At 37.7% G+C, this 127,460-nt stretch overlaps 1 protein-coding gene across 2 annotated transcripts; it reads left to right on the plus strand.

Moving 5' to 3' along the window:
- Positions 1–475: 475 nt before the first annotated feature.
- On the plus strand, positions 476–107,371 carry ITGAV (integrin subunit alpha V). Of its 2 annotated transcripts, none has more exons than XM_049887614.1 (30): positions 476–1,001; positions 16,632–16,759; positions 37,611–37,702; positions 51,592–51,706; positions 57,934–57,995; positions 59,915–59,960; positions 62,636–62,761; positions 63,632–63,676; positions 64,493–64,536; positions 64,626–64,682; positions 67,259–67,311; positions 67,740–67,942; positions 71,007–71,198; positions 73,135–73,180; positions 74,739–74,846; positions 76,990–77,048; positions 79,038–79,192; positions 81,153–81,290; positions 81,547–81,614; positions 82,771–82,918; positions 83,433–83,525; positions 85,237–85,316; positions 85,897–85,977; positions 94,197–94,302; positions 94,902–95,060; positions 96,573–96,686; positions 102,216–102,329; positions 102,426–102,533; positions 103,128–103,250; positions 103,483–107,371. In XM_049887614.1, exons 1-30 carry the CDS (start codon positions 817–819, stop codon positions 103,576–103,578), a joined length of 3,144 nt encoding a protein of 1,047 aa, XP_049743571.1. In that variant the 5' UTR covers positions 476–816; the 3' UTR covers positions 103,579–107,371. The 2 variants fall into 2 exon arrangements, with proteins under 2 accessions (XP_049743571.1, XP_049743570.1); XM_049887613.1 differs by having other exon boundaries at positions 16,629–16,759; positions 103,483–107,370.
- Positions 107,372–127,460: the final 20,089 nt, after the last annotated feature.

Consider the following 127,460-nt stretch of genomic DNA (forward strand, 5'->3'; position numbering starts at 1 on the left):
CTGTGCTAGCATTCTGAAGCTTATAATTAAGTTCAGTGTTTGTGTGTGGGATGCGGTGGGGAGGGAAACGACCATTAATTATAGAGTTTCGTTTGTGAGAGCCTGCCAGGCTCTTAAGTAGCAAAAACATTAGAAGCGGATAAAGCTTTCCTCATTTTTAAACAAAAGTCGCAAGGGAGTTCCCGGCGGAGCCTGGTGACATGCGGGGCCCTCAGCTCTCCCATGGATGCGGGCTGGGACGCCTGACTATCCCTGACCCCACCGCCTCCTGCCCCTAGGGATCGGTCTGAGGCCCTCGTCTGGGAGCGCTGCCACTGGCGGGATTTCTGCCAGTTCTGGGCCACCGCACAGGCGCCTTGGGCTCGGAACAGGCGGTGACAGCGCGCACGGAAGTGCGCTCGGCTCGCCCTAGTCGGAGGCCAACTCTCCTCCTCCACTTCCTCCTCTCGGCAGTTCAGCCTCCCGGCCGGCTCCTCCTCCTCCACTGCCTCCTCCCCCTGCCCATCGCAGCCCTCAGGCCGGGATGTGCGGCTCTCACCCCGGCAGTCCCGAGCCCGAGACGCGGCGGTGACCGGCTGAGACCGAGGGAGACAAGGGCCGCCCCCTCTGCCGCCACTGCCCCGCGCGCACAGCGCCTCACTTCCCGGGCAGCCTCTCCGAAGTTCAGCCCTCCTGCTTCCCTCGGCGTAGTCCCTACCTCGCTGGGAAGCGAGCGGCCGGCAAGTTTCGGCGCGCACAGGAGGCGGGCCGTGGGCACCGTGCGCCCGGGAGGGGTAGCCGCGGCTCCGGGCTCGGCGTCCCCCGCGCACTTCGGCGATGGCTTCTCAGTCGCGAAGGCGGTGGTTCCTCTGCCTTCGTCGTCTCCTGTTCCTTCTCTCCGGACTTTTACTGCCTCTTTGCGGCGCCTTCAACCTAGATGTGGACAGTCCTGCTGAGTACTCTGGCCCCGAGGGAAGTTACTTTGGTTTCGCGGTGGATTTTTTCGTGCCCAGCGCGTCTTCGTAAGTAGTCGCACTTGGAAGGGGCGTCTCCCCCCGCCCCCCACCGCGCGCACCCACCGTGTGTTTCCCCCCTCTGGAGAGATCCCCAGGTGGGATCCCGGTGTTTGTGCCCCGGCTGGATGAAATGTGGGAAGATGAACGACCTCAGTACTCGCTTCCCGGTTCCGCAGTCCTCCCCTTTTTAGATTGGTTAGGGGTAGAGGGAGAGCTTTGAAACAGACCTGAGCTTAAAATTCAAAATTCGGGACAAGTGGTAAATCAACAAAGGGTGGTCTTGCCCCACTCTCCGTCGCCTCTGCGCGTGTCAGGGACTTGGTCAATTTGATCTCCTGTCTTCTTTCTTTCCTGTACCAGTTAGCTTTCCTAGTGGTCTTTTTCTGCTTCACACACTCGGCAGCCGTCCCTTTTCCTCTCCCTAAACAAACCCTCCCCCACTCTTTTCCCCTCTCGGTCTCATTCTGTTTCTCCTCGCTTACCTCTTTTTCAGACATTCACATGACTAAAATGACCATATAGTCGTCTTAAAATACATTGTGTCTTATCTCTGGAAGTATCAGACCTTTGCACATTTGAGGTTGAATAGACAGTTTGAATGTGTCGTCTCTTCTCTTTATACTGATTCACTATTTAGGTCATTGTTCAGAAAGAACAGTGTTTGCTGAGTTTCCACTCACAGCAGGTCATTTGAATACCACTGCGTTTAAGAATTCAGTTATGTTTTCAAATTGTCAACGTTCCGCGTTGCAAGGACCGTCAGGATTTGTAACAGTTATTGTCATTATTGGATTAAAAGTTGTCGCTGACTTTACAAAACGCGGACATCACTCACACCGCGCCACCCCCTTATTAGCGTTAGAAATGCTGATTTAATGGACATTTGCTTCTTTAAATCTTGTTTTCAAGAGGGAGAGCTGTGCTTAGGGCTCTTTCTAAGCTTTTAGAAATTACAACAACATGCTTTTGTTTCTATTTTTTCTTTAAATTTTTAAGCATTGCTTTTTTGGGGGGAGGAGGGAGGCAATCTTCATGTTTAGTACTTGGATAGGCTCCTTTCTCCAATACATATATGCCTAATTTGAGGGTAGTGTAAATATTTTCCCCTGGCTAATAGAGCAACTCAGCAGGATTTAGTCTTCTCGGTTTTTTTTTTTTTTTTTTTTTGCATGTTGCTGAATATCATTCATTTTGGTGGCAGCCTTTGCAGCAATAGGTAGATTGGATACAGTTAGTGGAAATTAGACATTGTTTTCTGTAACAAACTCAATTTTGTTTGTTGTTTCCAGCTTCAATTCTTTCTGTGTGGCCAGAGCACAGATTTTCCAAAATGATAACATAATCATTAACTTTAGGCAATATTTACCACATTCTTATTTAATTTAATCATCTTAAGTCATCCTTGTCCTTTATGTTTAAAAAAAATTATTTCAAAGTATTTTTAAGTTTATGCCTTTATGGTGCAAAGGATTTTAGTTGTTTCCAATGGTGCTCTTCTAGATTTATTTTATACAGAAATTCTAATAATTTTTTAAAAATTTATCTGTCTTACATCAGAAGTTGAATTACTTACATTAGAATTAAAATACTTAAATACTTCAAAGTTGATAGAGTATTTGCAAATGTTACTGTTAATTCTCCACAGTATTCTGACAAGCTGATGAACTTTAAGTGTTACTACCATGGAATGATGGCAACAGGCGAAGACCATGGAAGATGCCTTAATATTGAACTGTTGGCATGAGATACTTATTATTGGTTACAGGCATGGTGGCTAATCTTTGACTGGTCATTATAGTCATTGAATATACTGTGACCTCACATGTTTATATGGCTTTGTACGTGGGTCCTTCAATAGTAAGGTAAAATTGAACTGGTTTTGACTTCATACAATGTTTTGAAATTCATCAGGCAACTTTATTACTGACGGACTATAAGTATAGCCTAACTTCAGAAAAGAAAAAAAAAGAGTAACACTGGGTTTTTTTAAACTCAGTATTTAAAAACAAGTTTCCCCTTACTGAGCTTTTCAAATTTAACAAAAGATTAATGTAAAATTATACTTAATTTTAAAAAGGCACTCATATTTAGCAAGCATTGGAATCCAAAGGTACGTGGGGATTTCATTTATAATACTGCCAGCTGGGTTTATTGTTATTTGATATGATCATAAGTTCCAAAAGGAAAAAAAAAAATCCATGTAATAAAAACGCATTTGCTAGTAAAAGGATTTCTTTCTTCTGAGGAAAGGATGTCTGGATTAGTGAGGAAGCAACAGTTATGAAGTGAACTTCTGCCACTACTTCTGGTTTCTCTAAGTGTCCAGATACCTTGGGAGGGTGATTAAATCATGTTATGTCTCATTTTTCTTGTTATAGACTAGTATTATTGAACTATGTCCACATTGTGAAAACTAATGTATCAATTTTAATGAACATGATGGAAAAATAAAGTACTAAGCAAAAATGTTAAGGTATCCCTCTAAAAAATTCCTCCAGAAGTGAGACTTAGGTTTGAAATGAAAATTCACAGAAATAGTGATTAAAACAATAATGAAAAAATAAAAAAATAGCATTCCATGGGGATTGTTTTTTCTTTCAAGCATTAATTTATGGTGACTGATTGCCAAACTTACTTAAAATACTTAACGATCGTATGCGGGCCAAGAATTAAAGTCTTGTTTTTCTTGTGGGGAATAATTGGCGAAATTAAAAATTACATCCTAGATTTAATTACAATATAGTAATAATATTTTACACTGCTAAACCTATTTTTTAATTTACAAAGCACCATCACTTATGTTATCTCATTTCATTCTACAGCAAAAACCACCAGGGGAAGTAGGGAAGCAGATAAAATTATTACTTTTACAGATGAGGAGACTGAGGCACAGAGGAGATTGCAGTGTTTAGTTGTTGTTTGGGCAGGTTGGTGGCTTGTGAGGGGCAAGAGCAGGCTCAAAAGACAGGTTGTAGAATTCGAAGTTAATTTACTTTTTATATTCAAATTTTGTATTTTTAAAGAAAATAATTGGACAATTTCATTATTTATTCTTAAAATATGGTTACATTATACAGTTTCATTCTACATATACACCCAGACATGTATGTATTGTATGTATTGTTATATGTATAATGAATAACACTAAGCCTTGTTTACTCTCTATAACTCTCTCTACCAGAGTTTTTTTAGGCTTTGTGTCCCCTTTTTACCAACGACAAGGTGTGGATGATTGTGCCCTGGTAGCAGAAGGTCCTGTGGAATATTCTGTGGTTCTCAGCCCTGAATTAATATTAGAATCACCTGTTGAGCTTTTTAAACTACAACTTCTGCCCCAGCTGTATCTTACATGTCAAAGTAGAGCTCTGACTTGGTATTCTAACAGCCTATGGGTCATTTCTCCTTGACTCCAAAACTAAACCAAACCCACTGCCATCGAGTGGATCCCGACTCATAGTGAACCTGTAGGATAGAGTAAAGCTGCCTCATAGGGTTCCCAAGGCTGTAAATCTTTTTTTTAATTTATTTGTTGTGCTTTAGGGGAAAGTTCACAAATCAAGTCAATCTCCCATACAAAAAGCCATATGCACCCTGCCATGCACTCCTAGCTGCTCTCCCCTTAATGAGAGAGCACATTCCCCCTCTCCACCCTGTATTCCCCAGGTCCATTCATCCTGCTCCTGTTGCCTTCTTCCTTCTCATCTCACCACCAGACAGAAGTCACCCACACAGTCTCAAGTGTCTACTTGAGCCACAAAGTTCAATCCTTAATAGCCATTCCCTGTCTGTAAAGTTGGTTTTGGGAATGATTCCAATCTTGGGCCATAAAAGGGTCCGGGGACCATGACTGTCAGGGTCCCTCTGGTCTCAGTCAGATCATTAAGCCTGGTCTTTATACGAGAATTTAAGATGTGCATCCCACTGCTCCATCAGGGATTCTCTGTTGTGTTCCCTGTCAGGGCAGTGATCGGTGATAGCCAAGGCTGTAAATCTTTAGGGAAGCAGACTGTTAAAACATCTTTCTCCCCCAGAGCAGCTGGTGGGTTCATACAGCTTTCCTTTTGATTAACAGGTGAGTGCTTTAACAACTGTGCCACCAGGGCTCCTAAATAAAAGCCAAAGGATAGTAAAAGATGCTATATGAAGAAATTAAGGAACATAAAAGCAACACATACTACCAAAAAAAACTTGTTGAAGAAAACACTGCAAAAATTACTTGAATAACTTACTTGAAACTTATCTAAGAATATCTACAGTAGCTTAATTAGAGTAAGGGACTATCTCCTCTTTATTCAGTTTGACCAAAAATGAACTCATTTTCACCAAGAGATATGAGTGGCACCTCCCTGCTTCTATTAATGGGGCCATCTTTTCTCTGTTGGAAATAATTTTGTATTCCTCCCTCTCATTTTCTATTTTTCTTTGTTTTTCCTCCCGCACTCCCCCAATATTAGTCACTGGTTACAGTAGTCATCAGGCAGAAAGTCCTAGAAATTCTTCCTTAATGTTTCTTTCATCCATCTCTGCTTTCTACTTCTGTTTGCCCTTTGTCATCGAGTTGACTCCAACTCATGGTGAACCCATGATAAGTCACAGTAGAACTGTGCTCAATATGATTTTCTTTCTATCTTTTTTTTTTAATTGTTTTATTGCGGTAAAAAATATATATGCTCGATAAGATTTTCAGTGGCTGATTTTTGGGAAGTAGAGTGCCAGGACTTTCTTCTGATGCACCTCTAGGTAGACTTAAACTTCCTAACTTTTGGCTAACAACCGAGTGCATTAACTGTTTGCACCACCCAGGGACTTCCTCTTCTGTTGTCTACTGCTGTTCATTTGGCCCCTGACTCGTGGCAACCATATGTACAGTGGTGGTGAACCCGTGCACAAAGGATCCAAACAGTGCCTGGTCTTGTGCCATCCCCATGATTGGCTGCAGATAGGACTGTTATGATCCATAGTGCTTTTTTAAATAATATTTTATTGTGTTTTCAGTGGAAGTTTACATGGTAAATTAGGTTCCCATTTGACAATTTCTATACAAATTGTGCAGTGACATTAGGTATATTTTTCACAATGTGTTGACATTCTCTTTAATAGTGTTCTGTTTGTTCCATTTCTGGTACTCTAGTTTCCCTGCCGTCTGATCTGTAGGGTTTTCATTACCTGATTTTTGAAAGTGGATTTCCAGGCCTTTCTTTATTGTCTCTCAGTCTAAAGCTCCACTGAAACCTCTTTAGCATCATAGCAACACATAAGCCTTGACTGACAGATGGGTGGTGGCTGTACATGAGGTATATTGGCTGAGAATTGAACTAGGGTCTCCTTCCTGGAAGGTGAGAGTTCTACCACTGAACCACCAATGTCCTCCTCCACTTCTGTTGTTGTTATTATTGTATGCCATTGAGTCTGTTCCGCCTAATAGTGACCCTATAGGACAGGGTAGAACTGGCCCATAGGTTTTCCTAGGTTGTTATCTCTAGAGAAGTTTGCCACGTCTTTTTTCCTGTAGAGTGGAGCAGCTGGTGGGTTTAAACCACAGACCTTTTGGTTAACAATGAAGTGCTTCACCGTTGTACCACCAGGCCTCCTCTACTTCCATTCCCCTCAGAGAAACAAACCCGGTATCAATGAGTCGATTCCAACTCACAGCAGGCCTATGGGACAGAGTAGAACTGCCCCATAGGGTTTCCAGGGCTGTTAATCTTTACCTGCAGAGCAGCTAGTAGCTTTGAACCACCAACCTTTTGGTTCGCAGCTGAGCGCTTTAACTACTTCACCACCAAGGCTCCTCCCACTTGTATTAGAAAAGCTTAAAAAAAAAAACCCAAATCCATTATGTGGAGTCGCTTCTGACTCATAGTGACCCTGTAGGACAGAGCAGAACTGCCCCATAGGGTTTCCAAGCTGTAAATCTTTATGGAAGCAGACTGCCACATCTTTCTCCCACACAGCAGCTGGTGGGTTCAAACCGCTGACCTTTTGGTTAGCAGATGAGCACTTTAACCGCTGTGTCACCAGGGCTTCTCTCCACTTCTCTTACTACTCTCTTATTTCAGCTCCAGTTATCACAAATGTGGTCTGTAGCACTCAGGTCCTCATCCCTACACCCGTCATTTGGCTCTTAGACCTGCAAAACATCTTGTGATATATTTTTTTTTACTAGTTTTATCTTTCTGAAAAAGCTCTTTGATCCTGGTATTCTGCTGCTAAAATTTCCATAACAGTGCTTTTATGGCCAGAAAGCCCAAATTGTTTAACCCAGATTAAAGCCCTTTACAGTCTGCCCCAATTTGTATGCCCCTTTTTTTTTAACTTTATATCCCATTTCTCCTTTCACCATTGTAACCATCTTCAAAATTCTTTACAAAATGACACCAGCCCATTTTTATGAATTTGTGTGTGACTTTTTTCTGGCTGTACTGGTTGATTTTTTTCTGATCATGACATTACATATATATATATATCTCCATAGATTACTCTTAGGTGCCATCGACTCGGTTCTGACTCATAGCGACCCTGTGTACAGCAGAATGAAACACTGCCCAGTCCTGCGCCATCATCGTGATCTTTGTTATGCTTGAGCACATTGTTGCAGCGACTGTGTGACTGTGTCAGTCCACCCCATTGAGGGCCTTCCTCTTTTTCGCTGACCCTCTACTTTACCAAGCATGATGTCCTTCTCCAGGGACTGGTCCCTCCTGATAACGTGTCTAAAGTATGTGAGATTAAGTCTCACCATCCTCCCTTCTGAGGAGCATTCTGGCTGTGCTTCTTTCAAGACAGATTTGTTCGTTCTTTTGGCAGTCCATGGTGTATTCAATATTCTTCCCCAACACATATTCAAAGGCATCAATTCTTTGGTCTTCCTTATTCATCATTCAACTTTTGCATGCTTATGAGGCTATTGAAAACACCATGGCTTGGGTCAGGTGCACCTTAGTCCTCAAAGTGACATCTTTGCTTTTTAACATTTGAAAGAAGTCTTTCGCAGATTTGGCCAATGCAGTGTGTTTTCTCATTTCTTGACTGCTGCGTCCATCGGTCTTGATTGTGGGCCTAAGTAAAATGAAGTCCTTAAGAACTTCGTTCTTTTCTCTGTTTATCATGATGTTGCTTATTGGTCCAGTTGTGAGGATTTTTGTTTTAAGTTGAGGTGTAATCCATAGATTATAATCTTATTATTTAGGAGGTAAATTTGTTGACATTTATGGATCTTATGTGGATTACTCCTGATTAAGGCTAGAGGTTTACTGGACATTTATTATAAAAAAAGAAAGAAAAACAGAATTTATAGTTGCTACTTCTGTTTTACAACGTATAATTTTTGACTCTGTAGCATCTTTTTAAATTGAAAAGTAAATCTGAAACTGGATTTATAGCTCTGAAATAATAACCAGTGCTATTCTGTTTTACAACGTATAATTTTTGACTCTGTAGCATCTTTTTAAATTGAAAAGTAAATCTGAAACTGGATTTATAGCTCTGAAATAATAACCAGTGCTATTTTATAAACACTTCTTCCTATATATGTATGTAATAATTTTCCAGGATTTCCTTTTGGTTAAGGTTTATTGGCCAACCCAGACTCAGCTAAGTATATTAAACATGCTTTATCTTGGAAATGTCAGTGCTGAAAGCAGCCAAATAACTTAGTTCATTTGGAGGGTTTGAAAAATGCACTTGTCATTGTTTGGCAAGTTGCCCCTTCTGGGCAGTCAAGGTCACGTTCCCTGAAGCAACTGCCCTTAAATTACACTTTGGATAGGAAGTACATCCAAAGGGTATCTTCCCAGTTGGTTTCTCTAATCCTCTTATCTTTCTCTCACTCTTCTCCTTTCCCTCCCACCACCTCTTTCTCCCTATTTATTTCCTTCCTTCTATCTCCCCCTTTTTCCTTCCTTCTCTCTCTCTTTCTCTTCTCTTCCCACCCTTCTGTCTTTTCTTCTTGATGTGACATTAATAGCCTTATCTTGGATGTCGGCCTTAATTCTGGAGTCCTTTTTAAAAAATGATGAGGATGGGGAACATGATAATAGTCTTGGGCAAACTTTTTGGAGGGAGATGGTCTGCCAGGAGAAAGGTACAGGCACATGCAACTAAGGTGTTCAGTTTCAGATTTTCACTGATAATCAATGAAATTTCTTGTCAACCTCACCTAATCCTGAGTATACTCCCCAGCTCCACTATTTTCAGAAAATGTTACAAGCCAGCTATTTCCTACTCATCCTTCTTCTTTTCCTTGTGATTTGCATTTGAATTTATGGGTTGTTGTTACTGTGTGCCATGAGTTGATCCCCTCCTGCGTGATAGAGTTGAACTGCCCCATAGAGTTTCCTAGGCTGAGCAGGTTGCCAGGTCTTTTCTCCTGTGTAGCTGCTGGTGGGTTCTAGCCAGTAACCACCCTTAATGACCCTTAGAGTAAACTGAGGAAAGAAAAGTCTTTTTTAATCATATTTAACTTTTTTTTGTCTACTTTATTATTTTATTAATTGTTGTGTTTAGTTCCAGTGCCATCATCTTGTATTTTTATGTTGCTTTCAGATTTCCTAAATTGCTTCTATCTACTGTCCATCTCCAGAAAAAAATTTTTTTGTAGTAATTGCCGTTGACATTATGTCCATTCAGTAGAAGAGGAATTGGAGGCTCAGTGATTAAAAGTGACTTTCTTAACTGATTAATGGTATTTGTAACTAAGTAGAAGCTTCTATTCCCAAACTGTTTCCATTAGACAGAGTTGCCTATATTGCCATTTTTTTTTTTTTCTGTTCTGTATCACTTCTCTTATCCTAATTAAGCTGTTGTAGACATTCATTAGACCCTCTTAGATGAGCTTCAAGTGACAATTATTTTTTTGCAGTGTTTTCTTCAACAGGCTTTTTTGGGATAATTTTTGTTTCTTTTATATTCCTTAAGTTTCTCATAGAGAATCTTTTACCATTCTTTGCCCTTTATTTAGGAGCCCTGATGGCACAGTGGTTAAAGTGCTCAGCTGTTAACCGAAAGGTCGGTGGATTCAAACTCACCAGCTGCTCTTCAGGAGAAAGATGTGGCGGTCTACTTCCCTAAAGATTTATAGCCTTGGAGACCCTATGGGGTAGTGCTACTCCATCACAGGCTTACTATGAGTCGAAATCAACTTGACAGCTGTGGGTTTTTGTTTGCCCTTTGTTTTACACAAATATTTAATTTTTCTCTAAACCCTAAGACTTTAACATTTGTTTAAGGCAATTTTCCTTTTTTCAGCTCTCCAGTTTTCTCTTTTCAAAACTTTTTATAATACTCTGAAAAGTAACTCAAGCATGACTTTGCCATTTTGGATGAAGAATTTTATTTCTCAGCCTATACCCCCCTTATCCTGGCATCTGGAAATTGGCATGCTCACACATTCCTACCATTTCTGTGGCATTTTAACAGTATGTTCATGAAGATACGAAACCCTGGTGGCATAGTGGTTAAGAGCTACAGCTGCTAACCAAAAGGTCAGCAGTTCAGATCCACCAGGCGCTCCTCGGAAACCATATGGGGCAGTTCTACTCTGTCTTATAGGGTCGCTGTGAGTCAGAATTGACTTGATGGCGATGGGTTTGGTTTTACATGAAGATATGCTCAGGAAAATTTTGCGAACATCTATATTAGTATATCTAATTACCCTCATTTCATGCCTATAATGTGTAGATGGTCTGATGAAAAGCAGCAGCGTTGTCCCTGGTCTTATGCAAGGAACTTGAGCTATGTGCTGCCGATAGAGTGCAGTTTTCAATAGAAGAATTCTCCTACTGTGCCCTTTCTTCTCTGTCTTTGCTGAAGGCTGTTTCCCCCTAATGACTTCCCAGCCCTCTGTCTTACGGTGCCAAGTAAAGAAAGGATCTGAAACCCAAAATTAAGTACTGAATTAGAGATACTATGTTGTTGAGATGTGTTACATAAAAAAATTATTTTAAGGATAATTTAAATACTTAATTGAATGTTTAATGGAGGATAATTTCTGCATTCTGTAGGGATGGGAGATAGTGGAAAAGACTTATTTATAGACGTGGTTCTTTTAAGATTATTTGAGACCTATAGCTATGGAATTTATGTGCTACTCAGCCTCCAATTTAACAAATTTTTCTTGAGTGCTTATTATGTGGCAGGCATAAAGATGATTTAGAGCCCCTACATTCAGGGAACCAGTTTATTGTAAAATGAGAAGGATAGCTTTGCAAAAAAGTGTTTTGAAGATTTTGTAAAGTGTTATGTGGTGACAGCCTAGAAATGAGTTTTGCTCATAGGGTTCTAGGCAAATTCTGAGAACCAACTCTCCTGTCCTGATCTGGAATCCTGGCCACTTCCCACCAAATGAACACACATAAACCTTTGCTTGTATTACCCTTATAGGTAATGTTCATTTTCTCCCATCAAACACTTACAAAGAATTTAATTCAGATGAAGACGGGCAGTTTTATGTTTTTTTGTGTGTGGGGGGGGGGGTCACATTTTTGACCTGTTGAAATTTTTCTTTTCGAAGAAAAAATTATTTTCTTTTACAAAGAAGTTTGTAAATTATTTTGCTGTGTGAACCAGATCTGCTCTGGAAAAAGAAATGGGACTAGGTGAAGGAAGGGAAAGGTATTTGATAAGAAAGAGCTACTCTCTTACTCATGGGAAGTGGGAGTTCTCTTACTTGTAATCCTTTTTTTTTTCCCCCCTTAATAAAAACGAAGTTAATTTTCAACCCAAAATCATGTTGCTGTGATGAGAGAACACCAACATTGGTGCTTTACTCATGCCAAATATGACTGCATAAAGCTTTATTAATCAGGGTGTGGCTTGGTTGGGATTTTTATCTTTATTTTGAATGTTTTGGTTTTAAATGTCAGAAAGCAAGACTCCTATAATCCAGTAATTCATGTAGCTAGCTTTTGACCAGTCTGAATGGGAATTGGCAAATACTATGGGAAACCCTGGTGACATAGTGGTTAAGTGCTACAGCTGCTAACCAAAAGGTCGGCAGTTTGAATCCACCAGGCGCTTCTTGGAAACTCTGTTGGGCAGTTCTGCTCTGTCCTGTAGGGCTGCTGTGAGTCAGAAATGACTTGATGGCAATGAGTTTGGTTTGGTTTTTTGACCCAGAACTAATGAAATGGAAACTGGTAAATAAAAGTTAAAATGAGTGCATTCTATATTTAAGATGTAGGCTTAAATGAGTGCGTTCTATAAGATGTAGGTTTGTCCATAATTTCACATAAAGGTGAAAAACACTTGTAAATGTTTCCTTTGCCAGAAAAATTGAAGCGACAGTGTTTAATGATAGTAATGGAATAATAATGGCAGGAACATTTATTGAGGATTTATGATGCTTTTGAATTATGCTGTTGGTGAAGAATATTGAATATACCGTGGAGTGCCAGAAGAATGAACAATTCTGTCTTGGAAGAAATATAGCCAGAATGCTCCGAGGATGGCAAGACTTTGTCTCATGTACTTTGGACATGTTATCAGGAGGGACCAGTTCCTGGAGAAGGACATCATGCTTGGTAAAGTACAGGGTCAGCGAAAGAAAGGAAGTCCTCAGCAAGGTGGATTGGCACAATGGCTGCAAAACGGGCACAAAGTATAGCAATGATTGTGAGGATCGCACAGGACCAGGCAGTGTTTCGTTCTGTTGTACATAGGGTTGCTATTAGTCGGAACCGACAGCACCTAACCACGATAACAACATGATGTCTGTGTCTGTTTTTCCTGCTGTATTTCAGGTTCTTCTCAGTCTCCTTTACTATATTCTCTTCTTTGTTGTTTTGCTGTTGAGTTGATTCCAACTCACAGTGACCCTATAGGCCAGAGTAGAATTGCCCCGTAGGGTTTCCTGGGCTGTAGTCTTTATGGGAGCAGATGGCCAGCTCTTTTCTCACTTGGAGCTGCTGGTGGATTGGAACTACCAATCTATCATTTAGCTTAACCTTTGCACAATCAGGCCTCCTTTTATCCTCTTCTACCCAGCTCCTAAAAGTTGTTGCTCCTTAGAGCTTACTCTTTGGGCCTCTTTTTTCTCTGTAGCCTCTTGCTGGGTCAGCTCATCCATTCCATGTTCTGATACTCTCAATACCTTATCTCTAAAGCAGACCTTAAACCAAAACCAAGTCCATAGCATTGGACTCAAGACTAAATCTTTACAGAAACAGACTGCCACATCTTTCTCCTGCAGAGCAGCTGGTAGGTTCAAACCACCAACCTTTCAGTTAGCAGCCAAGTACTCAACCACCACGCCACGAGGGCTCCAAGTTGGTGTCTCACAGACATCTCATACTAACACATTGAGAGCTGAATTCTTGCTTTTCCCCTCAAACCCTAATCTGCCTTCTGCTTTCCCACCTCTAGGGTTTTCTAGCTCGGTAAATGGTTCTGTCACCCATGTATTTGCTCAAGAATCCTAAGTGGTGCTGTTTAATCTTCTCTTTCTCCCACATTGGAGCCGCCAACGACTTCTATTCATTCTACTCCATTTCTCCTGTCTGCCTGCCCATCTTTTTCTACTCACCCTTCTTCTAGATCTCTGTCTCTTCCTCCCTGAGCGCTGTAACAGTATCCTGCTTTTCTTGGTCCATTTTTGCCTTCCTCTAATACTTTCCCCTTAGGTTAGCGAATTTAGTTTTATTAGGTTGCCATCCTTCTGCTTAAAAAAAAAAGATTTTACATTGCCCTTTGGGTACTTCCTTCTAATCTTGTTTTAATGTCTTGGTGAGTTCCTTTGAAATAACCTCCCCAGATTCTTTTATCTAAAGAAGGTCTCTCCTCCCCATTCCTTAAAGATTACTTTCTTAGAAAGACTTCCATTTATCTAAAGAAAGTCTCTCCTCTCCATTCCTTGGAGATAACTCCTTTATCTGAAGATCTCCCCTCCCCATTCTCAAAGTTGCTTTCTCAACCCTTGTTTTGTTTGCTTCACAGCACTGGTAACAGTGAGTAATTTTTTTTTTTTTTGCCTTCTCTCCTAACAGAATATAAACTCCCCTGAGAGCATGAGTCAGAATTGACTTGATGGCAATTGGTTTGGGTTTTTTTATGGAGAGCAGAGACCAAGGTTGTCTTATTCATGATGGTATCTGTAGTGCCCAGACTATGTTTTATGTAGAGGAGGCACTCAGTCCATATCTATATACAACCAAAGAAAAGACCTCTTTATACTTAAATTAGATCTCTAATTATTTTGTCCTTAGTTTATTTTATCCTGATGAGAAATTGAATAATGGTCCTATTCTTTGATCAGGATGATTAATCTTATTAAAATAAATTTATTAGTCACTATTTTAAAAATAGTAGTTCTAAAACAGTAGCCCTAGTGGTGCAGTTTTTAAAGCACTTATTAACTGAAGTGCTGCTAACTGAAAGGTCGGCAGTTTGAACCAATCAGCTGCTCCATAGGAGAAAGATGTGGCAGTTGGCTTCGGTAAAGATTACAGCCTTGGGAACCCAATGGGGCAACTCTACTCTGTCCTATAGAGTCTGTGTTAGTCAGAATTGATTCAATAGCAACAGGCTAATTCTAAAACAAGATTAGTTTTCTAAATGGAAAATAATACCATCTAAAACTACCTGACTTTAGAATACAGTAATTTTTTTTAATCCGTCAGTGTATAGGAAATGGGTGATGAATAATGTCATTGCCACCATTTTTTATTTCCTGTGGCTAATACAGAATTTCATACAGTGTTCCCATTGCCATTCGTAAGGTTTTCACTGGCTAATTTTTTTTTTTTTTTTAGAAATAGATCCCTGGGTCCTTCCTCCCAGTCTGTCTTAATATAGAAGTTCAGCTGAAACCTGTCCATCATGGGTGACACTTGCTATGCTGGTATTTGAAATATCGGTGGCTTAACTTTCAACATCAGAGCAACATGAAAGCCACCATAGTACAACAAACTGACAGACAAGTTGCGTGCATCAGGGTTGTATCTCCTTTCACCATACTTATTCAATCTGTATGCTGAGCAAATAATCTGAGATGTTGGACTATATGAAGAAGAATGCAGCATTAGGATTGGAGGAAGACTCGTTAACAATCTGCGATATGCAAATGACACAACCTTGCTTGCAGACAGTGAAGACGATTTGAAGCACCTACTGATGAAGATCAAAGACCATAACCTTCAGTATGGATTAAAACTCAACATAAAAAAAAAAAAAAATCCTCACAGCTGGACCAATAAGCAACATCATGGTAAACAGAGAAAAGATTGAAGTTGCCAAGGGTTTCATTTTACTTGGATGCACAATCAACATCCATGGAAGCAGAAGTCAAGAACTCAAATGGTATATTGCATTGGGCAAATCTGTGGCAAAAGACCTCTTTAAACTGTTAAGAAGCAAAGATACCACTTTGAGGACCAAGGCAAGCCTGACCCAAGCCATGGTATTTTCAGTCATCTATATGCCTATAAAACCTGGAAAATGTATAAGGAAGACTGAAGAAGAATTGATGTCTTTGAATTATGGTGTTGGTGAAGAATATTGAATATAGCATATACTGCTAGAAGATTAAACAAATCTGTCTTGGAAGAAGTGTGGCCAAAATGCTCCCTAGAAGTGAGGATGGAGAAACTTTGTCTCATGTACTTTGGATATGTTATCAGGAGGGATCAGTCCATGAAGAAAGACATCATGCTTGGTAAAGTAGAGGGTCTGCCAAAAAGAGGAAGACCCTCAACAAGATGGATTGACACAGTGGCTGCAACAATGGGCTCAAACATAGCAATGATTGTGATAATGGTGCACGACTGGGCAGTGTTTTCTTCTGTTGTACATAGGGTCACTATAAATCGGAATCGACTCGGTGTCACCTAACAACAACAACAACCATATGGAATATGCAAGCTGGTGGGGTGGGGGGAGTATTACCATGGATTAGTTATTCCTAACATATGTCAGCTCTTCACTTTCAGCCTACTTGCTTATTATTTAGTGTCTTTTTGCTTGTATCACCTCCCTCATTTCTTCCTCTCTTGCTATGCTTCCGTTATTAAAGTCCAGAAAGTCAGTCCCTGAATCCTACATTGTTTTACATTGTTTTCCCCTTCATTCACATCTATGTTGGACAGCTTTAGAAGAGATGCAGCAATGTATCATGATGAAGAGTTTTCCTCTTTTCAGAGACTCTAACTATATTCCAGTACCTTTAGCTCTCCCATACCATCTCCTGCAGTGGGCCTGGTTGTTTGGAGAAGAGAATCTTTGTCCTTGCCATTCTTCTACTTTGTACAGCAAACCACACACACACACAAAGACAAAAAAACCAAAAGCAGAATAAAACTTCCCTGACTCTAGCCAAAATACGTTTTTTAAACAGTTTTATTGAGGTATAATTGACATGGAACAAACTTCACATATTTAAAGTGTACAATTTGACCAGCATAAATTTTTAAATAACATGAAATACTGAAGTTGCCAAGTTCTATGTTATTAAGATGAATAAACTACTGAATAATGTATGTAAGAGAGTACCTTGTGAATAGTGAAGACTGTGCCCTCAGTGAATGGTTTTAAAAAGATAATATTTGTGGGTAATATCAAGAGCATAATTGTTTCTCATAAATCATAAGATCTTGCTTATAGTTTTTGCCATTTAAAATATTGCCTCCTTCTTTTGTATTTTAGTAGGATGTTTCTTCTGGTGGGAGCTCCCAAAGCAAACACTACTCAGCCTGGGATTGTAGAAGGAGGGCAAGTCCTCAAATGTGACTGGTCTTCTAACCGCCGGTGCCAGCCAATTGAATTTGACGCAACAGGTAAATAAACGTTCATGCAGTAGTCTTTTCCCTTAATTTAATACCATTTGATTTCTCTTAACTTTAGTTTAAACGTAGCAGTTTGATAAAGCCATGTATATAAGTACTTTAGATTCCCAGACAAAGTTACTTATGACAAATGAGTTATGTGATTTTTTTCTGTACTATTATGAAGCCCTGGTGGCACAGTGGTTAAAAGCTACAACTTCTAACAAAAGGTTGGCAGTTTGAATCCACTAGCAGTTCCTTGGAGACCATATGGGACAGTTCTACGCTGTCCTATAGGATCACTGTGAGTCAGAATTGACTCAACAGCAATATGTTTGGTTTGGTTTTCGATTGTGTGTCATATAAAAAGCATTAACAATATATTGTGTTTCCATTGCTTCAGGTATCTTCAGCATTAAACTGATAGTGTCAATCTGTACACATATGGGGAAGATCTATTAAGATGTTTTTGCGTCTCTTCTGAGAAAAGGGAGCTCAAAGGCACAGCAAGACTTTTGTCGTGTCACTGTCTGCTAAATTGAAGTATGACTCACTGGCTACTATAGATAATCAACTCCTAATCACGAATATATCCAAGCCTTGGGTAGTGCTACCAAAACCAGTTTAGGAAATCTTTTGTATTCAAATAGATTTGGGTGACTTAAAAAAAAAAAAAAAAACCTTGCCCAAAATTTATTGGGAAAATGATATGTTATGGTTCTGATACCATTAGATTCTTATCTAACGAGGACGAAATTTTATTGTCAGTCTGGATTGTGGTAGTAAGGAGAAAAATAGCGTAAAGAAGACGAGAAATAAGTTTTATACACTTATACGTGTTGTCGTTTGGTGCCATCGACTCAGTTCCAACTCATAGCGACCCTGTATACCACAGAATGAAATAACTGCCTTTTTTTTTTTTTAGCATGATGATGTTTATTGGTCCAGTTGTGAGGATTTTTGTTTTCTTTGTCGAGTTGTAATCCATACCAAAGGCTGTAACCTTTGATCTTCATCAGTAAGTGCTTCAAGTCCTCTTAACTGTCTGCAAGCAAGATTGTGTCATCTGTATAACGCAGGTTGTTAATGAGTCTTCCTCTGATCCTGATGCCCCGTTCTTCTTCATATAGTCCAGATTCTTGGATTATTTGCTCAGCATACAGATTGAATAAAAATGGTAAAAGGATACAACTCTGACACACACCCTTCCTGACTGTAAACCATGTAATATCCCCTTGTTCTGTTCCCATGACTGCCTCCTGATCTATGTACAGGCTCTTCGTAAGCACAGTTAAATGTTCTGGAATTCCAGTCCTTTGTGATGTTATCCATAATTTGTTATGATCCACATAGTCAAATGCCTTTGCACTGTCAATAAAACACAGGTAAACATCCTTCTGGTAGTCTCTGCTTTCAGCCAGGATCCATCTGACATCAGCAATAATGCCGTACGGGGTTTCCAAGGCATGTCTGGAACCGAACTGCCGACCTTTTACGTTAGCAGCTATAGCTTTTAACCACTACGCCACCAGGGTTTCCGCGTAGAATCCATCAGTATTGCCACTCACAGCTTGAGTTTTTTCTTCGGTTCTTTCAGCTTGAGAAATGACGAGCATGTTCTTCCCTTTTGATCTATCTCCAGGTCTTTGTACGTATCATTATAATACTTTACTTTGTCTTCTCAAGCCGCCCCTTGAAATCTTCTGTTCAGCTCTTTATTTCATCATTTTCTTCCTTTCATTTTAACTACTTGACATTCAAGATCAAGTTTCAGAGTCTCTTGTGACATCCATTTTGGTCTTTTTTTCTTCCCTGTCTTTTAAATGACCTCTTGCTTTCTTCATGTATGATGTCCTTCCACAACTCGTCTGATCTTCAGTCATTAATGTTCAATGTGTCGTATCTATTCTTGAGATGGCTTCTGAATTCAAGTGGGATATACTCAGGGACATACTTTGGCTCTCATGGACTTGTTCTAATTTTCTTCAGCTTCAACTTGGACTTGCACAGGAGTAAGTCAACCCCTGGCCTTGTTCTGGCTGATGATATTGAGCTCTTCCATCGTCACTTTCCACAGATGTAGTCAGTCTGATTCCTGTGTATACCACCTGGTAAGGTACACGTGTATAGTTGCCATTTATGTTGTTGAAAAAAGGTATTTGTAATGAAGAAGTCATTGGTCTTGCAAAATTCTGTCATGTGATCTCCGGCGTCGTTTCTATCACCAAGGCCACATTTTCCGACTACCAATTCTTTTTCTTTGTTTTCAACTCTTGCATTCCAATCACCAGTAATTATCAGTGCATCCTGATTGCATGTTTGATCAATTTCAGACTGCAGAAGTTGGTAAAAACCTTCAGTTTCTTCATCTTTGGCCTTAGTTGTTGGTATGTAAATTTGAGTAATAGTCGTATTAACTGGTCTTCCTGGTAGGCATGTGGATATTATCCTATCACCGACAGCATTGTACTTGAGAATAAATCTTGAAATGTTCTCTTTGATGATGAATGCAGCACCATTCCTCTTCACTTTGTCATTCCTGGCATAATACCAAACCCAAACCAAACCCAGTGCCGTCGAGTTGATTCCGACTCATAGCAACTCTATAGGACAGGGTAGAACTGCCCCATAGGGTTTCCAAGGAGCGCCTGGCGGATTTGAACTGCCGACCCTTTGGTTAGCAGCCGTAGCACTTAACCACTATGCCACCAGGGTTTCCATTCCTGGCATAATAGATCATATAATTGTCCCATTCAAAATGGCCAATACCAGTCCATTTAAGCTCACTAATGCCTAGAATATCCATGTTTCTGCGTTCCATTTCATTTTTGATGATTTCTAATTTTCCTAGATTCATAATTCATACAGTCCACATTCTGAATTATTGATGGATATTTGTGGCTATTTCCTCTCATTTTGAGTTGTGCCACATCAGCAAATGAAGGTCCCAAAGGCTTGACTCCATCCGTGACATTAAGATAGACTCTATTGTGAGAAGGCAGCTCTTCCCCAGTTGTCTTTTGAGTACCTTCCAACCTGAGGGGCTCATCTGCCAGCACTATATCAGACAATGATCCGCTGCTATTCATAAGGTTTTCAATGGCTAATTCTTTTCAGAAGTAGACTGCCAGGTCCTTCTTCGTAGCCTGTCTTAGTCTGGAAGCACAGCTGAAACCTGTCTGCCATGGGTGAACCTGCTGGTGTTTGAATACTGGTGGCATAACTTCCAACATCATAGCAACACTCAAGACCTGACATATGACAAACTAACAAATGCATATCCACTTATATATATCCACTTATACTTAATCATATATATTTGTAAAAGCATAGTGAAACTTCAAAGAAATAGCGTGACATTCTTCTGGTATAATTTTTTTTTTTTTTTTTAGTAATTTTTATTGTGCTTTACGTGAAAGTTTACAAATCAAGTCAGCCTCTCACATAAAAACTTATGTACACCTTATTACATCCTCCCAGTTACTCTCCCCACAATGAGACAGCCCGCTCCCTCCTTCCAGTCTCTCTTTTCGTGACCATTTTGTCAACTTCTAACCCCCTCTACCCTCTCATCTCCCCTCCAGACAGGAGATGCCAACATAGTCTCAAGTGACCACCTGATGCAAGTAGCTCACTCCTCATCAGCATCTCTCGCCAACCCATTGTCCAGTCCAGTCCATGTCTGATGGGTTGGCTTTGGGAATGGTCCCCATCCTGGGCCAACAGAAGGTTTGGGGACCATGACCGCTGGGGTCTTTCTAGTCTCAGTCAGACCATTATGTCTGGTCTTTTTATGAGAATTTGGGATCTGCGCCCCACTGTTTTCCTGCTCCCTCAGGGGTTCTCTGTTGTGTTCCCTGTCAGGGCAGTCATCGGTTGTGGCTGGGCACCATGTAGTTCTTCTGATCTCAGGCTGATGTAGTCTCTGGTTCATGTGGCCCTTTCTGTCTCTTGGACTCGTAATTACCTTGTGTCCTTCATTCTCCTTTGATCCAGGTGGGTTGAGACTGATTGATGCATCTTAGATGGCCGCTTGTTAGTGTTTAAGACCCCATACGCTACTCTTCAAAGTGGGATGTGGAATGTTTTCGTAATAGATTTTATTTTGCCAATTGAAACTGTGGTCCCCAAACCCCTGCCCCTGCTTTGCTTACCTTCAAAGCATTGAGTTTATTCAGGAAACTTCTTTGTTTTTGGTTTAGTCCAGTTGTGCTGACCTCCCCTGTATTGAGTGTTGTCCTTCCCTTCACCTAAAGTAGTTCTTATCTGCTATCTCATTAGTAAATACCCCCTCCCGCCCTCTTTACCGCCACCCTGTCGTAACCACAAAAGAATGTGTTCTTCTCCGTTTAAACTATTTCTCAAGATCTTATAATAGTGGTCTTATAAAATATTTGTCCTTTTGCAACTGACTAGTTTCACTCAGCATGATGCCTTCCAGGTTCCTCCATGTTATGAAATGTTTCACAGATTCATCACTGTTGCTTATTGATGGATAGTATTCCATTGTGTGAATATACCATAATTTATCCATTCATCTGTTGATGGGCACCTTGGTTGCTTCCATCTTTTTGCTATTGTAAACAGTGCTGCAGTGAACATGGTTGTGCATGTATATCTGTTCGTGTAAAGGCCCTTATTTCTCTAGGATATATTCCAAGGACTGGGATTGCTGGATCGTATGGTAGTTCTATTTCTAGCTTTTTAAGGAAGCACCAAATCGATTTCCAAAGTGGTTGTACCATTTGACATTCCCACAAGCAGTGTATAAGTGTTCCAGTCTCTCCACAACCACCCCAACATTTATTATTTTGTGTTTTTTGGATTAATGTCAGCCTTGCTGGAGTGAGATGGAATCTCATTGTAGTTTTAATTTGCATTTCTCTAATGGCTAATGATCGAGCGCATTTCCTCTGTATCTGTTAGCCACCTGAATGTCTTCTTTAGTGAAGTGCCTGTTCATTTCCTTTGTCCGTTTTTTAATTGGGTTGTTTGTCTTTTTTGGTTGACTTTTAGCAGAGTCATGTAGATTTTAGAGATCAGGTGCTGGTCTGAGATGTTGTAGCTGAAAATTTTTTCCCAGTCTGTAGGTGGTCTTTAAATGAGCATAGGTGCTTGATTTTTAGGAGCTCCTGGATATCTGGTTTCTCTTCGGCATGTTTAGTAATGTTTTATATTCTGTTTATGCCTTGTATTAAGGCTCCTAACATTGTCCCTATTTTTTCTTCCATGATCTTTATCGTTTTAGACTTTTTGTTTAGGTCTTTGATCCATTTGGAGTTAGTTTTTGTGCATGGTGTGAGGTATGGGTCCTGTTTCATTTTTTTGCAGATGGATATCCAGTTATGCCAGCACTATTTGTTAAAAAGACTATCTTTTCCCCAATTAACCGACACTGGGCCTTTGTCAAATATCAGCAGCTCATATGTGGATGGGTTTATATCTGGATTCTTAATTTTGTTCCATTGGTCTATGTGTCTGTTGTTGTACCAGTACCAGGCTGTTTTGACTACTGTGGCTGAATAATAGGCTCTAAAATCAGGTACAGTGAAGCCTCCCACTTTGTTCTTCTTTTTCAGTAATGGGCTTCTTTCCCTTGTATATGAAGTTCGTGATTTGTTTCTCCATCACATTAAAAAATGTCATTGGAATTTGGATTGGAAGTGCATTGTATGTATAGATGGCTTTTGGTAGAATGGACATTTTTACAATGTTAAGTCTTCCTATCCATGAGCAAGGCATGTTTTTCCACTTCTGTAGGTCCCTTTTGGTTTCTTGCAGTAGTACCTTGTAGTTTTCTTTGTATAGGTCTTTTACATCTTTGGTAAGATTTATTCCTAAGTATTTTATCTTCTTGGGGGCTACTGTGAATGGTATTAATTTGGTGATTTCCTCTTCGATGTTCTTTTTGTTGATGTAGAGGAATCCAAGTGATTTTCGTATGTTTATCTTGTAACCTGAGACTCTGCCGAACTCTTCTATTAGTTTCAGTAGTTTTCTGGAGGATTCCTTAAGGTTTCTGTGTATAAGATCATGTCATCTGCAAATAGAGATAATTTTACTTCTTCCTTGCCAATCCGGATGCCCTTTATTTCTTTATCTAGCCTAATTGCTCTGGCTAGGACCTCCAGCAAAATGTTGAATAAGAGCAGTGATAAAGGGCATCCTTGTCTGGTTCTCATTCTCAAGGGAAATGGTTTCAGGCTCTCTCCGTTTAGGATGATGTTGGCTGTTGACTTTGTATAAATGCCCTTTATTATGTTGAGAAATTTTCCTTCTATTCCTATTTTGCTGAGAATTTTTATCATGAATGAATGTTGAACTTTGTCAAATGCCTCTCCTGCATCAATTGATAGGATCATGTGGTTTTTGTCTTTTGTTTTATTTATGTGGTGAAAAAAAAATAAAGATTACATTAATTGTTTTTCTAGTATTGAACCAACCTTGCATACCTGGTATAAATCCCACTTGATCGTGGTGGCTTATTTTTTTGATATGTTGTTGAATTCTATTGGCTAGAATTTTGTTGAGGATTTTTGCATCTAAGTTCATGAGGGATATAGGTCTGTAATTTTCTTTTTTTTGTGGTGTCTTTACCTGGCTTTGGTATCAGGGATATGCTGACTTTTTTTTTTCGTTTTTAATGGTTCTGATTTGTAGCCTTTGACAAAGTGCTTTAAGATAAGCCTGAGCAAAATTAATCTATTTTTCCATACTGTTTTTTCCTAGTAGGTTGATTCAGGGAATTATAGTAATAACATGAAACAGGAATCATGAAGTGGACTGTTCCATTAGACATCATGATTACTGCCAAAAATGACTGTCATCCATTAAGCCAACTCTTAATGGGTCGCAGGTTGCTTGTTATTATTATTTTTCTGTTTGAAACATTGCCATTAAACTCTGTCATCCCTCCCTCCCCCCACATATGATTGACATTGGAAAACTCCAAAACTGTACAAATAGACTTTGTTTTACCACAAATGGAGAAACACCTGTGATTCAGAGCATATGGGTCAGAGCATTTGTATCTTCTGACAAAACATGTCAGGTCAGTTTTGATAGATTGAACTCATGTGATATGTGTGTGTATTCAGCACCATAGGTTGTAGTGCACTAAAAGATAATTTAGTGCTGGGCCTGTTTGAAATTGGGCTTAATATAATTTTTTGTTTTTGAAAAAGTAATATGTAAAACATGGTAAAAAAAAAAAAAATTCTAGCAATCCAAAAGGGTGTATGAAGAAAAATAGGACTCTCTTTCACATCAGACTTCTCAGAGGCAACCGTTCTTGACAGTTTCTTTTATCCTTCCAGAACTTTCTTGTTCCTGTACTTGTATATATCTTTTAATTTAAAAAACCTCACAAATAGGAATGTACTAAATATACCACTGGGCACCTGAACCCCCGCCCTCCCAACAATATAAATCTCTTGGAGATCTTTTCATATTAATATTTGTGTATTTACCTTATTTTTTGTAGGTTGCTCATAGTATTCTAATGTATATATGTACCCTAATTTATTTAACTCATATTTCCTGTTGATGGACATTTAGGATGTTTCCAGTCCTTTGCTATTATAAACGATGGTGTAATGTAAGGCGTATATGCAGGTATTTGTGCAAATTTTGGAGTATGTCTGTAGGATAAAGTCCTAGTGGTGGACTTGCTGGATTGAAGCGCATATATATTTAAAGTTTTGATAGAAACCAAAAAACCAAACCCAGTGCCATCAAGTCCATTCCAACTCATAGCGACCCTATAGGACAGAGTAGAACTGCCCCACAGAGTTTCCAAGGAGCACCTGGCAGGTTTGAACTGCTGACCCTTTGGTTAGCAGCCGTAGCACTTAACCACTACGCCACCAGGGTTACCAAAGTTTTGATAGTTGTTACAAATTACTCTTTACAGAGGTTTAAACCCCCAGTTATGTTTTCTGATATCCATACTAACACCTTGTATCACCATACCTTTTTTATCTTTGGCAATTTTATGGGAGAAAATAGTATCTGTTATTAAATGTTAAATTGCATTCCTTTACTAAGACTGAATATTTTTGTATTTGTTTGTAAACCATTAAGTATTCCTTTTCCTTTAAAAAAAATCCTTTTAATATATTTTTACATATTTTCTATTGATTTGTGAATTTCTAAAAAATGAATCTCGGTTGATAGCCCTCCATCCTTTCCATTGCTTAGGCCAAAACCTGGAGTCATGCTTGACGTCAAATCTGTCATCGGGTCAAAATCCAATTGTTTCTCGCCACTTCCGCTGCTAGCATCCTGGTCCAAGCTTTCATTGTTTCTCACCTGGATGATTGCCCTAGACTCTTGAACTAGGCAGGGAGCTGCCAAGAGAGAGATTGCATACTTACATTCAGATAGTTAGAGGGGTTTTTAATAAAGGAACTATTTACAAAGGTTTGGGCAGGATGTTGGGATAGTTAGCACCCTGGAACTAGTTATAATTTGGCCTCAGTCCTGAAGTGAGAGAGGGAAGGGAGCAGTTTCTAGAAACCAAAGACAAAAGGACTAGGTGGAGAGAGCCACGTGATAGGAGCTGTAGTTTTTGCAGTATCCAGCCCATAATGATGGGTAGGGAGGATCAGAGGGATAAAATTTGGATCTCATGCTTTTTCCTCCCTTTTATCTTCCAGGGCTCCTCCTTGGCTAAATCCAATGGACAGCCAGAGGGCACAGGCAATCTGTTTGGCAAAGAGCTGGTAGAGAATAGACATGGAGGGGCAATTGAAAGATAGTCCTTCCTGCTTCTGTCCTGGATACCGCCCACCCCCCCCCACCCCACAGTTCATTTTCCACAGGGAACCACTGTGATTCTTTAAAATAGCATTCAGATCATAACACTCCAGCTTAAAATCCGCCAATATCTTCCACCTCTCTCACAGTAGACAGAGTCCTAGAGGACTGCATATTCTAGCCTAGTGTTTATATTTTTAACCTCATCTTCTACTGGTTGTCCCTCATCCACTCTCTTCCAGCCTCACTGGGTCTCTTAGCTGTGCCTCACAAACACTAGACACGTACCCACCACATCCTTGTAAGGGCTGTTTCCTCTGTCTGGAACATTGTCTCCTCAGGTGTCCATTGGGTCCCCCAACTAAGAGCACTCAAGAATTGCATAGATGCCATCTCTTCAGCAATTCCTTGACCATCCTATTTAAAATTGTAATTCCTGCCTCCCTGCCTTGTTCTTCCATCCTCTTCTCTGCTTTATTTTTCCCTTTAGTGCTGGCATTTGTTGTTGTTATTAGGTGCCTTTGAGTCGGTTCTGACTCATAGCAACCCTCTGTACAACTGAACAAAACACTACCTGGTCCTACACCATCCTCACAATCATTGATACATTTGAGCCCATTATTGAGGGGCAGATCTTCTGCCACAATATGAAACAGTGTTCTGCTGCTATTCATAAGGTTTTCACTGGCCAGTTTTTTTAGAAGTAGACTACCAGGTCCTTCTTCCTAATCTGTCTTAGTCTTGGAGCTCTGCTGAAACCCGTCCACCATGGGTGACTCTGCTGGTGTTTGAAATACAAGTGGCATAGCTTCCAGCATCATAGCAACACCCAAGCCACCACAGTATGGCAGACTGACAGATGTGTGGGGTTGATATTACTATATGTTATTTATTTTTAATGTCTCTTTCGCTCATTTAGGAAACCCTGGTGGCGTAGTGGTTAGGAGCTACAGCTGCTAACCCAAGGGTCGGCAGTTTGAATCCGCCAGGCGCTCCTTGGAAACTCTATGGGGCAGTTCTACTCTGTCCTATAGGGTCGCTCTGAGTCGGAATCGACTTGACGGCACTGGATTTGGTTTTGATTTGGTCTCTCATTTAAGATGTATGTTCCCTGAGGACAGTTTTCATCTTTTAATATGTTTTGTTGACTGCTGTAACCTTAGGGCCTAGAACAATATCTGGTGCCTGATGTAAATTGATGCCCAATAAATTGAATAGATGAGCAAGTGAATGAATGAATGAGTCGTAAGAGATTTTTATATAGTGAGAAAATAACTAACATCTTTTAGTTATCATACATGTACAACTGTATATTTTTGTTCTTGTTTGTTATATTTCTGTAGTCTTTTTTTGTAGCTTCTGAGTTTTTTTGTTCCAGCCTTACCCTATGACAAAAATATGCAAACTAAGACTTCATTTTTTATGTTAGAAATTTTGATCCAAATGGTGTTTATTTGGATTAGCTTTCTATTGCTGCTATAACAAATTACTCCAAACTTGATGACTTAAAATAATACAAATTTATTATCTTTAGTTCTGGAGGGTAGCAGTCCAAAATGGGTCTCACTGGGCTAAATTCACGGTTCTAGCAAAGATTTATGTCTTCTGGAGGCTCTAGGGGAGAATCTATTTCTTTGCTGTTTCCAGCTTCTAGAGGTCTGTCAGTGAAGGCTTGCATGTTGTGACGCTGAGCAGGTTTCAGCGGAGCTTCCAGACTAAGGCAAACTAGGAAGACCTGTTGATCCACTTTTGAAAATCAGCCAATGAAAACCCTATGGATCAAAATGGTCCGGCCTGCAACTGATCACAGGGATGGTGCAGGAATGGGCAGTATTTTGTTTCATTGTGCATGGGATCATGAGTCAGGGGCTGATTCACCAGCAGCTAACAATAGAAGTTGCCTACATTCCTGGGCTTGTGGTCCCTTCCTTCATCTTAAAAGTCAGCAATGGCTAGTTAAGTCTTTCTCACACTGCATCACTCTGACACTGACTCTTCTGCCTCCCTCTTATAATGGCCCTTGTGATTTCATTGGGCCCACCAGGGTAATCTCAAGACTCATTTAATCACATCTTTAAAGTCCCCTTTGCCATGTAAGTTAACATAGCCACAGGTTCTGGGGATTAGGACTCAGACTTATTTGGGAGGCCATTATTCTGCCTACCACAACGCCCTTTTACATATTTGGTTATTTGATACTGGTTGTACTGCAAACTACTTCAGGGCAGGAACTATGCTTTTATAAGTAGTCGTTGTTCCCCATCTCTTACTCTTTTTACTTTGGCAGCTGTGGTTGTAAGAAATGTAAACTAGACTTAGAAGATACAAGGTTCAGATTCAGGCTCTGACACTTACTAGATGTAACCTTGGACAAGTGACTTCAGTTTACCAGCCTCTGTTTTCCCATTTATCAAGTAACAATAACCCTGTCCATCAAGGTAGTTATGTAGATCAAATAAGATAATGTGTGTGAAGGTACTTCATAAGCAATGAAGCACTATACAAGTGAAGAGAGGTTTGTTTATATCATGTCTATACTGGAGCAGTGGGGAAGTGAATAATTGTGGAAAAGGCAGTAAATAAAGATAAAGTATGGATGGATGTCACCTCTCATTAACAATATATATTATATATCTAGACCTATATATATAGTATTATACTGTACTGTACCATACTATACTGTATAGGGTTGCTATGAGTTGGAATCAACTTGATGGCAGTGGAATTTTTTTTTGGTGCGTATAAAGCCCAAATCAAACCCGTTTCTGACAAGTCAGTTCGGACTCATAGCGACCCTATAGGACAGAGTAGAATTGCCCCATAGGGTTTCCAAGGAGCAGCTAGTGGATTTGAACTGCTGACCTTTTTGGTCAACAGTCAAGTTCTTAAACTGCTCCAACAGGGCTCCATATGTACATATATTTATTATGTAATAAGAGTTATTAAAGAGAGCCTTAAATGGATTATATCTTGGTCATTGAGACCACACCGATTTGCATTTCAACCTCTGTAATGGTAACACTTGGGAAAATCATCTCCTTGCTGCAACATGTTTTCACTTTGTAAGGAAGCAGATGGTACTAACAAACTGACGATTGCCCAGCTTTCTCAATAATATGTCATTTCCAAAAAGATAGACTGCTGATCTGCATTGAGGAAGAACGTGTATCTCCTTGCCCTGCCAAAGCTTCTTTGTTTAAAACTATGGCTTACCTGCATGATTGTTAACTATGTCCCTTAAAAAAAGGAGAAGATCCTACCTTTATTTTTCAAATACAGTAATTGGTTATCACCTCCCACCAACAGTGTCCTAGACGAGGTCAGAGGTCAGATTATTCTATCTATATCTTTTTCTATATCTATATCTATCTGTAACAACTTACTGGAACAAGTTCCCAGAGCCTGCTCCCGGAAGGGCTTGGCTCTAGGCTGTGGGCAAACCCTGGCCTTGCCAGTTCTTTGTGTAATTTCTAGATGACTAGGCTTTGCATTTAATAGAGAATGTACAACTTTTAGCTATTCTCTGGCCTCTCTGCCATAAAATTTCCATCTCATTACAATTAAAACAATCAGACTCTAAAGCTCCCAGGTTTGACTTCCTCATCTTCGTGAATTTTCTGTCTAGATAGTTCTACACTTGTGACCATAAGAAGAAAAAAAGCCCATTGCCATTGAATCAATTCCAACTCATAGCGACCCTATACGACAGAGTAGAGCAGCCCCATAGAGTTTCCAAGGAGCACCTGGTGGATTTGAACTGCCGACCTTTTGATTAGCAGCTGTAGCACTTAACCACTACGTCCCCAGGGTTTCCACACTTGTGACAGTCCTATTAATTAATTAAATTAATTAGAAAGTTAAAAAACAAGAAAAATCGTTTGTTAATAAAAACTAAACTTATACTTCAGGGATTTTTCTTTTAATTGAAAATGTTTTCCCTGATATAATCTGTCATCCCTGGCACAGAATTATACAATTAGAGAACCTGTAGACACTATAGAAATCAATATCAATCCCGTATATGAGAAATCAGTTAGTCCAGTTCCCTTATTGCTTATTGACTAAGACTCATGCAGTTAGGTGGTATTTTAACACTTTTTAAATGTTTTACTGAAACTAAACTCATGATTTTTTAAAGCTCATCCCCTTTTTTTAAAGCTCATCCTCTTCCCTGCCCTTTTTAACGGGACTGATAACCATTCTTTTAAGACTTAAACACTGGCATGGCTTTTTTTTTTTTTAATCTTTAGTAAAGAGTTTTTGTTTTAAAATGTTACACGCTTTCAGGATCATTTCCCTCTCGTCCTTAGGGGAAAACAAACCCTCATTGATCAAGCAGTGAGTGTTTTCAAAAGGCCTGTATTCTTTGTACTGGGCTCCAGCAGAACCATCTGAATCACTGGTAGGAGGAGACAGAGATTTTGACTCTATGTTCACTGTGGTTGTAATCAGTCAATCAGTCAATGCCAGTGCCACTGAATAGAGCTTCATCCTGCTTTCTTTTGTTTACTTTGGTGACTCTTCTTTCTTGCTTTTGGAAAGCAGATGTATTTTATTTTATTTAAAAGATGTTTCTGGACAGTCCTGTGTAAATTAACAGGACTTTCTTATGTTCATGGTTCACGATTTCAGAACTGATTTTTGTATTACAAATGATTGATTTTTGAGTAGGCTGTGACTCCAAATACTTCGAGGTTTAGGGATGTTTATCTCTTGCTATTTTAAGCTAATATAATTATGTTTCTAGAGGCATTTGAAGACAGTTTGGAAATTGGTAAAGCACATAATCCTTTCATTGACACTAGTATCTCACTACTTATTATTTATCAGAGTTTCTTAAATAAGCACTCACCTGTGTTTTATTACTAAGTCAAATAAATCATTAACCTTCATTTTCATCTTCAGTAATATCTGGAATTTTAAAAAATGAGTTATTTTTTGTTATACTTTACTCCAAGAGGTAGACTGTATGACATAGAATAGAGGTTTCTATGAAGGGTAATGCTTATAAATGCTAGGAAGAGCTTGTTTAACAAAAACTCCTTTATGAGATGGAAATGGAAAAAAGTTAATTAAGAGAGCATGTGGGAACTTCTAACTAAGCTTTTGTATAAGAAGATTAATGGATAAACATCCCCAATACTTTTTTTTAACCCTTTAAAACATCAGTAAAGCATGTTCACTGATGAAAAAATGAGAAAATACTGAGAGGCAAAAAGAATATTAAAAACACCTAAATCTTGCCATACAGAGAAAACCAAATCATTGGCCATAGTTTATCTATGTATGTATGTGTATAAATTTATATTACTATAATTTACTCAGTCTACATCATACCATTTGGAGATTTTGTTGTTTTTATTTTGTATTATTATAACACTACTTTGAACATGCTTTTTAAGTGTTTGTTCCTATTTTTAATTTTTTTGAGATTCATTTCTCAAATGAAATTTAGAAGTCAAAGGAATGTGTGTTTTCAATACTTTTGATACATATTTGCCAGATAGGAAAACACTGATACAATCTATCTGTAAACCAAACTTGAATAATAGATAAAAAATGTATCTTGTTGTAATTTGCATTTCTGTGAGGATGAGTCTTTTCTCATATGGTTAATAGCTGTTTCTATATTTTATTCTGTATTATCTATTCTTTGGAAACCCTGGTGGTGTAGTGGTTAAGTGCTACGGCTGCTAACGAAACGATTGGCAGTTCTAATCCACCAGGCGCTCCTTGGAAACTCTCTGGGGCGATTCTACTCTGTCCTATAGGGTTGCTATGAGTCGGAATCGACTCGACAGCACTGGGTCTGGTTTGGTTTTTTATCTATTCTTTTGGTCTGCTACTCTACTGAAGCCTTTGTTTATTTTGAAAGGGAATATTTATTATATACATACATTTCTACTTAATGTTGCAGCTACCTTTTCTCTTGACAAGTTTGCCATCTTTTTTTTAAACAGCTTTATTGAGATAGAATTTACCCAAAAAACCAAACCCACTGCCGTCGAGTCGATTCCGACTCATAGTGACCCTATAGAACAGAGTAGAACTGCCCCATAGAGTTTCCAAGGAGCGCCTGGCGGATTTGAACTGCTGACCTTTTGGTTAGCAGCTGTAGCACTTAACCACTATGCCACCAAGGTTTCCATAGAATTTACAGACCATAAAATTCACCTGTTTATGACCATAATCTGACTTTATAGCGTTTCTATCACTCTAAAAAGAAACCTGGTGTCCATTTATAGTTACTCCCCATTCACACCCCAACCCAATCTGCTTTCCGCTTCTATTAATTTCTGTTCCCATATAAATGGAATTATATAGTGTGTCATCTTTTGGGTCTGGCTTCTTTCACTGAGTATACACACATATGGTAGCATGTATCAGCACTCGTCTTTTTGTTCCTGAGTGGTATTCCATTGAATGGACTACAAATAGTGTTTATGCATTCACCAGTAGATGCACATTTGAGTTTTTTTCACTTTTTTTCATGCAGTTATTGGCCACAGTGACATTAATTTAAAATACAACAGAACACCAGCAGCTGTCAATCATGCCATCATCATTTTCTCTCAGATTATTTCCTGTTTTATTTCATAGCATTTGTGACTCTTTGAAGTTATAAAATAGTTTGCCTATTATTTCCCCTTGAAAGTAGGGACCTTGTCTTCCTCATTTAATTATTATGTTCCTAACATTTAGATGTAGGAAGTGCCTGTGCTTTTTTATTTTTAATGAATGCTCAAAAAGATTTTGTCCTGTGACCTGTCAATTTTCACACAAAGAAGTAAGCAACGTTGGGAGATATTTCTTAGGAAGTGTGGCTGAGCGAATGTGTAATGTTTGAGGTGAAAAGCTGTTTAAGGAAGCCTGCAAATTATCTTTTTTTAATTGAAGGTTGACTGTGGGGCGGCGTTATTTTAATAGCCACTTTTTTGAGCAAAAAGCTAAGTTCTCTAGAGTCTTAAATAATTTCATTATTCACTGAAGTAATAGAATAATGAATGAGAACCAAATGACTGAACACATATTTTTCTTCTAAACAGTTCACTGTTTTCCTTTTCTAACGCTCTGGCATTCTTCTTGACTTTGGACTTTTCAAAAAAGCTGACATAACCTTGTTGTTCCAAACAATATATTTTAGACATGAAAAGAAGAACAAAAAAATTTAGCTGTAGGGTGATAAGGTAACTTTATCTCATAAAAATAAGCATACCTTGTAACTCTCCAACGGGTTGAATATTGAATAGTCAAATCAGAGGAAATGAAAAGAGTTGGCTATTATTAAGGGGGCAGAGTCTAACTAAAGGTGTGATAATCTGCCGTGTTCACTTTGCCCCTGTCCTGAAGCATTCAACCACAGGAGTCTGATAAAATGCTGGCAAAAATAGACATTACATTTTCAAGTCTCTAGTGATTTACTTGCTAATTAGCTTCAAGTTTCACTAGCAACATTTTCCTCTTTATGTATTTTTCAAAGTGATACTGTAGAGCCTTTTGTTAATATATATCATGCAGAGCAGTTTCTTCTAATTTTTCACTATTACGTAAAATACTGTTTTTTCCCCTTATTTTGGGAGATCAGCACTAATCATCCATCATGTTTTATGGATTTATTGATAGAAATCTTTGTTCACTTGGTGGCTGTCTGAGGAAGCATTTCCTCCTGCACTGGAATTTCTGCAGTTGTCTGCCCTATCTCCTTTTCAAGGGTGACATCATAGCCCAAACAGCCTATAAAGTTCTAGCATCTCTTGAAGTTTTGACCTTAGGGCTGTGACTCAAAATATTTAGACTTCAGGGCTATGACTCAAAATATTTACTTCATTCCTTTGCCCAGGAATGGTTTCAGCCAGGTCGTGAATGAACTTCTTGTCACTGTTTGGAGAGCTGCCTTTCTTTTTCATTCTCCCCACTCACCCTCTATTCACACTCTGAGTGAAACTTTTGCCAGACGTTGAATTAAGTATCTTAAGACGTGGGATCTGGAGAAAAGTTCTGATGGGCAAAGAAGAACTTCCTATTGAGTACATTTCTTGAGGAGATGGTACTTTGAGGTTATAACTGTTGCAGCTGAAGGCATTCAAGGGAGTGAATGATTTTTATTTTATTGAAGATCACTGACTAAGTTTTGGATGCCAGTGTATGCCAATGCAGTATATCCAGTTATATGTGGCTTCTCTTGTTTGGTAACGTGATTGAAAACACATGGTGCTGTAAGACATGGTTGTAGTAGTTCTTGAACAAGGGAGTGGTGTGAATAAAGTGTCTTAAGAGAGTTAGTCCAGTGGGAACAGATGAGATGTATGGAATGGAGATATATATGATTAGGAGAAAAGATACTAAGATGGTGGAATAGTAAGCTAGGAAGAGAAACCAAGAGTGTGGATTGGGTGTTGGCATAGAAATGATCTTTTATAGTCAAATAGAATTAAAAGACATTTAGTGGAATATAGAGGAAAAGGAAACTCTTACATATGAAATACACCTTGGGGCCTTGAAAAAAATGTATTTGTCAGAATAAAATTCTGTATTGATGTCGTTTTCCAGAGGATTTATCACCTTAACTTAGCAATGAACCTAGTATACCTCAGACCCCGAAGATAGCCTTATGCTGAGATTCTTGTGCATTTAGAAGAGGAAGTAGATGTGATTTTGAGAGAATATGAAGGTATCTTAAACCCGAATAGAAATATTCCTAAATATGAAACCGAAGGAGAGGTAGGGGATTGGTTAAATAAAATTTTCTGTGGCTGTGTAATGATGTACTATGCAAAATAGGAAACGACAGTGTAGATCTACATTTGTCATGTTGTTAAAGGGGCAAAAAAGTACATAAACTTATATATAGTAACAATTTTAATGTTATTTTAAATACTGGCTTAAAATATTCATTTTACAAATAAGATATATTCGTATGTATGAAACATGTCTAGACACCAAAATCGGTCATTTCTTTATGGTGGAGCTATGGTGATATTTAGATTCATCTTTACATATGTCTTACTTTATGTTTAAATTTGTTTTACAAGGAGTAAGACTTATAATTAGAATAAATACAATAAAGAGTTTAAGTAAAAAGAAATAGAAGATATCCTGTTGCTGGCCTTAAAGTACATGCAGTTGATTGCTATACTTTTAAAACTTATTTAGAAAATTTTCAAACCTATGGAAAATTTGATAAAGTAATACAGTGAACAATATGCCGTTCAGCTAGATTCACCCAATGTTGTAGATACTGTGACACTTTATCCCTAAATATTTCAGCGTGTATCTCCTAAGAACTAAGACATTCCCATACATGACTACAAAACCATTGTCACACTAGAAACATATCCTTACTGTGATACTATTATCTACTCTACAGTCCGTATTCAAATTTCCACAATTCTACTAATAAAGTCCTTTGTACCCTTTTTTTTTTTTTTTTGGACACAAATTCCAATCAAGGGTCACATCTTATAATAGGTTGCTGTGTCTCATTGGTCACTTTTAATCTAGAATGGTTCCCCAGTTTTTTGTCTTTCATGATATCACCGTTTTTGAGGAATCTTTACCAAGTGTCCTGTAGGCAGGAAGGCTTTTACTGGGAAGAACAGTGATGTCTGTCCCATTGCATCATTTTGTTTTTGAAATTGGAAGTTACAGAGAGTATGAGAAAACTGACGGAACTTTAAGCTATATCTCTCTGATACGGCACTTCTGTTCAGTCTAGGATTTCCTCTAACATAGAAAAGCTCCACTTTTGCTTGGACATCTTTAGGGTCTTGCTGAAAAGGTCATGTTTTAAATGAAAGCAGACACAGGAGGTAGCAGTTGTGAGAATGCTGTATTTTTTTGTTCAAATATATTAGCTTATAAACTTAGCTTCGTTTTTGGACTGGTTAAGATTACCTGAGTTTATCATGATGCTTATGGTCTCAAGGGACAGTGCGTAAAGGTGAATCTTTCCAAGTACCAGCTGTTTCTTTCACAGTTACACTGTATTTCTTCTGTTTCATTAATGCACAGGGGGAAAAATGCCTTCATTTGCTTTGTAGAAAGAAATAGATTAGAAAGCCAGCCACACACTAAGAGACCATAGGTAGCTGGCAGTGGAGTAAAAAAAAAATCCAGTAAATAACTTCTAACTGTAAATTTTTTGGTTATAAAATACTTGAAAAACTATTAAATGAACCCCATTCTTCAAGGGGTAAGCTTCTTTGTGGTTGTAGAAAAAGCATTATGTTTTTGGAATATATATATTATTCAGGATGTGATAGGCTATGTTTCGATAACAGCATGCTTCAATTACAAGCAAATCCCCAAATCTCAATGACTCCTTAAGAAAAAAAAAAGATTACTTCTTGTTCATGTCACCATTTAGTGTGAGTCATTTAGTTCTTGGTGGCTTAGAGACTTGGGCTGCTTCCCTCCAGTGATTCTGTCATCTGTTTGCCCAGCCTCGTGGGTGGGAGGTAGAACACATGAACTCATAATCTACTCTTAATTGACTTGAACTGGAAGTGACAGATGCTACTTTTGCTCTTATCTTATTGGCAAGAACTAGTTACATGCCTCAAACTAAGTATGGGAGAACAGGAAATGTAGGGAAGTGCATGGACCTTTGGTGAGCTGTAGTTCATTGTCATGTGGTATTTCCAGTAAGACCAACATAGTGAATGTGGACTTCAGAGGCAAGCTGACTATCATCGGACTTGGTTCTTATGGTGAAGAACATATACTAGCTAGTTCCATTTCTCCTTCTTCCTTCTCTCTTCTTATAAAGAAGATGCTTTTGTGGTCACTGACAAAGAACAGTGATGTTGAGACTGGATATAGAGGCCTTTGAAGGTTGACAAATTTTTTTATTAAAAAAATTTTTTAAAACAGTGGAAAAGTTGAGAGAATAATAGGAAACAACGTTTTGCTTTTCACTTTGCCTACTAGACACCTGGCATTATTAAAATCTTATTAAGTATTTTTTAGAACTATTCAATTGGTCTTAAGTCTTCAGAATAGAATTGACTAGCCATAGGTACTACCTTAAATGGGATGGGGTTTAGGGAACAGATTTAATCAAACCTTTTGGTGATATTTACATATTGGCTGGCATTCTTAAATTTGACAGTTATCTATTGCATTTGTTCAATATATTATGCAATACATGTTTGCTAAGAATGATTATTATAGACAGATTATAAGAGGAACTAACTGGACTTTGAAAATAATTAGCCCCTCCTTCCCAAAATAGGAGCCTTGATGGTGCAGTGATTAAGCACTTGGCTGCTAACTGATAGGTCATCAGTTTGAACCCACCCACTGCTACAAGGGAGAAAGTTGTGGCAGTCTGCTTCTGTAAGGATTTACAGCCTTGGAAACCCTATAGGACAGTTCTATTCTGTCCTGTGGTCACTATGAGTTGAAATCTCAATGGCAGTGGGTTTGGTTTTTGGTTTTCCCAAAATGTTTTCTGCATATGGTGTATAATTTTCTCCTTAGGGACTTTTCAAGGGAAAGGATTTTTATCTTTTTTTTTTTTTTTTTTTAATCTACAGTGCTTTACATGAGTGCCTGGTACACAGGGAGTAATTTTCTCAATAGTGTAGACTCTCTATAAATGTTTAAATGTAGTGTGCCAAATCTAATCATTTCTAGCTACCAGTCAAATCATATCTCCTGCATTCTAACTCTTGTGTTATAGTGTCACAGCAGAAGTCTTAGTCCTTTACTACCACTGTTATGCAATGAGGTTTTATAACCATTTATTATCATTGACAACTTTATACTGCAAAAAGAGCTTCTGAGGATACAGTGGGTAATCAATAAGTATTTGTTGCTTATCTAATAATTTAGCAACTGGAAAACTTTACAATTACTTTTTCACATCTGCATTATGACAATTGATGGAATTAATAACAACCCTGAGGCGCTTCTAAGTTGTTGTGTTTTATTTTTCAGATTTGTTGAAAATCCCTAATGCATATAAAGTATGTGAAATAAATGGCCAATGTAGTATTTGATTAATCAAAGTACACTATTTCTAAACCCAGCTGGATAAAGGAAATCCTGTTATACCAAGATAATATGTGTTTTTTTCTCACTATTCACAATATTCTTTTTTTAGGCAACAGAGATTATGCCAAGAATGATCCATTGGAGTTTAAGTCCCACCAGTGGTTTGGAGCATCTGTGAGGTCAAAGCAGGATAAAATTTTGGTAAGCTTTTTTAATATTTGCTCATTAAGTTTAGTTCATTTAGATGGAGATGTAGGAAGTTCTGTATTTTAAAGCTGATACTAAAATTCAGTGTACCCAGGGTGTAGGACATAAAGAAATAAGATACCTCTCATCTAAGACCATGCATCAATGAATACCAACTCTAATGTCCTTCAAAGACTTGGCTTCAGCTCCTTTCCACCTTCATTCCTACTTTGTTAATTTTTCCCCACCCCACTTGACAGCTCCTGTTATGGACTGAATTGTATCCCCCCAAAATGTGTGTTGTAAATCCTAACCTCTATGCCTGTGGTTAGAATCCCATTTGGGAATAGGTTGTCTTTGTTATGTTAATAGAAAAGATTAGTAGAGGGTGTGTCTTAAGTCAATTTCTTTTGAGATATAAAAGAGATTAAACAAGCAAGCAGAAGAAGCAAAGATGAGAGAAGAGAGATGTCAAGTCACATGAAGGTTGCCCAGTAGTTGAAGCTCAGAAGAGATAAGAACCTTCCTCCAGAGCTAATAGAGAGAAAAAGCCTTCCCCCCTACACCTGGTACCCTAAATTTGGACTTCCAGCCTACTAAACTGTGAGAAGGCAAGTCTGTGTTTGTTAAAACCACCCACTTGTGGTTTTTCTTTTATTGTAGCGCTAGATAACTAAGACAGTTCCCTTCAGTTTTTTCTTCCCAGTCAGGCTTAGGAATAGTGTGCTTTTGATTAGTCAATACTCTAGTACCTCTTCTCTTTAAAAATACAGAAACAACCTTTTCTTTACCCCATCTTCACCTCTCTTACTGCCCCTATTCCTCTACTCCTTATCTCTGAAACACTTTTTTATAGTATGTAGTCATCTCCACTTTTTCACATTCTCTCTTCAGCCACTGCAGTCAGGTTTAGGTAGGCAAAGTCAAGGTCATCATTGACTTTCAGGTCACTAATCCACCTGTATTTATTCTTACCTTTCTTGCCCTGTCAACACCATTAACAAGGGGGATCCATCCATCCCCCCCGCCCCCAATTATGGGATTTATTAGGGAAGTAACAGAATCAGGATCAACACTGAAGTAACAGGAACAACGCAGAGTACAGTTCTTCAATCAGGACAGCTTCTTCTTGGCCGTGCCTGCAGGCAAGCGTCTGCCACCAGGACCTGTTTGGGCCTGGTCTCTGCCCTGCTTTTGCAAATGTTACAGCTCTTTAGTACCCCCAAAAGTGCCCAGAGGCACCCAGTTCCTCCAGGAAGACTCCTGGCTGAAGACACTCATCTCTATTGCTTTAGTCTTCATCCACCATAGCCATCTGCCAGTCCCGTGCCACTGCCATCTCTCGCAGTGTCATGCTGCCTCCAGTGTTACAGCTTTCGCTGTGTCCTGGGTCTAGTCAGTTCTCAGCACAGGGACCCTGGGCCTAAAGGATGCCCTCCACTCCTGGCTCTTCTTCTTTTTTTTTTTTGTTTTTATTCTACTTTAGATGAAGGTTTACAGAACAAACTAGGTTCTCATTAAACATTTAATACAACTATTGTTTTATGACATTGGTTAACAGCCCCACGAGATGTCAGCACTCTCCTTTCTTGACCTTGGGCTCCCTATTACGAGCTTTCCTGTCCCCTTTTGCCTTCTAGTCATTGCCCCTGGGCTGGTGTGCCCCTTTAGTCTCATTTTGTTTTATGGGCCTGTCTATCTTTGGATGAAGGGCATCCATTCTTTTTGAAATACTCTCTTCTTTTGGCTTGTGGACATTACACCCTCCTGGTTTTTCTCCTTTGTCACTGACTGCTCCTTTGCAGTCTTCTTCAATGGCTCCTCTTCTGCTCAAGGAGCCCTGGTGGTACAGTTGTCAAGAGCTCGGATGCTAATCAAAAGGTTGACAGTTCAAGTCCACCAGCCACTCCCTGAAAACCCTGTGGGACAGTTCTACTCTGTCTTCCAGGTTTGCTATGAGTCGGAATCGACTCAATGGCAATGGATTTTTCTTCTCCTCAAATGGTGGGATTCCTATAGTTCTGTTCTGGACCCCTCTGTCTCCTCTACCTGTGTCTTTTATATAAGACTTCGGACGTATCCCGTGGCTTTAAATATAGCCTATAGGTTATTAGCGCCAAAATCTGTATGTCTAGCTCTTAATTCTCCCTGGAATTTTAAGTTACATTTCCAAACTGCTTATTGGACATTTCCATTTGGAGATCTAATAGATTACTCAAAAGAAACATGGCTGAAATAGGACTCTTGTTACCCTCCATCAAAATGCAAAAATGAATCTTCCTACCACTTATTAAGAGGCACAAATCTCCACTTCATCTACCAGCAAGTCCTGTCAGTTCTGCCTCCAGAATACATCCAAAACCATCAATAAACCTTCTTTTCCACTCTTTCTATCCTGCACCAAGCTACCATCATTACTCCCCTGGGCCAGTTTAATGATTCTCCTCATCTCTCCGCTTCCTGTCTTGCTCCAACTGCCCTCCATTCTCCATAGAAAGACCAGAGTACTTATTATTGTCCATTTTTTAAATATATATTTTATTATGTCTCTACCCCATCAAAATCTAAGCTTTACGAGAACAGGGACCTATTTAGCTTTTCCCACAGCTATCTTTGCCAGTGCTTGGAATAGTATCCATCACATAATAGGAACTCAGTAAATATTTTTTGTATAAATGAAAGTTGCCTCATGAGAAAACTTAAAGTTCTCTTATTTCCCTTAAAATGTATATTTGCTTCATTGTTGGATGTAATAACATTGCCCTGGACAGGAGTAGAATTGGAAAGATACTAGGTGAAACCATATGAAATTGTAGTTTCCATAGTTCCAGAACAGTCACGTGTTGGCAATTTCGTATGGTTCCTCTTAGTATAATTTAATATAAGGTGGAGGTACATTTGCAGTTTGACAATAACATATAATTAATATTTTCTGTGTATAGAACTACCATGTGATGAAGAAGAAAGGACTGTTTGACTGGGGAGGAATTCAGTGATAGTGACCATCTGGTTATTTGGTCTCCTATTGCTTTTTTCTCAGCCACAGGCCAATTCTGGGGATGGATGAGGAAGATTGATGTTCCCAGGGTCTCCGGGGGAGGGCTAGACCACTTGGTAGTCACAGTCTGGATTTTTTAAATTCTTTTATCCATTCAAAAATTTTTAGGCAGCATACTTTGTGCCAAGCTCTACATTCGGCATTTTGGAATCAAATGGAATCAAACAGACAGTGTTGTAGTGAAGAGCAGGAACCTCAGAGTCAGGCTGGGAGGATTCATCCCCCATCCCTGCGCTGACAAGCCATGTGATCACGCTCTGCTTCTGTTTCCTCACCTGCAAAGTGGGCTTAATAACTGTACCTACCTCTAGGGTGGTTGTGAGGATAGATGAGATAATCCACACCAAGTGGATGCCCAGTGCTTGGCACGTTAGTAAGCCTTGGCAAAGCTTAGCTGTTATTGTTGTATTATTATGGTGTGTCATGAAGATAGATGAACAACTGTAACGTACTGTGGATTGGCAGTGTGCTGGATGAACACTGAAGAGGACACCTAAACCAGTCTGAGGAGAGGGGGAATTTTGCTTCCTGGAGCTAGCCAGATGATGGGGAGGGGCTGGGGACAAAGAACAATCTAGGCAGAGGTAGGGACTGGCTTTAGAAAAGGTGTCCAGAAAAAAAACAGTTTGGTGTATCCACAGAGTAAATTCCACTGTTGCTGGAATGTTCTGTTGGAATCATGGGTGGTGAGTAGTAATGGGGGAGATCAGAGAATGACAATGCAGCTGGCCTGGTCTGGTCTGTGGTTGTTCTTCAGGCATAATTATTTACAGTTCTGCTTTCACTCAGCATTTTCCCAGTTTGGACCATAAATGATATGCTCATTCTATTTGTAGGCCATGCTAAGGGGCTTTGACTGTTTTCTATATAGATCTGAGAGTCTTTGAAGTTTCTTATTAATTCATTTTTTACGTTGAAATATTTTGAAATAAATGATAACGTGAAGCTTATAAAAAAGATCATTTTCCTGCATAATCAGAAAATCAGCTACAATGAGTAACTGTTTATCTCTAATACCAAACCCAAAACCAAACCCGCTGCCATGGAGTCGATTCCGACTCATAGCGACCCTATAGGACAGAGTAGAACTGCCCCATAGAGTTTCCAAGGAGCGCCTGGTGGATTCGAACCGCCAACCTCTTGGTTTGCAGCCCTAGCACTTAACCATTATGCCACCAGGATTTCCTTATCTGTAATAACCAGTCCATATTCAGATTCTCCCAATTGTCCCCAAAGTGCCATTTGAAGAGTTTATTTTAAATAGAGATTTGCATTTCAAACGGATCTTTTGGACACTAATCCCCTGGCCAGTTCCCAGACTGCTGATAGGTCCATGATTTCCATGAGTGCTCTTCCTCTTCCTCAGAATTCACAGGCAGATCCCTCTAGAATCTGGAGTCTAGATCTCAGACTACTCGTCCTTTCACCACATAGCAGTTGCCCGTTGGCCTCTATTGGTTTCAGGGCATAGTTGTAACCCTATGCAAAACTGTCCACTTTAGTATAAGGCCTAGAATACATAACTTGCTGTTCTTACTTATTATTTGTTTTGTCAGAGCTTGTAAGTGAGCCTGAAAACAATTACTACTTTTTTTTTAAAACTTCCTAACTATAGGACTAATATCGATTGCTTACACTGGGATTTGATTGAATACAGTAGACTCATTTTCTGTTATTTATATGCAAAGCTCTTTGATTCTTTTTTTTTTTATTATTGTGCTTTAAGTGAAAGTCAGTCTCTCACACAAAAACTTATATACACCTTGCAACATACTCCCAATTGCTCTGTACCTAATGAGACAGCTCGTTCCCTCCCTCCACTCTCTCTTTTCGTGTCCATTCTGCCAGCTTCTAACCCCCACTACCCTCTCATCTCCCCTCCAGGCAGGAGATACCAACATAGTCTCAAGTATCCACCTGATCCAAGAATCTCATTCCTCACCAGCATCCCTCTCCATCCCTTTGTCCGGTCCAATCCCTGTCTGAAGAGTTGGCTATGGGAATGGTCCCCATGCTGGGCCAACAGAAGGTCTGGGGGCCATGACCACTGGGGTCCTTCCAGTCTCAGTCAGACTATTAAGTGTGATCTTTTCACGAGAATTTAGGTCTGCATCCCACTGCTCTCCTGCTCCCTCAGGGGTTCCCTGTTGTGTTCCCTGTCAGGGCATTCATCGGTTGTAGCTGGGCACCATCTAGTTCTTCCAGTCTCAGGCTGATGTAGTCTCTGGTTCATGTGGCCCTTTCTGTCTCTTGGGCTTGTAATTACCTTGTGTCCTTGGGGTTCTTCATTTTCCTTTGGTCCTGGTGGGTTGAGACCAATTGATACGTCTTAGATGGCTGCTTGCTAGTGTTTAGACCCCAGACGCCACTCTCCAAAGTGGGATGCAGAATGTTTTCTTAATAGATTTTATTATGCCAGTTGACTTAGATGTCCCCTGAAACCATGGTCCCCATACCCCTGCCCCTATTACGCTAGCCTTTGAAGCATTCAGTTTATTCAGGAAACTTCTTTGCTTTCGGTTTAGTCCAATTGTGCTGACCTCCCCTGTATTGCGTGTTGTCTTTCCTTTCACCTAAAGTAGTTCTTATCTAGTATCTAATTAGTGAATACTCCTCTTCCACTCTCCCTGCCTTCCCCCCTCTTGTAACCATCAAAAAGTATTTTCTTCTCTGTTTAAACTCTTTCTCGAGTTCTTATAATAGTGGTCTTATACAATTTGTCCCTTTGCAACTGACTAATTTCACCCAGCATAATGCCTTCCAGGTTCCTCCATGTTATGAAATGTTTCACAGATTCATCACTGTTCTTTATCAATGTGTAGTATTCCATTGTGTGAATATACCATAATTTTTTTATCCATTCACCTGTTGATGGGCATCTTGGTTGCTACCATCTTTTTGCTATTGTAAACAGTGCTGCAGTGAACATGGGTGTGCATATATATCTGTTCGTGTAAAGGCCCTTATTTCTCTAGGATATATTCCAAGGAGTGGGATTGCTGGATCGTATGGTAGTTCTATTTCTAGCTTTTTAAGGAAGCACCAAATCGATTTCCAAAGTGGTTGTACCATTTGACATTCCCACCAGCAGTGTATAAGTGTTCCACAGCCTCTCCAACATTTATTATTTTGTGTTTTTTGGATTAATGTCAGCCTTTTTGTTGGAGTGAGATGGAATCTCATTGTAGTTTTGATTTGCATTTGAAAACCCTAGTAGCATAGTGGTTAAGAGCCATGGCTGCTAACCAAAAGGTTGGCGATTCAAATCCACCAGGCACTATTTGGAAACCATATGGGGCAGCTCTACTCTGTCCCGTAGGGTCTCTGTGAGTCAGAATTGACTCAATGGCAACGGGTTTGGTGTTTTAATGGCTAATAATTATGAGCATTTCCTCATGTATCTCTTAGCTACCTGAATGTCTTCTTTAGTGAAGTGTTTGTTCATATCTTTTGCCCATTTTTTAATTGGGTTGGGTTTTTGTAGTTGAATTTTTGCTGTATCACGTAGATTTTAGAGATCAGGCACTGATCAGAAATGTCATAGCTAAAAACTTTTTCCCAGTCTGTAGGTAATCTTTTTACTCTTTTGGTGAAGTCTTTGGATGAGCAAAGGTGTTTGATTTTTAGGAGCTCCCAGTTATCTAGTTTTTCTTCTGTATTGTTAGTAATGTTTTGTATACCGTTTATGCCATGTATTAGGGCTCCTAACATTGTCCCTATTTTTTCTTTCATGATCTTTATGATTTTAGATTTTATATTTAGGCCTTTGATCCATTTTGAGCTCGTTTTTGTGCATGGTTTGAGTTATGGGTCTTGTTTCATTTTTTTGCAGGTGAATACCAATTCTGCCAGTACCATTTGTTAAAATGACTGTCTTTTCCCCATTTAACTGACTTTGGGCCTTGGCCAAATATCAGTTGCTCATATGTGAATGGACTTAAGTCTGGATTCTCAATTCTATTCCATTGGTCCGTGTATCTGTTATTTTACCAGTACCAGGCTGTTTTGACTACTGTGGTGGTATAATGTTGTTGTTGCTAGGTGCCATCGAGTTGGTTCTGACTCATAGCGACCCTGTGCACAACAGAACGAAACACTGCCTGGTCCTGCGCCATCCTTACAATCATTGTTATGCTTGAGCTCATTGTTGCAGCCACTGTGTCGTTCCACCTCGTTGAGGGTCTTCCTCTTTTCCGCTGACCCTGTACTCTGCCAAGCATGATGTCCTTCTCCAGGGACTGATCCCTTCTGACAACATGTCCAAAGTATGTAAGACACAGTTTCACCATCCTTGCCTTAAAGGAGCATTCTGGTCGCACTTCTTCCAAGATAGATTTGTTTGTTCTTTTGGCAGTCCACGGTATATTCAATGTTCTTCGCCAACACCACAATTCAAAGACGTCAATTCTTCTTTGGTCTTCCTTATTCATTGTCCAGCTTTCACATGCATGTGATGTGATTGAAAATACCATGGCTTGGGTCAGGCACACCTTAGTCTTCAGGGTGACATCTTTGCTCTTCAACACTTTGAAGAGGTCCTTTGCAGCAGATTTACCCAATGCAAGGCGTCTTTTGATTTCTTGACTGCTGCTTCCATGACTGTTGATTGTGGATCCAAGTAAAATGAAATCCTTGACAACTTCCATCTTTTCTCCGTTTATCATGATGTTGCTCATTGGTCCAGTTGTGAGGATTTTTGTTTTCTTTTTTTTTATGTTGAGGTGTAGTCCATACTGAAGGCTGTGGTCTTTGATCTTCATTAGTAAGTGCTTCAGGTCCTCTTCACTTTCAGTAAGCAAGGTTGTGTCATCTGCATAACGCACGTTGTTAATGAGTCTTCCTCCAATCTTGATGCCCCGTTCTTCTTCATATAGTCCAGCTTCTCATATTATTTGTTCAGCATACAGATTGAATACATATGGTGAAAGAATACAACCCTGATTCACACCTTTCCTGACTTTAAACCAATCAGTATCCCCTTGTTCTGTCCAAACAACTGCCTCTTGATCTATGTAAAGGTTCCTCATGAGCACAATTAAGGGTTCGGGAATTCCCATTGTTCGCAATGTTATCCATAGTTTGTTATGATCCACACAGTTGAATGCCTTTGCATAGTCAATAAAACACAGGTAAACATCCTTCTGGTATTCTCTGCTTTCAGCCAGGATCCATCTGACATCAGCAATGATATCCTTGGTTCCACATCCTCTTCTGAAACTGGCCTGAATTTCTGGCAGTTCCCTGTCGATATACTGCTGCAGCCATTTTTGAATGATCTTTAGCAAAATTTTGCTTGTGTGTGATATTAATGATATTGTTCTATAATTTCCACATTCGGTTGGATCACCTTTCTTGGGAATAGGCATAAATATGGATCTCTTCCAGTCAGTTGGCCAGGAAGCTGTCTTCCATATTTCTTGGCATAGACAAGTGAGCACCTCCAGCGCTGCATCTGTTTGTTGAAACATCGCAATGGATATTCCCCCACATGTCTGTCAGTTTGTTGTACTGTGGGGGCTTGTGTGTTGCTGTGATGCTGGAAGCTGTGCCACCGGTATTCAGATACCAGCAGGGTCACGCATGGAGAACAGGTTTCAGCTGAGCTTCCAGACTAAGGCAGACTAGGAAGAAGACCCCAGCAGTCTTCTTCTGAAAAGCATTAGCCAGTGAAATCCTTATGAATAGCAGCGGAACATTGTCTGATGTAGTGTTGGAAGATGAGACCCCCAGGGTGGAAGGCATTCCAAATATGACTGGGAAAGAGCTGCCTCCTCAAAGTGGAGTCGACCTTAATGACGTGGATGGAGTAAAGCTTTCAGCACGTTCATTTGCCAATGTGGCATGACTCAAAATGAGAAGAAACAGCTGCAAACATCCGTTAAGATTCAGAACCTGGAATGTATGAAGTATGAATCTAGGAAAATTGGAAATCGTCAAAAATGAAATGGAATGCATAAACATCGATATCCTAGGCATTAGTGAGCTGAAATGGACTGGTATTGGCCATTTTGAATCAGAGAATCATACAGTCTACTATGCTGGGAATGACAACTCGAAGAGGAATGGTGTTGCATTCATCATCAAAAAGAACGTTTTAAGATCTATCCTGAAGTACAAAGCTTTCAGTCGTAGGATAATATCCATACACCTACAAGTTAATACGACTATTATTCAAATTTATGCACCAACCACTAGGGCCAAAGATGAAGAAATAGAAGATTTTTGTCAGCTGCTGCAGTCTGAAATTGATCGGACAGGCAATCAAGATGCATTGATAATTACTGGCAACTGGAATGCAAAAGTTAGAAACAAAGAAGAAGGATCAGTAGTTGGAAAATATGGCCTTGGTGATAGAAACAATGCCGGAGATCAAAAGATAGAATTGTGCAAGAGCAACGACTTCTTCATTGCACATACCTTCTTTCACCAACATAAACGGTGACTATCTCACATGGACCTCACCAGATGGAACACACAGAAATCAAATTGACTACGTCTGTGGAAAGAGATGATGGAAAAGCTCAATATCATCAGTCAGAACAAGGCCAGGGGCTGACTGTGGAACAGACCATCAATTGCTCATCTGCAAGTTCAAGCTGAAACTGAAGAAAATCAGAACAAGTCCAGGAGTGCCAAAATATGACCTTGAGTATATCCCACCTGAATTTAGAGACCATCTCAAGAATAATTACTAATGACTGAAGACCAGACGAGTTGTGGAATGCCATCAAGGATATCATCCATAAAGAAAGCAAGAGGTCACTGAAAAGACAGGAAAGAAAAGACCAAGATGGACATCAGAGGAGACTCTGAAACTTGCTCTTGAGCATCTAGCAGCTAAAGCAAAAGGAAGAATTGATGAAGTAAAAGAACTGAACAGAAGATTTCAAAGGGCGGCTCGAGAAGACAAAGTAAAGTATTATAATCACATGTGCAATGAGCTGGAGTTGGAAAACCAAAAGCAAAGAACACGCTTGGAGTTTCTCAAGCTGAAAGAACTGAAGAAAAAATTCAAACCTCGAGTTGCAATAGTGATGGATTCCATGGGGAAAATATTAATCAACGCAGGAAGCATCAAAAGAAGATGGAAGGAATACACAGAGTCATTATACCAAAAAGAATTAGTCGATATTGAACCATTTCAAGAGGTGGCATATGATCGGGAACCAATGGTACTGAAGGAAGAAGTTCAAGCTGCTCTGAAGGCATTGGTGAAAAACAAGGCTTCAGGAATTGATGGAATATCAATTGAGATGGCGGTATAAGAGGTTCTAAAATCAGGTAGAATGAGGTCTCCCACTTTGTTCTTCTTTTTCGGTAGCCCTTTGATTCTTAATGATGCTTATGTAATAAGAATAACGACGATAGGTAACACTTATTGAGGACTTATATTCCAGGTACTAAACATTTTACGTGAATTGTCTCATTTAATCCTCACTACAACTCTTGGAGATAGGTACAACAAACTGGTCCATTTATAGAAAAAGAAACTGAGATTTGGAGGTTAAGTAACTTGTCCAAAAGGCCACTTGTGTAGTAATCAGTGGAGCTGAAATTCATATGCAGGCAATCTGATGCCCATAGCCCGTACTGCTTGTCACTGCTTGTACTTTATCATTGAGAAGATGGTCTGGGACTTCATTACACATTTTTACTTTTTTGTCTTAATATTCTTAGAGTGTCTTAAAGTTTCTCAATAAAGCAACACCCCTCTTCCTCCATTGATGAATCAGAGTGAAAGCAAATAACCAGAGTCTGGAGTACAACCCTTAGCAGTTTCCTTCACGCTGACTTTTGCATTGTCTAAATATATCCATGTGTGTGTTTAACATAAAAATAATGCTTAGAAATACTTACCATCAGTTAAAATTAACAGCTCCAAGGTGACGAGCCATATTTATGCTATAGTTCCATATAGCTTACCTGGCAGAGTACTGATCGGCATTAGAAATAATAAATTTTTAGCACTTGGGGTGGTACCTGACACATGGTAGATACTCAGTGAGTGATAGCTCTTTCCTCTGCAGCAAACAACAAAAACAGCAATAAAATCCCTTATCTGTACGTGAACTGCCTTGTAGCCGTTCTTCATAACCTCCCTTTTCTTTGAATTATTATGTCCATAAGCCAGGGCACTAAGTCAGCTTGCCGTCCTGCTGACTCACTTCTGAACTGTGTATCTTCCTTAGACTTTCCCTTCTCGGTTCCCTTGCTCTGTACTGTCATTCATTCAACAAACCCTTATCCAGTGACCTTTCAGGCTCCACACTGTGCTATCATCTCATGGCCCCACTACCAGCCTCTTATCACTCCGTACTATTCCAAAGTATCTCACATGCGTGCGCGCACACACACACACACACACACACACACACACACACACACTGCACGTAAGTTCAGCTTGGCCTTCAGATAGTGTGTTGATGATTGCAGCATATCTGTGGTCCAGACTGGCTAACTAGAATGCTGATGGATTACAGACGTGTGCTTATTTGTCATGGGATTTTTCTGCACTGCATGGAATGACTGGAACCAGTTAGGCTTAGTCATGAAGAAGGGAGCTACTGAATACTGCTTAGAGTGAAGGGGAAATGATTGCGTAAGAAGTAAGGGTCCAGACATTTTGCTGTGGGTAGGATAAAATCAAATAGACAATTCTCCATGGTTATGAAAATGTTATAGTTTATTTGTAAAGCTGATTGAACCTAATTTTTTAGTCTTTCACTAAGAAATTTTATTTTACTTTTTTTTTTATTGTGTGGAGCCCTGGTGGCTCAGTGGTTAAAGAGTTTGGTACTAACCAAAAGGCTGGCAGTTTGAACTCAGCAGTGCTTCACGGGAGAAAGATGTGGCAGTCTGCTTCTGTAAAGATTTATAGTCTTGGAAGCCCTATGGGGCAGTTCTACTCTGACCTATAGGGTCTCTGTGAGTCAGAATCAACGGCAATGAGTGCTTTTTTTTTTTTTTGTCATGTAAAGTTTTACCTTCTTAGGCCCTGAAAGAAACTACAGTAGGAGTACAGGTTGGAGGAAGGGAGAAGAGACTAAAGAGCTGTAAGAAGCTTTCTAGGAATAGGGGACAGTGCCCTTGGCTACTAATTGTCATGGTCTCTAGGGACATATCACTATGACCTTACTACTGTACTTTAGTACTTGTTAGATGAGCTCATGGTCCATACCTACAGTACGCCCAAACCAAAAACCAAACCCATTGCCGTCGAGTCAATTCCAACTCATAGTGACCCTATAGGATAGAATACACCTGATCTGTAGGGTTTCCAAGACTGTAGTGTTGACTGGAATAAACTATCTCTTCTTTCCCATGTAGCCTGTAGTAAAATAAGCATAATTTAAAACCCCTGGTTTTAAGGGATGTTTATCACCATTAAAGGAAGATGTCATTGCACAACTAATTCAAGAAAAAGTCGACTTCCCTGTAATTTCAACCTCTTATCAGAAGCACCTAACTTCACTTCCTTTTTCTTTTTTTAATTGTGGTAAATATATATAACAAAGGAAACCCTGGTGACATAGTGGTTAAGTGCTAGATCTGCTGACCAAAAGGTTGGCAGTTCAGATCTACCAGGCGCTCCTCGGAAACTCTATGGGGCAGTTTTACACTGTCCTATGTGGTCACTATGAGTCAGAATCGACTCCGTAGCAACGGGTTATATATAACAAAACATTTGTCAATTTAAGTCTTCACATGTACAGTTCAGTGACATTTATTATATTCATCGTGTTGTTCAACCATTACCCTTATCCATTCTTTACTTTCTTCTTACATGTCATCCTTCTTTCCTTATGTTTAGTGAGGACTTACTTTGTGTAAGGAACTGGACTAGGGAAACAGAAAAATGAGTAAGATACTGGCCTGCCCTTGGAAAACGTATAAACTAAAAGATGGAGTGGAGGGTGGATGAGTTCACAAATACCTCTAATACAAATTAGAATGCACGTGCTGTAAAGGGTACAGAGTGCTATGAGGAGTCAGAGAGGGAGACAGTACATCTGATTGTGGGGCATTAGGGGAGAATTTGCCTAGGAGATGAAATTTCAGCAGGTCTTTAAAGAATTAGAGGTGGTGGATGGGGTTGAGAAATGGGAACATTCTAGAAAGAGAGAGATGCAAAGAAGCAGAAACAAGAAGATGGAGGAAATAATCCATTCTGGAGCATTGATTATGTGTAGAGAAGTAGGAACAATAGCCTGTTTTCAGTTTTTTTCAGAGTGAATATAAACCAGGTGTTGATGTTTGCGATGTTTGTGTTAGTGTTTTGCTTCAAAAAGTATTATAGGAAATCCACTGAAATGTTTTCAGTAAATTAAATTGCTGTACTCTTGGTTGATTACTATGTTACTAAAACGTGTGCTGTTCTCCTGCATATACATTGTGTTGGAATCTGTAACTCTGAAAACAAAGAAGTCTTTGGTTATTTCCTAAGTGAATAAAAGAAGTGCTCTTCTTACATAATAAATTAAATGCTTTATAATGTAAGGGGGTCCCCTTTGTACATGAGAGTGTTATTTAGTTCAAGAGTCAGTTCAGTCTGTTACTTTCAACTGAGCATGTAACATCAAAATGTGCTACCCAAAATAATTATTTTACAAACTGTTTTGGAAAAAAAAAATTGTATTTGGACTACAAATTACAGTATTCAGAAAAATATGAGAAAAGTACTTCTTTTTATATCTTTATCCAATACCATGATGAGCAATTTAAGGTATAGGTATTATTTTTATTAATGCTTAGAAAGTGATGTTATATCCTGAGGTAGTATAGATTGTATGAAGTGCTATTTTTTTTTCAGAATTTTTATGTCATGAACTGTGCCCTTTGATTTTAGGCCTGTGCCCCACTGTACCACTGGAGGACTGAAATGAAACAGGAGAGAGAGCCTGTTGGAACATGCTTCCTTCAGGATGGAACAAAGACTGTTGAGTATGCTCCATGCAGATCAAGTATGTATAAGAAGTTGTACTAACTTTTAGGGGGAATGGAAAGCCTCGTTGGTTAAAAATGTGTGTGTGTGTTCCCTGTAAGCTTGCTGTGGAATGAACGTTTGTGTGTGAGATTTGTAGACATATGTGATGTTTGATGAGGGCAAAATGAAAACAGTCCTATTAAGGTAAAGAAATTACATATGTGCAGTAAACAGGTTTACTTTGTCTCCTTAAGAACTAATTTTCATCTTCCTTGGTTAGCAATAATTAATGTGTATTTTAGAAACCGGTATTTTTGATCACTTTTAGTCAAAAGATGCTCAACTAAGTCTCTTTCAGTAGAGATATTGGAACCCCCACACCTAAAGAATCTGACTCATTAGGTCTAAGACTCGGGCATCTGCATGTTGAACGAGTTCTATAAGGTAACTCTGATGAATATCAAAGTTTGAGAATGCACTGCTTTATATCAGTAATGATAAAGAGCCAGACTTTGTATCAGAAGGTGAAAAAGCAAGCTCAAGAATTTGAGTCTCCTATTTCTTGCTCTTAATCAGAGTTTATTAGTTTATCACCATGCTCATCCCTCTTTTGATGATCCAGAAAACCCCATGCTCTTCTCAAGTATTTTTTAAAATGTTGTAACTAAAAATGATTTTGGGCACTTACGGTTTTGATTTTATCATTTCAAACTCTGTACACCCCTTTTCCCTTGGAGATTCAGATCCTTTCGCCGATCACTACTCCAGATTGTCTTTATTCTAGAAGCGTAAAAGTAGATTATTAAAATGCATTATGGTGTTTATACCTAGAACACTTTTTTTTTTTTCTGGAACACTTTTTTTAAAAAAAATATTGTGGTAAATATATATGTAACAAAACATTTGACATTTCAATAATCTTCATACCTGGAGCACTTTTTATGCTATTCTCCCCCCTCCCCCACTGGTCATCAAATAGTTTTTTAAAGCTTAGTAACAAAAGTCTAAAATTTAAGACAATTACTAAATGCTTGATAAAATAGAGGGTCAGTGAAAAAGACAACCTTCAACAAGAGGGATTGACACGGTGGCTGCAGGTATGGGCTCAAACATAGTAGTGATTATGTGGATGGAGCCAGACCAGGCAGCATTTCATTCTGTTTTACAAAGGTCGCAATGAGTTGGAACTGACTCGACGGCACCTAATAAAAATAACAACAAATGCTGGATTCTTTTTTCCCATGTTAGGCAACTTGTGACGCCAGGTCAAAGAAAATACCCGGTCTACAATATTTTAGGCAGCTGAACCTCTGAGAAATTGCAAATGATTTTATAAAACACTTATTTTCTTAGCCTAGCACCTTTTTTTTTTTTTGGCAGCTTGACCCCATTTTTATAAGTAGGAAATAAACATCGAAAGAATGGTGCCTACCAGGAACCGCAATGCTTACTGGGATATAGTAAAAACAACATCAGAAAGCATAGCCTACACTGGGTGGGGGAAGTTGGCAGCTTTATCTCCAGTTCATGATGCCATCTCCATCTCCACCTTTACATTGGCATTTTGTTTGTGGAACTGTAGTCTTTGAGAGTGTGTTGAAAATTTAAGGACTAAATTTGTGTTGTTGATGCCTGCATTGCAAAAATATTCTTATGGTGAGAAGATAATTTATAGCCATGAACAATGAACTAACCCTTGTGTACCAGGCTTGTAACTTATCATCACCCCCATTCTCACTTGATAGACATGGAAACTAAGATTCAGACAGTAGAAATCGTTTTTTTTTTTCCCACATCTAATGCTAGCAAGTAGGTTGAATGAGGATTTGAACTCAGGTCTGTCTTATTCCAAAGAAATCTTTTCCCTTCATTGCTAACAATAGAGCATGTTTGCTATTCTAATTATATAAGGGTACAAGGAAACCTAAACATATGCACTCCAACAATGATCCCTTGTCACATTAGGCAAGTAGTTTTCATCATTTTGCATCTTCAGTAACCACTAGTTCTTTTCTAAACATGTTTTTAAAGGAATAAGGCAGTGTTTGTATGATGTGTCTGTCATATAATGTTTTCACTTATTTGGTTTAGACACAGAAATTATAAAAATCATTTTAAACCTTATTTTCTTAGGTCAGACTCAGATCAGGACAGCAAACTATGGGCTGTGGATCTGTTTATGTAAATAAAGTTTTATTGGTACACAGCCACACCCATTTGTTTACATGTTGTCTGTAATGGGAGTGTCCAATAATGAAAGTCTAATAGTTAACGTAGACATTGTATGGTCACTGAAGCTTAATATATTTACTATCTGGCTCCTTTACAGAAAAAGTGTGCTGTTATCTGATCTCAGTATTGAAACCTCAAATCTTAGAAAAAGCTCAAAGAACAACCTCACTAAAAGCAAAGTGCCTTTCTTTCTAATAGCCATGCTTTCAGTATTCCATAAATCATTCTACACAGTTTTGGACTCAGCCTTGGAAATATTAAGCTACCTACCAGCCCATATTGTAGTCTTAGGGTGGTGCCATTGGATAATGTGCTTGATTGCTAACAAAAAGGGTGGAGATTCCGGTTCACTCAGAGGCACCTCAGAAGAAAGGCCTGATGATTTACTTCTGAAAAATCAGCCATTGAAAATCCTAGGGAGCACAGTTCTACTCTGACACACATGTAGCCGCCATGGGTCAGAATGGACTCCATAGTAACGGGGTCTTTTTTAACAGCCCCAAATTATATGGATAGCCTGCCCAGAGAAAAGGTGCTCAGAAGTGGGAATTTGAAAAGCTGGATTATATTCTCCCATCTGCTGATGACCTGCCTATAGCTGCGAATGATTCACTTAACCATTCAAGGCCTTTGTTTATTATTGGTAAAATGCTGATTTGGACTAAAGACTTTAGAGGTACCAATTGTAGTATTTTGCACCCTCTCCATATTTCAGTAAATTATAAAATCCAATGATTGATTTTACATGGTGATGCCAGTTTTGTACGGCTACACTGCCAACTTCTTGATGTATTTACTTGTCTTGATGTGGTGTTGGTGGTAGTAGTTTGTGTATGTTTTTGTTTGTTTTCTCTTTTTCTTATTTTATTGTTATTGTTAAGAATATGCACAGCAAAACATATACCAATTCAACCGTTTCTACACATACAGTTCAGCAACATTGCTTACGTTCTTCAAGTTGTGCAACCATTGTCACCCTCCTTTTCTGAGTTGTTCCTCCTCCGTTAACGTAAACTCACTGTCCCCTAAAGTTCCTATATAAACTTTCATGTTTGCTGTTGTCAGTCTGATCCCTAGATTAAAAAAAAAAAAAAAATAGATCTTAAAAAAGCATAATGTTCAAGCAGAGGCAGACATTTTTTACTAGTTAGGCTAATAGTTTATATTTTTGGTTTAATGTTTAAAGATTATTTCAGGGCAATAGTTTCAGGGGTTCCTCCAGCCTCCATGGCTCCAGAAAGTCTAGAATCCATGGGAACTTGAAATTCTATTTTGCATTTTCCTCCAGTTGGTTTGGTTTTTAACATTATGGGGATAACTCGGACAGGAAACTTTACTGTGTATCACCAACTTACCTTACTGCAGATTATATTTGCTTTCGGTTTTCCTAATTATATCTATGTCCATTCTTGGCCTTACACAATAGGCCAGGTGTATTTCTGTTCTGAGTGCCTGTGCCACAAATCTTATGACTTAAATATTCTTTCAACTCTGTGTTCAGACTAAGCTTTTGTTCTCTCTTACTTTCTGATAATATTATTTGTACATAGATTTTCCCAGTTAGGGTTTCTAGGTGGCTTTTTCTTCTGTTTATTACTTAAAAAAAAGTATTATAAAATGCATTGTTGTTTTGAGATTGTGTGGCAGAGTGCTGTGGACAGGCCTGTGTTTAGGTCACACTCTTGTAATTACTAGCTGCTTGATCATGGTCAAGTTACTTAATATCCCTGAGCCATAGCTTCCTCATCTGCAAATTATGAATAACAACAGTATCTCTCAGAATATTGCACTCAAGATTTAAAAAGATAATGCTACATAAAATGCTTAGCCTAGTACCTGGCTCACAGGTGCTTTTGCTGTCATAATCAATATTACTATTTATAATAGCATTGTCAGACATGAAAAATGTGAGAAGTCATTAGTTGTCTGTAGAAATAAACATCAGAGCCCTCATTGAAATAGGTTCTATTCGACATGAAGCTCTTTAAATTGGCATAAACACTCAGTTAATATGTTCCTATTAAAAACATTTTAAAGGACAGTCATGTTTTTTAGCTGAACATTCTGGGAAACCAAGTAAAGCAGATAATTGTACAGTATGATAATCAAAAAAGAATGTCTTTATAAACAGCCTGAAATAGTTCCCCAGATGCAACTTGAAGGAAATAAATGGTTGACTTGAGGTCAGAGCAAGAATTCCTTAGTATGATTCATTAGACTCTGGAAACCCCAGACCCACATTTTCCCACTCCCTCTTGGTTAGAAAAATTTACGTTGGGTTAGGATTACACTCTTGAGGCTATTTTCTAAAACATATTCTAAATTTGGATATTAAGCATGTAATCTTGGGCAGTTACCAAGTTTTTCAAATGGGTTCAGAGTTTTTGATGGGATTATTTGACAAAAATTCTTGGAAGTTTGTCCTCTTTATGACTGAAAATAGATATTTTTTGGTTCCTGTATTTCGGTGGCAAGTGCAGTAAAAATATAAAATAGCTTTTTATTTACATTCTGTGACAGTGGCTACAAGAATTCTTTGATGACTAAAGGATATTTTCCTTTGTTCTTGTTATCCTCAAAACAATAGCAGAGTTGTCTCCTTGCCTCTGTTTCTAGGTATACAGTATTGCTTATGATTAAAGTTAATATAAATTAATTGGCTAATATTCAGAATTAATCCTCTTTGGTGAAAACTACAGAAAAGCGGGGTAACTACAAAAAAGCCAACTATTGAGTCTACTATCAGTTGGAAAATATTTGAAAGTTTTGGTTTTAAAGGTGTCCTCTTTAATTAGGCCTCAGTGCTAAACATGTTGAAGGAGCCCTGGTGGCGCAGTGGGTAAGCTCTTGGCTGCAAACCAGAAGGTCAGAGTTGAGAACGCATCAGCTGCTCCGCAGGAAAAAAAGACCTGGCGATCTGCTCCTGTAAAGATAACATCCTAGGCAACACTATGGGCCAGTTTTATTCTATCATATAAATTCACTATATATCATGTGAGTCGGAATTGACATGACGGTACAAAACAACAACATCTGAACATGTTGAGAGAATAATTTCATATTTTGCTCTTCACTAAACATTCAGTTAGGGTTTCGCCGTTTCCTGAAATTCTGAGCTACTTTTTAGAAATAGTTTTTCTTTGTTAGGTATAATATTTTTAATGTATGTACAGGAAAATGTATATGTTAGGAATGGATATATCTCTTTTCTGATACTCATAATAATTTAGCAAAAACTGTAGGGTAATAGAGAGGAATTTCCAGTTGGAATTTTTAACTTGCAGATTGCAACTCATTAGTGTTTTGTGAAATCAATATAGTGGGTCCTCTAATAATTTTAAAAAATAGAATGAAACAAGGTATCAGAGTTTGTTGTCTGTATTGTATATAGTATTAGTGATACTGTTTTATGAAATTTTATTTCAGTGATATATATCATATATACATTGAAGTCCCTGGATAGCTAAAATGGTTAAGTGCCTGGCTACTAACCAAAAGATTGGCGGTTCAAATCCACCCAGGGGTGCCACAAAATAAAAGCCTAGAGATCTACTATTGTAAAATTACAGCCATTGAAAACCCTATGGAGTGCATTTCTACTCTGACACATATGGGGTTACTATGAGTTAGAATCAACTCGATGGCAACGACTTTTTTTTTTAATTATACACACACACATATATATGTTGTGCATGTGTGTGCGTGAGTTGTGATATAAAATCCAGTCTCGCTGTTGGTTGTGGTTAAAAAAAATGCTTAAAACTTAGTCTCTTAGGTGAACTTTCTGTTGTCCGGTATCTGGTCCAGGTACTTTAATCTCTCTCCGTGTCCATATCTTAGAAAATGATGCTGGTAAACATGCATACTAACTTTATTAGAATGTGATAATAATTCGTTAAGTGCCTGCGTGAATGAACATCCCCAGAAACTAATACACTATCTTATGACTGTAGTGATACCAGATTTTTCTCATGTTTTGTTTTGTGTTGTTTGTTTTTGGGTTTGTGTATATTTCCAATCTTTTTATTTTAGAAAATATTGATGCTGATGGACAGGGATTTTGTCAAGGAGGATTCAGCATTGATTTTACTAAAGTAAGTTCTCATTTAAGATTGAATGAGATTCAGATCTACCTTGTCCAAACCGTGGTTAAAAGTGTATCGCTCAGTTCTTCAGCTTCTGTATAACCATTACCTGTTTTATGAAAACTACTAATAAAGATGACCCATGTAATTTAATATTCTTCACTTTCTATCAGTCCCTCCCTCCATAGCAGACATTGTTTATTTGGAATAGGGAGAAATCAGAATGGGAATGAAGGAAAGTAGAGAATCTCCTCAGTAAATGATGGATAACTATTAATTTGTAGGATATTAATATTTTCTATTTTGGACTGAAATTGTTTCCCACAAAAGCAATCAATGGGAGCTCTATTGCTAAATTAGATTTAGTTACATAAAAGCCGAGAAATATGCATCCTAGGCATCTGTTACAGGCCTACAGGCACCAAGTGATGCTGAAGCAATTTAATAATTACAAGAAATCTCAAGTGCAGGGCTCAATGTATTTTTAGCTATAATAATGTACTTTTCAGAGTAGATACTTTTTATCTATTTTTCTAAAGTAAGAATTCCTTTTATATTTTCAAAAGCAAATTTTCTTAAGTATTTTTCTTTATGTAAATTTTTGTGTATGGGGGCACATGAACATTTTGAATAGTTTCTGTCAAATTGAGACTATTAATTCCTCCTAGAAAAGCCTCAAGAATATATTGATTGATTAAAAATAGAGCCCCTTAGGTATAGCTTTCTTAGGAAATATGGGCACAAAGGAGCATCTTAAATTTATAAAAACAACAGAAACTATGATCTTGTGATATGGAAAAATTAATAAAGCATTTTATTTTTTAAAAATTCATATTTCATTTTATTTAGCTTTTATCAATTTTTTTTACTAGACTAAAAATAATTATAGTAACTCTCAGTACCAAGTCACTGATTTTTAATTCACTGAATTTGATGTTGCATTATTCATAATTCTAAAACTTAAGGAAGTCAGAGATAAAGTATATTGATAATATTAGATTAAAAGTTACATGTTATATTTTAAAAGAGGAATTATATTTTAAAAAGAAGTGTCCTTGTTTTCTATACTAAGGACTGTAAACTATAATCTCAGAACTATTCTCATACCATGAAGTAATTGCTAAATTGACTGTTCACTTTCTTAAACCCATTCCCGAAAAAAAGATGTCATTAAAGTGTCATTAAGACAACTTAGAAGTAGCTTTTATATAGCTATGGGCAAGAGTTTGTTGAAAGCTTGAAAACAGATGTATGTTTGGAGGAAAAAAAAATTCTTACCTCCAACAATAAGAAACTGTTAAAATATTGTACTTAAACACTAAATGGAAAACCCTGGTGGCATAGTGGTTAAGAGCTATGGCTGCTAACCAAAAAGTCGGCAGTTCAAATCCACCAGGTGCTCCTTGGAAACTCTATGGGGTGGTTCTACTCTGTCCTATGGAGTCGCTATGAGTTGGAGTCAACTCCGCGGCAGGGGGTGTTAAACACTAAATACTTTGTATTATTAGTTTGTTACAGATGTAAGAAATGCTTGGCAAGTATAATTTGTATATACGATATACCCTGAAAAAGTTACCCTCTAACTTCACTCCTGTTTTGAACTGTCAGACACTAGAAATAATTTTCCTTTAACAGAAGAGAAAGTTCTTTAATGATTATTAAAGACAAGTTGCCTATACAGTCACAAGCCTAATGGAGGAAATTAAGAAGTGATCTTTTTTTCCCTGTTGTAACCCCATATACTTTGTAATAAACCCACAGATGCTTCTATATCTGTATCTCTCTATATATTAGCATGTTTTCCATATATTAAATGAACACATCATAACTTTCCTTTTTTATTTTTATTGTGTTTTAAAAAAGGTACAGTGAAAATGACTGCAACTCACTATTTTTAAACATGCATTTTTTTGTTTGATTCAACCTAGGCTGACAGAGTACTTCTTGGAGGTCCTGGTAGCTTTTATTGGCAAGGTAAGTTAATTTTTTTTTTTAATTACTCAGTGACTGTCATCTTTGACTCACCCGATTTACCATGTGCCTGTGAGATTTTCCAATTATTTTAAAGAAAAGGGGGGTGGGGAATAGAATTTAAGTATATAAATACTATCTATTACACAATATTTTTTTAAAGGGAATATAGTATCTCGTGTGTGTGTTCCTAGTAGAAAATAAACTGAATATTTTTAAAGTAAATTTGTACAGTAATTGAAAATAGTTTTATTTGCAGTGTGCACTTTGTAGTTCAGCCTATCATTTCCTCACAGGTAACTTCTCTTCCATCTCTGTACTCTGGAGGCCATGATGTAGGCATTAGAAGTATATGGAATTGACCTGTAATAGGCAATTGTGGCATTCTGAAAGCGCACGGTACTTTGAAGTTTCTCATTAGAATATTTAAGTGTTTATTTACTGACTAATCTCTGACAGGAAGGGTAATCTCTTTAAATGTTTGGGACCTTTTCTTTAATAGACGATCTTATTATGTTTGTTAAAAAATGTAATTAAGTTAGCATTGATGTAAAGATAAAATGCTGCTTTTTTCAGTCATTGTGGAAGGCCTAGTTATTACCATTAAAAAAGTGTATGACAGATTATTTGCTGACACCTTGAAAATAAGTAACTGCTGCTTTGTTTCACTTACCATTAAAGAGACACAATTATTTATTTAGTTAATATTTTGACATTGTTTTCTGCCAAAAAGTGCTACTTACAAGGTCAGAACTGTTTATTAGCATTCTGACATTCCAGCATTGTCAGTATTTGAAAGATTGGAAAACCTATGCCTATACTGATTTGCTAGAACTTTCTAGTTCTGGATTTTACTTCTGTATTCTACACTGTGCTTTCCTGACTTGCATCTTTGTAGGAGAACCTTTGCTTGTTTCTGCTTTATAGAAAGAGAAGCTATAAAAAGATTTGCTCAAGGAAAGTAGGCGGGAAGCTGAATGAGAAAGAATGAGAGATGGGAATAGGTGAAAGTTGAAAGAGAAGGGCAAAACAGGACATGATGAAAAGAGAAAAATCAGGCGAAGTCAGAGGCGTACTAACTAAAACTGAAAACTTTGAATTTCCCAAGAGGGAAATGAAATGATTTAGGTAAAATTACGCTTGAAGTTTATATTTTTAAAATGAAAACAAAACCCAGCATTTCTAAGGTGTATAAGAGATGAGAGGGTATATGAATACTTTCTAATGAGATACAGACTGTTTTTTTCTCCTTTACTGCTGGGTGTGTCATTGTGTGGAGGAAAGGGAAGTGTCTGACCTCTGTGCCTGGGAACCAAGACCACCAGGCAAGGATTTTCAATCAAGACTGCTGGTTAACTCCGCCTTTTTAAGAAACACAGCTGTGAACGTGTTTAAATGACTTGTTCTTTTATAGCTTGAGTGTTACATAAGGTCTGTAGGTACTCCTATTATAGATTAGTACAGATACAGATATTGTTGATGGTATGTTCATTGGAATTTTATTGTAAGTAGCCTGTAATATGTAACTAAAGGGCTTGGTGAATGGGCAGAGAATATTTTAGTTTAATACGATTAAAGTCAGAAAGTTTCAACCTGGATAAGTATGCTACAATGAATTTTTCCATAGATCTCAGAATTGTCCCTGGAAGAAAATTATACTGATACTGTTTTTCTGTTACAAAAAGATGATGAATTTTTCCGTGTTCTTTGATTCAAGGAATATTTCCTGACTGGCTATTATGTGTTAGGCAGTGTTTAGGCACAGAGGATAAAGCAGTAAACCAGATGGAAAGTGTTTCTACCCTATAATCTCAACCTATGGGACTGGACAGATTGGAACAGGACTGAAAACTTCAGCTATTATGAATTTCTTCCTAAAGCAGCAGAAATAAAGAGACTGTTTTTACGACGTTATAGACATGACATTTGATAAATCAACCAATCTTTTTCGGGGGCATGGGGAAGGCCAGTCTGATTTTTGTGTAATCATCTAGATTTCTTGTCCACATAATAACTTAGGTTGTGAAGAAAGGTGAATTTAGCCCAGGCAGACTGCTTCATAAAGGTGTCCAAGTAACTTGTTCAAGAAAATCAATTGAATCTCTTATTCTCATTATAAAGTTACCATTATTTAATTGTTTCAGCAGATGTTTCATGTTTTAGCAGATTAGGTTGGGAAATTGCCATTGATTTTATTATTCTACTTATATCACATCGATTTTTGGTAAATTAAGACAAATCCTGTCATTCTCAAATATCTGCTTATTGGCAGAGACTAATTTTAAGTACTGTCAGAATAGAAAGAATTGTAAATAATAATAATAGCAAATTGCAGAGTTTGTATCAAAAGGAGAGTTATATAAGGTTAATATTTAGAAATACTAATGTGTAATGCTATTGTTTCCTTTTATACAGGAGCCATTAATTATTTGCATAATAAAGTTCCCATTAGAAGGTTATTATTAATATATATCTATCTTCTATCTGGAGTCCTGGGGGTGCAGTGGCTAAGAGCTCAGCTGCTAACTAAAAGGTCAGCAGTTTGAATCCACCAGGTGCTCCTTGGAAACCCTATGGAGCAGCTCTACCCTGTCCTGTAGGATTGCTGTGAGTCTAAATCGACCTGATGGCAACAGGTTTGGTTTTTTAATATCTTCTATCTACTTTTTTTTTTTCAGGTCAGCTCATTTCAGATCAAGTGGCAGAAATTGTATCTAAATATGACCCCAAAGTTTATAGCATCAAGTATAATAACCAGTTAGCAACTCGGACTGCACAAGCTATTTTTGATGACAGTTATTTGGGTAAGCAATACCAAAATACAGACTCTTTTTACAAAGCCGTGGTGTGTGTGTCCTATATTTGGCATGCTAAAAACTACTTTATAAAAATCTTTAATGTGTAACATATTAGGATTTTAAAAAATATAGTGAACATACAATTGTAAATTGTTATTGAGTGCTTAGGTTATGTTACATTTTAGTAATTTAAATTTATGAGAGTGATTATTTTCATCATAATAATAGCAGCTAACATTTAAAATATGATTACTGTGTTGTCAACATTGTTCTAAGGGTTTTATCTGTGTTAATTCATTTAATCCTCACAGCAAGTCTAATCAAAGTGTACTCTTATTATTTCCATTGTATAGATGAGGAAACTGAAGCACAGAGTGGCGAATTAATTTGCCCAAGGTCACTCACTCATAACTTGCCGATTTTAGATGCAAACCCAGGAAGCCTGTCTCCTGAACTTTTATCCACTATGTTAAGCAGTTTTGGTCTTTAGAATTTATTAATCTGGTTTTCTTTTCTCTTTTTAAATTTTTCTTTTATTAAATCAAATCATACACTGCAGAAATAGTACTTTACTGATGGAATCTGTTAGTGTTTGTTGCTCTTTTATGATGAATTACATATTTACTTTGTTTTTAACTCACTCATTTGTAAAATTAATAAAAGTCTTGTTTTTCTAGTAGAGATATGCTACTTGAGTCAATTATTTTCTTTAAGACTTAGTTTGTCACGTACGTATGAATCTGTTATCCCTAAAGGACAAAATATTCCATAATTAAAGGAATTGCTTGAAAATATTTTCAAGGAAAGCTGACTCAGCAAGTACACTGAAGGTCACTATCCTGGCTTGATGATGTTTACTTTTGCTTGCCTGTTTAGGTTACTCAGTGGCTGTTGGAGATTTCAATGGTGATGGCATAGACGGTATGATTCTCTTGAATTATATTAAACCCTTTTTTCAATTTTAAATTAAACATTTGAAACATGTTACATTGAAATATTTCAGCAGTTATATAGTTTTGAAACCATTGTTATGGAATATAACATGGGAAATGAGGGAGACATTAGTGCATTACAGGACTCTGAGCTCAGTTGATGTTGATCACCCTCTAGTGGCCATTAAAATTGAGGCAGCTCTCTGCCTCAACCTCTTCCCCTTCTACTCCTTTCTAGCCCCCAGCACTAGCAGTTATTCCTCCAGCTCCTTCCTTCTTGCTTTCAACAAAATGGCTCTTCTTGGAGAGGCTTCATTTCTTCTTTCTTTAGGCATAATTTCTAGCCTTCTGCCTCCAGGGCTGTGTCTGTAATACCTATCAGTCTTCCTTCAGAGCTCAAAGTAGGAATGATGGACTACACCTAATTTTTATCACATTTCTGTGCTACAGCCCCCATCGCTCCTCTTTCAGTTTGCTCTGTATTATTTTTCAATAGTGTAAATACAACTTTTCTTCATTCTTAGGTCACTTTATCTTATTCTCTGTTAACGGGATTACAAGTGCCTTGAGGACGAGTATGCCTTTATTTGAAAGTCCTAGATAATCTTTCTATATTTTGTAAAGATTTGATCTTGTGGTTAAATCATGCTGGGACCATTTATTATGGGTTACCAGTTTTTAAAAATCGCATGTTTATTTTCTACTGAAATAATAAAAACAAAAGCTTTCTGACACATCTACTTCCTCCTGTAATTTCCAGTCTTGGTCTTCAAATAAATGATTAAGTTTTTTCTTTTCCTTTCAGATTTTGTTTCAGGAGTTCCACGAGCAGCAAGGACTTTGGGAATGGTAGGAAAGTTGAAGAGTGTTTTTTTAAAAAATTGTTATGGCTTCTTACATTTTACTGTATTTCATATATATTTGTTTTTCCTGTGCAGGTTTATATTTATGATGGGAAAAACATGTCTTCCTTACATAATTTTACTGGTGAGCAGGTATGCTTTCAAAATAATATTTTTTTCTTACTGATTGGAAGACCACTATATATTCATGGGAGAAAATTTGGAAAATAAAATTATAAAAGCCAACTATAATTCCATCAAACAGAGATAACCATTCTCATTTTGGTGTATTTCTTTCTCTTTTATGTGTATGAGTACATGCATAGAAAACAAAAATCAGTGTAGACTGTTATTTTTTATTTATTTTTTTTTTTACTTAACATTTTAAAATTGGCATTTCCTAATTTCTGAAAACTTTCTGCCAACATCGTAATGGTTGAATGATCTCATAATATTCAATATTATAAATACAAGGTAGGCTTTAAATATTTCACCTTTGTCTTAAAAAGGTTTTAGATTTCATATTATGGATGGGGTTTTGTTTGTTTATTTGGTTTGGGTTTTTTTTAAGGAAGTACAAAATCAGATTGTGTACATACATGTCACATACATAGAACCACAAAAACTTTTTCTTTGATGATGAAATTCTAATTTAATGCATGTCTTTTAATTTTAGTAGATGCATAACAAAGAATGACACAGATATGTATGCTACAGATACTAAAAGCAAACTTCACTTATTTGAACTATTTGAAATAACATATTCATCTGTTAAAAAGTAATAGTTTTAAGTACTAGGCATTCTGTATAAGTGCAGGCATTTTATAATATTCTGTATTGTATGTCTTAGAGAATTAAACCATAAGTTAGTAACGAGGAAGGAAAAATTAAATGGTAGATAGAAAAATGAATCATACGCTGCAGATTGTTGGCTTTGGGAGAAGACTGACAGGATGGAGAACTAGACTCATGGCCTCCAGAGGCCCCATCCCACTTTTTTCACAGTCAGTTGATGAGCAACGTGGAGTGGTCAGCAGCTGGCAGGCAGGTTATGGCTGCCGCAATGGTGGTTATCCCTTTGTGTCATTGTGTCTTCTTCATCTCGAACGACCCCTGTCAGTTGCCTATGTGCAAGCCTCTGGATCATTTATATGCTTTCTTTATTATTCCTTAGCCATTTTGTGGGAAAAAGACATGGGCTTTGGATTAGGACAGACCTGGGCTTTCTGTATTCAGTCTGTTATTGCAAGGGACAAGGCGTTTACACCGTAGATCTGGTTCCTCATTTATAAAAATAGGGATATTGTTTAACTTCCTCGTGGGAATGTTGTGAGAATCAAATGAAAACACTTCAGTCATAGAGCCCAGGACAAAACTTGTCCCAGTAAATACCATCTTTTCTTTACCCTTTCAGGGCAAATACCCTGTAAGACTAAGGCTTGAGAATATTATTCTGTTAAATTCCAGTCACCCGGTACTGTAGACACAGTATATGTTATTACACACGGTCCGATCTTGTGATTGAGTACAGAACATGCCTTTCATTTTCTCAATTACACTGTACCTACCAAAATAGATAATGTAGGAATCTCCCTTATTATTCCCTCCTAATATCTCTACTAATCAAATTTTGGAAGCGTTACTAACTTTCCTTTTGGGGTTTTTTGACTCATTCTTTGCCTTGGTTCAACTTTAATTTGTCATCTTTGCTGGTTTTATTTTGCTTGTTGGATTCTCTTTAGAACTTCCCTTTTCACATTTATTTCTAGCCAAACTGTTCTGTTTCTGATGGCCAGCAGTCTGCTGTGGTGGGGGAGAGGACATCTCTTCTTTCTATCCACAATAAACCTGTAATAAACCCAAACACATTTGTACACAAAGGATCAGGTAGTGTTTCATTGTGTCATACATAGGGTTACTATGAGTCGGGACCGACTTGACGGCACCTAACGACAACAAAAACTGTTGTATAACTCAAAAGCAAAATGACCTGGCCAGTGATCGATTGAGCTATAGGACAAGAACTACCTTCTTTCCATGCGTTTTCAAACAGTAGTTTCTTTAGGGTAGTAGTAGTTCCATATAGGAAAGCCAACTTTTCAGTTCATTAGTAATTGTTATCTATTATCCTCGTGATGTAGTGGTTAAGAGTTCCACTGCTAAGCAAAAGGTCGACAGTTTGAATCTACCGGGCGCTCCTTGGAAACCCTGTGGGGCAGTTGTACTCTGTCTGTCCTATACGGTTGCTATGAGTTGGAATCAACTCAACAGTAATGGGTTTGGTTTTTTTGGTATCCTCGCTGCATACATGTTGATACAATTCAATTAAAATATTTGTCTCCAACTGTATGTCTGTTTGATCTGGAGTGTGTCTGCTGGTGTCTCGAGTATTTGGAGTAATGGAGAAGAAGGAGATAATAGGTTCGGCCTGCGAAGGAAAGTTGATTTTATTTTGCCTTTAAATGGCATATGTTGAAGACATTGAGAAGACATCGGATTGATGTATGTGGAATATGCTTTGCCCATGAATCTAGTGAAATAAACAGGCCTCATTACCTGATTGTCATTGTGTTGGTAGACTAATCCAAAGAGAAGAAATTTAGATTGATAGACTAATGCAGAGGGGAAAAAAAGCCCCTAAAAATTTATTTGATAAGTATACTACAAATGTTAATTTTCCAAACTTGTTGGATGAAATGTAAACATTTCATTTTCATCTTGTTATCCAGATGGCTGCATATTTCGGATTTTCCGTTGCTGCCACTGACATTAATGGGGATGAGTAAGTTTGCAAAAATGCTCCCAGAAACTGTTTTCTCTCATGTTTATGAACATTTTACTAAAACCAAATAATTTTTCTTCTGTTTCTCTGTCCTCTTCTTGCTAATCTTTCTGTTTGAGAAACCAATTTGAAGCAGCCTTAATCGTGAATATTAGATAACTAATATGTTGGCCATAATTTCAGCTTTTATGCCATCAAAGAGTAAAGTAATTTTATGAATGACTCTTAGTTTCTAAAAAGAGTTGAAGGAAGTCTTGAATTTGAAATAATTGCTGTGTTATAACTAACCACTTTATACCTCAGTGTGGCTGTGAGAGATACGGAAAGATGGAAACTGAGTTTTAATACGAAAGAACATGATTACTAATAATCAGGTGGAATTTCATCTTGCTTTAGTGAAATTATATGAAATTATTTTGTTCTTTTAGCTATGCAGATGTGTTTATTGGAGCACCCCTCTTCATGGATCGTGGCTCTGATGGCAAACTCCAAGAGGTGGGTCAGGTCTCAGTGTCTCTGCAAAGAGCTTCAGGAGACTTCCAGACAACAAAGCTGAATGGGTTTGAGGTCTTTGCGAGGTTCGGCAGCGCTATAGCACCTTTGGGAGATCTGGACCAGGATGGCTACAATGGTAAGATTGAAGTTCAGCAACTGTGGGTCCCTAATTCTCTGTGCCTGCCTGGAAAATTCCTATAATCTTGTTTGTGGAATTTTACTAGAGGCAGCCTTCCTAGAAAGAAGGATTGAGTGACACACCTGTTAAAAGGCATCACTGCAAAGTTTTCTGAAATGGACCCTATGAATTATTATCCGTGCACTTCTAAATTAGAGTGTTGACATGGTTAATTTCTGAAAGGCATCTGTTTGCCCAATGGGCAAAGTGCTAGGTAGTGATTTTCTGAGTCTCTGTGTCCTCTGGAAACCATGGTGGCGTAGTGGTTAAGTGCTACGGCTGCTAACCAAAGGGTCAGCAGTTTGAATCCGCCAGGTGCTCCTTGGAAACTCTATGGGGCAGCTCTTCTCTGTCCTGTAGGGTCCCTATGAGTCAGAATCAACTCGACAACATTGGGTTTGGCTTTTTTTTTTTTTTTTTTTTGGCTGTGTCCCGCTTAGCAGCAGTGCCCTCTGCTGTCCCCAGTTGGCTACAGTGTGAAAAATGCTCCTAGCTCATTGTCTAGGCAGCAATGACTCTAATGCAAACCTCACTCATACCTCAAAGGCAGTGGGTTGATTTGTGATTAATATTTTTAAAGTTTTAACTTGGCTCTGGTTACCTAAAATATTCTGAGGGAGTTCATATCCCTTATGTCTCCCTTCATGCAGGACATGTTAAAGGTGTAAGCCCATTGTTCCCTTTCAATAACAGTAGACATCTTTAAAAACAAAGTCAGATTTTATTATAAAACATTTTTCTGAAACATGAAATATAGATTATTAATCATCGAGATTTTTTTAAAAGAATGCTATTATAAACTTTTCTAGAGATCACAGAATGAAGATCTTGGTTTATTCGTGTAATCAGTAATACATAAGGATATGCCCTTAAAATATAAAGAAAGTTATATATTAAGAAGAGAAGTTCAAAAATAGAGATGACTCTTACGTTTCTTAAATAGTAGTGAAAAAGAATATATTTTTCTGGCCTCAAGACTCCACTCTTGTCCAGTAGGTAGTTTTATGTCATGTACTAAAAATGTCTTTTACTAAAAATGTCTAAGGTAAAAGTTCTTCGGTTTTAGAGAAAAACTACTCAAAGGTACATTTTTCTTTCTAAAATAGAGTCTTAAAATTTTTTACAACCAAGAGAACTTAACATAAATTGAGTGGATCAGTGGTATAAAGGTAACAATAGAAATTCAAAAGAATACTATGGAACAGACCAAACCATTACTCATTAATAACTAAAGCAACCTAGAAAATAGAGGGTCGGATTTGAATAAAGTTAATGAGTTCTCTACAATAGCTTGGCCTCTGTCTTCCAGGTTTTTTCTGGGAGAGGTTTTCCGGCATGTTGGCTGTCATCTTATCTTTAGGGTGTTTTATCCACTTTAAAGAAATTTTCCTCACTATTGTGGCAATAGTGCTTTTTATTATTTTTTTTGTTAAAATGTGTTATTTGCCATCACAACGAATATAAATAACAACAACAGAAAACTTGAGGTTTTACAGAGATTTTACAAAGATGTACATTAGGGATAGATAACATAGAGGCCGATTATGTTCTTCCATTGTTTCTCCTTAGATCTTATTGTCCAAATAGTAGATTGTGAAAGATCATGTCTTTAGTGGAAAGTGTTCTGAGTTGTTTTTATGTAACTATGGATAAGGAACTCTTTGTTGTAATCTGTGCCTTTTCTTGTTCATACCTGAAGACTGTAACCCTTTGTTGCTCCTGTGTTTTGCCCTTTCTACCTCCTGCCATCACAAAAACACTAGGTGTCATTAAGTAGGATACCAAGCTATATGTAGCTTTTACATAACCTTGAGGTAATTATGCACATTTTTGGTCAGTACCCCTCAAGAAAGGTAGAGGAAAAAAAGAAGAAAGAAAAGACAACAACCAGAAAATGGCACCTAAGATGATCACAGGAAGAACTAGATTGCATGAAGAAGTAGAACTCTTCCTACTATAGATGACAGCGTCAAGAGAGAGAATTAGAATTCACAAAAGAATGGAGGGTTTAGAAAAGATACAGATAATTTTCGTTAAACAGTCTCTCAATGCTAGAGCCATCTTCTGCTGAGGAGTTGTATTTTAAGAAATACATTCTTATTGCACGTATCAATTTAGAAGTTATACTTATCTTTTGAAACTTAAGGGCAAAAGAAGGATACTTTTATATAACTTAAATACTACTTTTTCTTTAAGGGTAATAAACTTGCTCATTCAACAAATTTAGTTGGTGCCAACTGCAGACAGATCACTGTTCTAGGTGCTGAAAATGAGAGGCTAAATCAGAGCCCATTTGTGTCCTTAAGGAACCCAGCATTCAATAAGACAATGTATATGTAAGCAAATAAACACTAGAATTTGATCATCTGAGTGTTAACAATATTCCTGGGCATAATGGTCTCATAAAGGATGAGTGATCAAGATGTCTTTGATGTTTCAGGGGATGTGTCATCGAGGAGGCATAAAACAGTTTGGATACAGTAAGGAAATTGAGGCATTTTGATATGGCTGGTACATAAACTTATTTGTTTGTTATTTCCATACACATTAAGCAAGATCAAAATGAAATTATAACTTGCAAATTTCTGAGCCAGGTGGACTTCTGCTCCAAAGAAACTAAAAACCATACTTAATTAGAATTTTGGTAAATCTTTTAAAACCCTCCCCCAACTGCAGTTTTAAAGATGAGGTAGTTGAGGTCCAGAAAAGTCAGACCCAGAATATGTGGCTCCAAATTAATGTCATTTCTATGTGGTTTCTCTTGAATATCCTTGGATTAGATTTTTGCTTTTGAATGAAGAGTACCTTACTGAACTTTGAATTACCATTTGTTATGAGAAGTGAATTCTCTAAATATTAGGATCTTCTTCATTTTAATAATTATCAGGTCTACGGCTTTCTTACCCTCTTCTCCTTTTTCTCCCCTTCTTTTTTCTATTCCTTCCCCATCTCTTTTTTCCCCTTCTTTACCCCTTCTTCTTCCCTTCTCCTCCCTCTCCCCCTCCTCTTTTTTCCGCCACAGATATTGCAATTGCTGCTCCATATGGAGGTGAAGATAAAAAAGGAGTTGTTTATATCTTCAATGGAAGATCTACAGGCTTGCATGTGGTACCATCTCAGATCCTTGAAGGGCAGTGGGCTGCTCGGAGCATGCCACCAAGCTTTGGCTATTCAATGAAAGGAGCCACAGATATAGACAGAAATGGATATCCAGGTACTTTCCTATAAATAGTATATTTATAGTTATTGGATTTTTTCAGTCCTAATAGCAAATAATATTAGTTGCTCCTCTCTTGATTGATATTTTAAATCATCTCAATTCAATATTTCAAGTATTGGTCAAGCCCCTAATATATTTAAGGTCCTGTTCTCATCACTAAAGGGGATACAAAAGAAAGACAGCTCTATTTCCTGGATGTTTACAATAGGGAGCACATACTCTACTGAGTTTCTTCTTCTTTTGTCTTGAAGTCTATTATGAAATGAAAAACAGAAGTCTTGAAGTCTATTATGAAAAATGTAGAAACTATAAATAAAAACTTAAATGCTCATCCCAAGTTTTTAAATTGTTAGCCATCATTTTTGAAAGACCTAGCATGTGTGTGGCCCTGACTGATCATTGTGGCTTTTTAAAATATAAATGCAATATACTTATTGAACTTTTAAAAAACACAGCAAAGCTTATCTTTTCAGTTTTTTTTTCCTGTGCATTCATAACACACTTTTTTACAAAATAAAATTGTGCTTTATGCACTATTCATAGCGTATTTTAATCAAAGTATCAAACATTTCTGCGTTACTAGTTTTCTAAAACATGGATTTTATGTTTCCCATTCTGTTACCTGGGATATCATATCCTGTTTAGCCTTGTTGGATGTTTATATCCTTGTATAAAATTCTAGTGCATACCTCTGATAATTTCATTAGGACAAAATTCTAGAATTGCTATGTCAAAAGTCTATACATTTTTTAAAAGCTGTTGATACACACTGTCAAATTACAACCCCACTCCCTCCAAAAGAAGGTTTTATCAGCTTTTTTTTAGCACTAATTGACAGTAAGTGAGAATGATCATCTTCCCATGCTTGTGCCTACACTGGGTGTCATCTTCTCTTTCTTTTAGAATAATTTTTGCCTGTTTGATAGGTGAAAAATGTTATTTTGTTTTAACTTATTTATTTTTTAATTATTAGTGAGATTAAGCATTTTTGTTTATTTGCATGCATTTTTATTTTCGTGAATTTCATTTTTGTCTTTTTTCTCCTCCTTTTCTATCAGAATGTTTTTCTTTTATTGATTAATTGATTTTTTTTTTTTTTCGTTTTCTTTAAAGCACTGTGGCAGTGCTTTATTTTGAGGATATTATTAACTCTTTAACTCTCATATATGCTTCTCAGTTTGTCACATTTACATTTTGGGCATAAGAAGCTTTTAATTTTTACATAATCCAGTCTGCCTATCTTTAGAGTTCCTTGGGTGCTTTTCTGCTTAGGGAGGGCTTTTTCAAGTTTAGCTTGAGCTAGTGCTCAGAGTTGATTTTTTCAATTGTGAACTGGTTGTTCTGATGTGTTCTGTTCTTGCTGATTTGAATGATATCTCCTGTCATTCTAAGTATATGTATTGTGCTTTTTTGGTTTTGTTTTATGTTTTAAAATTGTGAAATTCATAGGCATCTATAACGCTTTTTTCTACTGGGGTTATATATGTTTGGGGGAGTGTGTATTTCCTTATTGTTGCTGATTTTTATTAAATAGCCATAAAAAAAAACTTGTCTATTGGATGAAAGTCTAGTTTTATGCTGAGCATCCGTCGTTGATGATAACTTGTTTATAGTTTTCATTTATTTTAGCCTTTTAGATGTTCTCTTGCAACCACTTGGAAACCCTGGTGGCGTAATGGTTAAGTGCTACAGCTGCTAAACAAGAGGTCAGCAGTTCGAATCTGCCAGGCGTTCCTTGGAAACTCTAGGGGCAGTTCTACTCTGTCCTATAGGGTCGCTATGAGTTTTTTGTTTTGTTTTGCAACCACTTAATGAAGAATAGTTTTAAGACTGTGTCTAAATCTTTTTTATGCATTGGAGGTTTTGTAGAATGGTATATGAATTTAGGAACCATTATTATTATTAATGTATTTTTGTATTATCTCTTAAGATTTGATTGTAGGAGCTTTTGGTGTGGACCGAGCTGTCTTATACAGGTGAGCATATTTCTGTATCCTGTAATATAGGGGTATTCTGAATTATTTGAAAACTTTATAGTTAAGAACCAGTATTTCAGTTTTAGTCTCTTCCTCTTGAAGTATTAATTAAACTTTTTTGGTCTTTCGAGTCAAGATTTGTTGGTTAGTGGTTGTCATCGAGTCAATTTTCAACTCATAGCAGCCCCGTGTGACAGAGTAGAACTGCACCATAGGGTTTTCTAGGCTGTTATCTTTATGGCAGATCACTTTATGGCAAGTCTTTCTCCTGCAGAACCTTTGGATGGATTCAAATCACCAGTCTTTTGGTTAGCAGCCATGCACTTAACCATTGCTCCACCAGGGCTCCTTTTTCAAGATTTACTATAGTATTTATACGAAGAGGACCCAAGGAAGAGAAAGCTGTAGATTTTTTTATTTAGAAAAGCATTCAAGATTTTTCCTCTTCTTTAAATTATGTACAAGGATATTCTATGTTTTTAATTGCTTTTTAAAAATTCTCTGAGTTTACATTTTCTTACAAGAGACAAGAGATTAACTTGGTGCCTCTGACACAGTATTCTGTGACCACAGGGGCAGTATGTAGTGAATCTGAAAATGAATATTCTTATTAGAGAAACATGATGAAGCTCACATATTCCTGTTCTAATTTTATATATATTCCAGCTATTCACTGTATTTCATCAGTTTATTATGCCTTAGAATATCATCTGACCTCCCAAGTAGATTAAGATGTTTTCACTTTATGGGCCGTGTTTACACATGGTAGGAAAACTAACAGAGTTAGTGACAGATCAACTTAATTGTTGTTATAGAGGCAACATATGTACTTACAAATCCCTGAGATTTATGGCTTTTAAAAAAAGCACACTGACTTGAGCCCAGTGTAATTTTGTACAGGTTTTGAACCTGTGCACTTAACATTTGCAAACTGGATTTTAATTTGCTGTTTTAGTTTTTTAAATGAATGTTAACGAAATAATACATGCAGATGGTAAAAATTCAGACAATACAAAAGTGGCATAACAATTTTAAAAAATACATTTTCTTCTGTATCAGTCACTAGTTTATTTGTGTATTCTACCAGAAATATTCTACGAATAAAAAAAATCATGTAAACGTGCATATATCCTTTATACTTAGTTTTTTTTTTTTTTTTCTCTCCTACTAAAATCGTATCTTGGATATATCTTAGAGACCATTGCCTGTCAGCATAGTTGGATTTACAGCACTCATTTTTCTCATGGTATTGTTTGGAGTTAGGTATCCCACAACTTATTTAGCTAATCTACTTTAGTATTTAGCTAGGGTAACCAGTTGTCCCAGTTCGCCTAGCGGTTTCCCTGGACACAAGGACTTTCAGTGCTAAAATCAGAAAAATCAAGACAGTCCCGACCAAACCAGAATGGCTGTGCATCCTACATTCAGGCTTTTTTTTTTTTTTTCTTTTTCTTTATTAGACATTGTACTGTTTATGCTGTGAATCTAAACCTAAAATGCTTGGAACAGTATAATATTTATTTTAAATAACTTTCTTCTACCTTTTCTTTCTTATCAGGGCCAGACCAGTTATCACTGTAAACGCTGGCCTTGAAGTATACCCTAGCATTTTAAATCAAGATAATAAAACCTGCCCACTGCCTGGCACATCGCTCAAAGTTTCCTGGTAAGGGTATTTGTTGAATGGAAGTTATTTTGTGATCATTGGTTCAATAATCATTAAAAGAAAAAAAAAATCATTGGAAATTATTGAAAATGAAAAGGGTACTAAAATATTGCTAAAGCAGTTTCTATAGGTACACTCTCTTTTTATGTCATAGATTGCATTATGGAAGTATTGCTCCAAAGAAATCATCCAGAAGCCTCCAGAAATATTTTATAAACTAGAATAAAATTATATGTAAAAAAAATGCATGCTCCATGAATATATTCAGAAAGAAGAAATAGCTAACAAGATCTTGGAACTCATTTAATTCTAAATAGGTCCATGGACATTTTAATTTTTAAAAGAGAAGTCATTTTTCAGATTTAGTATCTGTGAATCACTAGGTGTGAAGAAATTTTGTTTTACTCTAATTTATTGTTCTTCTACTTGTTCCTGTACTCATTTCTAAAGAAAAAATATATTATTCTTTTGAAAGTCCAGTGTCTGAATTCTCTGTTATCAAGTCTATATCATTTGTATGCTATTTTCATAACTTTTGCTACATTTTCATTCTACCCGTAGAATTATTACTATTTTCTTTAAAAATTTGAAAAGTGATTCACTATCTCCTTTAAAATATTTAAAAATAAAATGAAGAAACCAGAATTTTTCTGATAAATATCAAAATAAATGTAAAACTAACGTAATAAAAAATTTGACCCATGTGCCGTTAAAATCACCTTCGATAACCTACTTTTAGAAATATTGCTCCAGTTGTTTGCTCACACAGAGAAATTAGAGAGAATTTTTAGATGAAAGTTAGAATGATTGAAAGCTGGGAAAAATTTTAAAAAGCTAATAAAATATTTCTGATTTTTGCTTTAGATTTATTGTAGTTATTAAAATCACTTTTCAAAATTTTATTTTTTCATTGAATTATATTGGAAATTCAGTAATATTTGCTCTTCATTTTTATTGCTTGGCAGTGGACTTGTTTTTAGGACTTTGGCTTTAAGTTCCACTGCCTTTCTTCCCTTCATTCACCCTTCATTTTCCTCTGAAGTTGCTAATAATATGCTAATAATTCAAAGGCTTCAAATTCAGTAGGGTAGGAGCTTTCAAATGTTTTTGACCAAGGCACATAGAAGAAATACATTTTGCATCATAACCCAGTAGACACACATAACTGAATCAAAAGTTTAATGAAATAATACCCTTAATATTTATATCAGTTTTATTTTTTAAAATGCTGGCTACAACCCATTAAATTTTGATTTCATGAGCCATTAATAAATTGTGAAAAACACTCCCCTAGAAGAACTTGTTAATTGTTAGGTCCTTTAATTAAATGATACATTATTTTAAATCTGAACTGTCATTTTTCTCATTCAGAGTTAACAACAGGTTTTATAAACTTGAAAGAAGATTAGAAGATTCTTTTTCTTCTTTCTTCTCATCAAGCTACTGTGAAAGGAAATGTGCTTATATTACTGAAGGATGAGTTAGGATTATTCTGTATAGTTTCATGTTTCAGGAATGATGTTAGGATTTCACTTTTGACTTGAGACCAGAACTGGGTAATGCCTGGCTAGCATTACTGAACTTTCTGATCAAGGGTTCTGTAGCAGAATCCTGATCAAAAGGGGTGAAATGCAGAACAGAATTTCAAATTCTTACAGATGACAGACTTTCTGGAGCTATGGAGGCTAGATAAACCCCTAAAACTATTGCCCTGAGATAATCTTTAAACCTTAAACCAAAAACATCCCCTGAAGTCATTGTAAAACCAAATGGTAGTTTAGCTTAACTGGTAAAGCCTTGTCTGCCTTTAGCATTATGCTCTGTTAAGGACTGTCTATATAGGATCAAATTGACAACAGCATCTTGAAAGCTTAGGTAGGAATCTCAGGGGGCAGTGAGTTTATGTTAATGAGGGAGGAACAACTCAGGACGGTGAGAATGTTTGCTCAACTTGAAGAATGTAATCAACGCCACTGCATTGTACACATAGAAATGGTTGAATTGCTGTATGTTTTGTCATACGTATTCTCAACATTACAGAATGAATAAAATTAAATAAAAAATGCTAAGGCATTAAGGCTTCACGATGTCAACTATAAACTAGATTATAGAATTTATATATGTATTTTTTGTTTTTGCACAGTTTTAATGTCAGATTCTGCTTAAAGGCTGATGGCAAAGGAGCACTTCCCAGGATGCTTAGTAAGTTGAACTATAAGAAAATGATACTATTCTAATGATGCTGCATGCACAGTGCTTAATGTTTTGGGGTGTATAAATAGTCACTCTAATTATTGTTGGTGTATTTTATTCGAATGTTTGTGTGTAAAGATACTCAAAATCTCACTGTAATTACTTCATTTGTTTGGAAACCCTTAAGCCAGTTCAGAAATAATTGGCATGTCTTGGCATTCTGGGAACAAAATGGCCCACTCAGTGATTAGCCTTCAGAAAGCTAAGCATTTACCACTGTGAGATAAATGAACTCTGTGGGAAATAAATATCGTTTGCTTATAAGTGAAGGGCCTACTGAGAAGTTTATATTTTGTGCCTTAGAGAAATTACCTCCTAATTCCCCCTGGGTTAATTTAATCCACGCAGCAAATTCTTAACTCCACTTTTTTTTTTCCTAAAAATGGTTTTATGTGACCCTGAGAGCAAGGTAGAGGGTTCAATAATTGTTGCCAATATTTGTCAGTATGTTAGTCACAAGTGCTAAGGAGCATTAATAAATGGGAAGAGAACTGAAACTGTTGGGTGTGTGTCTATGCGTGAAAGTTTACATAGGGTAGCTAGGTAAGCTCTCACTGGAAGATAACGCTTCATAAAGACCTGAATGGGATGAGAGAGCTAACAGATGTCTGGAAGAATATTTCATGCAGACGAAATGATGATTTCAAGAGGCCTGAGGTGTGTTTCAAGAGGCCTGAGGTGTGTTTAAGGAGCCCTGGTGGCATGGAGGTTAAGCACTTGGCTGCTAACTAAAAGCTTGGCAGTTTGAACCCACGAGCTGCTCTGCAGGAGAAAGATGTGACGGTTTGCTTCTGCAAAGATTTACAGCCTTGGAAATCCTATGGGGCAGTTCTACTCTGTCTTACAGGGTCGCTATGAGTCAGAATCAATTAGACAGCAGTGGGTTTTGGAGGTGTGTTTGGTATGTTTGAGGAATAGTAAGGAGGGCAATGTGGCTGGGTAGAACAGAATTGGAACCAAATCAGAACCAAAATGACCCACAGTTTTCACCAAAATTTGAAACAAAGTTCAACATTTAGAGAAATTTGGAAGAAGCTGTGGTTTTAAGGTCTGTACTCATCTCCTTTGAAGAAACTACTTAAAGAAATCATTTTTTGAAGGTAGTCATCCTAACAGTTACATGCTTCAAACTTTTGGCCACATGTTCATTAATGAGTGTCTGGGTGGTGAAAAGGTTAACATGCTCGGCTTGCTAACTGAAAGGTTGGAGGTTTGAGAATTCTCAAAGGTGCCTTGGAAGAAAGTCCTGGTGATTTACTTTCAAAAACTCAGCCACTGAAAACCCTGTGACACACAATTCTACTCTGACATACCTGGGGTCACCGTGAGTTGGGATTGGCTTGACGGCAACTGTTTGTTAACTACCGTTCTCATTAAACTGTATTTGGTCACTTGCTTCGTGAGAGACATACTTGCCTGACATTTTGATGTGTTGGAATCAACTTGGTGGCAATTTAAAACCAAAAAGCTTCATTGGAAGCAGGAGTTACAAATGTTACAAGCTATTCATCACATAGAGTTTAATATAACAATATGGGTACATATTAGTAAATATTTCTTAATCACCAGCAACAGTAGTCCTGCTATTAACAGTATTGGTGGAGTCATAATTACATATATTTCATATTCTGAACTTTTTTATTTTAGCTTAAAAGAAAAAAAAATCCTATATCTAATATTTGTTTTAGTATTCAATATTATCTATTGTGTAGAATTAATATATGGCATTACTTTGGATTAAAATTAATGATCAAATACTGGGAATGACTGTATTGGTGGTTTTGCTACAATATATAGACTTTTTTTTTTTTTTAACCAATTCGAAGCAAACTACTTCTTAAGTAATAAATGTTTTTGTTTACATGAAAACTCTAGATATCTAGGTCAGATAGGTGTCTGTAAAAAACACGTTGGTTATGTGTTCTTTGGTTTGTATAGATTTCCAGGTGGAGCTTCTTTTGGATAAACTCAAGCAAAAGGGGGCAATTCGGCGAGCACTGTTTCTCCATAACAGGTCCCCAGGTCACTCCAAGAACATGACCATTTCCAGGGGGGGACAGATGCAGTGTGAGGAACTGATAGCATATTTGCGGGTAAGATACTATCTGGCTCCGCTATCTTTTCTTTTTAGTCAGTAATTCTTTTCTTTTTCATCTAATTATTTTCACTTTCTCCAAATTCTTTTTTTGGTGTTAAACCAAAAGGAAAAACAGAAAAATGTACTTGTTGAAATTTGGCTTTTTTAAGGGTCAGACCTGAGCAATGGATCTATTCCTGGCAGCCTAGATATTCCAAATGATCTTTCCACAACAATACTACTGAATAAATTATGATAAACATACTTCTGAAGTATTGCTGGACTCTCCAGAAAGTAAAAAAAAAAATCTTCTTCAGACATGGATTAGACTGAACAATGGGTTGGAGAGGGATGCTGGTGAGGAGTGAGCTCCCTGGACACTTGAGACTATGTTGGCATCTCCTGCCTGGAGGGGGGATGAGAGGGTGGAGGGCATTAGAAGCTGGTGAAAGGGACACGAAAAGAGAGAGTGGAGGGAGAGAGTGGGCTGTCTCATTAGGGGGAGGAGAGTAATTGGGAGTGTGTAGCAAGGTGTATATGGGTTTTTGTGTGAGAGACTGACTTGATTTGTAAACTTTCACTTAAAGCACAATAAAAATTATTAAAAAAAAAATCTTTGGAGTCCAAAAAACAATCCATCAACTAAAAAACTCCAGTGGCTAAATCTAAACTGTGAGTTGTGAGGAAATGTGTGAGCCAGGCTGCTGTGAGGGGCGAGGCTAGGAGGGTGAGTTTAATTGCAGACACCAGAAGCAGGATTCAGACTCACTTGGGGCCTTCTGTAACCCAGGGGTGCCTGAATCTGAGATTCCTGCATCTAGCCCAGGGACTGGAATAAGAGTAATGGGTTCCCACAACAGAGGAGCACCCTGTCCCCAGCAGGAGCAAGTGCAAAGCCTCTGTGGAGGAGAACAATCCAAAATAGACCCCATGATTTCCATGAGTTAAGTTCAGTCAAATATGAATTCGTTAAAAAAAAAAAAGCACCAAACACACAAGCAAACAAGCCACTAGAAGAAACAACAGGCTTTAGGCCTGCAGAGACTAGAGATGCTGCAATTATCCGCTACAGAATATAAATTTGTATTAAATGTTTAAAGCAATAAAAGGTGGAATTTTTTTTTAATGTGGTAAAGAAATGTATAGAATGTTTGCCATTTCAACATTTTTTACATATACAGTTCGTTGACATAAATAATGTTCATCATGTTGTACAGCCAAAGAATGGAATTTTTTAAAAAGAAGATAAAAACATCAATAAATATTTTGGAGACACAGAATTAGCAAGCTTGATTTAACAGATGTATATAGAACCTTGCACTTACCCAACAATTAGAGAGTATAAAAACTGACTGTATGTAAGTCATAAAGGAAGTCTATACAAATTTCAAAAAATTAGTGTCATGGAGAACATGCTCTCTGATCACAATCCAGTTTTAGAAATCAATAACAAAAAGATAAACTGAGAATTAAATATTCTTTTAAATAACTTATGTGTCAAAAAATAATTATTATGGAATTTACTTGGAACTGAATCAAAGAAATAGTGTATATCAAAATGTGCAAGATGTCAAAGAAATAGCATGTGAAGGTGAACGTATAGCCTAAAATGATTTTTTTTTTTTTTAAAGAACAAAGACTGCAAATTAGTGAGCTAAATGAGCTAACTTAAGAGGTTAGAAAAGAATCAATAGAATAAGCCCAAAGGAAAAATGGGATAAGAGCTAAAATTAATGAATTTTTTTAAAAAAGATAGAACAAAGAGGATTAACTTTTTGAGTGATTGACCAAGAAAAAATGAAGTAAAGAAGAAAAAACTCACAAAAGTAGGAATTGAAGAGGAACATACTACAGAGAGTTTTGGTAGATTTAAAGGACCAAAGATAATTATTACTGGCTTTGTGTTGTGCAGCTATGCATTTCTCTAGATAGTTTAAGTTCACATCATCATTAATTTGAAGCTGTTTCATTTCTAGGATGAATCTGAATTCAGGGACAAGCTCACTCCAATTACTATTTTTATGGAGTATCGGTTAGATTATCGAATGGCTGCTGATACAACAGGCTTGCAACCTATTCTTAACCAGTTCACTCCTGCCAATATTAGTCGACAGGTACTGTACTTTCTCAACTTATTGTGATTTTCACGCTTTGGCCTTTTTTAAAGGTCTTAAAATTTATATTTTTAAATGTATGGCATTGTGTTTACATTGTGTATATTTTTAGAGAAGAGCAGTGCTAGCCATAAAACATATTGTTGGTTTTTAATTTATGTATGTCTGGCACAAACGTGGATCATTTAGTACAGATGTGCATTCGCACTCTATATTGGTGTTATTCACGTATAAAACAATGAAATGTTTTTTCTAGGCTCATATTCTACTTGACTGTGGTGAAGACAATGTTTGTAAACCCAAGCTAGAAGTTTCTGTAGATAGGTAAGTTTTGTTCCAAATAATAAACACTATAATAATGATCTTCAGTAAGAAATTTAAATGGAAGAACATATTTTTCTGTTTGAAATACCAATATATTTTAGTGAGAATTAATTATTTTGGAGGACAATGCAAGATTATCTAGGAGTAAAACTAATCAGCGCTAAGCTTCAAAAAAAAAAATCCACTGTGTTTTCAGTAGTAACCTACTTGATAGATCTATTTCTACTCATCATTGTGCACTGTCATGAAGTAACGTTATATCCTCTAAAGAAAATATACTTCATTGTAGATAATACTCTTATACTCCAAGGGATATTATCGTTTTATATAATATGTAAATTAAAAAGAACTGTGAGAATCATTGCAAATGATTAATTTGGCTTTTATATTTAGAAGAAACATCAAGGAATTAATAAGTATATACAAAGAGGTATGATATTACCTCAGTAATAGATATGTGCGGAGCCCTGGTGGCTCAGGTGATTCAAGCACTCGGCTGCTAACTAAAAGTTCATTGATTTGAACCCACCAGCTGCTCTGCGGGAGAAAGATGTGGCAGTCTGCTTCCACAGATATTTACAGCCTTGCATACCCTATGGGGCAGTTCTACTCTGTCCTATATAAAAAAAAAGTCCTATATGGTCGCTATGAATTGGAATTCACTCAACGACAATGGGTTTAAGTTCTAGGTTTTTAATAGATATATGAATAATGGTGATATACTAGTGGCATCAATGTGTTCTTTCACTGAGAGAGGCACTAGGTTTGCACTCAGTGTGCTATTTCCAGTTTTCTATTAAGCTGTGAACCAAACTCACTGCCGCTGAGCTGATGAGGACTCATCGTGACCCTCTAGGATAGAATAGAACTGCCCCATAAGGATTCCAAGGCTGTAAATTTTTATGGAAGCAGACCGCCACATCTTTCTCCTGCAGAGCGACTGGTGGTTTCGAACTGCCAACCTGTCGATTAGCAGCTGAGTGCTTAACCACTCTACCACCAGGGCTACTTACTGAGCTGTGAAGTAGTCTTAAAATATCTTGAGACACTGTTGAACACGTTGGTGCCGTCTTTGTATTTGTCTCTCATCTCTTTGAACAGTTATGCTCTCCCCATGCAGTTTTTTTTCACTGTCTAGATTTGTATTAACTTGTAGTGATCAAAAGAAGATCTATATTGGGGACGACAACCCTCTGACATTGATTGTTAAGGCTCAGAATCAAGGAGAAGGCGCCTATGAAGCTGAGCTCATTGTCTCCATTCCACCGCAAGCTGATTTCATTGGGGTTGTCCGCAACAGTGAAGTAAGAAAGCTGCTGCTTTAAAAATCAAAATGCACTCATAGGCATTACTAATATTAATGTGATGCCTCCCCTATTTAGTGAAGCATTAGCTTAGCCATTCTACCTAAAGTGAAATTGCTAGAAAATAAAGTGCCTATCTTACATAATCCCTTTCAAGCCTAATACTTTCATAATGCATTGGTATGACATTTTTAGAATTGCTAGCTAAGTGCCTGAAAACGAGGTCAGGTAGATGAAGTGTCTAAGCCTGTCCATCAAATTATTTGCATATGTATCTAAATCCTCTAGGGATCTTTCAGAAACACTTATATGTGTATGTGGCAGTTGGATATAATCTTGGCTTCTCCCTCATCTGCATTTGCTCAAATAGATCTATTTGCTTTTTAAAACAAAAAATTTGAATATTCAACTACTTGGTAAACCAGTGTTGCCCAGAAACATTATAGTCTTGTGTTTTTTTTCTTCCTTTCCCCATCACTCATTTATATTTCTTTAACATCTTTGTCTGTCAAAGGCCTTAGCAAGACTTTCCTGTGCATTTAAAACAGAAAACCAAACCCGCCAGGTGGTTTGTGACCTTGGAAATCCGATGAAGGCTGGAACTCAAGTAAGGCATTTTAATTAATGGATTTTCTTTTTTCTCTAAAGAGAATAATATAGTTTTCTCTGGGTATATCCATAGTAATTTTTTATAAACACTTCCGATTGATATCATTAAGTTGGTTTTGATTTAGAGGTTAGTGATAAGCAGAGTTTTATTTAATTTTGACCAAGATACTAAAATAGTAGATTGTGCTGTAACACTATGTTTAACAAATTGCTCTTTACACTGTGTTCGGTTTGATAAATGGATGAGAACATGGTTTAAACTAAGGACCGAAGTGACCATTTTTCTGTTTCAAATGTATGCTTTCTCTCATGGATCCTCAAAAAAGCAACTCTGGAAAATACTAAGCCTGTCATTCTTGGATGATTTATCCCATTTATCCCATTAAGTTGAAACACTGTATGGTCCCAGAGGATCAAAGAAGAGCTTAGTTTGATCAGGCTCCCCTTCAGGTGATAGAGAACGGAACCCAGGAGCTTGAGAAGAAGCCCCAGCGGATCTCTTCTCAAATCCTCTAAAAAGTAAACAGAATACAAACCAGTAAACCAGTTGCTGTCAAGTCGATTCCAACTCATGGCAACCCCATGTGTCTCAGAGCAGGACTATGCTCCCTAGGGTTTTCAGTGGCTAATTTTTCAATAGATATCCAGTCCATTTTTTCAAGGCACCTCTGGATGGACTCAAACCTACATCTTTTGAGGTAGCAACTGAGCGCATTAACCATTGGCACCACCCAGGGATTCTATTTTGTGTTGCTTTTTCAGTAGCATTTAACAGTAAATATTGGTAATTTGAAAATTTGTGATAATTTGGGGCTCAATATTTCATTTTATTCAAGTATATTTTCAAATAAAAGTCACTATTTCTAGATATCTTAGGGAAGAAGGCTTGTACAAATACCTTGAATTCTATTTTTTCACATGTATTTAACCCAATGTTTCATTAACAAGTAATCATGCTTTTTATTTTCTCACATTCTCATCTTCATTTGCTCTGTCACTCATTGCCCATCCATCCTAGACAGTTCATGGTTATGCCAAATGGCCAACTCCAGGGTTTGTAAAGTGGGAGACAGTATGGTGAAATATCTAAGAACTGCCATTTGTATATATCATTAATATAATCCCCAAGAAACTTGCTTTGTCTCACCTTTCTGCTTAATTGTCATCTTTATAATTTATCAATTTTCCACCTGCAGGAGTTAGGATGTTTGGTTGTAGTGGGGTTGCAAGAGATGTAGAGAAATTCTGGTTCTGGCCCCACCCATGCATTTTTTTTTTTAGCTAAATTCTCTTTTTCTTCTAAATTACCAATTTCCTCTTCTCAGTTTCCTTCCTGACCCGTTAGTACTGGTTCAGTTGTTGGCTTTCTGTTAACCAAATCATTGTGCATAATGGCTGTACTTTCATTGAATCAACAAATACTTATTACTGCATTTTACTAGTTAGTGGTTTAATAACTAATCTCGTAAGGAGGTGTGATTAATACTTGTTGTTAAGTAGGCTCCATTATGGATTGGCCCAAGTATCTTAAATAAGAGACTTGATCAAAAATTAGATTTAATCATCTTTGTTAGAGTACATTCTGTTTTATTTGTAAGTTTAGAAAAAATCAATTTTAGAAGATTCTTTTTTATTTGAACATTTGATGTGAAATTTCATTAATTAGATATTGTTTTGATTAACATTACCATCTTTTTTTCCCATTTTAGCTTTTAGCTGGTCTTCGGTTCAGTGTGCACCAACAGTCAGAGATGGATACTTCTGTGAAATTTGATCTGCAGATCCAAAGGCATGCAAACAAATTTTATTGGCTTTTGATAACTATTGAGGAAATACTATTATAAACTTATGACGTAATATAATTTAAATATCATGGAATAGAAGAGACTAAAATTTTAGTATGTGGTTATAACATCGTTAAAGTCAATATTTACGTTATAAGAATAATTATAATGGTGGTTTTGAGTTTGTAAAACAAAATTTCTATGTGCCATTAAACATGAAGATTAGACCAAATAGATAGATGGCTTTAAAAAGAAGCAAAACCTTAAAATTCAGTGCTAATGAAAATAATTATTTTAATTTATAAGTTTTTCATTTCTTTGTCATCTGGTGTCATAGTGGTTAATAGCTCTGCTGCTAACTGAAATATCAGCCGTTCCTTGGAAGCTCTACGGGGCAGTTCTGTTCTGTCGTAGGGTCTACTGGTAGGGTTGCTATGAGTTGGAATTGACTCAATGGCAATGGGTTTGGTTCCCCCCCGCCCCCGCTTTGGTTGTTGCTTTTAATTTGTTCATTTTTAGTTTCACTGAATTTGATGATGATAGTGTTCGATTCAGTTCTAATTTTTTTTTTTTTTTCTTTTTCAGCTCCAATCTTTTTGACAAAGTAAGCCCAATGGTATCTTACAAAGCTGATCTTGCTGTTTTAGCTGCTGTTGAGATAAGAGGGTCAGTATGGTTACTAAGTTGAATATTTCGTCCCTGTGTTGTTTTTTTTTTTTTTAATTGAACTTCAGATGAAGGTTTACGGAATAAACTGGTTTCTTATTAAACGGTACACATATTGTTTTATGACATGGTTTAACAACCTCAGAGCATGTCAACACTCTCCCTTCTCAACCTTGGATTCCCTATTCCCAGCTTTCCTATTCCCCTCCAGCCTTCTAGTCCTTACCCCTGGGCTGGTGTGCCTTTAGCCTCATTTTGTTTTATGGGCCTCTCTAATATTTGGCTGAAGGGCGAGCCTCGGGAGTGACTTCATTACTGAGCTAAAAGGGTGTCTGGGGGCCATATTCTCAGGGTTTCTCCAGTCTCTGTCAGGCCAGTAAGTCTGGGTTTTTTTTTTTTTTTTGGTCAGTTAGAACTTTGTTCTACATCTTTCTCCAGCTGCCTGGGACCCTCTATTGTGATCCCTGTCACAGCAGTCAGTGCTAGTAGCCAGGTACCATCTAGTTGTACTAGACTGAGTCTGGTAGAGGCTGTGATAGATGCGGTCCATTAGTCCTTTGGACTAATCTGTCTCCTGTATCTTTAGTTTTCTTCATTCTCCCTTGCTCCTGAAGGGGTGAGACCAGGGAAATATCTTAGATGGCCACTCATAGGCTTTTAGGATCCCAGACTCTACTCACCAAAGTAGAGTGTAGAACATTTTCTTTATAAACTATATTACGCCAGTTGAGCTAGGTATTCCCTGAGACCATGGTTCCCACATCCCTCAGCCCAGTAATTCGGCCCCTTAGTGAGTTTGGATATGTCTGTGGAGCTTACATGACCTTGCCTCATACAAGTTGTGCTGGCTTCCCCAGTATTGTGTACTGTCTTATCCTTCACCAAAGTTACCACTTATTTGTTGTCTATTTAGTGTTTTCCGATCCCCACCCCTCCCTTCCCTCATAACCATCAAAGATTGTTTCTTTTTGTGTGTAAACCTTTTCATGAGTTTTTACAGTAGTGGTCTCGTACAATACTTGTCCTTTTGTGATTGACTTATTTCAGTCAGCATAATGCCCTCCAGATTCATCCGTGTTATGAGTTGCTTCACAGATTTATCATTGTTCTTTATCACTGCATAATATGTCATTGTGAGTATGTACCATAATTTGTTTATCCATTATTTGTTAATGGGCATCTAGGTTGTTTACATATTTTTGCTGTTGTGAGCAGTGCTGCAGTGAACATGGGTGTGCATATGTCTATTCATGTGATGACTCTTTTTTCTCTAAGATATATTCCTAGGAGTGGGATTGCTGCATCGTATGGTATTTCTATTTCTAGCTTTCTAAGGAAGCGCCAGATCGTTTTCCAAAATGGTTGTATCATTTTGCATTCCCACCAGCAGTACATAAGAGTACCAACCTCCCCAAAGCCTCTCCAACATTTGTTATTTCCTGTTTTTTTGATTCGTGCCAGTAATGCTGGGACAAAATGGTATTTCAGTGTGGTTTTGATTTGCATTTCTCTGTTGGCTAGTGATTGGGAGCATTTCCTCATGTGTCTGTTGGCCGCTTGAATGTCTTTTTTGGTGAAGTGTCTGATTATTTTTTTTGCCCATTTTTTAATTGGATAATTTGTCTTTTCATTGTAGAGGGGTTGGATTTTCTTGTCGATTTTAGAGATTAGACCTTTGTCTGATTTCTGATGGATAAAATTTCTTACCAGTCTGTAGGTTCTCTTTTTGCTCTTTTGGTGAAGTCTTTTGATGAGTATAAGTTTTTAATTTTTAGACGATCCCAGTTATCTAGCTTATCTTCTGGAGTTTGTGTGTTGTTGGTTATTGTTTGTATTCTGTTAATGCCATGTATTAGGGCCTCTAGCATTGATGCTGTTTTTTCTTCTATGAACTTCATAGTTTTGGGCTTTATATATTTAGGTCTTTGATCCATTTTGAATTAGTTTTTGTTTATGGCATGAGGTATGGGTCCTGTTTCATTTTTTTGCAGATGGACATCTAGTGTTGCCAGCACCATTTGTTAAAAAGACTTGTCTTTTCCACATTTGAGGACCTTTGGGCCCTTGTGGAAGATTAGGTGAGTGTAGGTGGATGGATTTACATCTAGGTTCTCAATTCTGTTCCATTGGTCAGCGTACCTGTCATTGAACCAGTACCAGGATGTTTTGACTACTGTAGCTGTACAGTAGGTTCTGAGGTCAGGTAATGTGAGTCCTACTTTCTTTTTCTTCATCAATAGTGCTTTACTTATCTGGGGCTTCTTCCCTTTCCATATAAAGTTAATGATTAGTTTTTCCATCTCTTTAAAGAATGGTGTTGGTATTTGGGTTGGGATTGCGTTGTATTCGTAAATTCCTTTGTGTAGAATTATCTTCAAAATGTTGAGTCTACATATCTATGAGAATGGTATGTTTTTTCCATTTATGTAGATCTCTTTTGGTTTCTTGCAGTAGTGTTTTGTAGTTTTCTTTGTATATTTCTTTTACATCCCTAGTTAGATTTATTCCTAAATATTTCATTTTTTTAGGGGCTATTATAAATGGTATTGTTTTCCTGATTTCCTTTTCATCGTTCTCTTTTTTGGTGTACAGGAATCCAAGTGAGTTTTGTATGTTTATCTTGTATCCTGCCACTCTCCTGAATATATTAGTTCGGTAGTTTTCTCGTGGAGTCTTCTGGGTTTTCCATGTATAGTCTATCATCCGCAAATAGGGACAGTTTAAATTCTTTGTTATCAATTAAAAAAAAAAAAAAGATGCCCTTTATTCCTTACCTTACTGCTTTAGCTAGAACTTCCAGCACAATCTTAAATGGGAGTGGTGATAAAGGATATCCTTGTCTTGTTTCTGTTCTCAAGGGGAATGTTTTCAGCCTCTCTCTGTTAAGAATGATGTTGGCCATTGGTTTTGCATAGATGCCCTTTATTATGTTGAGAAATTTCCCTTTTATACCTATTTTACTGAGAGTTTTTATCAGGAATGAGTGTTGAACTTTGTCATTGCCTTTTCTGTGTCGATTGAGATGATCATGTGATTCTTTTCTTTCCTTCTATTTATGTGGTGGATTATGTTGATTGATTTTCTAATGTTGCACCATTCTTGCATACCTGGTATGAAGCTTACTTGGTCGTGGTGTATTATTTTTTTGATATGATGCTGAATTCTGTTGGCTAGAATTTTGATGAGAATTTTTACATCTATATTCATGAGAGGTATTGGCCTGTAATTCTCTTTTCTTGTGGTGTCTTTGCCTGATTTTGGTATCAGGGTCATGCCAGCTTCATAGAATGAATTCAGAAGTGTCACTTCCTTTTCTATGTTCTGAAATAGTTTGAGTAGTACTGGTGTAAGCTCTTCTCTGAACGTTTGGTAGAATTCTCCAATGAAAGCATCTAGGCCAGGGATTCTTTTGTTGGGAGTTTTTTTTTTTTTTTTTGGCTTTTCAATCTCTTCTCTTGTTATGGGTCTGTTCAGATTTTCAACATCGTTATGTGTTAGTTTGGGTAGGTAGTGTGTTTCTAGAAATTTGTCCATTTCCACTAGGTTTTCAAATTTGTTGGAGTATAGATTTTCATAACACTCTGTTGTGATCCTTTTTATTTCCGTTGGGTCTGTTGTTATCTCCCATTTCATTTCTTATATGGGTTATTTGCATCCTCTCCTGTTTTTCTTTTGTCAGTGCGTCAAGTGCTTTGTCAATTTTGTTGATCCTTTCAAAGAACCAACTTTTGGTTTTGTTGATTTTTTCTATTGTTTTTCTATTCTCTATTTCATTTATTTCTGCTCTGATCTTTGCTATTTCCTTTCTTCTGGTAGCTGGGGGCTTCTTTCACTCTTTTCTTTCTCTTTGTTCGAGTTATGTAGCTAATGTTTTGATTTTGTCCCTTTCTTCTTTTTTCAAGTGTGCATCTATTGCTATAAATTGAGCTCTGAGGACTGCCTTTGCTATGTCCCAAAGGTTTTGGTATGTGTTTTCATTCTCATTTGATTCTAGGAATTTTTTTTTTATCCCATCTCTGATTTCTTCTATTACCAGGTGGTTTTTAAGCAGGGTGTATTCAGTTTTCATGTAATTGAATTTTTTTCCTTGCCCTTCCTGTTGTTAATTTCTTCATTGATGGTGGTGTCATCAGAGAAGATACTTTATATTACCTCAATGTTTTGGATTTTGTTGAGGGTTGCTCTGTGACCTAAGATGTGGTCTGTTTTGGAGAACATTCCATATGTATTGGAAAAGAACATGTACTTTGCAGCTGTTGGGTAGAGTGTTCTGTATATGTCTATGAGGTCAAGTTGGCCGATTGTGCCCTTTAGCTCTTCTGTATCTTTCTAGATGTTGCATCCTTTACCAGGAGTAGTGTGTTGAAGTCTCCTACTATTATTGTGGAACTGTCAGTCTTTCTTTTCAATGCTGTTAGAGGTTGTTTAATATATTTTGGAGCCCTGTCATTGAGTGTGTAATGTTTACTATATTTATGTCTTCATGATGGATCGTCCCTGTAATCATTATATAGTGCCTTTATTTGTCTTTTATGGTGGATTTTGTTTTAAAGTCTGTCTTACCTGAGATTAGCATTGCCACTCTTGCTCTTTGTTGGTAGCTGTTTGCTTGATGTATTTTTTTCCATCCTTTGATTTATAATAAATTTATGTCTTTGTTTCTAAGGTGTGTCTCTTGTAGACAGCATATTGATGGATCCTGTTTTTTTAATCCATTCTGTCACTTTGTGTCTCTTATGGGTGCATTTAGGCCATTTACATTCAGTGTAATTATTGATAAAAAAAAAAAAAACTTTTTTTTTTTTTTTGATGTGAGTTTATTGCTGTCATTTTGTAGTGCTTTTTTTGTGGTGCTGAAGTTTTCTTTGTTCCTCTTACTCTGAATATACTGAATTCCTATTGTTTATGATTTTTTTTTCATTTCTTTTGTTTTTCTAGATTTTGTTTTTACTGAGACTTTATGTTTTTCTTCTTTATTTTGATGAGTGAGCTTGTTAACTTTCCGTGTGGTTACCTTGAAATTTACCCTTATTTTCCTAGGTTTGAACCAGTCTATTATTACTTGGTATCACCTTGTCTTTGTCTCCATTAGAAAGTCTTATACCTACACTGTTTATTCCCTCTTGTATGGTTCTGACGTTGTCATTTAAATATTAACCTCTCTGGTTCCCTGTTGTAATTCATTTCCTAGGTTGGTATCTGGCAGGCACAACCTTGCATCCTAGGTTCAGGGTGTGGTCTGATGTTGTTTGCTCTCAGCCCAAAGGGGCTCCCTTTGATAATTCTTGTAAGTTTGGTTTGGTTTTTACATATTCCCTTAATTTCTGTTTATCTGGAAGTGTCCTGATTTCACCATCATATTTGAATGAGAGTTCTGCAGGATATATTTTTCTTGGTTGGCAATTTTTTTCTTTCAAGGTTTTATATATGTCATCCCATTGCCTTTTTGCCTGCATGGTTTCTCCGAATAATCAGAGCTTGGTCTTATTGTTTCTCCTCTGTATGTGACTTTTCATTTTTCTAGAGCTGCTCTCAGGATTCTTTCTTATTCTGGTTTTAGTGAGTATGATTATGATATGCTTTGGTGATTTCCTTTTGGGGTCTGTCCTGTATGAGGTTCCTTGAGCTGTTTGGATGGTCAGCTTTTCATCTTTCATAATCACAGGGAAATTTTCTATCAGCTGTTCTTCAATGATCCTCTCTGTTTTTTCCATTTTCTCCCCCTGTTCTGGAACTCTGATCACTCACAGATTTTTGCTTTTGATTGTATCCCACATAATTCTCAGGATTTCTTCATTTTTCTTTGTTCTTTTTTCTGTTTTTTCCTCAAACAGGGTTGTATCTAAGTGTCTTCAATTTTGCTGATCCTGCTTTCCATTGTTTCAAACCTGCCCCTCAGCCCTTTTATTACACTGTCAATTTCTGAAATCTTGTTTATCTTTTGGATTTCTAATTGTTGTTTTTGTATGATTTCTAGTTGTGAATTTATTTTGGCATTTTTTTCCTGTATTACTTTCCTGAATTATTCCATTTTTTGTCTGTATTTTCTGGGAATTTGTCTGTTTTTTCCTCATTTTTGTCTGCTTTTTGCTTCAACTCTTGGATACCTCTGAATATTGGAGATTTTTATTCCCTATCCAGTAGTTCTGGTACCTTTTCTTCTACTGGAAGTTCATCTGGTGTTTTATTTGGACCTGTACTGGATCCATCCTCTCCTGTTTTTTAATATCTTTTGATACTGTCTGCTGTCTTCAAGACTTTCAACAGTTATTCTCTTTGTTTATTGATTGTAGCGTCTTTGTTTCATCCTGCGTTTTTGTTTTATTTGCTTATGTCTGAGCTAGCAGGCCATATATGTTCTTTGTCCTTTGCTTGTCAATACTTTTCACCTCCTTGTCCAGTGGGCAGGGCCAGTTGCTCAGCTATAGTACAGCAGGGCAGGTACAGCAGAAGGGAAGGGGCTGGGACGCATTGTTTCTGGCACGTATTAGGGCCAACAGGTCAGGCCGAGAATCAGTGCAGGGCAGGTTTCTGTGGGCTGTTCCTGTGCTGCTTGGGGGTGTGATGTACAGCTCATGGTGCAGTAGGCGGTGGGGGGGGGCAGGTTGTGATATGTGGAGCTGAGGTGGGTAGGGGAAAGAAGAGAGAGAAACAGCAGCCAAAAACAAACAAACCAAAAAATGTGCTAAGGGAGCATTGGAGTGGAAAGATGAGAAACCGAGAAATTGATAAAAACAGAGAGAAAAAAAAAGGGAAAAAGAAAACAAACAAATAAATAAAAATTAGAAAGAAAAAATAGTAAAGCCCCCAGGGATCCCACCAATGTAGCTGTGAAGACCGGGGAAGTGGCTCCCTGGCTGCGCAGTACACCCTGGCTAGAAGGGGTAGAGATGTCACACAGTGCTAGGTATCTCAGGAGGCAGGAAAAGGAGGTTAGTATAGAGAGATGAGAAACTGAGAAATGAAGAAAGACAAAAAAGAAAAAAAAAACAAAGGAAAAAGAAATGCCCCCAGGGATCCCATCAGTGCAGCTGCACAGACTGGGGAAGTGGCTCCCAGGCCACATAGTACAGCCTGGCTAGAAAGGGCTCCCAAGCAGTGAAAAGAAAAAACAAAAAAAAGTACCGGGGATCCCACCAGCATGGTGGCTTGGGCCAAGGAAGGAGTTCCCCAGTTGAGCAGTGCTTTGCAGCCTTTCAAGAAGAAGCAAAGATTACGCGTGGAGCCAGGTGTTCGAGAGAAAGGAAGGGGAGGCAGTGAGAGGTTGGAAGAAACCCAAAGAAGCGGAAAAAAGCAACACTAGCAACAAAAAAATGGCACTCAGTGAGCCAGCTACTGTGGGTGGGGCAAATCCAAGTGGCACAGACCCTGCACTTCCTGGCCAGCCAAGCTACCACAGCCAGCTAGGAAGCAGCAGAAATAGAGCAGGGGGGAGAAGGATGGGGAGTAAGAAAGCATGTATCGCTGGTTACTGGGTGTCCTGTCTCCTACTGGGAGCTCTGTGAAGCTGCTTTCCCGAGTTCCCTGTCCACCCATCTCTGACAGCAGTCCAAGATGAAAAATCCATACTGTGTTAGCTGATAGGGGACCCCTCTGGATGTGTCTCTCCTCGTTCTCTGTTCTCTGTCAGTTTCTTATTCCATTTGGTGCTTGGCTGAGTTCTTTATTTCTTCATTTGATGCTAGGGTCCCAGGACTGACTTTTGTCTCTGTTTTACTTAATTTTTCAGGTCTTTGCTGTGGAGGGACGGCATGGTGCTTCTGTCTGTAGCACCATGTTGGCTCCGCTCTCCTCTTATGGTTGCTTTTTAAAAGTAACTGCTAGGCCTGAGCTTCTTTCCAATAGTTGGTATTCCATGTTTGGTTGTGGTTTTGCTAGGGCTGTAGCTTCTGTAGAGAGTAGAAGGTCTCACATGCATTCCAAAGCCCCAAATATTTATCTGGTGAACATCTTGAAGGAATTTTACATGGCAACAGCAGGTATAAAATAAGTTTACTGAACTTTTACACAAACTGACTTATCAATACAGCTGTTAATATGTGCATTTAATAAGGAATAGCTTTTGTGTGTGTGCACATTTGCATATGTAGATATTTTTTCTTTTTGATGTGTTTTTAAATTAGTTATAATTTTACTCATTTGAATACAGGGTACTTTTGAAAATGAACTGACTATATCATTTTGATATTCATGGTAGGTTTTCTTTGGTCATTGTTTAGAGTCTCAAGTCCTGATCATATCTTTCTTCCAATTCCAAATTGGGAGCTCAAGGAGAACCCTGAGACTGAAGAAGATGTTGGGCCAGTTGTTCAGCACATCTATGAGGTTTGCAGCTGTTGGATACAAAGGAAACCTAGTTAGACAGAGCCACTAAAGAGAGGAACAAGCTAGGCTACTTTTTAAAAAAATAAAAAATTCTATGTAATTTTTATGTAAACTCTGCATATTGCAAATACTTGCCAGGTATTTCTTTGAATTTTGGCCCTATTTATAAGTTCATTTTTATAAGTAGCTTCAATTGGTTAAAGAAACCAATATATAAACTGCTTAAAACCAATTAGTTCTCCTTAAATAAAAGTAATATATCATTGAGTATTTTCACATGAATATTTTGCAATTATGACTAAAGTTTGAAAATAATCAAAATTTTATTTTTACTGGAAGAAAATTTTCTTTGCCCATCTTTCATCAATATTTTAAAAATATTTTCCTCTTTTATTTAGCCTTTAATTCTGACACCTTTTTTTAGAGACAGATGTTGCATTTGATCTTTTTTCATAATAATGCTCATGTTGAAACATTAGAGTAACTGGAAAGTCTGCTATTTAATCCCTCTTGCTAATAAGATTACTAAAGTTAATTAGGAGAATGATTATAAAATATATTTTTGTCCAAGGTATTTTATGTTTTCTTTTCCTCATTAGCTGAGAAACAATGGCCCAAGTTCATTCAGCAAGGCAATGCTAAGTCTTCAGTGGCCTTATAAATACAATAATAACACTTTGTTGTACATCCTTCAATATGATATTGATGGGCCAATGAACTGCACTTCAGATATGGAGATTAACCCTTTGAGAATTAAGGTAATGTGCTTAGTAGCAGCTCCTCATTGTGATATTTTATTTATTTATTTTTTTCTGAACCTATAAAACAAATGCATGAAATAAAAATAGCTCTTTTAATATACAAATCCACTTGGCAAAAATACTTTAGTTCTGAATTAGTACACTAGATTGTTTTTTATAATCGTTTCTTTGTATAATGAGTAAGAATTAATTCTGCGAATGTATTTCTGTATTGTCTAGTAAGCTTTGGGAAATAGTCTTAAGTGACTAAATTTGACTGTGCCTCCATTACATCAAGGTTTATCCAATGTATAATATTCTGTTAAGGGAGGGCATGATGATTCAGTGGTAGAGCTCTTGACTTCCATGAGTGAGATCTGGGTTCAGTTCCTGGCCAGTGCTCCTCAAGTGCAGCCATCACTCATCTTTCATTCAAGGCTTGCATGTTGCTGTGATGCTGAAAAGGTTTCAGCAGAGCTTGCAGACCAAGACAGACTAGGAAGAAAGGACTGGGAATCTGCTTCCAAAAATCAGCTAGTGAAAACTGTGAATCACAATAGTCCTAGCCCATTGTGCATGGGGTCCCCTTGAGCCAAGGACCCACTTAACAGCAGCTAACAACAACAAGGACGTTGTAGAGTTTCTGTCTCTAGGAGAAGATAAAACCTTTACTTCTGACTTTCTTAATTTACAGTACCTAGAAAAATGTCATTATATGTAATTATGTATAACTGGATATACCAAGGAAACCCTGGTGGCATAGTGGTTAAAAGGTCGGGAGTTTGAATCCACCGGGTGCTCCTTGGAAACTCTATGGGGCAGTTCTACTCTGTCTATAGGATCGCTATGAGTTGGGATCGACTCAATGGCAATGGGTTTGGTTTTTTTTTGTTTGGGTATACCATATTTTTGCGCAAATAATGTACACCTTCTAGGTTTGCCAACCACACCCTCCCCCTGTGAGGTATTTTCATAAGTGTGCTATGCTAATTTTTTTTTTTTTACAGCAACGTGTAAAAAAGAAATTGGCATAGCGGCGCTTACAAAAATACCTCACAGGGGGAGGATGCAGTTGGCAAACAAACGAAGGTGCTGTTATTTGTGTAAAAATACGATAGTCATCATCCTAGCACACACGTTTGGATAGGAAGCTATTGTACAGTATCGAACAAGAAAAGTTAAGAAAATAAAAAGTAAACTCATGGTTAACGCTCATCACCGATGTAATGTGAAATTTCAGACCGTTTCTGTATGTTTTATCAGTTTCCTCTCCAGCTATGTAAGGGGAGAAAAACTCGATGGCAACCGGTTTTTAACCGGGCAGAGGTAACTTCATCTATATATTAAGGTCTCTAAACTTTGTTTTCTGTCCTTAACTTTTTGCCATATAGTAAGTAGTGAATTTTCTGTCATACCTGAACTTATTTTTATTCACTACTTTTTAACAGATAAATTTATGTCAAACTGTCAATGTAAAAACATTTTCTATTATTGTTATTATTAACCACCATTTTATTAATATAATCCTAGGTCTCAACTTCACAAACAACTGAGAAGAATGACACAATTGCTGGGCAAGGTGACCGGAACCATCTTATCACTAAGCGGGATCTCACCCTCAGTGAAGGGGATGTTCACACTTTGGTAAGTGCCATTTTAACTACACACTTGAATCATTTTAAAAATGTGATTGTAAGACTTATGCCAAATAGCATATTTCGGAAATAACAACAGCTGTGCTCGGAAGAACTACATATATCTTTATACCATTCAGTCCTACTTTCCTTGTTCTTAGTAGATTGCTAATAAAAATACTTTATTTTCCAACTGCCCTGTTTTTACTGGCCTCTTGGCCTTACCCTCATAAGCCTGGTGCCCACAGTGGGGAGTAGATTTTGGGAAGAGTGTATGGCAAGGAGGCTTCTGCCTTCCTTCAAACTAGGGGGCAGTACTAGTTTTTAACAGGTAGGAATAGGCAGAGGGTTCAAGGTGATCTGGAGTTCCAAGAGTTTTGAGAGCAGCAACCCAGATTTCCCCATTTTAAGTGTCAGGGTCCTATTCTTTCACACTTACAGTTACGGTTTTGGTTTTGATCTTAGCAAAGCAGACCTACTAGAATTTGCAATTCAAGCTCTGGTACTTTACAATGAAAATTCCAGATCCCATCCTCAGCTTTTTAAGGCCTTGCCCTGTAAGAGGGTTTTTTCACCTGCCCTAAATTGGTGATTGATCACCCTCAGCCTTTCGTGACCTTTCTTTTTACTTTATTGTGGTGAAAATATATATAACAAAACATATGCTATCTCAACAACCTCACAGGTACAATTCAGTGGTATTGATTACGTTCTTCAAGTTGTGCAACCTTTCTCACTATTCTTTTTTAAATCATTCTTTCACCATTAACATAAACTCAATGTCCCCTAAGGAAAAACCCCCTCTTTCCTTTTTACCTCACTCTGGTAACCACTAATAATCTTTGATTTCTATATATTTGCTTATTTCATATAAATGAAGCTATATAATATTTGTTCTTTTCTGACTGTCTTATTTCACTCAGCATGATATTTTCAAGGTTGATCCATGTAGTGGCATGCATCAGGACTTCCTTTCTCTTTAAGGCTGAGTAGTATTTCATTGTGTATCTGTATATACCACATTTTCCTTATCTATTCATCTGTTAATGGACATTTGTTACTACCTTTTGGCTGTCGTGAAAAGTGCTTCATTGAACATTGGTGTACAGGTTTTTGTGTTCCTTCGCTTCTTCTGGGTATATACCTAGGATTGGTATTGCTGAGTCATATGGTAGCTTTATGTTCAACTTTTTGAGGAACTACCAAATGGTTTTCCATGTGGCTATACCATTTTACATTCCTACCAGCAGTGGATGAGAGTTCCAGTTTCTCCACAACTTTGCAATCACCTGTTGTTTTCCTTTTTTTTGGATTATTGTCATTCTAATAGGGGCGAGGTGGTGTCTGTTCCTAGTTTTGGTTTGCATCTCTGTGATGGCTAATAATGTTCAGCACCTTTGCATGTGCTTGTTGGCCATCTGAATATCCTCTTTGGTGGAATGTCTATTCAAGTGCTTTGCTCATTTTTCAATTGGGTTGTTTGTTTTTTTGTTAAGTTGTTTTCTTTTAAATATATTTTGGATATTACACCCTTGTTGGATATATGGTTCCTGAAAACTTTCTCCCAATCTGTAGGTTATCTTTTCAGTTTTTTTTATAAAGTCTTTGAATAAACAAAAATTATTTAATTTTTATGAGGTCCCATTTATCCATTTTTTCTTTTGCTTCTTGTGCCTTTGTTGTTATATCTAATAATCCATCAGTAACAACTAGGTCCTACAGCCATGCCTCTGTGTTTTCTTCTAAGAATTTTATGGTTTTAGTATTCATATTTAGGCCTTTGATCCATTTTGGATTGGTTTTTGTGTAAGTTGTGAGGCATGGATCCTTATTCATTCTTCTCTATGTGGAAATCCAATTTTCCCAGCACTATTTATTGAAGAGACTCTTCCTTCTTCATTGAGAGGACTTAGCACCCTTGTTGAAAATCAGCTGATCATGAAATCAGGAAGTGTGAGCCCTCCTACTTTATTCCTCAAGATTGTTTTAGCTATTCAAGGTCCCTTGCCCTTCCATATAAATTTGAGGGTTGGCTTTTCTGTTTCTTAAAAAAGGCTGTTGGAATTTTGTTGGGGATTGCATTGAATTTATAGATTGCTTTGGGGCCTTTCTTGATTATATAGATAGCACTCTGCAAGAGCCATGGGGTTCCATTTTCATTAAAATTATTACATCTCCCCTCCCACCAGTCTACACCCAACAGTGCATTTCGTACTGTCTCTAAGGTTCCCCTGTCCCAGCTTTTGAACTGTGTTAACAGTTGCACCATTACAGCCTGCCTGGGACTCAGTACTTCACCTACCTGGCAGGTAATGCAGCTCTAAAAGGTCTGCTTTCTAGGACCACTCCTAGTAACAGCAGTTTCCTGGGAACAGACTCTGAACCAGGGATTTGCATGCAGGAGATTTACTGTGAAGTATTATTTTTTTTTATGGGTAAGGGAAAGGAGCCCCAATGGTGTAATGGTTAAGCATTTGGCTACTAACCTAAAGGTCAATGGTTTTAACCCACCAACCTCTCCACAGGAGAAAAGACCTGGCAATATGCTCCGATAAAGATTACAGCCTAGAAAACCGTGTTAGGATCACTGTGAGTCAAAATTGACTCAATGGCACACAACAACATCCTGAGTGAGGGAAAAACCAGGAATGGGCAGAGAGAAGTTGAATGTGATGTAGTTCCAACAAAGGTCTCAGCTGACTCCATGGGGAAGTCTGGAGCTAGGATGGCCCTTCAGAGTTGTCCCAAACTGGGGTATGGGACCCAGGCTTTGGTACCCCCACATCAACCATTCATTAGATGCAGCTGTCTCCAGAGAAGGAGTAACTTTCGGGGAGGCAGCTCACTTTGAGTGAGGACGGTTCCCCACAGGCATTCATCTGTGAGCCCTCAGCAGCCAGTAATTCTGGTAGCCGGGGAATAATTGCTTCCTGCTGAAGGGGAAGTCCAGGAGCAAGGGCTGGCCTGCATTCTCAATATCCAGTCCAGTAAACAAAGCACAAACCTGGCTTATATTATTATACATGTATTTGAATTTTTTCACTATCCTCATCCCTCGATTATTCCATATATATATATGCTACCATATAAGCTATATGAGGGCAGGGATTTTGAATTTTTTTTTCAAATTTTACTGTGGTAAAATTTATATATGAAAACATTTGCCATTTTAACCATTTTTAAGTGTACAATTCAGTAACGTTAATTACATTCACCATATTGTGTAACCATCACCCCTATCAATTTCCAAATGATTTTTATCTCCCTAATTTTTTTTTTTTTTTAAACAGAAGTTCCAAAAAACCAAACCTGTTGCCATCGAGTCAATTCTGACTCATAGCAACCCTATAGCACAAAGTAAAACTACCCTATAGGGTTTCCTATAGATTTGAACTGCAGACCTTTTAGTTAACAGCCGAGCTCTTAAAACAGAAACTTAGTACCCCTTAAGTAATGACTCTCCATTCCCGCCCCCCCCCACCCGCCCCGCCGCCAGCAGCACCCAGTATCACTAATAAGCATTTTTTCTAGAGGCAGGGACTTCTTTTAGTTAACAACTCTCTCTCCAGCATCTGGAACAATGCCTGGGACTCAATAAACATCTGTGTAATGAATTGATTAAGCACTTATTTTTGGGAAGAATGAACATAAAAGATAGAGTAGACTTCAGAAGCAAGTTATTTAGTCCAACTTACCTAAAAAATAGGTCTGATGAACTGTTAACTGTTGTGTGCGTAGAGTGGATTCCGACTCATAGTAACCCTGTAGGACAAAGTAGAACTTCCCCTTAGGATTTCCAAGGCTGTAATCTCTATGGAAGCAGACTGCCACATCTTTCTCCCTTAGAGCAGCTGGTGGGTTTGAACTGTCGACCCTTCGGTTAGCACCCAAGTGCTTAACCACTGTGCCACGAAGGCTCCTTAACTGTCAACTAGTATCCACTTAAATACTTCCCAGTGAGAGAGACTTTATACTATATAACCAAGCAACCTGTTCTATTATTACATTGCTCTGAGGTTTAAAATTCCTTATATTTTATATTAGTAGATTTATTGTTAGAGTCCATTGTTTCAGCTTTTTGAGAAGTTGTAATACCTTGATTTTTAAAACAAATTTATTGATTACCACTCTTAGGTTTGTGCTATTTGCAAATTTGATAAAACTCTTATGGTTTTATAGAAATAACACATGCTTTGTCAGACATCTCTGAACTTCACTCTTTCCCCAGTTTTGTTCTCGATAACACTGATTAATTTGCTAATCTCTCTGAACTTTAATTTTTTCATCAAATGATGGTACCACTTAAAGAATAGCATTGTTGTGAGGTGTTTACATGTGACATGTCTAGTACAGTTTGACTGGCACATAGAAGGTGGTGCACGTTTGTTTCATTTGGTTGCCTGCCTTCAAGTTACTGCAAAAATGTTGAATGTGGCAGAGGCCATCAGCATGCCACTTGATTATTACTATAAGGGCTAACGCGGACCGGTCATTTATGAGTAGTTAAAAATTCACTCTATTTCTTTTGATTTTCCACAGAGATAATTGTGTTCTGCTTTTCATGTCTTATTAAAATTACCATGCTCTGGGTTTGCCTAAAGAATGCTGAGTTCTAGCCATAAAAAGGAATCTTTTAATATTATAAAGATATTATAGATCTACAACAAACCACATTAAAACCAACCCCTTCAGTCTTAAAAGCCTGTGAACGACCATCCAAGGTACTCCACTGGTCTCACCCCTTTGGGAGCAAGGGAAAATGAAGAAAACTAAAGATACAAGGGAAAGATTAGTCCAAAGGACTAAAGGACCACAACTACCATGGCCTCCACCAGAGTGAGTCTAGTACGACTAAATGGTACCTGGGTACTACCACTGAGTGTTCTAACAGGAATCACAATAGTGGGTCTTGGACAGAGCTGGATAAAAATGTAGAACAAAATTCTAACTCACACACACAAAAAAAGACTAGGCTTACTGGCCTGACAGAGACTGGAGAAACCTCGAGAGCATGGCCCCTGGACACCTTTTAGCTCAGCATTAACGTCACTCCGGAGATTCACCCTTCAGCCAAAGACTAGACAGGCCCATAAAAGAGAATGAAACTAAAGGGGCACATCAGCCCAGGGGCAAGGACTAGAAGGCAGGAGGGGACAGGAAAGCTGGTACTAGGAAACCAAGGTCGAGAAGGGAGTGTTGACATGTCATGGGGTTGTTAACCAGTGTCGTGAAACAATATGTGTACTAACTGTTTAATGAGAAACTAGTTTATTCTGTAAACCTTCATCTAAAGTATAATAAAAAAGAATTAAAAAAAAAAAAAAAACCCAACCCCTTCATAACAAAAAGCATTCATAGTCTCAACTCTTAGCCTGTTTCTTTTAGGCATTATTCTCATAAGACAGGAGAACGTGGAGCATCTCTTTAAATTCCTTTGGCCTTTACATAAAAAGAATTACACGCTTAATTTTGAAACGTTTAAGTCTGAAGAGATGATAGGATGATCTTGTCATGAAAGTAAAAGAATTTATTTTGGAAGGGCTGTGGAATCGCTGAATGCTTGAAGATTGTCTGCCAGGTTGGGCGACTAGATAGAGGAAAGAGTGCTATCCTGTACGTGAAGTCTCTCCTGTGGACCGAGACCTTTATGAATGTAAGTGGACAGAGGCAGCAGGAAAAGCTGATCCACTTTTTCAAAGAAATAAAGTCCTGGCATTTAGGAAATCATCTCATTGTTATTTCCATACAGAAGGAAAACCAGAATCACTCATATTCCCTGAAGTCATCTGCATCGTTTAATGTCATAGAGTTTCCTTATAAGAACCTTCCAATTGAGGATATCTTCAATTCCACATTAGTAAGTCCTTCATTTGGGAAAATGAAAGAAATGCACTCAGTTCAAAGACCTTAGATATTTCATTTTTGTTTTTTAAATGGCAGTTTAGCTATTTTGGTAATTTTTAAAAATTGAGCTATTTAATAGGATTATAACCTAATTTAATGTTATTACTATACTTCCACCATGGAATTATTAAAACTTGAGCTTTTGTTTTACCATTGCATCCTGTGTATAGAATTTCTTAGTATATGCTAAAATTTTGTGGGAGAAATTCTTTTTAAAAATTTCCCCGACAAAGTTAGAAAGTTGGAAATGTACTGCAAGTGAAGACATTTTGAAGATCTTGAATTTGAGAATTAAAAATAAGGTCAAGACATCATAAACTGGTTTGGATTATTTAAAAATCATTTCAAAGGCAATCAGAAGTTAAGCTACTGTGAGGAGTTTTATGTGTGCGTGCTTTTGTTACCATATATATGATCACTAAATTATCATATGTGAGAAAAGAAAATTATGTGAAAACCATTAAAATGCAGGATAGTAGGCACTCAGATAATTTTTGAATAAATGAATGAATAATTTTGAAAACTCAGAAGTGTTTTTCTCCAACAGGTTACCACTAATGTCACCTGGGGGATTCAGCCAGCACCTATGCCTGTGCCTGTGTGGGTGATCATTTTAGCAGTTCTAGCAGGATTGTTATTACTGGCTGTTCTGGTGTTTGTAATGTACAGGGTAAGTAATGGAACCAGGAAGGATGGAAGAAAGGGAAGGAGAAAAGGAGAGGAAGGGAGAAGGATAAGGAAGCAAGGGTCCTATAATGTCGATGTATCATGGGCATTATTACTTGAAGAAAGAGAAATTGTACTGTCAGTGAAGTTTTCTTGGCTATAACGTAGTCACTCAAAAGTACTTTTAATATTCTTTACTGATAAGGCAGTAACGTTTGTTTTTCTTCAACTGACAGATGGGCTTTTTTAAACGTGTTCGGCCACCTCAAGAAGAACAAGAAAGGGAACAGCTTCAACCGCAAGAAAATGGCGAAGGAAACTCTGAAACTTAACTGATTTTTTAACTTATCCTACATCCTGGCCCATTAGAATTACCAACTTCATTACAGATTTAAATTTCCTTCACGAGGAATAAAATTCCAAGGCTGTACTGCTATTGATGATCATTGGCGTTAACCACAAAATCAGAGCAATATTTGTCAACCTTTTCTTTACAAATAAGTTCAGACATACATGTAATGCGCATCAGCTGACTAGTGTTTTTAGTTATTTAAATGATAAAATTTCAAGTGATAGTTCTTATTCACTGTATATATGATAGGTAGTGCCTGAGTTACTACTTTGCATAAGATAGGAGCTCTTACAATGACTGTTTCTTATTTAGTATGTTGGATTTTGTTGTTTGTTATTGTCATCGTCATTTTAAAGCAATCCAGATTTGGACCTTAGCATCCATATCTTTTGTGCAGGTACTTAACGTTAGTACACTTTACACTACAATTGACTCTTCAAGCTTCTAAAGACTTTATAGCTGCATGAACGTGGGTTTTAATATCACCTACATGATAGAACTTTTTTTTTTTATGCATGATTACATCAAAATTCCTTTCTTAAATAGCAAAGGTACACTTTTAATACGGAAATTTGGTACATGCTGTTAAATTTTTATTTATATTTAATCCACAACCTATTTTATTACATATTAACTTATAAAGTTAAACTTCTAGGTGCTTAAAACTTAGTTCTGCTATCAAAAACACCTCCTTTGTGTAGTAGTATAATTTCAGCTAAACATCAAAACACTTCAAGCCATATGGGGTTGGAAATCACTTCCTAAATAACATCTATTCCATTGTTTTGTTTTGGCTATTAAAAATAGAAAAAAGAAATCATTTTAATTAAAAGACTGTTTGTAGTTCTTTGATGTAGTTGCTTGTTAGTAGTACATTCTTAGATTAGGACAGAGTTTTTAGTTGGGATTAATTTATTTTCCTCCTTTATATGTATTTTTCCTTGTATTTCCAAAACCGTAATTGAGAACGGATCAAGATCAATGAGGAATCTTTACAATTTACAGGAACCCTCCCCTGCAACACTTCATCCTCCCACCCCACGAGAAATGCTTGGAACCAAAACTCTTAAAAGTAGCTCGTTGGTTTACTTCTAGCAATAGCGTAATGCTAATCACATAGTTTATTACCTCAGTTTAAGCAAGGTAATGTATAAAACCAATCTCAGCTATCAAAGTGACTTTTAGAAGGTATTTTTATAACCTACTTGTTACTGAAAACTTTTTAAAGCTTTCTTGGGTTTGTTAACACAAACTACTTTTCTCGGATCTTTATTAAAAACAGCCCAATTGGCAAGTTATAATTTTATACACCTGTAGGGTGGTGAATCTTCTAGAGGAACATGTGGTTTATTCGGTTTCTCAAGGTCTGGGGATGATGATCAGTTATACCTATTTTTGTGTAGTTACATCATGATGTGCGTTGGAAATTGAGAGTTTAAAAGCTTTTTGATTACTGTCCTCATTAGGCAATGATAAATATTTCCCTTAAATAATCGGCTATTTTTCTGTATTTTAAAAATAATTGAAATTTATCTTGCCATGTCTTATAGTTCCCTGCACAAGTGCATAAACCAATCTTGAGAATTTAATCATAAAACAAAAACACATTTAGGTGAGCTATCCAAGTTAGAACATTAATCAGATTTAGTAGATTTCAAAATTTATGAATTTTGGAGTACAGATTTTATTAGTAGCTTAAAATATCATATGCAATAAGTATTTTTATTACAAATAACTTTATAATTTTTTAAGAAAAAAGTTTTTATCCTAGGGACAAGTGTATACAACCACTAAGTTGGTCTATCACAACTTTCTTCTTACCTATTTTCCTACCTAGTAGCAGTCATTCCTGAAAATGTATGTTTGGTAGGTATTCACTCTCTGACAAAAATGTATGTCTTTGTTTTTCCAGTCTGTTCCTTTTAGGACCTGTAGCTCAAGGTATAATCTTGTATTGGGGTCTGAAGGATGTCATAATTGGAAATTAACATGATGTTTTAATTTGCCTTTAGAAAATGTAATTTTAAGCGATGATTTGGATTTTTCTTTCTAAAAAATGAAAAATTATATCTCTATAAAAAGGTGGTAGAAGTATAATTTGAAAGCCAGCTCTTTGAAGAATATGTTTGGAAAAATGTTGACATAGTTTTTACCTTAAAGTAGCATGTGAATGTATTTCATTTAAAAAAAAAAAAGTCCTATGAAAATATGTATTTACTTTCTCAATATTTAAAATATCAGTTTGTGATTTATTAAGAATTAAAATCCATTTTAAAGTGTAAAATTCTTGTAATCTGAGTTGAACTAGAAAATATAAAAAGTATTTGATATTGATAAGAAATATACTGATTTTTTTTTTTTTTACTTATATAGGTACTTGAGAATTCATATTTTGAGAAAAATTTGTGTGAGGGTTATTTCCTTCTCTTCCCTTTACCTCTCTTTTATGGTTATTATTGTAATTCTGATTAAATTCTCACTGATTCCAAAGTGTAAAACAATTAATCAAAATATTATTGCCACAATTCTCCCTGTTATAAAACTTCTTATTCACAGTAAATTCTCACTAACATTATTTATATTAACGTAAGGAGAAAATTCAAGTATTAGTAAAAAAAAAAAGTACACTGGCTTCTGTAAGTTTCTGATAGTGAATCATAAGGAAATTTATGTGGCAAACTATAGAATATAATAGATCATCTGGTTTGTGTGAGTCAAACAGAATTTATAAGTTGATAGACATTCTTATATTGCAGAATGTTGTGCTGAGACGGGGAAGAATGAATCATTCTTGGAATATCTGTGTGTGACCATTGCCTATCTCAGAGTCACCTTGTTTGTACTGTTGGATATCTTGTATATGTAGTAGTTTCATAAATATGAAAAAAATACAAAATTTGCAAGTCAAATGTAGAATTAAAAAAGAAAAGAAATGACCCACATACTCAGTGTTTTGGAGAGCACCCTTTTTAACTTATTGGTAGGCTAGCTTCAAAGGTGAACCTGTGGACATGCAGCATACAATATGTATTTCATGGTAATTTCTGATATGTAATGAACTTCTTGGGGTAGGTACGGATCTTTTATTTTTGTTGTCATTGTTCTCAAGTGCAATATAACAACGAAAGGAAACTTAGATAATTTCAAAGTCATTTTATAGTAAACCATAGAGATTATTAGCTTTTTGTTTGTTTTTAGCAGGAGGGAGTGAATCTGCTGTGGATATACAAGTGACATCGTTTATCCCTAAAAAGCCAATTCTGCATTTTATTTGAGACTCTATATGAATTCTCCCCTACCAATTTTGAAACACTTTCAGATATCTTAAGGTAACTTGGAAGCTGTGTGTATCAAATTAATATACCCAAGTGACATAGGAAGTAGTTTTCTTTGTTATAGCTTCTCTTGTGATCACCCACATTGGGTGAAACATAAATTGAGTGTATTCTAAAATTTGTCATTTGCTAACTTAATTTGGGTTAGTGAAAACTGGTACAGTGTTCTTCTGACTTTTCAATGTGTAACTTGTGACTATACAATAAAATGGAGCATATGATGCCACTTTTGTGTATAGTTTTTATACTTTCCCTCTGTGATGTTTTGTTTTGCTTTGTAATCACATTAGCCAATAACAATGCTCTAAAAGCATGACCAGAACAAGATGACACACCTAATAGTATGAATTCAAGGAAGAAAGCAAATGCTAAAAGATCAAAAAGCCTAACATTTAAATATATCCTTAGAAAGGTCAATATGTACTTGCTTGAAACATAACAATCCTTGATTCTAAATAAACTGGATTATTCTAAATTTTATTACTCTAACCTTTATTATTTTTACCTTATTCGATTGCTTCAAAAATGAACACTTGTCTTTTATAGCTTTCGTTTTACACCTCTGCAGTTCTAGTACATAATCATATACCTTTAATAATACAAAATGACAGAAAAATAATGTATATACCTCTTATAGTTTATAACCTATGAATTTATTTTAATAAACTATAACAAATAAAGCATGATGCTTTTCAGGAAAGCATTTCATAACTTCCTACCAAAAGATTGGTGAATTATAGTGTCTTTATGAATAAGATATAAATAGGCTGTCTTTTTCTATGTCTGTTTTATCCAAAGAAAGCTTATACTGTCAATGGTGAGATTTGTTTGTTCAAAAGCAGTCTGATTTTAGTTCCAAATAGAATTTAAAATTAATGATATATGGATAAATATTACTGGGGATATCTATTTTTATTAATGAAAATTTTGAAATAAAATGCTTCTTCATACAAAGTCTAATAGTTGGCTTTCCGTTGAGTAGAAAGTGGTCGTTTTTGTATTGTTGACAGAAGAACTATTCGTTACCAGCAATCTCCTATAAAAGTTACTCTGGAAGGATATGGATTAGCACAAACATGACGTGTTATTAGTATTAGCTTTCTCATTCAATTTCTCATTCAATTAATATTAATATTAAATTGCAGTTGTTTTTGTTCATTGTCTTTTGAGAGTTTTGAATTTATACTCTTCTTTCCCACCCCTCAATTATGAAAGCATGCTATCCCTTGTTACTTAAAAAAAATAAATGCAAGCATAATCTCCATTTTTATACAAGTTCAGGATTTTAGGCTTCAGTTGAAGGCGTTTTGCCATCACAGAGGGGCCCTCTTTGAGAGAAAAAGACAGTTTAATTTTATCAGCAACAGCATCTTTGTACAGCAGTATTTATACTAACTGAAAATATTTGCCTTTGTCATTTTATTAAAACGAATGGGAAATGGAAAAAAGACAGTGCTGATTGTACTTATAAACAAAGATTGACGGCATTAGGTGTGACAGAAATGGCAAAATTTGATCTTGATCAGGTATTATTGGATGTAAGATGAGTGGATATTTTTCATTGGGGGTGGGGAGAGGGGAAGAAAGGTGTGAAATTTAAAAACCTGTAAAAAAAAAAATACTGTCAATGCAGTGTTCAAAAGTTTTCTAAAAGACATTGAATAATGGAGGATTTTATAATTTTAATTTCAATAGTAAAGGACAATCTGCCAAAACATTCAGACTTTTAGACATTGAACCTTCATGTATTTTTTAAAAATAATTTTTATTGTGCTGTAAGTGAAAGTTTACAAATAAGTCAGTCTGTCACACATAAGCCTATATACACCTTACTACATACTCCCATTTACTCTCCCGCTGATGAGTCAGCCCGCTCCCTCCCTCCAGTCTCTCCTTCCCTGACTGTTTTGCCAGTTTCCAACCCTCTCTACCCTCCCATCTCCCCTCCAGACAGGAGATGCCAATACAGTCTCAAGTGTCCACCTGATACAAGTAGCTCACTCTTCATCAGCATCTCTCTCCAACCCATTGTCCAGTCCCTTCCATGTCTGATGAGTTGTCTTCGGGAATGGTTCCTGTCCTGGGCCAACAGAAGGTTTGGGGACCATAACTGCCGGGATTCTTCTAGTCTCAGTCAGACCATTAAGTATGGGCTTTTTATGAGAATTTGGGGTCTGCTTCCCACTGATCTCCTGCTCCCTCAGGGGTTCTCTGTTGTGCTCCCTGTCAGGGCAGTCATTGGTTGTGGCTGGGCACCATCTAGTTCTTCTGGTCTCAGGATGATGTAAGTCTCTAGTTTATGTGGCCCTTTCTGTCTCTTGAGCTCATAATTATCTTGTGACCTTGGTGTTCTTCATTCTCCTTTGATCCAGGTGGGTTGAGACAAATTGATGCATCTTAGATGGCCACTTGTTAGCATTTAAGACCCCAGATGCCATACTTCAAAGTGGAATGCAGAATGTTTTCTTAATAGAATTTATTTTGCCAATTGACTTAGAAGTCCCCTTAAGCCATAGTCCCCAAACCCTCGCCCTTCCTCCGCTGACCTTCGAAGCATTCAGTTTATCCCGGAAACTTCTTTGCTTTGGTCCAATCCAGTTGAGCTGACTTTCCCTGTATGAAGTATTGTCCTTCCCTTCACCTAAAGTAGTTCTTATCTACTAACTAATCAGTAAATAACCCTCTCCCACTCTCCCTCGTAACCACAAAAGTATGTGTTCTCAGTTTATACTATTTCTCAAGAACTTACGACAGTGGTCTACTCAATATTTGCCCTTTTCCATCTGACTAATATCACTCAGCATAATGCCTTCCAGGTTCCTCCATGTTAGGAAATGTTTCACAGATTTGTCACTGTTCTTTATCGATACGTAGTATTCCATTGTGTAAATACACCATAATTTATTTAACCATCCATTGATGGACAATTTGGTTGCTTCCAGCTTTTTGCTGTTGTAAACAGTGCTGCAATAAACATGGGTGTGCATATATCTGTTCATGTAAAGGCTCTTATTTCTCTAGGGTATATTCCGAGGAGTGGGATTTCTGGGTTGTGCGGTAGTTCTATTTCTAACTTTTTAAGAAAACGCCAGATAGATTTCCAAAGTGGTTGTACCATTTTACATTCCCACCAGCAGTGTATAAGAGTTCCAATCTCTCCACAGCCTCTCCAACATTTATTATTTTGTGTTTTTTGGACTAATGCCAGCCTTGTTGGTGTGAGATGGAATCTCATTATAGTTTTAATTGGCATTTCTCTAATGCCTAATGATCGAGAGCATTTTCTCATGTATCTGTTAGCTGCCTGAGTATCTTCTTTAGTGAAGTGCGTGTTCATATCCTTTGCCCACTTCTTGATTGGGTTGTTTGTCTTTTTGTGGTTGAGTTTTAACAGAATCATATAGATTTTAGAAATCAGGCGCTGGTCGGAGATGTCATGGCTAAAAATTTTTCCCAATCTGTAGGTGGTCTTTTTACTCTTTTGGTGAACTCTTTAGATGAGCATAGGTGTTTGATTTTTAGGAGCTCCCAGTTATCGGGTTTCTCTTCGTCATTTTTGGTAATGTTTTGTATTCTGTTTATGCCTTGTATTAAGACTCCTAACGTTGTCCCTATTTTTTCTTCCATGATCTTTATCGTTTTAGTCTTTATGTTTAGGTCTTTGATCCACTTGGAGTTAGTTTTGTGCATGGTGTGAGGTATGGGTCCTGTTTCATTTTTTTGCAAATGGATATCCAGTTATGCCAGCACCATTTGTTAAAAAGACTATCTTTTCCCCAATTAACTGACACTGGGCCTTTGTCAGATATCAGCTGCTCATATGTGGATGGATTTATATCTGGGTTCTCAATTCTGTTCCATTGGTCTATGTGCCTATTGTACCAATACCAGGCTGTTTTGACTACTGTGGCTGTATAATATGTTCTAAAATCAGGTAGAGTGAGGCCTCCCACTTTCTTCTTCTTTTTCAGTAATGCTTTACTTATCCGGGGCTTCTTTCCCTTCCATATGGAGTTGGTGATTTGTTTCTCCATTACATTAAAAAATGTCATTGGACAGCGGAGCAAGGGCAGGGGTCTGGGGACCATGGTTTGAGGGGACTTCTAAATCAATTGGCAAAATAATTCTATTAAGAAAACATTCTGCATCCCACTTTGAAATGTGGCGTCTGGGGTCTTAAAAGCTAACAAGCGGCCATCTAAGATGCATCAATTGGTCTCAACCCACCTGGAGCAAAGGAAAATGAAGAACACCAAGGTCACAGGACAACTAAGAGCCCAAGAAACAGAAAGGGCCACATGAACCAGAGACCTACATCATCCTGAGACCAGAAGAACTAGTTGGTGCCCGGCCACAGTCGATGACTGCCCTGACAGGGAGCACAACAGAGAACTCCTGAGGGAGCAGGAGATCAGTGGGATGCAGACCCCAAATTCTCGTAAAAAGCCCATACTTAATGGTCTGACTGAGACTAGAGGAATCCCGGCGGCCATGCTCCCCAGACCTTCTGTTGGCACAGGACAGGAACCATCCCCGAAGACAACTCATCAGACATGAAAGGGACTGGTCAGTGGGTGGGAGAGAGATGCTGATGAAGAGTGAGCTAATTATATCAGGTGGACACTTGAGAGTGTGTTGGCATCTCTTGTTTGGAGGGGGGATGGGAGGATAGAGAGAGAAGGAAGCTGGCAAAATTGTCACAAAACGAGAGACTGAAAGGGTTGACTCAATAGGGGGAGAGCAAGTGGGAGTATGGAGTAAGATGTATGTAAACTTATATGTGACAGACTGATTGGATTTGTAAACGTTCACTTGAAGCTTAATAAAAGTTAATAAAAAAAAGTCATTGGAATTTGGATCGGAAGTGCATTGTATGTATAGATGGCTTTTGGTAGAATAGACATTTTTACAATGTTAAATCTTCCTATCCATGAGCAAGGTATGTTTTTCCACTTATGTAGGTCCCTTTTAGTTTCTTGCACTAGTACCTTGTAGTTTTCTTTCTATAGGTCTTTTACATCTTTGGTAAAATTTATTCCTAAGTATTTTATCTTCTTGGGGGCTACTGTGAATGGTATTGATTTGGTGATTTCCTCTTCGATGTTCTTTTTGTTGATGTAGAGGAATCCAAGTGATTTTCGTATGTTTATCTTGTAACCTGAGACTCTGCCGAACTCTTCTATTCGTTTCAGTAGTTTTCTGGAGGATTCCTTAGGGTTTTCTGTGTATAAGATCATGTCATCTGCAAATAGAGATAATTTTACTTCTTCCTTGCCAGTCTGGATGCCCTTTATTTCTTTGTCTAGCCTAATTGCTCTGGCTAGGACCTCTAGCACAATGTTGAATAAGAGCGGTGATAAAGGGCATCCCTGTCTGGTTCCCATTGTCAAGGGAAATGCTTTCAGGCGCTCTCCATTTAGAATGATGTTGGCTGTTGGCTTGTATAGATGCCCTTTATTATGTTGAGGAATTTTCCTTCAATTCCTAGTTTGCTGAGAGTTTTTATCATGAATGGATGTGGGACTTTGTCAAATGCCTTTTCTGCATCAATTGATAAGATCATGTGGTTTTTGTCTTTTGTTTTATTTATATGTTGGATTACATTAATGGTTTTTCTAATATTAAACCAGCCTTGCATACCTGGTATAAATCCCACTTGGTCATGGTGGATTATTTTTTTGATATGTTGTTGAATTCTATTGGCTAGAATTTTTGCATCTATGTTCATGAGGGATATAGGTCTGTAATTTTCTTTTTTTGTGGTGTCTTTACCTGGTTTTGGTATCAGGGATATGGTGGCTTCATAGAATAAGTTAGGTAGTATTCCATCATTTTCTATGCTTTGAAATATCTTTAGTAGTAGTGGTGTTAACTCTTCTCTGAAAGTTTGGTAGAACTCTGCAGTGAAGCCGTCCGGGCCGGGGCTTTTTTTGTTGGGAGTTTTTTGATTACCTTTTCAATCTCTTTTTTTGTTATGGGTCTATTTAGTTGTTCTACTTCTGATTGTGTTAGTTTAGGTAGGTAGTGTTTTTCTAGGAATTCATCCATTTCTTCTAGGTTTGCAAATTTGTTAGAATACAATTTTTCATAATAATCTGATATGATTCTTTTAATTTCAGTTGGGTCTATTGTGATATGGCCCATCTCGTTTCTTATTCGGGTTATTTGTTGCCTTTCCTATATTTCTTATGTCAGTCTGGCCAATGGTTTATCAATTTTGTTAATTTTTTGAAAGAACCAGCTTTTGACTTTGTTAATTCTTTCAATTGTTTTTCTGTTCTCTAATTCATTTAGTTCAGCTCTAATTTTTATTATTTGTTTTCTTCTGGTGCCTGATGGATTCTTTTGTTGCTCGCTTTCTATTTGTTCAAGTTGTAGGAACAGTTCTCTGATTTTGGCTCTTTCTTCTTTTTGTATGTGTGCATTTATTGATATAAATTGACCTCTGAGCACTGCTTTAGCTGTGTCCCAGAGGTTTTGATAGGAAGTGTTTTCATTCTCGTTGCATTCTATGAATTTCTTTATTCCGTTCTTAATGTCTTCTATAACCCAGTCTTTTTTGAGCAGGGTATTTTTCAGTTTCCATGTATTTGATTTCTTTTCCTGATTTTTCCGTTATTGATTTCCACTTGTATGGCCTTGTGGTCTGAGAAGATGCTTTGTAATATTTTGATGTTTTGGATTCTGCAAAGGTTTGTTTTATGACCTAATATGTGATCTATTCTAGAGAATGTTCCACGTGCACTAGAAAAAAAAGTATATTTTGCGGCTGTTGGGTGGAGTGTTCTGTATAGGTCTATGAGATCAAGCTGGTTGGTTGCAGCAATTAGGTCTCCCGTGTCTTTATTGAGCTTCTTACTGGAAGTCCTATCCTTCTCCAAAAGTGGTGTGTTGAAGTTTCCTACTATAATTGTGGAGCTGTCTATCTCACTTTTCAGTTTTGTTAAAGTTTGTTTTATGTATCTTGCAGCCCTGTCATTGGGTGCATAAATATTTAATATGGTTATATCTTCCTGGTTAATTGTCCCTTTAATCGTTATGTAGTGTCTTTCTTTATCCTTTGTGGTGGATTTAATTTTAAAGCCTATTTTGTCAGAAATTAATATTGCTACTCCTGCTCTTTTTTGATTGTTGTTTGCTTGATATATTTTTTCCATCCTTTGAGTTTTAGTTTGTTTGTGTCTCTAAGGCGTATCTCTTGTAGGCAGCATATAGACGGATTGTGTTTCTTTATCCAGTCTGAGACTCTCTGTCTCTTTATTGGTGCATTTAGTCCATTTACATTCAGCATAATTATAGATAAGTATGTGTTTAGTGCTGTCATTTCCATGCCTTTTTGTGTGTGTTGTTGACAATTTCATTTTTCCACTTACTTTTTCTGCTGAGATGTTTTTCTTTGTAATTGTGTTCCTCATTTTCATAGTAGTTGAATTTATGTTTGCTGAGTCGTTATGTTTTTCTTGGTTTTTATTTTGAGTTATGGAGTTGTTATACCTCTTTGTGGTTACCTTAATATTTGCCCCTATTTTTCTAAGTAAAAACCTAACTTGTATCGTCCTATATCACCTTGTTTTCCTTTCCATATGGCAGTTCTATGCCTCTTGTATTTAGTCCCTCTTTTTGACTATTGTGATCTTTTACATAACGACTTCAATGATTCCCTGTTTTGAGCATCTTTTTCTTTTTAAAATTAATCTTAATTTGTTTTTGTGATTTCCCTATTTGAGTTGATATCAGGATGTTCTGTTCTGTGACCTTGTATTGTGTTGGAATCTGATATTATTGATTTTCTGAGCAAACAATTTCCTTTAGTATTTCTTGTAGCTTTGGTTTGGTTTTTGAAAATTCTGTAAGCTTATGTTTATCTGTAAATATTTTAATTTCAAATTCATATTTGAGAGAAAGTTTTGCTGGATATATGATCCTTGGCTGGCAGTTTTTCTCCTTCAGTGCTCTATATATGTCATCCCATTGCCTTCTTGACTGCATGGTTTCTGCTGAGTAGTCTGAACTTATTGATTCTCCTTTGTAGGAGACCTTTCTTTTATCCCTGGCTGCTTTTAAAATTTTGTCTTTATCTTTGGTTTTGGCAAGTTTGATGATAATATGTCTTGGGGATTTTCTTTTTGGATCAATCTTATATGGGGTTCGATGAGCATCTTGGATAGATATCCTTTCATCTTTCATGATGTCAGGGAAGTTTTCTGCCAACAGATCTTCAACTATTCTCTCTGTATTTTCTGTTATCCCTCCTTGTTCTGGAACTCCAATGACACGCAAGTTATTCTTCTTGATAAAGTCCCACGTGATTCTTAAGGTTTCTTCATTTTTTTAAATTCTTTTATCTGATTTTTCTTCAACTATTTTTTTTATATTGGTGTCAATTGCTTTATCCTCCACCTCCCCCACTCTGCATTCCAATCCCTCGATTCTGCTCCTCTGACTTCCTATTGAGTTGTCTAATCCTGTAATTTTACTGTTAATCTTTTGGATTTCTGAATGCTGTCTCTTTGTGGATTCTTGTAGCTTATTAATTTTTCCACTATGTTCTTGAATAATCTTTTTGATTTCTTCAACTGCTTTATCAGTGTGCTCCTTGGCTTTTTGTGTAGATTGCCTTATTTCATTTTTGAGGTCATCCCTGATGTCTTGAAGCATTCTGTAAATTAGTTTTTTATATTCTGCATCTGGCAATTCCAAGATTGTATCTTCATTTGGGAAAGATTTTGATTCTTTAATTTGGGGAGTTGTAGAAGCAATCATGGTCTGCTTCTTTATGTGGTTTGATATCGACTGCTGTCTCCGAGCCATCTATAAGATATTGTAATGATTTATTTTATATTTGCTCACTGAGTCTTATCTTGTTTTGTTTTCTTTCAATATACGTTATGGGCTACTGGATTGCACTGTCTTGATTGTTGTAGCCTTTGAATCACTTATGTCCTATTACCAGCTGGTTTGGGCTGTTACCAGACATCGAAGCCTAAGAGTCTATTCACTATTCTTGAGTAGAATCTGATTTTAGGTCACCAAGTGTGTGGGGTAGACTGTCACCTACTTGCTTAGAGGAGTAGTGGTGATAGTTGTGTGCACCAGATTCTAGTAGCAACAGGGGGTCACACTCCAGTGGGGGTAGGATGCTGACAGGCTTCCCCCAAGTGCCACTGAGGTAGGTGTGTCTCTATTCCTAAAGCACTTTGGTGGGTGGGCTCTGCAGCTGTACCTGAGGCACCCAATGCATGTACCTCTACAGATTGTTAGGTGTTACTATCCTCAGACCCCTATGGCAGGAGGCTAGGTGGTTTGGGTGGAGCTTCAGCCCTCAGTTCCGATCAGGGAGGGCTCTGTTTAATAGGTAGAGATATCAGACCTGGGAAACTTGTCTTTCCAGTAATCTGCTGAAACAATTACAGTCAGATCCCTATCAGAATGCCTTTGTATTATAATAGCCACCTTGTTGCCTGTAGGGATGAAAGCCCAAGACTGTGGATCTCATATGCTTGGCTGGAGCTGGTTCTGTTTTTCAGTCCAATTTCGGGAAGTCAGGGAAGGATTTTTGGTCCCTGGGTTTTTTGTAGCTGCTTCTCTCAGGGCAGGAGAATGGGTTAGGAAAAGACAAAAAACAAACAAACAAAAAAACCCACAGAGCACTTCACTCTCTGGCCCAGGAAATTTCAATGTTAACGAAGCCACCTTGGAAGGGGAGGGGAGGGATCAGATAGATAGAGTAGCACCCAGGAATACAGACAGTTACTTATCTTGCTTGGTAATGTCTTTTATCTATAGGGGCGCGTAGTCTGTGTGCGTTAACTGGGTGGAGATTGCCCCCAAGGGTCAGGCCCGCCATCCTGTGCTTGTGCTGTCTCAGAAGCTGTGGTCCATTCCTCCGCTTCCAATCTGAAGCCCAGCGCTAAGGTTCCCTAGCTGGAATGCCGCACTCCCGGCTCCAAAACCAGTTGCTGCCTCCCGGTGACTTCTCCTGTCAGCCGCGTCGCTGCACTGCCTGCATGTGCTGGCTGGGCTTCCCCTGAGGTCACTTCAGGGGGCTAGGGCTGTGTCCCGTGTTTGCGCCGTCTCAGGAAGCCGTGCTCAGCTCCCCTGCGCCCAGTCCAAAACCCAGCACCAAGGTTTTCTGACTGGGACGCTGGCTCCAGGCTCCGAAAACAGTCACTGCTTCCCTGTGGTTGCTCATTCTCTCGTTAGCCCCATGAGTGTGCAGCCTGCTTGCTTTGGCTGAGTCTCTACAGAGGTTACCCCAAGGGGCTAGGGGTTAGGGCTGTGTCCCGTGCCTGCCCCGCCTCAGCAAGCCTCAATCAGCCCCACCACTCGGCACCCGGGAACCGCGAGGGCTCAAGGCTGTGGCGTGGGTCGCTGGTTCCAGAAGCGGTCGCTGCTTCAAGGTGCAGCTTTTTGCTCCCCTGTCACTCAGGCCAACTCTTTAGATCTGTATTTGATGGTCAGGGTTCGTAGATTGTCATGTATGTGATCAATTCACTTGTTTTTCCAAGTCTTTTTTGCAAGAGGGATTCAAGGTAGCTTCTACCTCGTCAGTCATCTTGGTCCCGCCCCAACCTTCATGTATTCTTAATAAAAAACAAATCAAATCACTTGCCCTCCAGTCGATTCTTACTCATGGTGACCACCTGGGTCACAGAGTATTGCTGCACTGCATTGGGTATTAAAGGCTGTGACCTCCCAGAAGCAGAGCTTCTGAGGCATCTCTGGGTGGATTTCAGCTTTCAACCTTTACAGTCAGTAGATGAGCACTTAAACTTTAGCCTCACCCAAGGATTCCTCCTGTATTTTTAAGATCCTTAAAAACAAATGAAGTATATGTACAATATTATACTTTGTTTTTTGATGGCTCTTGAAGTGTTTTTGTAAAAAAGAAGAATTTATAACATTAATGATTATACTGTATTAAACATGAAGCATTATCATGGATCGTGAACCTGAAAATAACTTCCTGGGTTAACTGACATTTTCCATTCCTTTGTAAAACAATGATACCTGACGTTCATTCAGTTAGCAGGATACACCTTATATGTCAGTTATGTTTATCCGCTTTACTTTGTCTTTTCAAGAGGCCCTTTGAAATCTCCTGTTCAGTTCTTTTACTTCATCAATTCTTCCTTTTCCTTTGGCTGCTCAATACTCAAGAGCAAGTTTCAGAGTCTCCTCTGACATCCATCTTGGTCTTTTCTTTCTTTCCTGTCTTTTCAGTGACCTCTTGCTTTCTTCATGGATGATGTCCTTGATGTCATTCCACAACTTGTCTGGCCTTCGGTCACTAGTGTTCAATGCATCAAATCTATTCTTCAGATGGTCTCTAAATTCAGGTGAGATGTACTCAAGATCATATTTTGGCTCTCGTGGACTTGCTCTGATTTTCTTCAGTTTTAGCTTGAACTTGCATATGAGCAATTGGTGGTCTGTTCCACAGTCGGTTCCTGGCCTTGTTCTGACTGATGATATTGAGCTTTTCCATTGTCTTTTTCCACAGATGTAGTCAATTTGATTTCTGTGTGTTTCATCTGGCAAGGTCCATGTGTATAGTCGCTGTTTATGTTGGTGAAAGAAGGTATTTGCAATGAAGAAGTCGTTGGTCTTGCAAAATTCTATCATTCAATCTCCGGCGTTGTGTCTATCACCAAGGCCATATTTTCCAACTACTGATCCTTCTTTGTTTCCAACTTTCGCATTCCAGTTGCCAGTAATTATCAATGCATCTTGATTGCATGTTCAATCAATTTCAGACTGCAGCAAGTGATAAAAATCTTCTATTTCTTCATCTTTGGCCCTAGTGGTTGGTGCGTAAATTAGAATAATAGTCGTATTAACTGGTCTTCCTTGTAGGCGTATGGATATTATCCTATCACTGACAGAGTTGTACTTCAGGATAGATCTTGAAATGTTCTTTTTGACGATGAATGCAACACCATTCCTCTTCAAGCTGTCATTCCCAGCATAGTAGACTATATGATTGTCTGATTCAAAATGGCTAATATCAGTCCATTTCAGTTCACTAATACCTAGGATATCAATGTTTACGTGTTCCATTTCATTTCTGATGACTTCCAATTTTCCTAGTATCATACTTCATACATTCCAGGTTCTGATTATTAATGGATGTTTGCAGCTGTTTCTTCTCATTTTGAGTCGTGCCACATCAGCAGTGAAGGTCCCGAAAGCTTTACTCCATCCACGTCATTAAGGTCGACTCTACTTTGAGGAGGCAGCTCTTCCCCAGTCCTGTTTTGAGTGCCTTCCAACCTGGGGGGCTCATCTTCCAGCACTATATCAGACAATGTTCTGCTGCTATTCATGAGGTTTTCACTGGCTAATGCTTTTCAGAAGTAGACTGCTGGGTCCTTCTTCCTAGTCTGTCTTAGTCTGGAAGCTCAGCTGAAACCTGTCCTCCATGGGTGACTCTGCTGGTATCTGAATACTGGTGACATAGCTCCCAGCATCACAGAAACACACAAGCCCCCATAGTAGGACAAACTGACTGAACATAAGATTTCAAAGAGCCTCTCGAGAAGACAAAGTAAAGTGTTATAATGACATGTGCACAGAGCTGGAGCTGGAAAACCAAAAGGGAAGAACACACTTGGCGTTTCTCAAGCTGAAAGAACTGAAGAAAAAGTTCAAGCCTCGAGTTGCAATAGTGAAGGATTCCATGGGGAAAATATTAAACGATGCAGGAAGCATCAAAAGAAGATGAAAGGAATACACAGAGTCGTTATACCAAAAGAATTAGTCGATGTTCAACCATTTCAAGAGGTGGCATATGATCAGGAACCGATGGTACCAAAGGAAGAAGTCCAAGCTGCTCTGAAGGCATTGGTAAGAAACAAGGGTCCAGGAATTGATAGAATATCAACAGAGATGTTTCAACAAACAGATGCAGCGCTGGAGGTGTTCACTCGTCTATGCCAAGAAATATGGAAGACACCTTCCTGGCCAACTGACTGGAAGAGATCCATATTTATGCCTATTCCCAAAAAAGGTGATCCAACCAAATGTGGAAATTATGGAACAATATCATTAATATCACACGCAAGCAAAATTTTGCTGAAGATCATTTGAAAATGGCGGCAGCAGCGTATCGACAGGGAACTGCCAGAAATTCAGGCCAGTTTCAGAAGAGGACGTGGAACCAGGGATCTCATTGCTGATGTCAGATGGATCCTGGCTGAAAGCAGAGAATACCAGAAGGATGTTTACCTGTGTTTTATTGACTATGCAAAGGCATTTGGCTGTGTGGATCATAACAAACTATGGATAACACTGCGAAGAATGGGAATTCCAGAACACTTTATTGTGCTCATGAGGAACCTTTACATAAATCAAGAGATAGTTTTTCAGACAGAACAAGGGGATACTGATTATTTTAAAGTCAGGAAAGGTGTGAATCAGGGTTGTCTTCTTTCACCATACCTATTCAATCTGTATGCTGAGCAAATAATCCAAGAAGCTGGACTATATGAAGAAGACCGGGGCATCAGGATTGGAGGAAGACTCATTAACAACCTGCGTTATGCAGATGACACAAACTTGCTTGCTGAAAGTGAAGATGAATTGAAGCACTTACTAATGAAGATCAAAGACCGCAGCCTTCAGTATGGATTGCCCCTCAACATAAATAAAAATCCTCACAACTGGACCAATGAGCAAAATCATGATAAATGGAGAAAAGATTGACGTTGTCAAGGATTTCATTTTATTTGGATCCATAATCAACAGCCATGGAAGCAGCAGTCAAGAAATCAAAAGATGCGTTGCATTGGGTAAATCTGCTGCAAAGGACCTCTTCAAAGTGTTGAAAAGCAAAGATATCACCTTGAAGACTAAGGTGCGCCTGACCCAATCCATGGTATTTTCAATCACATCACATGCATGTGAAAGCTGGACAATGAATAAGGAAGACCAAAGAAGAGTTGATGCCTTTGAATTGTGGTGTTGGCGAAGAATATTGAATATACCATGGACTGCCAAAAGAACGAACAAATCTGTCCTGGAAGAAGTGCGGCCAGAATGCTCCTTAGAGGCAAGGATGGCAAGACTGTGTCTTATACACTTTGGACATGTTGTCAGGAGGGATTAGTCCCTGGAGAAGGATATCATGCTTGGCAGAGTACAGGGTCAGCAAAAAGTAGGAAGACCCTCAACGAGGTGGATTGACACAGTGGCTGCAACAATGAGCTCAAGCATGATAGTAAGGATGGCACAGGACCAGGCAGTGTTTTGTTCGGTTGTGCATAGGGTCGGTATGAGTCAGAACCAACTCTACGGCACCTAACAACAACAAATGTTTATTCACAAAGTCGTTATTGCCAGTTTTACGTGTTATAAAAAAAAAAGGAATGGATGAAATATGAGTGTGAAAGAAATGTGTTTTTCTATTAAAACTAAATGCTTGTGTAAGACTGTAAAGGCCTTTAGCTCAAAAGGCATTTTGCAAGAGAAACAGAGAAAGAGATGGCTATAAAATTAGGTGTGGGTGAGAAAATTTTCAATATTTGGGGAAAAAATTAAAAATATTCAGAAGAACTTGGCACTGAAATTGTTTGCCTTTAAGAACTCCTTCAGCTTCAACTAAAACTGTAAATCATGGTGCATTTTAACTATGATTTATGACCCTAAACCCTGGAGTATGGGTTGACTGGTAAAAATCCTTGCGTTCATCGTGATTGGTGAACGAATACACATTAACTGAAAGGTAAAATACGGATTTAAGATATGTAAGATATACCAATTTTTATATACCGATTTTTATGTCACTTGACCAGTTTTTTAAATTGACCAACTACTAGCCCAGATTGCATCAGATAATATGGCTTCTGTATACTGCACAGAAATTAGCATAAGCTGTTTAAATATGAGTAATGGAGCGTTTTTAAACCATCTAAGCACTCTTGATTGAGGAATCTTGTTATCTCTTTAAATAGTCCATAGTGCTGAAGAATTTCATGTACTCTCTTTACTGGGGATCGTCAGGGGCTTTGCCTCCAAGAAGATCAGCTCTAATATATTAAAGATGACTTGGCCACCATGAGGCAGGACTACTGAAATCCTGGCAGTGTTCTTTTCCTTCTGATCAGCCAGTCGGGTTTTTGGAACCATTTCCATTTTCTTCTTTCTCCTCTCCAGGAACAGATGTAACTTGGAAGAAAATGAAACAAAAACAGCTTGAGGAGACTAACGAAGGCTCCCTGCATTCAGCTCAGAAATCTCCCTGCCCCCAATAGTTCCTGCTCACACAGACGTGGGAAAGCAGTGATGGAACAATGGTGTTCAATGTGAAGGGCCTACCTTTAGCATTTATTTTCCAAATAATTACGTGGTTCGCATCATTTATTTTTGTATAAAATCAATGCAAGCTCATGATAGAAGTTTCAAACAATGCAGAAGGGTAAATTTCCATACTCTCTGAACTTCAGTGTTTCTACTTGCTAAGTAGGATAATGATAGCTATGTTGCAGAGTTGCTGTGAGGATATAATGAAATAATGTATGTAAAATGCCCTTTATTGTTATTATTACTTTCTTTTAACCCTGGTGGCATAGTGGTTAAGTGCTACGGCTGCTAACCAAAGGGTCAGCAGTTCGAATCTGCCAGGTGCTCTTTGGAAACTCTATGGGGCAGTTCTACTCTGTCCTATAGGGTTGCTATGAGTCGGAATCGACTCGGCGGCATTGGGTTTGGTTTTTGGTTTTTTCATGAGTTCTATAAAAAAAAAAAAAAAATTTTTTATAGGTACTATTTTCATACCCTTTCACCAAAGAATAATTTTCCATTCCTGAGAAGTTTGTTCTTTTCCAGCAAGTTGGGAATGTTGGGAGGAACACATGTAAGAATGGTGAAGGTGGAAAGGGACACCATCCAATAAGTCAAAGGAGCTGAATCAACCATGATGACCAATGGAATGATGTCACAGATCACATTCACATTATACTAGCTCATTCACAGAGATTACAACCGAACAAGCCATGGCCCATCACTCTAGACCCATTTTTCAGTCTATATCCTGAGTTAATCTTGATAATGTCCTAAGTAGCCACGCAAATTTCTATCTGGCTATATGGGTGCCTCACTAGACACATCCATCTCCCCCTTCTCCTTTCCAATCAATCAAGTATCTCTGTTGATTCTAGCCCTAAATAGTGAATGTCCTGACTCCTTTTCAGTCTCACAAGCCTTGGAAACCTCCTCATGGGCTTTTGCAAATACCTCTAATGGGGCCTCTTATCCAATCCACCCCCTGCTAATCCATCCTCCATGCTGCTAGTAAAGTGCTCCTTCTAAAATGCATGGCTAGTGACAAGTCTCTTCCCTGCTTCATTTCTTTCAGTAGTTTATAATCACTCACAGTGTAAATTTCAAGTTCCTTACTGCCTTAGTTATCTAGTGTTACTATAAATAGAAATAGGATGAATGGGTGATTTTAGAAAAGAGAAATGTATTTTCTCATAGTTTAGGAGGCTTCTTGTTGCATCCTGTCAAGTTGATTCTGACTCATAGCAAACCTATATGATGGAGTAGAACTGTCCCATAGGGTTTCCTAGGCTGATATTTTTACGGGAGCAGAACAGATTACCAGGTCTTTTCTCCTGAGGAGCCGCCGGTGGTTTTGAAACAACCACCTTCAGTGACTGTTGGGTTAGCAGCCAAGCACTTAACCATTGCACCACCAAACCAAAAACCAAACCCATCGTCGTTGAGTCAATTCAGCTCCTTTTTAGAAGGCTAGAAGTCCGTATTCAGGGCACTGGCTCTAGGGGAAGGCTCTCTTCTGGGGCATGATCTCCTTCAGTTTCTGTAGACCCAACATTCCTTGGATCCTTGTCCATCTACATGTGGTACGTATTCTCCCCTCCATTTGTGCTTGCTTCTTTGTGCCTAATCTCTTCTTATATCTTGGAAGTGAGTAGATTTAAGACAACCCTATACTGATGTAGCCTCATTAACATAACAAAACCCTATTCCCAAATTGGATTATATCCATACAAAAATCCATAGGTATACCCAAAACCCATTAGCATCAAGTATATTCCTACTCATAGCGTACCAGCCCTATAGAACAGGGTAGAACTGCCCCACTGGGGTTTCCGAGGTTATAATCTTCGAAGCAGACTGCCAATTTCTCCCCAAGAGTAGCTGGTGGGTTTGAACTGGTGAGGAACAGCTTGCTCCCGCAGAGCAGCTGGTAGATTCAAACTGCTGACCTTTTGGTTAGCAACTGAGCTCTTAACCACTCTGCCACCAGGGCTACTTCCACAGGTATAGTGGTTAGGATTTACAACACATATTTTGGGGGACACGATTCAATCATAACACTTAGCGTCCAAGTTTATACAGGAGTTAACATATGTTAAGTGCTTGAACAACACCTGGCACACACTGCTGTAGAAGTGTTTGCTGTTATGATGATGATGATGATGACCACCTGGTCCCTACTCTCCTTTTCAATCTAAAACACTGCCACTCTCTTTTGTTGCAGTCATTGCTCAAGGTTTTCCAAGCACACCATACTATAACTCACCTCTGGGATTTCACACCAGGGCTTTGAACTGGTTCTAGTTCAAATCACTGCTAAGAATTTGCATTTCTAACAAGTCCCCAGGTGATGCTAATGCTGCTGGTTAGGGACTATTTCTGAGAACCACTAGAAGAGTGGGTCTCAAAATTTATTATACATAAGAATCACCTGGAAATCTTGTTAAAATGTAGATTCTGATTCAGTACATCTGGGGTAGAAATGCAGATTCTCAGCAGAGCTTGAAACGGAATGAACCAGTTTGAAGCCCTGTTTCACACACACACTGCACCACTTTTTAGACAACCTGGTTTTTCATATCTGTGGAGTCTTATTCTCTTTTATATATCTGGGGTTTTAAAGACCTCTTCCATAAACTAGATAGTTAATTTTTTCCAATTTTAATATGGATTATAATTTTTTAATTGGGTTTTAGATGATTTACAGAGCAAATTAGTTACTCATTAAACAATTAATACACATATTGTTTTGTGACATTGGTTGCCAACCCCACGACATGTCGATATTCTCCTTGACCTTAGGTTCCCCATTACCAGTTTTCCTGTCCTCTCCTGCCCTCTCATCCTTGCCCGGGGGCTTGTGCGCTCGTTTTATGGGCCTGTGACACAGTGGCTATAACAATAGTTCAGGCATAACAACAATTGTGAGGATGGCATAGGACCAGGCAGTGTTTCATTCTATTTGTACATAGGGTTGCTGTGAGATGGAACTGACTCCATGGCACTTAACAATAACAATCTTTGACTGAAGGGTGAACCTCAGGAGTGACTTCAGTACTGAGTTAAAAGAGTGTCCATACACTTGAGACTACGTTCGCATCTCCTGCCTGAAGGGGAGATGAGAGGGTGGAGGGGGTTAGAAGCTGGCGAAATGGACACGAAAAGAAAGAGTGGAGAGAGAGAGTGGGGGAGAATAATTGGGAGTGTATAGTAAGGTGTATATGGGTTTTTATGTGAGAGACTGACTTGATTTGTAAACTTTCACTTAAAGCACAATAAAAATTACTTAAAAAAAAAAGGGTGTCCAGAGCTATACTCTCGAGGTTTCTCCAGTCGCTGTCAGACAGTAAGTCTGGTGTTTTTTTTTTTTGAGTTTGAATTTTTTTCTACATTTTTCTCCATCTCTGATCTTGACCTTCTATTGTGATCCCTGTGACAGCAGTCAGTGGTGGTAGCTGGGCACCATCTAGTAGTGATGGACCCAGTCTGGTGGAGGCTGTGGTTCATATGGTCGATTAGTGCTTTGGACTAATCTTTCCCTTGTGTCTTTGGTTTTCTTCATTTGCCCTTGTTCCAGATGGGCTGGGATCAACAGAGTATTTTAGATGGTCACTCACAAACTATTAAGACCCCAGATGCTACTCACCAAAGTAGGATATAGAACATTTTATTTATAGACTATGTTATGCCTATTGAACTAGATGTACCCCAAGACCATGGTCCTCAGCCCTCGGCCCAGTAATTAGGTCCCTCAGGGAGTTTGAATGTGTCTATGAAGCTTCCATTACCTTACCTTGATCAAGTTGTGCTGACTGTCCCAATATTGTGTACTGTCTTACCCTTCATCAAAGTTACCACTTACCTATTGTCTATTTAGTGTTTTTACCTCCCCATACCACTTCTCCCTTGTAACCATCAAGATTGTTTTTTTTTGTGTGTAAACCTTTTCATGAGTTTTTATAATTGTGGTCTCATACAGTATTTGTCCTTTTTTGATTGACTTATTTCACTCAGCATAATGCCCTCCAGATTCATCCATGTTGTGAGATGTTTCACAGATTCATCATTGTTCTTTATTGTTGTGTAGTGTTCCATTGTGTGTATGTACCATAGTTTATTTATCCATTGGATTATAATTTCTTTATATGTTCCTCTCTCCTACTAGGTGGTGAGGTCCTAGATGCAGGGGTTGATTGAACGTATTTCAATCACCTGACTGAATGCTGGCACTAGTAAGCACACAGTAAAATATTTGTTTGAACAAATGAAAAGTATAGTTTACAACTGGACATAATGTAATTAGGAATATTTTATGGAATAGAAAGAAATCCCTACTTGTGCAGGAAAGGGAAGTCAAAATCTGGAGAGACGCAGTTTAATTTCTAGCTAAAACCAGTGATGACCTTGAGGCAGCAAAGCCTGTATGTTTAAGAGACCTGGGCTTTGGAATTAGAATGCCTGGGATCCAATCTCAGCTCTCCATCACCTGTTGGGTCTATGCTCTTCCATCAGTTACTTAATCTCTGTTTTCTTACCTATAACATGGTGACCATAGTAATAACAAATACTATTAGTAAACCAAACAACTTTGTTTGTAATGATCCCTACAGTAATGAAGGTTTGGGTAGCTTTTAGCTCAGAAAAGCTAAAGTGGGGTTGGAAGGCGAAAGTATCACGGAACAGGTAGGGGAGAAGAGGAAGAGAAAGTAGCTGTTGTGTCCTCCCTCCACTCCACCCCCCCCCCGTTTTTTTTTCAAACCGAGTTATACAAGTCTATTAAAAAAAAAAAAAAAAAAAACACCACTCTCCCAGGATAGACACATCCCATACCCATTTAGGGTCTTGTTCTGGGGGGTCAAAAGAAATTTGGTTCAGAGAAAAATGTTTTCTTTTTTGTGCTGTTGCAAAATTTATGAAATATGAATTGCACTCTGTTACTCCAAAATGTAGAAATATAAGTCTGTGCATTTAAAAGTGTTAAATTATTTTTTGATTGGCTACCGTATGCTTAAAGCAATCAAATCTTGATCCCTTAGTCCAAGTTAAGTGCGGTATGAGGGGAATCAATGTACTCTGGGGACAGGTGAGGGGAATTTTATTCCAAGGAAACCCAGGTGGTGTAGTGGTTAAGTGCTATGGCTACTAACCATAGGGACCGCAGTTCGAATCCGCCAGGCGCTCCTGGAAACTCTATGGGGCAGTTCTACTCTGTCCTATAGGGTCGCTGTGAGTCCGAATCGACTGGACC

This window comes from Elephas maximus, chromosome 6, assembly GCF_024166365.1.
Source record: "Elephas maximus indicus isolate mEleMax1 chromosome 6, mEleMax1 primary haplotype, whole genome shotgun sequence".
NCBI lineage: Eukaryota > Metazoa > Chordata > Mammalia > Proboscidea > Elephantidae > Elephas > Elephas maximus.

What these genes read in the sequence shown, in the direction of transcription:
- ITGAV (XM_049887613.1), top strand. Translation starts at nt 817, where the DNA reads ATGGCTTCTCAGTCGCGAAGGCGGTGGTTCCTCTGCCTTCGTCGTCTC. An exon ending in AACTGATAGCATATTTGCGG is followed by an intron (nt 79,193 to 81,152) that starts GTAAGATACTAT and finishes TTTCATTTCTAG; the next exon opens with GATGAATCTGAATTCAGGGA. An exon ending in CTAGAAGTTTCTGTAGATAG is followed by an intron (nt 81,615 to 82,770) that starts GTAAGTTTTGTT and finishes ATTAACTTGTAG; the next exon opens with TGATCAAAAGAAGATCTATA.